Source organism: Watersipora subatra, chromosome 5, assembly GCF_963576615.1.
Source record: "Watersipora subatra chromosome 5, tzWatSuba1.1, whole genome shotgun sequence".
NCBI classification, from domain to species: Eukaryota; Metazoa; Bryozoa; class Gymnolaemata; order Cheilostomatida; family Watersiporidae; genus Watersipora; species Watersipora subatra.
In genome coordinates, this window is record NC_088712.1 from 58,721,231 (window position 1) to 58,865,409 (window position 144,179).

A 144,179-nucleotide genomic window follows, 5' to 3' on the forward strand; every position below is an offset into this window, starting at 1 on the left:
CATGAGAATACATTTGAGTGAAACCTCAGTTTACCTACACAAGAATGCTACATGTTCTATTTAAATAATTAGTTGAAATATTATTAATTATTAGTAATAAAGATACATTAAAACTTTAATACACCTTAAGCTTTTTGAAATAAAAATGAAAAAATAACCCAGATACATTGTGAGAGCGGTTGAACTTCAACACCAATAAAGATGTGTATAACTCTTGCAATGAAAGTGTTTTTAACTGCTTTTTATAGCATTGACAAAACTTGTCATACCTGTGAGGGTGACAGCTTGCATTTATCTGATATTCCAGTGGTTTTAAAAAATGTTAATTGAACTATAATGTTGAGGTCACATATATTGAGTAGAACAAAAGATAACCTCATCAAGGAATCGGCTGCCAACAAAAAAACATGAGGACTTGGAAGAAATATTCATTAGTTAAAATATCCAGTAAAACAAAAAAGACAGTCAAAAGCTAAAGCACAAGCTCAACTTTAGATTAGAACGATTATAAAAATCACTTTAGTGCCAACCATAGAGTTATCACTCTAGGGGGAGATAACTCTATGGTGACAACACTCAGGTTAAACTTTGATTTGTATTGACGCCATAAGGTTACATATAAAACCACATATATAAATCTCAGTGTTTGTCTTTTTGTTAAACCTTTGTCCAATTATAGTAATTAAAATCTAGCAATGAAAAATCTGCATGTCGCTGGATTTGATCTCCGGAACTTAAGATCTAGAGGCGGTGAACCAATATCGCCTCTAAATCTAGGGGCAGCACTATGCAGAAAGAAACATCTGTCAATAGTATAAGGATTATCAAAAGAATTTTAGTCAGTTTTTTGGGTACTGTGTATTGTACTGGGTATTATTACCTAATGAATTTGTGACACTTACCTGAAAAGCTAGATCTTTACTAAAACAATACCTGTGTTTTAGGCCAGCTTATCAATCAGTACACAGTAATGGTAAACAGTGCTAGTTATTAACCCCAAGCATGGTTAATGGCTTAATAGTTCCGTGAACGGAATACGGAACGGAACACGACGGAATGCAGTGGATTCAATGGGCAAATAGTGATTACATTGGTTAAGAAACTCACGCCTAAAGCGCTTGCTTGGGGTTAATAACTAGCTCTGTAGAGTCTGACTGTTAGGTGTAACGATTATTAAACTGGCCCAAAATACATGTATTGTTTTAGTAAAGATTTTAGTAAAGATCTAGCTTTCTGGGTAAGTTACTCAAATTCACTAAGCAATAATACCCAGCGCAATACACAGTACCCAATAAACCAACCAAACTGATTCAGATAATTCCTGTAGTATTGACATGTTTACTGTGTTCAGAGTATCTTAATAACTAAACACAAATAAATATTCACCAAATCTTTTTATCAATTATGTTATTGATATTACTTATTTTGGTCAAATACATCATCAGGCGGACCATAGTTTTACACAATTTACTCTACCGATCATGTATTCCAGCTCACCAATCTTCCACTAATCACATCACAAAATCTTTGAACATTTTGCCTTATGCCAAACTTGCTTATTTCTGCATTTGTGTCACGGCTCTTAGACTCTTGGTTAAACTATGCTTAGAATATTTGTATTCATCCTTCCACACATATGACCAACATTGTTTTCTATTTGGTGACACCAACATACTACATCCACCATCATATGTTTCAGTTTATGAACTTTCTGTTACTACAATCTTCTATTGACTACATGTGTCTCGACTCATTCGCAATACTACAAAATGGGTAGATCAGCTGTAGTATATAAATTATTTAGTTATGGGAGTTTAGGTCATTAAACCTTGTGTGAACTCCGCCCAGAATATTTGTATTTATGCTTCCAAGTATATGATGATCATTGTGTTTTAGTTTGTGACACCAACATGCCACATCTACCATTGTATGTTTGAGTTTATGAACTTTCTGTTACTACAACCTTCAAATCACTATCCTGACTCCTCAGCAATACTATTGGATTCCCAACTTAAAAAACAATATTTTTCAACTCATTCAGAAATTCCTTATTTTTGTGCTTTTATTTTTTCCTTTCTTTTGGCATATGCCGAAAAAAATCATTCTGTTGATGAAATGCCAATAAAAAGTTATAGGTAAATGTGCGTACATACACTATTAGTCAGAAGAAGACAAATCTATGCTTTCAATTTATACGTCAAAGGCTATACTGCTGCTAAAGCTTAACGCTATTTAATTGGCTGTTAATTTTTCATAATGTACGTCAGCTTAAGATAGAGCATATTCAACACCAAAAGTAGATTAATGCAAATAGATAATAGGAGATGAAGCACAAGAATAAAAGCAAAAAGGGAGAAACCAAAAAAGAGATGGGAAGAGAACGGCATTTTGAACACTATTTGTCAAACTATTTAATCAATTTTAATGGCTAACTGTTACTTTTTTCCTTTTTTTGTTTTGGTATTACTATTATTGTATGGCCCAATTTGAAAAAAATTCTATTTGTGAAATTAAATTATTGCCAATAAAGTATTATATTTATATATGGGACCACAAAGTGAAAGCTGTAATAGACCTTAGACCCTAATCTATTTCCTCCACGTATCATAGCATGAAGCCATATGCCATTTCTCAGTGGAGAATGCAGCTGACTAAGAGTAACTACATGTAGCTCATTTCAAATTGGAATAATGGCTAGTGTGGCTCTATGTCTATCACTGCTCGCGGCTGTCATTACCGGCATCACTGCACAGAATTCCACCGATGACATCCCTGATACAACAACCTATGTGACGGTCTTCACCAGACGGTATGAAATGTAATATAATAATATAATCAATGTAGGAAAAGAATTAGTATTCTGGAAGAATGTCCAGACAAAACTAGGACTCTGCAAACCCAACTAATTTATTAAAAACTTGATCAAATCGAATTTTTCTCTGATAATCATGACTAGCAACTTATCCCATTCCGATCATTTTGTGACATTTTACAAACTAACAGAAAACTTTTTTTGTGCGCTGTAATTTTTTTGCTTTAGGTTTAAAAATAGATCCTTTATTTAATACAACGTTTGTAAATTCTGCGATGAAACGCTCAGCTCTCAAATTTGTTTCAGGACCTCAATGATGACCATTAGAACTACCCTTAAAGTAATACCAATTTGTGTTACTAACTACCTAAGTAACACAAGTTGAAACTTGTGTATGTCTTCTTTGTGAAGTTTTGTATGAACTACTACACTGACAGTTCCGTGCACCTGGAAAGACCCTTGTGTGTAATAAATATCTCCATAATTAATCTACCATGCAGCAAAGTGATTAGGCGGTGCAGATGTTACCGGGCTTGTCTGGGAAGCCAAATATCTGCGTTCGATTCCATATGATGAAATATGTTTTCCTAAGCACGGGAATCGAAACCTCACGCTCTTAGTGAGGCTTACACAGACGAACGGATATGGCTCTTATCATAGTACAGTTTATAACAAAAATTGTTATTTTTAATATTATATGTTTTTGAATAGTTGGCAAACGAAGATTTTTTTGCATTTCATGTATTTAAGTATAAGTAAATGAATATTTTTTGTTTTTGAAGTTATGTGCCATAAGGTGCGCCTGCACTGCTACCAACTCCAAGTTCCAATGAGGGAAAAATGCCATCCACACTTTATTAGAGAGAAAAAAATGTTAATAATAAAATGGTACTACATGTATGACCTTCGCATTACACAAAAATCTGTTCACTAAGATTGGCACCACATTTAACAACAAGTGCTACATTTTTAGGAAGATTATAAAAAGTAGGAGTGAGCTTCACATTTTGTCTCAAAGAGAGGACATGAGAGATGATTTTTTATTTATACAAAACCATCTGGCTATGTCTAGATTGCGCTACTATATATTATAAAGCTTCCAGAGCTAATTATAGTATTTAATTTTAGCGAAGTTCACTGAAACAAGTTAGCACTTCCCAAAACCGCCAAACAACAGGCATCAAACTGCCCATGGCCTTGTCGTTAGACTAGACTGCCAGTGTAATAGCTACACTAAAATGCGTCACCTTTGCAAAGTTAGTTTGTCGATTGAGCGACTTTGATTGATATACTTGAACTGTGAGTCTTCAGCAAATTTTATCTACATGATTTTGAAGCCAAACCGAACTGGTTTTAAAGAATTGCTTTCACGCAATTGACTATAGGCAAACTTGATATGAAATAATTACTCATAATCACAATATACTCCTTTACTTCAGTTGTCAGTGCAGCCTAAGGGCTGCCAATGCAAAGTCTGACTGGACATTCATGAACAAGTATTTGAATGAAGTGCTCCAAGAAAATGTGGCAGATAACATTCAGATGACCTTTGACTCTGATCCGTCGGAGTGTCGCAATGATGTCAGCCAAAGATGTGCCACGCACTGTAAGAGTGTAGGTATGTATTTCTACCCTAGTGCTTCCATTCCACTCACAGCCAAATTTGCATGACACATGATAAAGTTTGAGAACTAAGCAGCTAAGCAAGTCTTATTGTCACCAATCAGGTAGAGAACAGAGGACTGAGTGAATGAGTATTCTTATAACATGTGCATGGAGTCACTAACATATGATTGGCTAACAAAAGTACAAGTGACACTAGCAAACAACCATATCAAAAGTAGGTCAAAAACTGAATGTCAGCAAGTAAGGACAAAGGCAACTCTTCCATGCTAAAACAACAACTGCGAAGTACATGTATAGAGTTACAAACAAGTCTTATAACAACACTCCCACTTAGTTCACAGTTAACAACAGAATCAACCAACCAGAATAAAGTTGCTAGTTATGAAGTTGCTGGTTATGACGCAGTACATCGAAGCTACGAGCTTTGTGATAAAGATTACATAATTTATTTGGATGCCATTTCTTTTATATTTTCTTTACCAGAAATGCAGCATATGTTTGCATGTTTCAGGGCAAGAACTGGAGAACAAGCTTGCGTTTAAAAGGCTTCCACCAATAGGTATGCACCTTACATACAAAAATGCATGAAGTATTTTTGGGTTTGTCATGCAAAAGCGCCATTAGAAGTGAATGTGACTGTACTATCTTTACATCTTATCATGTAATGTAGGTACAGGAGCGTTGATGTTTTGCAGCGCAAAGTTTATCTCCAAGCCAAACTACTTTTACTATATTACTAAAGCAACAATGATTTAATTACAAATTCGATATTCTTTCAATATTCTGAATCCACCACAGATTATTACATCAGAAGAATATTCAAAACTGCGGTAAAAATTGTTAGACTAAATTGCTGTGTTCTGAGTACACAACCTTGATTCATACAAAAGGGGTGGCTGGGACACATACTTTTAAAAGTTTCATTTTTACAGTTACAATATGTAACCTATTATTTAGCAAGGGTTGTTGATGTATCAATATGAATAATTAATGATGCGACACCGAAGACGTTTGATAAACATATACTGTAATATACAGAAAATGCTGTTCACTGGTAAGCTAGACTGAATTCATTCCACGTTTACAATAATTAAGGTTACGATAGCTTGAGTAGGATTATTAGCACGTAGGTATATACGCTCATGTAGCACATGGGTACAGTAAATTCATTCATGTACCTCATGCGGTACATGTAGCACATGGCACAAGTGATGATTTTTGTTGCGAAAAAGAGCAATCCCACTAAAAGGAACTCTACATCGTATTCCAGTATATTTCATTTAAACGAATAATCCTTCTAAATCTTTTGCATCTTTTTGCTTTATCTATGCTAAATGTTTATTTTACATGAATTAAAGGTTTTAAGATCTTTCATGGTTTGTGTCCTTGTTTTTTACAGTTATAGCTTTTTAACTGACTTCAACTTATACGATAGGAAAAAATTGCATACATCTAACAATTATTTTGAAAATACAATTGCTAGCTGCTTTAATCCGTTGTTTTACCGGAAAAGGTCTTTTTAAACACCATTTGTCAAACCATTTATTTGATTTTAATGGCTGTTGCCCTTTTTTCTTGTTTTATTATTGTTGCATGACATAATTAAAAAAAAAAATTCTATTCGAAATAAACTTATTTCTAATAAAGCAATACATAGGCCTATATATAATATATATATTGCTTTATTGGTAATAATTTCAATTAAAGTAGATATTTCTTTAGTTCCATAGAAATTATATACATGTATATACATATCATTAAATATAAAATAATTTAACTGTTTAACAATCCAGAGAGAAAAAATGTTTAACTATCTGGACAGCCAAACCTTATGTAAGCATTTTGCATATACTTTGCTTGAAACCTGAAGTCATTTTCAATATACGACGCCTCATTTCTAAAAGCACTACAAATTTGTTAGTAGAGACTGGCAAAAATAGAAAATAAAATGCAAAAAATTCCAAATAACAAATCATATTATCTGCCGAGTTAGTTTAATCTTTAGCTAGTCTACATTAATATATTTTATTATGCTGCATATTTCTATTACCGTGATTATTCTACTACATCTATGAGTTTGCATCTAATGTACAGCAACAATGGAAACCTCTTTAGAAAGATTATTATTTTATAAGCTTCATGTGTTTAACTTCGTTTTGCTACAATGCCTTTGTGTCAGTGCTATGTGTAGCTAATCGGCATATTCATTAAGAGTGATAAAATATTGACAGCATTACGGATCACATATTTGAGAATAAGTAAGCGCATAAATTATGCAGCAAATCAATATTTTTGTTCTCGAAGTTGCTGCGCCCGCACTGCTACGTGCACTGCCAGTGTACTTGCAGTGCTATTAACTCGGGGCTGAAAAAAGTGCTACACAGATCGAAGATGGTCACTGATTAAACGCACTTGATTAAGAAAAATCTCTTTTGAACCGTTGCTTGATCATAACTGACAAAATAAAGTCGGGAGAGCTAATTACTGTTCTTTAAGCACATCTGCTGATGACCGGCACTTGACAATTTGCGGTTGACTCATTTTACACACCTATTATTATTGGCCCTATTTCGCCACATGCAGTCACACTGCAGTAACTCACATCTCAATTTATTTTGGTCTTTTGTATATTTCTCTCAACTGACAGGTTTATTGAGGCGCAGAAATGCGTCTCTATACATACGAATGGTCATATTTTACAAATGAACGTGAGCACAATGGTATCATTTTAACAAACTATAAATAAATGTTTAAAAGTCAGCCAAGAAATCGATGGCAGCACTGACTGACAATAAATATTTTACCTTACAAATTAATCTCTTTAATATTCAGCTCAAAGATATTTTTGTCTCTAGGTGACCTAGTCTGTGAACATGTACAGTGGCAAAACAGCAGATGGAGATATCTAAAGGTAGAAATAACGAGTCTAGCGGAATGCGATGGGGCACCTCGCTCTGAAAGACGTCTCACTGCACGTCCTCTGATTGACGATCTATGCTGCCAGAGGTCAAATGACGATAAGTGGACTGGGTACCAATGTCAGCGTGGTGCTGTTGTTGGATAAATAGACTTACTGGTTGTAGTAATTTATGTAATGTATACTGCAATTAAATATATGCTTTGATCTTCCCTAATACATCGGTTCTTAGTCTAGATAACATGCATTAGCGAAACTAATTAGCAAATTTATGATACAAGTGCTGTTTTTCCTGATTAAAACATACAAGTAACAATTTGTTTGCTAATTAAAAACAATTCTTCGTCACACTCTCAAACGATAAGACTTTCCCAAGAACATGTATAAACAAAGGGCTAAGTAAAAATATTTGTTGTGCAATAAGATGACCAATTATAGCATAAACTATAATTAAATAATAATGAACAATGACAAGAAGTCTACGCAGACAAGAATTAATATGTACAGATATAATGGTATTATGTTAACTAAATCAATTATTCAAAAATATGGTCAAATAGCTAAAAAGCTGGTTATTCATGGCTAGGCCAGTCATTGCAAAATAGGTATACCTAAATGGAACTTGGGCAATGTTTATAAACTGGAAAACTGATGAAAAAAATGACTAATCATAACCAATGAATTGACCATTCTCAATGAATTACATGATGAACAATTACTATCGATTGTCTGGAAACTAAACCGATGTGATCAGGGTCGATAAGTAACATACAGTGAGTGAAAAACAATGACACGAGGCATTTTTAGACATAACTTGATAGAATACACATTATACATTTATAATGAATAGCCTGCTGTCCAAAAATAAGCCAACAAAATTAGTATAATAGCAGCAGAACTCAATCACGGAATTAAAGACGACTGAAGGTGGTGTATAGCCGCAGATTTGTTCATTTGCACAAAATAGAGGGATATTATAGTCCTTAAATGAAAAGCACTTTGGTATTGGGAAAGCTAATGTACAGCGATGAAAGGAAAGAAAGTGGTACTATACTAGTTGCAAGGAGTTGTCAGCTCATCATCTTCTTTAAATCAATGCTTGATAGCCTAGGAGCTTTAACCTAAAATAAAGATTCATCGCTATGCTCAATTAGCTGTCAATGAAAAATAAACAGTGGGAAAACTAGTTTACACCGATGATCACATTTTGGTAATTTGCTGAGTTCAACAAATACTATGCTAAAAATTACTAATTGCTCAAAATGCAAACAAATTGATGAAATCATGTCTTTTATATTGTACTGATATACTTGGTGCCTGGAAATTTTGTTTATTGATGACCAGCAGCAAAATGGGTGTTATCACTCAAAACTACATGTATTTAGTAAGCAACCATAACTTGCACTTCTGATAAGAAGATAATAAATGAAAACAAATGACTCGCTACAATTCAGTTAATGTAATGAGCTGATTGACTAACATTGACAATTTTGTGGCTCTGCCAAAGAGTTATATGTTTTTGCCAATTCTTAGCAATATCAGTGATTTCTAATGTTTTCACATTGTCACTTGATAATCTTTGTAACATCTTTTTGAATTGTTATTTTTTTAACTAAAATAGAGAGCAAATAAACACTTTTTGCTATTTCTGAGAGTTTGTTACTAACTACTCTTTGCAAAATGAATACATGATAAAATAGAACCCAAGCTTGCCATCCAAAGTGAAACAACTCCCATACACACATGACATAAAGCATAGTTTAACAATTGATATACAGTCATACCTTGACATGCGAGTGTCCCCCAACATATGAGAAACTTGAGATATGAGAGAAATTTTAAGCAAATTTTTGCCTTGAGATATGAGACAAATTGGAGATACAAGCATATTAGACAGTTCTTCATGCAGCCATTAAGTTGATGGTTATGAGAGAGGCCACTTATGAGAATAGCGTTGCTAGGTCTTTCTCGTCAAATCAAGAAAGAATTAGAAAGTGAAAATAAGTCTTTAGAGCCTATTTGATTTGAGATACAAGATATTTGACATACATACGAGCTCTGGTCTAGGAAAGCATTAAGCTCGTATGTAGAGATATGACTGTAATGGTGTGGACTACGCTGGTATCTCGGTGAGTCAGCCCTTTGCTGCGGGTTTACGCAGACTGACTTAAATTTCCGGACACTTTTATTCTTTTTTAAAAACATAAATTACAGCTAGTAAGGTTTTACTTGCTGTTGCAGACAGGCCTTCTTGAGAGCAGTCATATCATATATAGGAACAGCTGATGGTCGGCCATGAGCGCACTGAAATGGGAGCTTGCATCGAGAGAGACAGCTAATGAGTGCACTACACTGGGTTTGGTTCAGCTCGTCACCAAATTTGATTGCCCCTGCATACAAATGTATGAAGTGAAGACATGTTCAGGACATTTCTAATACTTAGCCATTTGGAATCATGTAGCTGTTTGCTGTTCACTAGTCATTTGACTAACTAGATGATGAAAATGAAGTTAAAAAATGATGCCTGGTTGATTCTAGTTTAATTTTGTCATAAAAGCCAGATCCATTAAAAATATAATTGCTATATTTATGCATAGAGTGAACCTCTACAGCTCTTATTAAGCCTATGTAATAGCTTCACGAGAACTTATCATTACCTCTAAATATAATTGACAGACATTGACAGACATGCGAGTGTCCCAACATATGAAAGCTTTGAGATATGAGGATAACTTTGAGCAAATTTTTGCCTTCAGGTACAAAACTAATTTGAGATACTAGCATCTGAGAGTAATTAAGTAGCACCGTTAGGCGGCCAGGTATGCGAGAGGCTACTTATGAGAACAGCATCACTCAGTCTATCTCATCAGATCAAAAGGGATTGATAAAGGCCCCGGATAAGAGTGAAAAGGAAAGCGAGCCTGAATTCGAGACAAAAAGACCCAAAACCATAGATAATAAAATGAACATGAAGACAAAATTATAATTAAGTTTAGTGTAAGATTATAACTTATTTTTACGTTTGTGCATAATTAACTGAAATCGTTTACCGTAAAACCTCTATTTGAACGCAATGGCGCTCTATTTTTCAACCCTTCCCTACAGTGGCGCTTAATTAGAGGTGATATTCAAATAGAGGGTGGCGTTGTGTTTTTTAAATAGCTCTTCAGAATTTTGGGAAGGTAAATTTAACCCTTTTATTGGCAAAGTGTTTGTTCCCTATACTTTACAATTGCTTCTGCAATTATTGAGGTACATGATGGTACTTGAAAACAGATACAAATATGTCTCACCGTAACAAGTAAAAGTAGGTATCTTTATGCAACATTAAAAATATAGTGTGAGATGTTTTTAATCACTAATGTTTAGAGGCAATTATTAGCAAATACTTGCTTCATAACACACTAGTTTGGTGAATGCAAAATTTATTTTACTGGATTTGTCTATTTATCTTTTATGTTTGAGGGAGTAATGGGTATCATTGAAAGTGACAAGTACAGAATAACTCCATCAATAGTTATGGGTATGCACAGGTATAAAAGATTGTTCGCCGATAATTGCCTTGTGTACCACATCCCCATTCAATAGCATCATTTGACATCACTCAAAGGTTTTTCATAATTTCATTATTTGATGGGATGAACCCAGAGATTGAACCTAATCGCAACATGACAATGGAAAACTCAAACGAACGTTCCAACAGCCAAGGAAAGCTTACAAATTTTGTGTCAATAGTTAGTTTAGTTTACTTGTATTCCAATCGGTCTTATACAAAAAGACAACATAACAACACAGCAACATTTACACCATTAGGTTGTCCGCTATTTGCCAATATAGCATTATCTATATCCGATAGTAAACTCAGTAATACCCGGGATTTCTTTTATCAGATAGTTCACAAGTGGATGTTTAAGAGGCTGGTTCTTACATGTAGGTACTAGACGGAGTTGTGAAACCAAATATTGTTAGCAGATTTATCGGAAGGCAAGAAGCATATGCGCGTGAAGTTTGGATAAAATCTACCAAAACATGAAATGTATAGTATTCATGCGGACTAACAGACAGACACACACACTCGCACTTACAATTACCAAGTGAAATTTATTAATATAGATAACGATAAAAATGCATGAGCTTTCTTCTTTTCTGAACAAAGTCTATTTCGCTTTGCAATTTTTCTGAAAACGTAGGTCAATTGCGCTTGATTGGGATAGTTACAACTTATATTATGTTGCTATTGTTATATTTGTGACAATTTCAGAGTTTATTTTTTAAATTTATACAAGTTTTATAAATTAATAGTTGAATAGTTAATAAGTTAAAGGTTTTTATAATTTATATAAGTTATACGAGCTCAAATGAACAAATACGCAGGCAACAGTGAGTGCCTGTAGTCAGTGGGAGTTAATAATGCTGCCATACAACAAGCAGATCAAAGGAGACAGTGAGTGCCTGTAGTCAGGGGGAGGTAATAATGCTACCACATAACAAGCAGATCAAAGGAGGCGGTGTGCTTGTAGTCAGGGGGAGGTAATAATGCAGATCAGAGGAGGCAAGTATAAATATAGCATGAGCTTACATCAAAAATTTCTGTTTTTATTTACAACACTTTTTTGGCAACTTTACATACATGTACATGCATACCTCTGCAAGCCTGAGAGTTGATGACATCTTGGAGAGAACGAGACACTATAACTGTGGTGGCGCCCCTTTCCATCAGCTCTATCATAACACTCTCCACATAAGTCTAAATCAGACCATAGCTAAGATGCACCATAGGTAAATGCTGTTTATGTCTGAATAAACCATCTGACTAATGAAAATTGGGCCATGAATGCATTTTTGTGTACTAGCAAACAAAATATGCTAAATTATAATGCTATTCAACTTTCAACACTAGTTATGTAAACGGGAAGAAAATCTACTGTAAATATCGGAACTCACATTAGCAAATGGTGAGAGTAACTAGTGATAATAATAATGAATTCAAGAGGTAATTCTGATTTAAAGAATGAAACCTAGTATATAAGCATGGCTTGAGATACATAAATATGTATTGGTGATAAAAAAGGTAGTTTTCCAATTTAAAATATATGAGAAATGATGATATGGTTTTCAAGGAATAAGATTCACACAAGGAAGATGCTTTCCTCTAATGCAATAAAGCCTAGCTAGACAGTCACCTTTGTATAGCGTTCATTATAAGTGCAGTAAGAGGCGACGGCCAGTGGTACAGCAGTAACAAGTACAGAAAGAGCTTCCTCCTCCAATTCCAGGTGAATACCTAGTATTAACATAGACTGCCAACAAAGAGAGCTTAAAGGGATTATAAACAAGAGAGCAGACCCTATGCTGTAGAGAGCCATCAGCTGGCATAGTTAACCAAAAATTAATAGCGGTTTAACCCTTTGTGACCTGAGCTCAAATCAACTTTGGGATTTATTTCCCCCTCGGCCGCACAGCTTTGTATTGTTTTCACCTCTTCCTTTTTAGGTAAGACTACAAAGTTTTGTGTGTTTTGTACTTGATGCCTTCTAATTACAATTACAAAGTTCCAAGTTTATTGAACTACTAGTGTGTCTAAATACTGAGAGCATTTCAAACAGACCAAGAAATGAAAAATGTCGGCTGATAGAACACTAGTTTCTAATAAGACTGATTAAAATTCTTGGACATGAAGGCTTAAAAATAGACTCGTAGGGTGATTCAATTAGGCGCTTCTAGTCCCAACTTTCACACTAAGTTAGAGCCTAGTGCCGTGGCTACTGCAAACCAAGAAAATCATTGCTTTTCCTCCGTTACCTTCAAAACATTACTTTTTCAGTAGAGTGCAAAATAAAAACTATTACTATATTGGTTTTTCATTTTTCCTTTATATGCTAAAAAATTAGCTAGCGCTTGAAAATAAGTACTCTGTTCAAAAGAATTTGGACTATTCTAAGAGCAATGGAAACTTCCATCGCTCTTATTATAGGGGATGTTAATACGCTCTAGAATTAAAGGTCTTGCATGTAAATACAAAGTAGGCTTCAAAGTGTTGAAGGGAAGGTGACAGTAGTTAAGTCTACACTTAATAAGAGAATAGTTATAGAAAAACGACTTTTTTCAATCAGGAATCATTTTCTCAGGATGATTCATAACCAAAGGGACAGATTGCACACAGGAATTAGCAGAGATAAATGACAAAAGAGAATAATTGTCATTATCGCTATCAACCCAGCAAACTTATTTATCTGAGACTCATTTGAACCTTTTCTACAACAGCCCTACTCTTACCACTAATAAAATATTTAAAAAAATATTTTAGAGCTCAACTTTTCAAGTCACTGAAAAAAACTTTAAGTCTATCCCGCGCCACATTCTAGCATTACAAGCAATATTGTACAAGCTAAAAATTTATTAAGATTTATTACAGTGCACCCTAAGATTACCGATGTTTCTGCTATATCATTTTTTTGGCTTATGATGTGAAACACCATAATTTTTTGTCCTTCCATACATCTTTTTCATCATACGATATCAACAAGTTCTCCAAAAATTCAAATTTGGCAGTCGGTGTGTTGAATACTTCTAAATTACAAAAATGCCGACATGCTATTCACCGAAGTCCCTTTCACAACGCCTGAAAGAAATATGAAGCTCTCTTTCTCTCTCTCTCTCAGTCCAGAGTAAAAATTCCTTAGAAATTAAAGTGAAAATGAAACTGGAAACAGACAAGCGTTAATATTTAACCGATAACAAAGTTCAAGTTTAGTAAAATACATACTAAAACCTCCTTTAAGTATTTGTTTAGTACGTTAAATTCATTTAAGTTAGATGCAATGTTATGCTATACGTCTGTCTTGAGGGTAAGAACTCCCTACAGTACATACTGCACATAGTATATTGTAATGTTACATTTTATTGCAGATCATCACCACTAAATACACGAAAGTTACTGTAGGTAACTATAGTTATTAAGGTTAACATATTATTTAGTTACTAATTTTTAATATGCACAGTATGTATATAAAATTTTGATGATTTCACCAGGGATGTTCACATTAGATAATTACTACGGTTTCTCTACCCATCTACTTCTATATTTTCGCTTTAGGATGCCAACACTAGAATGAGTTAAAATTGTATGGCGAGGGCTCACTTTACTATTGTATTTGAATTGGGTTTCTATCAAACATGCTAAACTAATCTAAAAACAAAACTTGAGAACAAAAACTCATAGAACTCAAAAACGAGTAAACTATTCCTTGGGTATTCAATAAATATGAAAACTACCTTAACTTTTGCTATATAAACACATTTGAAGAATCGCTTGTTCGCCAGTAAAAATGCACAGTTGTCAGAATCTGGAAAGATCACTTGACAAAATGTAGTCTGAAAGAGGCAAACACGAAATTAGTTTTAAAACTTTCTAGCCACATGTACTTCAAGGCCTAGCTTTCAGAAACAAAGCAACCAGTGACACTAGGTCCGAAACATTAAATAATGAATCTGGTATCTTGTTTAAACCTGTCACCACTTAGTAACATCATAAAATTTATAAAACTGCATGTTAAACTTTGCATAAAAAATCCATGTGAAATATTGTGGTAGCAAACATGCACATTGCAACAGGAACGTCACCGCTATCTATAATTTATTATTTATTAATAAATTAAAAACTCTGAAATGTCAAAGGTTGGCAAACCATTGAAGAGGTAAATGATAGTATCATCGATTTTCATAGAAGTAACCAGAGCAGATGACAAAATCCAAATTTCCATAAGGACAGTTTAACAGATATTTACCATGTCTGATGAGGAGCTGGAAAGAATTAGAATCAGACAGAAAGTCTGCTACAGCTTTGCTGAGTTTGAGACTTTGTGGCAAGGGCAATGGTGAAGAAAGTACCTGTCCCGACTTGTCAATATACCTTCTACGCAGTAGCTCTACTCTAATTCTCTCATGGGCAGCGTGTTGATCAACAGCTATTATCACTTCATCCCCTGTAAAATCAAAGTATTTCACATGCATCACATGCAGCCACAACAGACCCTGTGTAGCAAAGACTTCTAGTAGTGCTTAGACCTTCTAGATGGTCAAAGAGAAACTAAAACACATACCTGGTGTAGTTGTCTTGCATATAAGTAAGATGACTTGTGAGCCCCATTGACCAATCACAGATGGCTGGAGAAGTAGGTCAGAGGTGAGGACAATGGACTTCTTAGTGTACCCAGGAGCCAACAGCTCCTACAGTTCAGAGTATATCAGAATCAAACAAGACACTTGTTGGTAATAGAGTAGTTACATTGCTACAGAATGTGATTGTGATATGGGGTAGCTTGGCCAAGTAAATTTATGCCACTGCTACACTATTATTTGTGGTGGGAAACAGAAAAATTATTTTTCAGTACTTGCTCAAAAAACAATGATTGAGCAAGATGATTTGCTTAAAAGCACTTCACTGAAACTGTAATACGAAAACAATTCATAAAAACAGTCCAAATTTCATGCTTTTCATAAAAACAAGTACAGTGAAACGCGGATAACTTGCCCTCGGATAACTCAAAAACACGGTAAACTCAACGTATTTGTTTGGTCCGTTCCCACGCAATGATAAATGGCTTTAGATAACTCGACCGAAACTCCGTTAACTCGAACAGTTTTTTGACAAATGGCTACTGAGACGGTTGTTACTATTGCTTTAAAATATCACTTTATTCCAAGCCATAGAGATAAACATCGACTTTTAGTAGTTCTTAGGCCTTGTAATTACCAACATCGGCAAAATATTTTCATTAACGACTTTTCTAAAGGTTTGCAAAAATCAAATTTTACCAAATATCCGCATAGCGATAACCCTCTGAAAGCAAGAAAAGCGAGGTAAAATTCGGATAAATTTAAAGTAAAATCGGCAAAATTGATAATGGGTTTTTAATAGTAAAGCAGTTTTGTAAAAACTGACTTACTGCAAAATTGATCTTGGTTAAAACGCTCGGTAGAAAAATACGTATGTATTTTTTCTGAGCGTTTTAACCGCGATCAAGTTTTGCCAATTTTAATCTGAGAACGTCCTGGCAGTCATATCACCTAAAACAACAAACAAATCTCAAGTGATAGAAAAATATCTATACTTTCTGATTAAATATATTTAAAACTTCACACGAGAGACCCTTTAACTTGCAACAAGCAATCTATGCATTTGATTTATATATAGTTTGTATATGTACGTGTATCTACTGATAAATACGTGCACTTATGACTGTCCTGGTAACTTGAACACTCTAATAACTCGAACACTTTTGCTCGGTCCCTTGAAGTTTGAGTTATCCGAGTTTCACTGTACATGTATTGCCATTCTGTTTCCATATTACAATTTAAGTCTATTTGTCAGGTTTACACAAACATAAGTTCTACCTGGTTTTAAAAATAATAATTTGATAAACAATTGAGATTTTTCAACTCAGACTAGATCAATTGAGCAAAAATGACCATATAGAATCGGCTAACTGTGTTGCTGTCCAATCTTCTCTGTCTAACAGGCTGAACGACAGAACGCCAACTCAAAAATTTTAAACATCCAAGGCTACTTTTAACTATGACAAGCAATATTGAGTAGCAGATGACTGGTAACATGTGCAAGCAAACAGAGGGCACTGTACATACAAGGACTAACAAATGAACACAACTAGGTTATGTTGAAAGGCAATAAATAAACTGAATCATATGATCACATAAAATGTGGACCTTGTTGAATGGAATGAAATTGTCTTTTTTTGGTTGAGAGATCAGTGAATGTAGGGAAGGAAAGGAGCGCGGAGTTGTGTATGGTGTTTTTCCACATTGAAAACCAAACAGTGGATTCTTCTGAGCAACTGTGTCAGTAGATTGCTGAACACCTGCAATAGTCAAATTCAATGCACCAGAATATAACAGGGCTAAAATTACAGATACTTCTTAAAATGTGAAATCAAAAGATTCTTGAATTCGCGCAGTGTTCTTAAAACTTCTATAGAAGCAAATCACTCAGACATAATTCATTGACAAGAACTGTGCAAAATTTTTAGGCTGAAATGATATTTAGGTTTATAATGAAAGGGATACTCAAACCTCAATTCCTACACATTTTTTCACCTTGTTTCACTCACGCTAACATTAATATTTAAACAAACAATGCTTATTATGTAATTGCATTTTCACAATGTAGATTAAATAAATCATCATGTCCACCATGGATAATTTGCTAGAAAGGGCTAAAGACTGATTACCTGGTTTTAATAGTTTCAGATCAGCATTCAAGATGTTGAACTCTTCACTGGTAAAAGAAGACATCATGATACTCAGCTCCCTTATATGAACAGGCTGGCTGCGAGGTGAAAAAGAGCCACTGCAAGGAAAAGAAGGCAGAATACCGGGTGATGAATGGAGATGTTGTTCTTGACATTTTACCTCACTTTCTATCTTTTCATCATTGCCATGAGTAACACCTCCATGCAAAAGGAATGATTCACTGCAGCTGGCTGGTTTTGGAATTCTCCTTGCTGAATTAGATGAGCCAATTGTTGTATTCTCACCCTGTGCACTTTCAGCGCTTTGCTTCTGCGAGTTCACACATTCGGAGGACTGAACCGAACCTAGCGGTTTCCATTCGATTTCATGAGCGATCTCTGACCAGCCACTGCTTATACTAGCAGTGCCGTTTATACTAACAGCGCCGCTTTGGAATTTTGCTGTAGGCTGCTTCACAGGAGTTGCCTGCTTATTTGTTGCGTTATCACTTTGCTTGTTATTTCTGACTAATTCATTCAACTGGTTGGGTGACAAACTCTCAATTGCAGCCGACAAAGAAGTAGCAGTTGGTGACAAGCTGAAACAATCATTGCTAGCGATCATACCAGAACTTAAGCAGCCTGCTGTCAAAGCCATCTTATTGCTACAAGAGTCACTCATCTGTGTTGACGATGATGAGCCAATCATCTGTATTGACGACGAAGAGCCACACATCTGTGTTGCCGGCGAAGAGCCACTCATCTGTGTTGAAGCAGTGTTGAAAGAAAAAACATCTTCAAAAGACCAATGGTTAGCCAGCCCATCAGTATGGGGAAGCGATGTGTTCAAATCTCCACTTACAATTGAATCACAACTTATGATGACTTCTGACTCTGTAGAATTTTTGGAAGCGCTTAAAGGATGATGAGTCGAAGTTTGAGATAAACCAAAGTCAAAGGTGTCTATAGATTCTTGACTATTTCTGCCTTCAAAATCATTAATACTTTGCATAAAAAAACTTCTATTGCTGGTGTTAAAAAACCCACCATGTGTTACATCTATCAACTGCTCATTATTATTGTCTAGTGGAAAATTTATTTTAGTCTGATCACTCTTTAGTACATCTTTAGTACATGACGGAATGTCTTGTCTGTTGGATGAGCTTGACAAGTTGTTTGAGACACAACTAAACACAACTTGTGTGATTGAACTTGCAGTTTCCTGTCGAGAATCTTTGTCAGTGGTAAATGAGCTTTTGTGAGATGGGAAAGAACATCTTTCATATTTCAAGGAATTTATAGCAGAAGGTGAGGAAGCTAGAAGAGTCCGTGAAAGGATTTCGGAGTTTGTTGACTCTGTAAAACACTAAAATATAATAATTCTGAAATAGAACTTTCCTGATGGAGCATTTCAGCCAACAAGAAAGTTTTTAGAAATATGTTTTCCAGTCTAACATGGATGAAGATTTACTTGCTAAGTTATTAACTTTAGATGCTAGAGTTTAAAATTGAAAAAAGCTAAGAATTTAATAGAGATTTCACTTTACAATAAAACAGCAAATCAATGCCTGATAAAATCATCATTATAAGTAACAGACGAGTAAAGATTGCTTTTTTGGTGACACCTTTATACTTTCACAAATAAGCCATTTTCTATTTTACATTGTCTATAAGTACAATATGAAACACGGAGTCAATAGCCAGAGCATGAACTGCAAACAGTTTTTTCATATCTAACGGACTATGAATTGAAGCAACATCTAGTAGAGATGAACAGGAGTATTTTAAAATTTGCTACGATAGGGTATTTCGGATTCCAATCAGTTACCTTGCGCGACTTAAAAAATATATGGGATTTCATCCTTGACTGAAATACAAAATATTCTAGTTGGGTAGAGACAGTTGATAGAAAATAAAAGTATGGTAAACTTATGGATTAGCTAAAGGTGGGGCCTGATATCATCACAAATATTTTAATATTGTTCTGATACACTGAAACAGAAATTACCCAGTTGATCTCTTACTGATGGAAGGGCATGTAGAGGATAACCCCAAGTTTATGGATACACCAAAAATACCAAACAAATACTTGTCACAAACCGTATTCGAATATATATATATTTTTATATTTTGTCATGCATAGTCCTTTGGTGTACACATAGGGTACCTGAAAGTGACTTAAGTTATTGTACTCTTAGTAAGATTGTGTAATACAAATGTATCTTTTAAAACTCACTGATTATGACCATTTACTATCTTAGCTTGTCACAAAGATACATTATATTTAGAAAAACTGCTAGTCACCAGTTCATGTTGCTATTTAGCCGAAACCCAAAATAGCATAAATACATCTAATATATCTAATAGGTCTAATATAATGACTGACACTCTGTACTGAGGTAGCAAGTCTTCATCGTACCAACTGGCATATAAAACCTGTACCAGGCAAATACGAGTAACCATCCCAATCGTGAACTCAACAGCAGGGTTTGGTACCTATGAACAATCACTTCCTTTTTCTCTCTCGATTCCAACAAGCTTGCATAGAAACTATCTGACTTCTCCATATTCATGTGATAATTTAAACAATGAAGATTATTATGGTAAGAAAGAGGAATAGAATAAGAGAAAATAGAGTGATATTCAGAGACTTACCGGAGACGCAAACAGGTCAAAATCATTGCACAAGCTCTTTGTCGCATGGGAAGATTGAGACAGGGTGTCCAAGAGATTGAAGCCTCTGACATCCTGACTTTGACTGGCCAATGGAGAGAGGTTTAGTTGTGCCTGTCTTCTAAAAGCTGCTACAAGTTACCCTTTACTAGTTATACATGCAGTTTAGGCAAAGAGGTCTCCAGACTTGAGAGATAACTTGTTTTATATGAATAAAGCTGTGTTTGCACTAGCCGATTTGCAAACTGAGCTTTTGTGGTCTATCTCTGAATGATTTTATGGGAGTTACTCGGCCCAAGTTTTCTGTTCCCACAATGATGAGTTTGGACCGAGAGTGCACGATTTTGCCATTTTTATTTGCAGGATAAGATAACTTTAGCTGATATATTTTTAATGAGTCAAGACTTAAATTTTGTTGACTATTTCCTACAAAATATCTCAAAGTGATTTTTGGGAAGTTTACCAATTATTTTGCAATGCCCAGTTCATCGCTAATGCTGAGGAAGGCGATCTAATAATGGAATAATTATAGGAAGGATAATATTTTGCTAATAGCATGTGCTTCAATTATAATAGCAACGAACAAATAATTGAAGCAGATGCGTTAACTATTGCCTCGTTGCTATAATAATTAAATGCAGGTAATAATTCTGTTGATAGCACCCTTCAGGGAGCTACAGTATCAACAGAATTATTACCTGCATTTGAAGCCCATGACAAAATGAATGTACAAATGTGAAACAAATATGGTGTTCACCTTAAATGACAATGCGATATTCGAGGTGAAGACTGATTTTATTGATTACGCAAATTGAAAATCGGTCTAGAATCGTCCGCAGGTCGATAAAATTTCTCTCTGGACAAGATCGGTCTCATTTGCTCTCTTTTCAAACGATGTGATTCTCTGTCAGGGGGCAAATCAATCATCCAGATAATTGGCATGAAATCGCGGGTGTGATTCAGCTTACACTGTCATCATTAATAATACTGCAAGAGGTCTTGAAGTTATATCACCCTGCCTAAAGTTCAGCCCAATCTTTCAATTGATTTAAACAATCAAACATTTTACAAATTAAACAACCTTTTATAAGCAGTTTCTAAATAAAATAATAGCGCTTTACATATGACAAATTATTTGTTTGACTTTGCCAAAGAACCAATTACACACTGCTAATATGAAAACGCATTTGAAGAAAATTTAAATCTGAAAGAGCAAATTTTAAGAATAAAAATTTTTGTTCTTAAAATTTGTTCAATTAGCTCACTACAATCAAACATGGTTCATAATACATCAGACTGCTCTTTCACCATTGGAAATTGAATGTACTAGCTCATTGTTTTACAGCACGACAAACATATGGTTCCTGACAACCAGCCTGTTCAACCTACATTTGTGGGCTATCTGACCGAAAACGAAATGAATCTCGGGCAAACACTGGACTTAATGCTAGTTCTTTATCAAATAGACCAAACAAAATTAAAAAAATTCCAAAACATTGTATTTATGGCTGAACTGTGTAAAGGACAAATTAATATGGAGTCAAGCCAAAATAAAGATAACAACCATCATTTTGTATTGTAACAGCCTCTATTTCTTATTGCCAAAAATACTACGTTTAGAACCTGACAGATAAGGTGTTTCTGTTCAGACGGTTAAACAGCCCTATTACGCTTGTAAAATGCAAGAGTTATTTCCGGTTTATTCATTCAAATAGATATAATGAGATAACTCTTAAAATAATTTAGATATATAGCAAATACCTGCAGTCATAAACTCACTGGACTCCTTATGTTTGGACTCGAATGGCCAATTATTGGACTCACTCTCCGCAAATATTTGGTCGACAGCCGCAATTCTCAATGACCCTTTTAGTCTGTGAGATTCCTCATCATCATCACCAAATATATTCTCTTTGTCAGACTCATCACATACCATATTCCCACGGAAAGTTATATTGTTCTCCTTCCTTTCTTTGCCAACGTATGGAATGGGACTCTTTTTGCACAAGTATTTCAGGTCTTCTTCACGATAGTTGTGATTAGATTTTGGACTTTCTACTGAAAAATGGTCATGAAATGCCTTTTTTGAAAGCTGTTCAGTGTTTAACTTGTGTTTATATGAGTGTTTTGCAAAACCTAACGACTCGGCCGGGTGAGTCAAGTAGTAATGATAACTGCACGGGGTGAAGGAAGATGACCGGCGTAATGGAGTCAAGCAGTGTCTCCTCGAATGTTGTGAATGATTACTGTCCAGGAAAGCCATGTTTCCCTCATTATTTTTTGCTGCAACTTTGCCTTTGAGTGTTCTGAGCTGCCAAGCACGTTCTCGCGGTATCCCTGGTGACTTAATGCATTGCTCTGTCAGTTTGCGTCGTCTGCTTTGCATTTGTGGTTGAGTAACGCATGCTTGAGGAAAGAGCACTTCATCTCTCTTGCAGTTTAATGGCGGTATAGGTAACTTACTATCAAATATAGACTTGCCTTGGTTTCCTAAATCATATGTAACGCCAACACGTAATTAATAAATTTTAGAGTTGAGCAGCATCTTAGCGACATTTAGCGTGAATAATTCTAATTAAGTTACTAAAGCTTTATCTTTAAACAGCAGAGGTACTTATAAGCTTCAGATCTGCTACTTCAGAATTACTTCATGCAGTTCTACGTTTAGATACCGACAAATCTCTATCAATGTAAATAAAAAATCAAAAAATCATTTGTCTGTCTTTTTTCATATTAAGCACATCAGAGCATGGCCCATTTCTGAAACAGCAAATTGCTTTGAATTACAATTAATTAATACATGTCTTTAGTACAAAGAACCAATTTGAGACCTGAAATGGTGACTTCACTGTGTAAAACAAGGTAAATTTATATAAAGCAGGGACCACAGTGATAAAGTAATGATTATAGTTTGATTATGTAGTGACCATCATTTGATTATGTTCCACTGTATGATTATGTAGTTACCATCGTTTAATTATGTTGTGACCATTGTATGATTATGTAGTGACCATCATTTGATTATGTTGTGGCCATTGTATGATTATGTTGTGACCATTGTATGATTATGTTGTGACCATTGTATGATTATGTTGTGACCATTGTATGATTATGTTGTGACCATTGTATGATTATGTTGTGACCATTGTATGATTATGTAGTTACCATCGTTTAATTATGTTGTGACCATTGTATGATTATGTAGTGACCATCATTTGATTATGTTGTGGCCATTGTATGATTATGTTGTGACCATTGTATGATTATGTTGTGACCATTGTATGATTATGTTGTGACCATTGTATGATTATGTTGTGACCATTGTATGATTATGTTGTGACCATTGTATGATTATGTTGTGACCATTGTATGATTACTCTGTGGTCACACTATGAATATGCAGTGACCACTATCAGGACTCATAATTTGTAACTTCCTCATCGTTTCACACCCAAAATGATAAAATTATAAATAAGATTATAAAAAAGATGACGCTTATCATTTATTATAGACTTTATGATAAGCAGTAATAATTTTGTTATTTGTTGTTGCAAGTTTGAGGTTAAATTTTGTCTGTTACAGCCATTAGAAACTAAACTCAAAATTTAGGTTTAAAAATGTACCTGTACAGAAAATTCCTTTAATAAACAATTATCCAAGGATTTACCACTTTAAGATAAAATAATAATAGCGACCAGTCTACCTAAACAAACTCATTCTACCTACCTTGGTTGTAGCCTAAGTGTATTCGTCTCCGTTTGTGTGGGACGCCCATACCGTGGTGAGACATTTTGGACTCAAAAGACTCATTATCAGTCGAAAGCATCTGATAGTCGGAGTACCTTGAGCTCAGTGAACTTCCAGGTAAAGGATACATAGACATTTGATTGGTAAGGAGTGACTCATCAACCGAAGGTGGATCCATTCTAGGAACCTTACGACATACAACAACTGGTTTAACGAGCAAGAATCATTTGTTTTGCAAGTGACAATAAGAAAGATGCAGACAGAATCCTAGACAAAATAATTGTTAGACAGTTTTCTATGGCAAATCATAACAAACACACACACACACGCGCGCGCACACACACACACTTATGGAAACTATTTATTTCTACAACTTGATCAAAATACCTACTGTATTGGTTTTAGCTTAAACAGTTCAGCATTGGCCAAGGAAAATACCTCACTGTCATAAATATGTTATAGCCTTAATCCTAGGGTACTGCTTGAAATCATTTATAGTAAATTAAACTCCCACAAGCGTCGTTAAAACTATGTTATGACGTTGCGATATAAATTTTTTTCTGCTATTTGCTTAACTGAAACTGTGATTTAAAAGAAATTATAACCAATGAGGTTACCAGAGGTGGCATAACAAAAATTATGACTTACCATCAAACGGCATGATTCAATCTACATCACATACACTACGTAAATTCTGGCGTGTAAGACGAAAATTTGACACAAAATTTTAAGCTTAAAAATCCAAACTTGACTTATACCGCGGTGACATTTTTTATGACATGAATTCTAGTAAAATTCAACTTCAAAAAACCATTGCAAATCAAAATTACATGATTTGAAATATAGGGATTTATTTATAAAATAGTAAAATACTAGTAATCCTATGCCACAGGAGATGGATCAAACACAAAAGACCCATTCACCATTCAAACTGTTCTCTAGGTTTCTCGTCTAAAAGAACGTGTTTTTTTAATTTAATGCTTTTTTCATAGTATCTGCCGCAAGTCCACACTTTGGTAATCCATTGGAAACATCTACTATTGTCCATCCATCCGTTGCATGTACATGAGTCACGATCCCTAACAGAAATTTGTCTTGCAGCATGGCTTTTCTATTAAAGCATACATAATATCAAAGGTGGCAGTTTAATTCAAATGGCGGGGCAGGCCAATACCATGGTGAAGTATTGTTTTTTCCACTTGTGGTCTTCACTAGAAATGTCGCCTCTCTTTATTTTCTTAATTATTGTACGGATTGCTGATGGCATAAAAATATGGCCATTTTTGAATGCCATTGCTTCAGCTATGCATCACTTGCCTCTGATGTCGACTGAACTATTAGCGATCAAACAATTTGAAGCAGAGAAGGAGATCGACTTATACGGCAGGTACATGTCAAAACCAGGATTTTTAAACCAAACTTTAGACCTCGCCTTATACGCCGGATCGACTTGTGCGTCAGATTTTATTATATATTTCAGTTCACAATATAAACCTCAAGAAAACGTAAGAGTTAACCTGTGGCATCAAACATATTTTTAGTAAGCAATACATGTAATCGTGATATTTAACTCAACAAACTCACTAAATTTGGCACTCGCTTAAGCAACCAGTAGACAACATGAGGTAAGTTTCGATCAGCTGGAGGGGGCTTGGAAGATCTACTAGAGCCTTTGTCCTTGGCTGCTAGGCAAATTTTGTCTGGTCTCTCACGTTCAATGATAGGTTGAACTTCATAGTTTTTCTCCACAGATACTGAATTCACAGTAATTGCAGTATCTTCATTTGTCTCCATCCCAGCCCTCAGCAAATAAAAGTAGCAGTTTGGCAATAGAATGTCAAAACGGAAAATGAACCAAAGTGTTAGCATAAAAAACTCCAAGTGAAAATATTCATCTATGCGAGTTTACATCTGGTATGTAAAACCAGAAAAAACAATGGTTAAAACTTTTTGTCAAGTTACTCACTCGTTTATTGATCCGTTAGAGATTAATTAATTCTAGTAAGCATCATTTTTCTATACATACAAATAAAATTGGAACGCAGAACAATAACATTTTAGAGTTCAAAAACTCCCTTTCGGGTAGCATAGTTTGAGTAAAGCGCCATCACATCATGTCAACAATCTATAAATGCGTCAGATTGTTTATTCAGATATCATATTATTCAGATAACCTGTTCCCTAACTACAATTATATTGTGAATTATGTATTGCCTTATTAAGTTATACAAATAAATAATTACATGAATTAAAGTATAATTTTATTTAAATACTAATGATGGAAGCCAGTGATTTTATAGCTGAGCCTTAGAAAAAAGTTTGATCATCTATATTAATAACAGCGAATAAAAAAGAAAAACGATAGTTTACTAGGAGACAAATCCTTACTTGCTGTGACGTTGCTCCAATTGCTCTTGTCTGGATTGGGTGGACTCTGACTTTGCCAAACCCTCCTCCTGCGTACAGCCATCTTCAGATTTGTAAACAGGCATTGGGGTATCCCACTATATAGGTGTACAAGGATATAGTAAAATTGGGAAAGCCTTCATCTGAATTTAGAGAAGTTTTCCTACTCACCTAAGAGTTATCCAATGAGAAAGATGCACAGCACTATGTATTCCAGGAATACAAGAAACCTTTGCCTTTTCAGTATTTAGTCTTCTTGAATGTGATTTGATTGATAACGGAGAATATATGATGACATGTGGGCTATAACTGTGACAACAATCAACTATGGATTCTCATTGTAATAGACAATGATGGTAAAATCTGTATACTAAAAATGTGGTATTTTAGATTTGCATTGGTTGAGCTCTCTGGTGTTTTACAAGATTACCAATGTTATATGCCGAGCATTTGTGCATGACATTTTGTGCACTCAGGAAAGGAATTAGGCAAGTACTTTAAAGGTTGTAGTGCAAGTTTCTTGGTATCATGAAATAAATTTATCTCCCTTGTAACTCTATACACTACTGATGATGAGTACGAACAAGGATGAAACAGATGGCTGAAGTTCAATATATATCTCTAACTGCTTGAACCAAATTTGTAGTGAACTAACCAACAGCTAAATACTCCTTACATTTAAAAATATAGTATATTACTTCTCTGTACACTTAGAATTTAATGAGTGCTCTTTCTTTATAACACTAATGTCATAAAGAACTTTTTAAAGAAGGATGTTTCTAACAATAAATGTTACACATATGCACTCTAAATTCTAACTAAAGAAAATTCTACACTGAAAATAGAATTTACTTGGACTAGAATAATAATAATATGAGAAAGGAAAAAATACTTACACGTAGCTAGAAGTCACTATAAAATTGTTTTGCATTGCTGTGCTCTTTAAAGGTTGACTTGCAACAAAATTCACATTACAGTTATTTGGAATCATAAGATTCACCATGTCTTACTCTGTTGTGTTGTAGGTGCAAAATATGTGGAAATGTGATTACAAGCTCTTAAAAGCTCAAAAACGAACAGTTAATCGCAGCCACACGAGACTGCCGTTGTTTGGATTCTCTTTCCAAAACGGCTCAAATGGGACGTAGTTGTTACAGGATGGTTTCTGTTTACACTTTTATGCAATCTCATTCGTCGAAGTATTTTCACAAATATACTTCACGCATTCAATAAAACCAAGTCTATTGTTTTTACGCATCTGTTTTATCGTCATTGTAATGCTGTCACTTTTAGCACTGATATCTTATAACTTACCGTAAAAAATCGTTAAACTTTTTAACCTTACCTCGAAGGAGTACATATCATTGCCTGATAATCATGACGAGCCTGTTGGTTACCTGTGATAATCGAAAAGAGCTGCAAAAATTATTTGCGAAGTATTGGGTCACGTGATCAAATTACGACTTGACGATTGAATAATGCCGAAAGAAAACTGTAAAGTAGCGAGCATCTATATTTGATACGGGGTCTTCGGTAAAACCCAAAGTGTTTGTCATAAACTAGTGCTACGATAAGTTTTACATTAAGCTTTTTATTGGCTTTTCAATTTACGTGAGAACATACGTGACAAGATGATAACCAAACTGGAATGATTACGTCAGATAAATAAACAGATTCCAATCTACAGCGGCTTTTCGTTTTTGAGCTTTTAAGAGCTGGTAATCACATTTCCACGTATTTGACACCTACAACACAACAGAGTAAGACATGGTGAATCTTTTAATACCAAATAGCTGTAATGTGAATTTTGTTGCAAGTCAACCTTTAAGATTCACTGATTGTCGCATGAAGAATGTAATAGCGAAATCAATTTTGTAGTGGTTTCCAGCTACGTGTTTTTTCCTTACCCTTTTCCGTTCCTTCTCTTCCATATTGTTTATATATAAAATAACCTATCCTGTGTGATATTATATGCTATATGCATATGTTAAGCGTATCTCCTTTTGGTTTATGTTATATTATTCACATAAGTTTGACAGGAGAAGTCTGTTAATAATCATGTTGATAAGAGGTGATTCCATGGGTAGCTAGTGCTAGCATATGTCCTGTGGTTAACAGGAGTTATCTGACCTTAAAGAGACAACTTCTTATTGCTCAACAGTTCTAGTGGAACAGTGGAATCGTTACATACAAAATTAATTAATTTAATTTCTTAAATAGAAGCCAATTTTACCACATCCTGCAAATGCCCTAATAAATTCCAAACACCACAAAACTTGGACATAACATTTGTATAAACTATACATAGTTTTAATAGTTAATACCTGTAACAAGTAGACATTAGAACTACATTACTACACAATATATAGACAAAGTAAACATGGAAAGAAAAGCAACAGAGAAATAACGAATAAAAGCTATGAATGGTATGTTTGTTCGTTCACCTTTGGCTGTCTAGATGAGGCTAAGAGAAGACCGAGAGGGTGCTGTATAGTCTTGATTTTGTTTTACTGAGAATAAATTATTTTAAGAATCTAAGTAGAAAAACGTATTAATGTCGGCACAAACTGAAAAACTGTCGTCATAGAGAGAACACTGCACTTGAATTTATAGAAACTAAAGTTGTTATACTCTGTATGTGGTACATGATAACTCCAAAATATAAAACAAATAAAAACACTTGTCATTTACTGACTTGCTAGCAAACGAAACCGAGTGAGACACAAAAAACGAGCCAAAACATGAAAGGCCTTTCATATCTAAAGACACCTTTCTTAAAGGTTGACTTGCAATAAAATTCGCATTACAGTTACTTGGTATCAAAAGATTCACCATGTCTTACTCTGTTGTGTTGTAGGTGCCTAATATGCGGAAATGTGATTACAAGCTCTTAAAAGCTCAAAAACAAAAAGCCGCCGTAGATTGGAATCTCTTTATTTCGATGACGTAGCCATGAAATTTGGTTATTGTTTTGTCACGTGATGTTCTCACGTGAATTGAAAGGCCAATAAAAAGTTCAATATAAAACTTATCGTAGCAATAGTTTATGACAAACACTTCGGGTTTTACCGAAGACCCTGTATTAAATATAGATGCTCGCTACTTTACAGTTTTGTTTTGGCCCGGTCTAATCGGCAAGTCGTAATCTGTTCATGTGACCCAGTACTTCGCAAATAATTTTTGCAGCACTTTTCGATTATCACAGGTGACCAACAGGCTCATCATGTTTATCAGAGGATGATATGCAATCGTTCAAGCTAAGATTAAAAAATTAAACAGATTTTTATGGTAGGTTTTGAGATATCAGTGCTCAAAGTGGCAGCATTACGATGCCGATAAAATAGACGCGTAAGAACAATAGACATAGTTTTATTGAATGTGTGAAGTATATTTGTGAAAATATTTCGCCGAATAAGGTTGCATGAAAGTGTAAACAGAAACCATCTCTCACAACTACGTCACATTTGAGCCGCTTTTGAAAGAGAATCCAAACTACGGCGGTCTCGTGTGGCTGTGATTAACTGTTCGTTTTTTAGCTTTTAAGAGATTGTAATCACATTTCCACATCTTTGGCACCTACAACACAACAGAGTAAGACATGGTAAATCTTCTGATACCAAATAACTGTAATGTGAATTTTGTTGCAAATCCATCTTTAAGTTGAAGCAAAATTTCAACTAAAAATGTTTCGTAACTTGATTGCTTTGTAGGTAGAGTCTTTTGTTTGTAGAGGTTCCACTGTATAATGATTTTTATGTACAAGGTACAAAACCCTTCCTTGTGTTGGAATGCATTGCAATTAACAAAAATTTACAAAGCACAAATGGGTAAATAATTTACAAAATTATTTACCCATTTGTGCCAGTTTTGCACAAAATAGAATTTGCAAAAAAAGTTGTTTGTTTCAAAGAAACAAATTTTCAAAGAAAATTTGTTTATTTGAAAAATTATTTAGCAAAGTATTTTGACAAAATTCTTTTTCGCAAAAATATTTTTTGCGGGGTTTGCAACAAACACCATACAATAACCAACAAAGTCTAGCATTAGTTTGATATACATGCCTTGTGCCAACTCTTCTCCACCAGACCATTCCCATCAATTTTACTCTGTACATTGTTCTCAGGACCTTAGACTAAGCATTGCAAAAAAAGACTCCTATGAAAAACTGACAAGACGAACATATGAGTACAGGTAAAAACTTATCTGTGACCTATGACACAAGTGTCATGAATACTGATGTTTAAAAAGAGGATGCCTCTTAAAAATGTCAAATATAAGGATGGTGCAGACCTTGTCTTGGTACAAATTGTGATGCATGAGAAACTTCTTGAGGATTCTGTAAAGGGCGTTCAAAAAAGACTGCCAGTTATGGAACACAATGGAGCTCTTTCCACCTTTGCTGACAAAAGTGTATAGTGAACGATTACACCGTATGTGCATACAATAAAAGTAGTTCTTTTGTCTCTTCTCTCCAGTTGTTACAACTAAAAAAGAAATACCTACCTCGCAATAAAACTGCAATAGGGGTCAAGTGTCCAGTTTTAACAACCAGCCACAAAGATACCTACACAGATAATCAGCAACACTTTGTAGAAATGCAACAAACAGTTGTGTAGAACGAATAACATGCATTGTTGTAGCTTGTTCCTTTCTAAAAATTTAGCGAGATTTTTTTTAGCTGAAGTAAAATGGTTCAAGTAAGTCAACGCCTCCTAAACAAATAAACCACTAATCTTGCAGTCAAGTCATACAAGCCAATACTTGAAGTCCATCAAAGGTCCTATAAACATCTCTACATTCTCATTTAGCTTATTTTACCAGTTAAGTTTTTCTTCAGACGCTAACCATAATGTAATGGTCTACCTAACCAAAGATGGGAAATCAGAAATCTTACACAAGTTTAAAGCAAAGCTGAAGAAGTACGCACATACTTGACAAGACTTAACAAGCATTCTTTTCTTGCTTAATAATACTGACAATTGACTAATGGATCAATATAGACTAGTTAAGCTACAGTATTATCCAGGCTTCATCTACTATTTGAGCATTTTGTCAATAGTGCAGCTAAAATGGTTTAAATTTAATAATTTTAATCGTTAAGCAGAGAGAATGATAAACACTTAAATACAATAGAATTCAATTGACGCACTCATAGAAATAGTTGAAAAACTCCTAACTACCCTTTATCATAATAGTAAGCCAAATATACACTAACCAATAACTGTTACTAGCTGTTGGCTAATCTTTCCGGCTGCCAATCTGCTTAAAGGTTGACTTGCAACTAAATTCACATTACAGTTATTTGGTATCAAAAGGTTCATAATGTCTTACTCTACTATGTTGTAGGTGCAAAATATGTGGAAATGTGATTAAAAGCTATTAAAAGCTCAAAAAGAACAGTTAATCACAGCCATCACAAAAGCGCTGTAGGTTGGATTCCCTTTATCTCAAAGATGAACTCGACTCGACGTGGTTATTGTTTTGACACGTGATGTTATCACGTGAATGGAAAAGCCAATAAAAGGCTCAATATAAAACGTCTCGTAGCACTAGTTTATGACAAACACTTCAGGTTCTATCGTAAAGCCCTTATCAAATATAGATGCTCGCTACTTTACAGTTTCGTTTCAGCTTGGTCTAATCATCTAGTCGTAATCTGATCATGTGACCCATCCTTCCTGTCAAATGGCGTGAACAATTTTTGCAGCATTTTTTGACTATCACAGGTGACCAACAGGCTCATCATGTTTATCAAAGGATGATATGCACTCCTTCGAGCTAAGGTTAAACAATTAAACTACTTTTTAGGCTAGGTTTTGAGATATCAGTGCTCAAAGTGAAGCATTACAATGATGATGAAACAGACGCGTAAGGATAATAGCCGTGGTTTTATTAAATGCGTGAAGTACATTTGTGAAAATATCTTGACAATTGAGGCTGCATGAAAGTGTAAACAGAAGCACATCATGTTCAACTATATCCCGTTTAAGCCATTTTGGAGAGGGATTCCAACCTATGGTGTTGTCGTGATGGCTGCGATAAATTGCTCGTTTTGAGCTTTTACGAGCTTGTAATCACATTTCCACATATTTTACACCTACAACACAGCAGAGTAAGACATGGTGAATCTTGTGATACCAAATAATCGTAATGTGAATTTTGTTGCAAGTCAAACTTTAATAAATGAGCGCATAGACTGATCTCTGCTGTCGATCAATATTCTGTACATATATATTCGTAATTTTCATTTCTTATTAGCTCACAGCTTAGTCTGTGAGAGAAAAGTAAATTGCAGTCGATGTCATCTGATTAGTTGTCATAACCATTCAATTATTTGCAAATTAATTAATTTAAACCAGCACCTAAGCTAAATTTTTGGCAGTTTAACCAATGAAAACAGTTTTGTCAGAAAATAAGTTTTGTTGAGATTTATCGGTTGATCAAAATTTGTGAAAAATCTGCCCAATTACCAGCTAGCACACAAACAACTTCATCATTTTATCTGCATTAGAAATCGACCATGTCCTCATTCAGCAACTACACTTACTGAATGTTACGAATCATGGAGGCAATCACCACTCGTGAAAAAGAACCATATCCTTGAGCCGATAACAGTCAAGGTTGTTTAACTCTGTATATGCACTCACCTGCAGTTTCCGCACAACATTGATTAGAAAAGTTTATCTTGGATGCCTTCAGTACAGTATCAACAGACAGCTGGATTCTTCTGCTGGACATTTGTCTGTGGTTGAGAGTGATTATCTTAGCCTTCTTGCCAGGGTAGGCTACAGTGCTGACAACTCCAGCAACTTGGATACTGCCACACGAGGCTTTCAGTGTGTGCAGTTGGTTGCAGTATTCAATGCCAAACACGCATAATACTGCCTCTGAAATGAGAATACTGTGAGCTATACCAAGTCATAAATGATGTTCAGATATTCTGCAGCCCCAACTTCTATCCTGGTTTCTGATGTGCATAACCTTTTTACAAAGTCACAGAAATACGAATTCGTGGAATAAGACTTTTTGGCATGATTTCTGATGCAGACCATTTGACGCAGGTTTGAAGCTCAGAATTTATTCACCTTTTGTTGACTTGTGGCTCAACAAATTTTAAATAAATGTGGAAAAGAAACATTTGTTTACAATAGCTACATTTACGTATTTGATAGTTGTAGTTCACGAGATCTTTCAACAACATTTTGGCGATGTGGACATAAAAAATTATTTTTGTATGTATTTTGAAAAAAGAAAATATATTTTATGTGAAGTTTCATGAATAAAATAATTTTTGTTCTTATCATAGTGTTATTTGTTTAGTGTATATAAGCACAACAAACTTTTAGTGAAAAAAGAAGGGTTACAAAGTCAGGCGCCAAAAATTCCAAAAAGTCCTAGACCGATGAATACGGTATATAAAATTACTTCAAACTCCGCCTTTCACCTACCTGTTCATAACTAATCAAAGGAGCATTGATTAGTTATGAACAGGTTCGTACCTGATTCATACCTGATTCATACCTGGCTGTATGAAAACTAGCTGGCATCGATTTTAGTAGGCCTATTTCTTGTTTACAGCCTGATGCCCAAATCACCCTAAGCTGTGGTTGCTAGACCTTTGGCCAAGTTTTCAAATGGTCCATCTGGCAACTTCATAGGTTTGGGTTGTTAATATATAATTACAATATTGCGCTTAGCGAAATAAAGAATAAATCAGTTAAAAACTAAAGCAACACATATCTAAAACTCCACAGTGTTACCTTATTGTATCACCAAACTTTAACCAGCTCAATCTTCAACTCACATTTTTTTACTTGACACATTCTTTGTAGCAAAACAACTTTGTGCAGCAAATGATAAAATAGAGCAACTTGACTGACGTTCAACATTTATTCCTATGCAGCAAAGAATTGGAAAAATAATTTCAAATTGCCTTATTTGGCGTGTAACAGATGACTGACTCTTACTTTGCTGATATAATTTCAACATGAAAGTCACCAGTCAAAGGCTAACAAGATGTAGCATTTAAATCTGAACTTACATAACATTATAATAGATTTCATCAAAAGGTATAGACAATTTTCTGAATTAGAATCCAACTAGAAATACATAACTCGGCAACCTAAATGAAATAGCCAATATCAGCTATCGCAATGATAACAACTAGTGACATCATTTTGCATGGATTTTTCTTCTGAGCATTTTAATCACGATCAAGTTTTGTCAATTTTAATCTTGAAACATTCTGGCAATCAGATCACCTCAAACACCAATAATAATCACAAATTATAGAATAATACCGATACATTTCGACAAAATCTACTAAAATTTTCTGTAAATTCATCTTTAATCCTAAATCATACTGGTAAAACGATCCCCTATCACAGTGTGCAAGTGCTAACCTTTCATAGACTTAATATTGCTTGTGTTGATAAGCACCTTGTCTCTGCACTCATCCCTCAGCGACATTGATATTTTTCCAGCAAACAATACGGCCAATCCTTGTACTAGGAGTACAACATCTTGCAACTCCTTAGATTCATTAATTTCCTTCCTGCTGTTTGAATTCTTGTAAAAAGGATTGTGTATGGTTACCGTAGTGCCAGCGCAAGGTCTCTCTTTTGTTGACTTAGTGACCTTCCCTAAAAATTTCCTGATCCAACAGTTATAATGCTTTCCCCAGCCCTTAGCACATTCATAATGGATTGGCATTGAAAAAGCATTTGTTCTTGCCAACTCAATTTCTATGTAAATGATTTTAACTTTCCATTGATGCATTTCCTAAGTGTCAATGGAAATTTAATACATTAAAGTTTGGTGGGCTTTTTGTCATGTAGGTGTTCAACACAAATTTGATAAGACTTTAATAGAGAACAGGGTGAGTAAACAAACCAATCATCACGGTGACATACAGTAATATGAACCAGATAAGATAGTTATAAAATATAGAAATAAAAGCTAAGTTAGTAATTGTTGGCTGCTTATATGGATGGGTCCCTACTGTAAAATTTTCAACTCTGTAATACATGGATAATATGCTAACTATCTGACCGACTTACACATCCTCCACAAGCCTACACAAAAGTTTTCCCAATTTATAAATGCTTACATTAGGTTACAACAATCATGAGCATTAAACATTCAATTGCCAATTCAGGTTCTTTTTTTAAATCTCTATGGACCAGTCTCACCGTCAATAACGCCTGCAAAATGGTGTCACGGTGGTCATGAAAATTCACTGCGATAGTAATAAGGTTGCTTACATAAATTATTTTAACTACATCACTACTTCACCCTGACCAATTTTTAGTAAAATAGAAAATTTGATGTTTCTAGCCATTTTTTACAATAATAATCGGTCTTGAAACACCGGGTTTGCAAAAGAATTTACATCATGAATATGACACTCTAATTTAACTATGATTATCATGCCATCAGCGCTAACTTAAAAGTATCCTGGTCTCAACCTTCAACAATGAAAACAAGACTTATATACTTGACTTGCAAAATAGAATACACAGATAATTGTAGAAGAGATCTTTATGAATGGCTTCCTGGTGGTTTCAATATAACCAACCGGCTTTATGCCTATTTAAATATAGTAATATAGATGAGGGATGTATGAGCAGGGATGATTATTACAGTTATTACTTTTTAGTGTACGTAGGACTACATTTCCACTATCGATGTGCAATGTAAACAAATATCTAGACTGGTAGTAAATTTTAATTTAAAATAAAGTTTTTATATAATATACTGTAAACTACGTGCTTGTCTTACTCTAATGATTAGGTTACTATGTTTTTTGAAATATTCTTGTCACCTGTTATTCTCTTCTACACAACGATCGGCAATAGACAGCAAGTAGTAAGATAGTAAATAACAATAAAGCAACCATTAAAAACACTAACTAATTTCGCTTTTAACAATGTGATTATAAAAGGCAAAAGTTACCAAAAGCTTCGCAAAGAACAAGAAGAATAAACCGAAAACAACAGTCAGTGGTGTTGTAATTATTATTACAATGACAGAGAAAAGACAAGCTAAGAGATGAAGTATGCAAAACACCGAAACAATATTTTCACACATCAGTAAACACAGGATGTCACATCACGCTGTACTATCGAGTTTATTAGTGTCCTATGACTAATATGTTGTCCTTTCATCACATGCATTTGTATCCCGATGACATGTCACAAAATCATCAATGTACCATGGACCAACAAGACGATTTAAAAACTTTCCAAAGTTTTTGATAGCTAAGATGTTTCATTATGACATACAAATTTTGAGAAAGTTTAAAAATGCTTTGAAAGATTCACCAAATTTTGCGTGAATTTCAAAAATTAACGCAAGATTCTCATAACAAAAAATCTTGCCCATATAAGTGAAAAGGAATATTCATGGTAAAACCTCGGCAGTCAAAGTTAATCGACACCGGTGTTTTCATTTGTCAAAACAGTTGTATAAAAAGAAAGTAATTTAAAAAATACAATGTGCATGTATTTTGTTTAACATGTCTAACAGGCAAGAAAATTTGACAGAAAATTCTCCGAGAATATGGCATTAAAACATATAAGACTAAGTAAAAAAGTAAATGTTAAAATCTACATTTAATGTAAAAGTTAAAATAATCTATATATTTATACAACTCTGCTTTGTGCTGAACTCGAGCTCGTGACTCCCATATTGGTAGACCGACTCTATACTACCTGCCTTTATCAACCGCCTTTCAGAGTGGCATAATAATCTTTTCTATAATAAGAGTGGCTTTATGTGACATCAAAAAGAATTCTTGCATGATGGAAGAGTTATAAAAGCAGAAAGTCAGAGCCCTATGCGCAGCCTACGGCTTATTTAATGGACTACTTATTTGGCAATCTTAGAGCTTTCATTTGTATATGCTACGATCTACAGTATAGGATTAGAAATTCAAAAAATGCACCTTTGTAAGCATTAAAGAGAATTGCTTTCAATGAACTCCTTTATGGATTCTTGTCATGAATGCAGCATAGCAATGTGCATCGAAAATGAACATGCATGTTATTTGATTAAAGATGAAAGAAACCCGGTTCTTGAAAAGAGACTGGTCTTGTTTCATCTCAAAGAGCAACTTCAAGATAAACTATTTAATTTTGACAATACTAAATACTTGGAAACTTAAAATACCTATTTGAGTACTATGATTCGTTGTATTTTTTATTTTATTATATGGTTAATGAAAGCCTTTCAATACTTAACAACTGTACTAATAGCGAGTGAGACATAATTGTGATTAGTATCCCATTTGGATCTAAACATGTGTAATGTCTCTCACAGTTATAATAATGCTATGAAGGTATGCTAAATGTTTATTTTACTTCAATTCAATGTTTCAAAATTTTTCATGGTTTCTGTCCTCATTTTTTACATGACAGTTATGGGTTCTCAACTCATTTCAACTTACGTGATAGGAACAAATTGCATACAATCACTAACAATTATTTTGAAAATATCATTGCAAGCTGCTTTAACAATCTTCTACCTAACATTCATTCTCTTAGCAGAGAAAGACATTTTAAACACTGTATATGTCAAACTATTCATTTGGTTTTAATGGCTAACTGTTGCCGTTTTTTTTGTTTTTGTTTTGTTTTACTACTGTTGTATGGCCTAATTTGGAAAACATTTCTATTTTTGAAATGAAATTATTGCCAATAAAGTACTATAAATAATAAGGCACCAACTGATGTTAGGATGGTGAATTAATTTTTACTTATTGACTGTTAGTTTGTGACGTAGTGAACCTCTAACTACACTGTAAAACTACTATACCAAAAATGACACATGTATACAATAATGCAGTCAGGAATAAAATTAATTATTAAAATATTACAATGTTTCATAGTAACAAAACGCTAACAACTTTAGTTTTTAACAAGCATTAGCAAAACTATTTATATAAGAGGTTGGTTAAAAAGGTACCTTTGTCACCTGTTCAGGAGATGGCTAATGATAACTTTCTATCTATGTTAGGCAGAGTAAAATGTAGTAAATGTCAATAGCCAGACCAGCAACTTGACAAGTACGCTAACCTCCTTGTAACATGACTTGAATGAGACGCAACCATTGACTAGCTTTCTAAACTGTTACATCACCAAGTATAGATCAGACCGTAATTAGGGTGATCTACATGTAAGTGTGCACAGCCATCAGGCTGCAATAGTGCTGGCACACAGGCAGAATTTGATGATTACGGATAGACACTGCTACAACATGTGTATTACCAAAAAGTGATTAAGTTCATTGCTAGATGCCAGCTTAGCAACAAGATGCCTGAAGCAACTAGTTTCAGACTAAAAAGGTTGATGTATGTGAAAACTTTCTAGAAGGTAATCAGGTTATGCAAACTTACCAGCGGTGTCAGAGAAATTCTTACATAAACTCATGCTATCTGTTTCATTTTTAGACCGCGATACTATTTCCACTTTTTCACAGATTTCTAGCAGCCTTCGAAGGACATCAGTGCCGGTTGCACCTGACGGCAAAGCAGACTTGATCATTTTCTCAGCCGTACCTTTGCCGACCGACAACTCTCTGTGTGAGAAAAAATGGCACAGCACGTTGGATCATATGAATTTCCCAAGAAATAGTCAAAAATTGGGTAGCTACACTGTTCAGAGACATATTACTACCAAACCTTGACATATGCAGTAGATCCGTTCCAATATTTGTTTTTGTGTGTGTGCAAATATCAGAAAGTTTAATAGTGCAAATATTTTTGGTGCACATGTTTTTATATAAATAGATTACCTTTCATTTAATTTTTTCTACAGACCAAAACTGACAATACATGTTTAAGGTTAATATATAAAGCGTTAAAAATGCATTGCATAAAAATATATGAATACTAGAATTAAAAAACTAAATTATATGTACACAACTGAATAAATAATCTACATAAATAAAATGACGCGTGTGTGTTTATGTTGTGTCCAGTGAATAGCCATTGGCTAAAATATTTTAACTGTAAAAAGCCTGTGGCCTATTAAAATATTGCTTCTGCGTAGTTTTCGGCATTGCAGTGATTCGGCAAATCGGAGTTGTATTACCACTTTTAGTAAAGCAAAAATTATTTCCTTTTCAAAAAATTATTCTAGCTGTGATTGCAGGATACACGCTAAGTACTTTTTATTATTAATTGCGATTACCTCTTGCCTTGGTTTTTCTTTTAAAAGTTTTTCAAAAACCTTTCATGCATTACCTTTTTGTTTTAATTTGTTATCTTTAAATGTGCCATTTCAATGCCTCAAATTTCCTGTTCGGCTTTCACTTGTATTGATTATTGATACGGATTTCTGATGTAGCGAGTCAATGAGATTCAGTTTTGTAGTTAGCTGGCCTTGGGCTCAAAGCTACTGGTTGGCCAGCTTTTTAAAGAAAAGTCTTCTAAAAGCTTAGAACGCTATGTTTACCGCATGTTTACAGATTTACCTTACCTCAGAGTTTTTTCCAACCACTTTTACCTTTTTTTCACAATAACTATTCGATAGATTCCTAGATTTTCTAGAGAACTGATCAGAAGATGTTTGTTTGTATTTTTATGATTTCTTATTTCAAAGATCGTATTGCCTCCTTTCTTAGTCACTGCTGCTTTCACTTTCACTACTCTTCTTGGGATCCGAAAACATATGGTATACTGTTTTCTATTATTGAGCAACCTAGGCCCAAACTAGATAAAGGTGAACTGCGTACATATGTACTAATTTACAAAACTGCTATGCTTTTAAAAACCTCACACATTGGATATTATTTTCTGTTGAGATTAATATTTGCTCAAACTTTATGTTATAAAGCGATTGACTGGCATACAAACTACAGTAGTCTTTGGTATTGCGTCATGCATCTACAAGATGGAAACTACAGTAGTCTTTAGTATTGTGTCATGCGTCTACAAAATGGAAACTACAGTAGTCTTTGGTATAGTGTCATGCGTCTACAAGATGGAAACTACAGTAGTTTTTGATGTTGTGTCATGCACCTTCAAGATGGAAACTACAGTAGTCTTTGGTATAGTGTCATGCATATACAAGATGGAAACTACAGTAGTCTTTGGTATTGTGTCATTCATCTACAAGATGGAAACTAGGCTAAAGGTAATGCCAATAAACCAATGAGTCAAACGCTATCAATTTAATAAGACCTAACATTTGGGCAACTTCATTTACACCCAAAATGGATAAGAAGTGGTTCTATTATTTTTTAAAGAATTAGTGTCAGTGATGCAGTATTTTTGCGACAGTTTCTCCTAAATAGATAACATTTTGATTGAGAAGTAGAGAAGAGATCTTCCTTAATTCAGCGTACATGTAGAAAAAGTCTGATGCTGTTACATGCAGTCACATATCCCGGCATTCCCTGCACTCTACTTCTAGATTATACAAAAACGCTTCTTCGCATTGATCTATGCGAAAATAATTTGGACTATAAGGTACACTGCCAGCTTTTAGAAAAATTTAACTCATTTAAGGGTGCCATATAGTTATTGCTCATTTTGCTACAACCACAATATGACTAATACCTGGCTTTAGAAATTATTACACAGGCACAGATTTTTGGTGAGTGCACAATCTACATGCAGTTGGTTGCCAAAATTCAGTTCACACCAACATTCTTTGAGTTGGTTGATGCTGGTTGATGCTAATACTAACTCTAGGCGAAAGATTTTGTTAGGTTTTTTTTTTACAGAGGTTGGCCTCATAAATGCGAGACAATGTTGAGCTGTCAATTAAATAAATTGTCCACAAAATGCACAAGGCTAAAATGTAATACAAAAATTTAATATGAATCTCTAAATGGATTCAATATATGCAATAGCTGTGAGGTCGGAAGTTTTTTAGCTCCCAAGAATTATAAAGAGTGAAAGTGATTGGCAATGGTGATAAACAACTGAAGCATTCTATTGATGTTGAACTCACCTTTTACCAAGTTTGTGAAATATTGTCTTATCGAGTCCTTCACCGTTATCAACTACCTGTATGTATGCATCAACAATATTCACTCGAATACTTATACAGTTGGATGATGAGTCAATGGCAGCTATTAGCAGGTCTTCAACACATTTTGCCAGTGTAAAGGAAGGAATAGGTGCTCTACTGGAGGACTGGAGTGGGTCGAATATAGGCAAACCTTTTGGCTTTGGACGGCGCTCCTTTTTTACTTGCCTCCACTGACAATCACATTAGAGGTGTCTAGTAGTTAAGCACAAGAAGCTATCTAAACAAATTAAATTAGGCAGTTTTTTAACATTTGGAAGAAAAATTCTGGTTTGAATCAGAGTGGCTTTTCTAGCAATGAGCTGAGTTGATTGAAAGTGCCATGTTTAATCCACTAGTTTTGCTATTGATTAAAATACATGTGATTAATATGAGCCAAGTTTGTAAATATGAGTCAAGTTTTTTCCACCATGAGCCACCAAATGGTTCCACCAACCACATCACAAGATCTTAGCCCAAACTTGCTTGTTTCTGCATTTGTATTACTACGCCAGAACATTTGTATGTATACTTTTACATACAGGCTTATGACAAACATTACGATCATCAAATTATCAAGATGCGGAACATGGACTTATTTCTCACTAAGCTTACAATCCCCAACCAACCATTTCACCTCACCAAACCAAAAAAGAAGGGCATAACTGCAGAAGTCAAGATCTCTCGCAAGAGAGAGAATGAGGCTGAGCAATTTTTGGACCTACCAATAGAGGAACTTGAGGCTGCTATAACCTCTAACAGCCTGAAAGAGAACGTCACAGCCAACACCTGAGTGTTCTAGAAAGACAGAGCGAGACAGAAAGTAGTGATATGCCTCTCTGAGAGGTGTATGACATAGCAAAGCTAAAAGGGGTAAAACTAGTACCGTGGATGTTATGGTCAATAAAATCTTGCAAGATCTGTGCCTGAAATTATCTTCAAAGGAATATTACTTGTGTGAAGATGTACCGACACCACCACAGCATGGTTTGATTAAGGTCACATGATCTTTTGACACAAATAATTTGATAGCTTATACTATCAGCTTAATAGTAATACTGGTAATGTGCAAGGTCTGAATCATTTTAGAGATACTCATCTTGGTGACATTACAGGGGGCTAGTTAAATATTTGCTTGTTTGATCACTATAGTAAATTAATTATGATAATTAGAGTGGTCAATCTAAACCTTCATCAGTACACCAAACACCCCTATTAAATAAAATTGATTCACTGAGTTTCTGTGCATATAAAGCAAAATAGCTCCACCACAAGAAAAAAAGAGCAAAGCTAATAATAAAAAATTGCTTAACTCACAGTAAGGCAGCAAAATTTTCTATGAAAACCTTTTTATTAATCAGCCCACCTATTGAAATCTAGATTGAAAATCTGCTTCTTTCAATCCTACCCAATATATTTTGCAATAACTCTCACCAAAACACAGAGTAGCATAAACACAGACATATTGTGACGGATTTGCAAAACCAGCTTTCAAAAAAAGCCAGTGTGACTAGACATAAAACTTGCTATATAAGCAACCATTGTTGGGGGAGAACAGCTCAGAGAGTAGCCTAGTGAAACAGATCAGAGAAACCTGAACAACGAAGTGAAGAACTATAACAGGAAAAGCTACTTTCTACATTACGTAAAGAACAGCTCAGCAACATTGTTTAGCGTCTGCACAATTAGGTACATATATGAATTATTTATATTCTTGCATTTGCAAATGTAACTGTTTGGGTGCTTATCATTGTAAACTCTCATTTCAGCATTACACTTGATTGTATTTGACTGCTCTCCACTTTTTCATGCTCATAAAGCTTGAATACTAAAAAGCCACACTGATCAGCCGACAGCCAGTAACATTGCTTGCAACAATTGTAGTCGGGCACAAGAGTTATTGATCGTACCATAACATTCATAGTATTATGGTAGTATCAACCGTTGTGAAGGCGCGTGAAAATTCCTGTTCTCTTTTTATGCGTGTTTTTATACGCTGAAATTTCACTTCTGCTGCACTGATTTGTTTTCCGGTTAAGGGATCGTTCAAAAGCCGATCGTAGGCCTTGGCCTTCCGTTCTTTGCCGATAAAGTAAGGCCACTGTTGATTTGAGCCAATGGGCAGCGCGTAAACGTGTATCCGTGATGTAGTCCTGGTATCTACACATATAGCCAATGAATGTTCGCAGTCTAACAACATATTATGTCAATCACATGTACACGTATATAGACAACCCATCGCTAGACTTTGGGCTAGCCAGGCAGCGAATAATTGTCGATACATTCGCACGCTTGTTGGGAAGATACCAGACGCCGTGATTTTGAATATGGAAGTGGTAGTCGTTCTGCAGCTCTTTATAGTACACGCTCTATTTAATGTAGTAACAACTGTCATATCAACGTCACAACTTTCTTTTGCTGTGAATTATCCGAATGAACTCATTTCACCAAATGAAGTTGATTCCTGGACATCGAAACATGATTTGTCGCTCATATTGTTCTACAATGAAGGTAAACAATTGTAGTAGTTTTATCCGCGGAACACATATGTGAATTTGGGTCTTATGTACATTCGGGTAGCGTTAATTGTTTAAAATTTGCAAAGTTTGTGATTTCACTTGCTGAATCACAAGCCACGCGTCCTCCGAGTACGTCCCAAAATCTTCACCGTCATAACTGAGAATGTGTAATTAAAACATTACGGTTTTTCAGTGATGCAAACACATGAAAGCTTTGCTTAAACATTGTCTAACATATGTTTTTACTAAAACTAAAAAGGTAGTTGAACGGTTTTAAAATAAACGAGAGATAACAAATGTGGTCTGAATTATCATATTATACAATTGCATCCCAACTATTTTGTCCGATGCTGTGATTTTGGAATCCTTGCTAATACATGTATAATACTGGCCAAAGTTGATTATACAATACCGGCCATAGAATAAGGAAAAACAATTGCCAACTCTTCTAATATTGCGCACTCGATTTTTTTCTATTGATAGAATATGCACATTGGTGATAATATTATTAACAACAGTGCGTATGATAATTTGATAACTTTCTCATGATTGTGGCTAATGATGAAATATCTCTAGACTTTCCTTTCGATCAGGTGTTTTTATTTTTCATATCTATATGCATTTAAAAATGCACATTCTTCCACAAAAGGTGACATCAACACAGAGTTTGCTAAATATAGCCATGTAATCTCTTTTTAAGCACATGGGTTGATTTGCATTTTCTTTGAGTTGCATTCATAAAAACTTAGGTCAAATTTGAGCGCAGTTAAAGCTTTTCTGGAAGTTTTTTTTTCACATTTTTTGTAATAAATACATTTAATAAGAAAACCAGCTTGATGTATTGCATTATCAAGTGCACGCTACTAAAATGAAAGGTGCAAACTTGTAACAGCTTCTTTGTTGTGTCTAGGTCAATTTACAAGAGTAAATATATGTTATCAATACCTCTGCTTTGCATTCTGTATGAAATCATCGAATGTCGCTGCAAATGTTTTATAAGAACATGTCATATTATGTTTAATTCGTTATATAGCCAAAAAAGTAACATCGAACATTTCAAGTAATTTACATATAACACTATAAAACAAATGCGCTATATAAAACTACATAAATGTAATTTCCTAAATTAGTTTTTAAACCTGAATTAATCGAGTAATCTTTTTATTTTTACTTATAAGATTGTAATGTTTTTTGAAACTTAGTATTTCATATGTCTAAACAATATTTGCCTGAAATCTTCATCGGGTACTATAAAATCGGTTTATAAAGATTTGAATGTGTTCAGAGAAAACTTAGCATTTTCAGTTTTTTGACAGTTTTTAGTATTTCAGAATAAACTGTCTCGGGAGACTCACTGATCATAAGGACACGTTTATACCACACTGTAAGACCAAGAATGCAGTGCAAACAGAAATACCGTGTTGACAATTTTCCACCATTTTTGTCGTATGCTCTCAGCATACGCTTGTACTTCACGTGGCTGTACAAAGTGGTTTAAAGCATGTTCAGTTATGTAACCTCTATGTGACCTAATCCATGATGACACGTTGAGCTGACATTTCAGCAACTGCTGAAATGTCCACGGGGACCCATTGTTATCAGATAAGGAATGTTGATGTGAATAAATGATTATATGACCCTTGAGGTGTTTATGGCTGTTATAGTGCATCTAATTTAAGACTAAGATAAGAATGGATAGACGACGCTATTTAATTTATTTGTTTACTTATAGTACCAGCTGGGGCTTCTCTCACATATTTTCAATCCTTCAAAGTCCTTCACTCAAAGAAATAACTTCTAAGAGAACTTAGGCTAACATATCTTTGAGGTTCGTTGTTATCTTCAGAGCAGAGCTGAACCATTAAGGATTTTGGTCTTAGCCCTAATATTTTATCGTAGCTCAGGGCATAGGCATATGTAGTAAGCTTTTTTTATCAGTGTTGGAGGAAAGCATCAAGTCTATCCTAGCAATTGTGGTGCTTATTTACCTTTGCATTAATAGTGTTATTGTTATTGCTTCTAGACTATTCTTATTACCTTAGTTGCACAAAGGTTTTAACAGTCTTTGAAACTTAGTATTTCACCTTGCTACATTTGAAAACTGACTGTCTCCAAGTGTTTATCCATAACCAAACAGTGAGCAAAGGCTCGTTTCATGAGTGCAGCAATTTGAATGATTTCGTCCCATCTGCTACCCTTAAACAGGACAAGTCTCTGACAAATTATACAAGCGAATGAAGCTATTACCATGACCAGCTGAGACCAGCTGTTTTTGGATGGACTAAAGTTACCTATAACATGCGTATTGTAACTGTGTAGGCCTGTTAGCTTGAACATTCAATTGCTAGAATTAGTACAAAAAGCATGTTTATTGTGTCAACACCATTGGTTTCGACATTTGTGTTTATCAATTCTAAAATTATTACAATTTACCAAGTTTTAGTTTTTTTAATGTTTATTGTGCATGTTACAGAAAAAACTTCGCTTTCTCTATTGCAGTAACGTCTTCTGGTACATCTGCTGATGTGGTTGATCGCTTCCAGAAGGTTGGGGCAAAGCTGAACGGTTATGGAGTGCACTTTGGAGTGGTATGTATTAACTTGCTAAGTTAGGTGAATGAATCTGAACAATTTGGAACAGTTTGGGAAATAGAAAAGGTTGAAATGCATGTAATGTTAGTGTTGTGGTGAACTTTGTTATCCTGATAACGGAGATCAGAATAAAAAGCTGTTATACACTAAGATTAAGATGCATTCAAGTGTCATTGGAATACTTTTATATATCTGAATAATGCCGTTCCTATAAATACTGAAAGAAATAAAGTCGATCATGAGAACTTGAGTGAAACTATAATTAATGAAATCAGACTTTTGTTAACACTTTGAAGCCTAATCTATATATTATATATAAATCTGAGTGTCTGTCCGTCTGTGATTCGATCTGTCCAGCTTTAGCTATGAACGTCTTGGAATGAAAAATACAAATCGCAGAAGATTTGATGCCATTCACCAGGCAATAAGCTAACCAATTGAGCTATGCAAGATGTATTGGATTCATCGAGTGATATGAATGGTTATTTAGATTAAAATACACATAGCGAGTCTGCCTTACGTTATGGCACAACATCTTATTAGTAAGTTCACATCTCTTATTAGTAAGTTTAACAATACAGATATGTACTAGCTTGCTCAACTGTGCTAATGGCACATTGCCATTAGCAATTGGCAATGTGCCAGGCTAATGACAAGTGACAGGTAACAGCATCACCTGCCTTTGTTTATAAGTTGTTTTTAATATCCATGCAATGCTGAGCATTCGTTAAGCCTGGTTTCCATATGACAGCGCAACGTGAGCGGCCCAGTGATCGTACGCAATGTATTTCTTGGGTGCGATGCAGTGTTTCCATATTGTGCGTAGGCGCCATGCTTGCATTGGACAGTGTGGGTAATTTCCTTGCTTTTTCGTAGGAGAGACCGATTTCTTCGGAAAAACAGCCCTCCGTTGCGATATTGCGCTGTCATATGAAAACCAGGCAGACTCTTTCGTACGGGAGACCGATTTCTTCGGAAAACAGCCATCGATTTGACCTGTGGGATAGGTTGAAAAGGTCGAGCGGTGTATTGTGGGATACATCATCGTGCGCACTCGTCGCAAGGATCCATTCTGTTGGATCCTTGCGATCAGCGTACGCGCATCGCGCGATCGTCGTGTGTTGACGTTTCCATATCACAGCCGGCCTACGCACGACGTTGTGCGCCTTGTTGCGCGCCTTGCGCTGTCATATGGAAACCAGGCTTTAGTCTTGTAAACCTATATACAAGCAAGTCTCATGATTCTAGACTATTAGCAACTCTCAATCGACTATGAAAGCAGTTAGGACAACACAACTCCTTTTGAACTAAATATAATTTTGAAGCTCGAAGCTTGTAGAACACAATTAAAAACAGAAATCAAATAGAGTAAATAATTCTTTTTTCACACTCTTTCAAAGGAATGATGATTTATAGGTAACTGTGGTAACATATTGGTTGATGCACACCGATTCTGATAGAGTGTATATTTGTTATGAATAGAAAAACAAATTGTCTTAGTAAAAAGCTCTTGTTTCTGAGGAGGAAAATCTTTCTAGCTTTGTCTATTTTTGAGAATTTTTTTCTTAGAAGAATTTCAATCAGCTTGTCATTAGAAACTAGTGTTCTGTCAGCAGCCATTTTTCATTTCTAGGTTGGTTAGAAGAGCTGTCGGTATTTTGGCGATATCTCAACAACTCATAGTCCGTTCAACTTGAAACTTTAGAATTATACTGTAAATGTATTCAGCACAAAGCGACCGAAATTTAATAATCATAGCGTAATCCGGAAGTACAGATAAAGCAAAACTATGCAGCTGAGTTAACTCAGTCGTGAGATTAGGGAAAAAACAATTCCCCAAATTATCCTGGGCCCATAAATCCGCGTTTTACTTATTTATTGATAAAATTTGAGTAGCTCTTCAAAGTTGTATGAGGCTATGCATACAAACAAGTTTTTTGACAGTGATGACAACTCCATTGTTAATGTTTTTAGGGGTGTAGAATTTTCATGTAAGGCTGAAAACTATAGATTATTTGAGCAACTATATCATAGATAGTGAGGCTAATGCAACAATAATACTTAGTTTTCAATGGCCGCTGAATTTTATCTGCTCAATAAACGAATCACACACAAATCAATTTTTATAGTTATGACAACTCCTGATGATTATGCATGCTCTCATCTTGCCTTTTAACCTATGCACTATTTGTACTATACCACTTGTACTATAAGTACAATTATGTAAGCCTACTTCTTTGTACTAATTCTTTTCTAAAATCCCCCGTTTATTTGTTACTAACATCCTTCTAGACCCTGATGTTAAAGATCCACCCCTGTCACCTTGTCAAACCTCACCTATAATACTTTTGGGAAGCTTTATGTAATGGTTGCACTACTAATTGCTGCTATATGCAGTAGTTATCTTTCCCTGTCTTTGTATTGCAGTATAACTGTGTGTCGAATCCAACCCCTGAGCATTGCTCTGATGGACAATCCCATGGTGTAGCAGCATATCTGTATGTATGACTCCCTCCTTTTTAACCATTTGTTCTTCCTCTTAGAGACTTCTTTCATTATACCATTTTAGCAGTGCACATTCTTCATTTTGTGAACGCTTGTTTACTCCTAAACAGTTGTAGTAGCAAAACAATCGAGCTTTTGAAACTAAACATTCAAGTGCATTGTCAATACGCGCCTTGAGATATTATTTCTCTGCGCAAACTCTACACACTAAGTTAATTTATTCTGAGCCCTGCGTCATATGTCAAAGCTGTCGTATGTCAAAGCTTCATATGTCAAAGCTTCATATGTTAAAGCTGTCGTATGTCAAAGCTTCATATGTCAAAGCTGTCGTATGTCAAAGCTGTCGTATGTCAAAGCTTCATATGTCAAAGCTGTCATATGTCAAAGCTGTCGTATGTTAGAGTCGATATTCTTATATGTATACACTGTAAATTGTTTAATTTGTTCTGCCTCCTACAAACCTATGGTAACTCCCTAGTATATTCTGTATGCACAGAATTACAAATGAAAATTTAAGTGGATGCATTTTATAAAGCTATGCAAAAGTCTAATTGTAAATATGTACTGTACATTATATGGGGAAAAAACTAAGTTGATAAAAAATTTATCAGTAAAAATGGCTTTTATTGTTCTTTGACTTTAGAAACACATGGATGAGTGTGTAGGTTTAGTAATCCATAGTTGACAAAGGTATATAGGCCTATGGCTAAAACTCACTACTGCTACTCAATGCTACTACTCAGTACGACTACTATGCAAGTGATGTAACAGGCGATGGATAATAACGACTAACATGTTCATCACTACTATACAACTGAATATTCTGTAGGAAAGGAGAGCACACTTCAGAATTACCCATCAGCGCCCTGTTCGATGAATATTCTATAATCTCCAATTCTCTTCAGTAAGTTGTCTCTCTTATCAAGTTATCGACTGCTTTTTCTACAGCAGCATGTTTTTCTACAGCCAAGCATAATTATATTAATTATAAATTGCCAAATTATATTGTCCTTTGTAAAAATAAAAAACCAAGATTGACGGGGAGATAAATATAGCAATTTTTTACTTTAGTATCCTAATACATGTATTAATATTATTAATGATAACGATAACGATAGCTCTAACAGTTGAGCAGTAAGTTCTATATAGCAGAAGAAAGGTAAAACTAGTGCTAAAGGGGAGAATACACCTAACTGCAAGCTTATCACAGAAATAAGTGAGTTAAACCAAGTGCTGCGATGTAGTTCAAGACATGTGAGTGAATGTTTTGTTATGCGTGACAAGAAGAGAAACGATGATCTGGTTTTAAAAATGCAGCCACTATATTCACAAAATTTGGAAGATGTACATTTGTAAGCCCTGTTCTTTAGGTTTCTGTTATATATAGCACTAAATACTGACTATTACTAAGTCTCCATACAATATAGCGACACACCCCCATATGGGGCTGCAATGCCATCATGGAAACAGCCGTATCTCTCTCATTGTATTGTGATTCAATGTCGCTGTTTAGCAGTGAAACACCTGTACACCGTGCCATCTTTGTGCCATGGAACCGGCCTTAGCAACTGACAGCATAGGTCTTGCTCTCCCATTGTTTCCTATGAAGAAATAACGGAACATTTCCCTAGACCAATTCCATATATTCTGGACACTACATTTGATGAACATAAGTCATGGTAGATTTTTGTTGGAACAACATAGAACTGATTTGCTGCTTATTATAGGTAGCAACTGATAGTGTTTAGCTTCCACTAATATTTCATGGCTGTGGAGTTGTCCATTTAGCAAAAAAATTTTAAAAAGTACCCCTTCTGGACACTACTCGATAGAACTGTGAAATTTGTTTTCGATTTTCAATGTCAGAATTTATCGAATCGCCCAGGTTTGCCAAAATTAAACTTGGTTTACATTGGAGTAGCACAAACCAGCTTCGCAATGATGTATATTTCGACCGGTTTTAACCAATTCTAGACCGAGTACTTGCAAAAAATGAACACACCATACCTTCTGGACACTAAATTCTGGACACTACAACTTTGTCCACTATGTATTGTCTATAGAAATTGACTTTTCTTAGCTGAACAGTTAGTTCTTAACAGGACTTTATTAGCTGTATTTATTACCAGGAGTTGATAAATTTATTTACAACATAATATAAGAGGACAAAAAATGTTCGAATATTATTATGACTAATAAAAATGTAAGTTTATGATAAAATTATTTTTTAAAGCAGCATGACCAAAAAAACGTAATTAATTTAAAGAATTTAAAGTCCTTTTTCTTGTATTGCTCGCTAACAACTTGGGAGTTTTCAAGTTCGTAAGATAGAAGCGAAGCATCGTTAGGGCTTATAATTGGCACCGCAGCCAAAATAAAATTGGCATGAACGAGTTGAGGCTTGTCCTTGGCAGGCATTTGTAGGTTCCATTTGATGTGGCAGTCATGAAATTAACATGTATCTCATTTTGATCACTGTTGATTTTCTCGATTGATCCTATATATGCTCCACATTCATAAGCTACAGCTACCAGTTTCCCAATAGCGAAGCGCTTAGGAAGACTAACATTGCAACCAGGAGAAATAACCACAGTTGCAGGTGCCAATGTACGGGATGTGGAGCTGGCGTTATTGGGATGGTTTTGAGAAAATTTGTTTTAGTTTCAACGTTGAATGTATGAGTGGTTGAGCAACCAGTGCAGCGACAAAAAGAATTTCGGTTGCCGTCTTTGGTTTGACGTAGTGAACGCCATGGGTGCTAGGCAGAATTTATATTCCTTCCCAGAGCTTGTCAAATCCTCGCCTTTGGTGTTCTGCAGCAATGTCTTCTTTTAACACAAATGTGACATCGACAGCCTGGTTTGAAAATGCAGCCGCATTGAAAAATTCAACGGCATTCCTCGCTTCAACTTTACCAGCTTTCACACGTGTCCATACATATCTTTTCACACACTCATCCACCCCATCAACCGTGCCTTTGCCATGGCTGGTAGCAAAGTAGTTCCACTCAAGTGAAGCATCGAGTGTCTTTTGTACATGATACAGATTAGAAAAAATATATTTTGACTTGAACAACAATAATAATAATTGAAGAGATTACTAGTTTCGGCTATCATGAGTAGAAAGCGATTTGTTTGATGTTTCCCCTAAAAGTTTCCTAGACTGTTTTGTCTCTCCCTCAACAAATAATCTCTTCACCACTCAATAATCAGAGTAAATGTTGAGTGCAACTATCTATATATAAATATTTCTCAAAGTATGTGTGTGGATATCTGTGTGTCATTCCGGCTATAGATATAGCTTTAGCACACGCTGATTATTTTACAGATGCGGCCACGCTTCACGACGCCCCTATTAAGAAATATTTTTTGTGAGGTTCAATTACTATATTCTTTCGGCTCGTACAAGTATACTGTATTTGTGAGAAGAGCCTCGAAATTCTCTCACATTTTGGTCATACAACATACGATATCTCATTTTTACATTTGTACTAGTATTGAGAGATAATAGTATCCTCGTATTCAAAGTTTTGATGGCTGTCTTCTGGTGGAACAGTAACCTGTTTCAAACACACACACTTCTATGCAAGAATTTCAATTACAAAAAACGAATATTTTGTGTAAGTTTTATGTATGTACCTCCCAAGTTAGAAAACAGATAATCACTTATGTTTATGGCATTATAGCCAATTCAGATTTTCGTGATTACACAAATAAGTAAAATAGCAGCACTCACTCTGATGGTGGAGAAAGTAATAGTTTTGTAAGAGTAAGGAATGTTGTAGAGGATCGTTATAGCTTTGTAGTGATCATAGCTTCACATCGCTTTATCAATACACAAAGTATAGATACATTGAATTTATTGCATGGCAGCGTTTTTTAACATATTGGAGTTCTAAATAAAATATGTAACAAAACTGTTTTAGATAATTTGAAATTGAAAAAATATTGTTTACATATCATGAAGCAATATCCACATTTTTCAGTAAAATGGATGGCCGTCGGCCGATAGCTAAATTTGTACATGGATGTTATACAAGAATTGTTATTATTAATTCAACATATTCAGGATTTTTATTTTGTTTTCCCAGTTCGTAATAATTGTATCATTAACGAATCATCCTTTATTGTAATCATAGCAAAACCGACTTAATTTAGCTATACTTGCTAATTATTTCACTTTTATATCTAAACCCTTTTATAGTTGTATTGTTTTTTTGTAATTTATTTGACCTGCACTAAACCTTTTCCTCATGATATGAATTTTGAAAGTTACGGTTTGACAAAGTTAGAAAACCTTTACAGTTGTTTTTATTTTCTATTAAATTATTTCAACTACACAACACTTTTCTCATGATATGTAGTTTGAAAGTTAGAATGGCACGTGTTGTTATATGTTGAATAAAAATCAATTTTTCTCGGTAAAGGCTTTTTTTATTTATGTTGTTTTAGTTTTTTTCTTGATTCATTTGAACTGCAGAAAAAATATTTTCTCATTAAATGAAGTTTAAAAGTTAGAATGGTAAATATTGTATATGGTATGTTAAATACAAATAAATTTTCTTACCAAAGACTTTTTTATTACCCAGGCAACGCCGGGTAGCACAGCTAGTTCTTCTATATGTCTAGGACCTTATAACAATGCTCCGATTACATTTGTAAAATATTAATAACAATTTGAAGCTACAGCTTTCTCACTTCTGGACACTACAGTTTCTTTTGGACACTACAATGTTTTGGACACTACCAAAATGAATACCATTTTTTTAAACTGCTGAATTACTGTGAAACAAAAGTTTTGCTATTAAAATTTTTTATAGAGGGTGCTAACAGAGGATTTAAAGAAAAAAAATTTTTGAATAGTGTATGCGAGAAATATCGAAACTTTTAAAGGTTTTCCCTTCTGGAAACTACACGGGTTCATGTGTTTTTCTTGTGTTTATATTTTCAAGGATTAAAATTGAGAATGACATTTTTTCTATTTTATGTGATTGCTGATAATGTTAGCATGCATTATAATTCATAGTGTCTTTGAGAACAATTGTATAGTTACACAACATGACCATAAGGGATATCAATGTTTTTTAGATTTTAGCTCTTTTCCTGAGACACCAACTTTGATACCCTATATATATTTATGTGGCAACATGAGGTTTAAAAAAATAATAGCATCATGACCTGCAGACTTTTAGCTTCATTTTGATACCCATATTGTTAGTGTACCTTGAATTTGAAAAATCTTCACTGAGGTTGACGTTCATACGGAATTGGCCCCTACGAAATCATGATCTGCTTGTTGGCCCAGTGTAGTGCTTCGGCACCCAGATGTCGCTATCACTGAATGACAACTTAGTAATTAGAGACTCACAAGAGTGAGTATATTTTTAGTTAGCCCAGTAGTATTTGTAGGTCACTCTACGATTAGTCCAGTAGTATTTGTAGGTCATTCTACGATTAACCCAGTAGTATTTGTAGGTCATTCTACGATTAACCCAGTAGTATTTGTAGGTCATTCTACGATTAAAGATAATATTTAAAAAAGGTAGCTTTTAGATTATATCACCACGTCATGATTTGTCGTTCCAGGAATGTAAAGTCAGCTGTGAACTTTCTTGGAAATGTGTCATGTTATCAGCAGATGAAAATGTGGGGTGATGCTTATAACTGAAATGATTGACCAAGTTTTACAAACCTACTCGAAGTTTGCAAGTGACATCATAATCAGTTACTTGGAAAGCCACAATGAAACTTGATTAACGAAGCGCATGGTTGTTATCTAATCTGATGAGTAAAGCTTTTTTCCCCGGAGGAATGTTGTGACTGGCAGCGGTTCAGTAATAGTTTTACCATTACTTGTAACTTTGTGCAGCTGGAAAAACAGTCACATTAATAAAAATACCTTACATAAACTGATAAACTAGTCTATAGAAGTTATTGAATATTATTCACACCATCCTAATTAACGATCTCTCAGACTGTTTGATACGTTGTTCTTCTCTGTCTACCACACATTCGGACAAGCTGCAAGGCGGTTGAGTTGCGGGGGTGGTAGAGTGTCAGTGTAGTGAGCCAAAAGTCCTGAGTTTGAATCTCGTTGAAAGCAATTTTTTATACCTTTCAAGTGTGGTTTCAGACAAAATTTGGTGCATCAGAGTTCAATTCCCGGGCAAAGCCGTTTTTTCCTAAAGCTCTTGGTTTCAGACGGACGAACACGGCTCATGTTATAGTAAAGATTTGTGAACTAGGCTTACTTTGCTGACGAGTGTGTCCTTGAACTATTGAAGCAGCTTGCGTGTTTCACTGGTAATGCTTACACTGCTAGCAAGTCATCAGGAGCTATCTGATTATTCCAATTTTGGATTATCTCAAGCCAGCTCGCCGTGTCATATGACAAACAGTTTCATTAGAAATCAACGACTTTTAAAAGCTTCATTTGAAAATCTACTACAAAGTGAAAATAATTTGGAATTGATTTAAGTTTCATCATTTGTTCATAGCCGTTTAAAAATGTTCCAGATTGTTACAACTAGAATAAGCTTGTTTTGGCAATGATCTTCTAACCCTGAATTTCTTTTATCTTCATATCTGTAGCTCTTATTAACATTACTAGCGATTTACTTTTTTCAGTTCCTTATCTACTACCACATCTTTCGCGTATGCTTGCAACTAGTTCCCTAGTTTCTCTGACACGATGTGCTCAGTCAACTTTGACACTTGTCTGGTAATTAATAGTAAAAATCTGAAATGTTCCTCTATTCACATGAATGTTATTCTTGTGTCAACACACTTGTATGACTGCACCCCAGATAGATAGGTTTGCTATATTCTAAATCTCATGTATTCGAACGATCAGCCAATGAGAAGTTCTGTAACATTAGAGATGCCTACGCAACCCAAACATTTGTGATATCTTACCTCAGCAGGCCACATGTTGTTCAAGAATGCAAATCTCAGTTCAAGCCACAGCCATGTTAAATAGCTTGTGCTGCACAGGCTGGTATATATAAATATATATGAATAAAAATATATAAATAAAATACATAACTATAAAAACTGTACATTTCATAAAAGCTGACCTTATCGGTGATGTCATGACATCGTGTGATGATGTCATAATTCGTCGACAGAATATCTGTCTGCATATAAAAATGTCAGCCTAAACATCCTGTGATTAGTTTATCAGGCTGAACTTCTTAGCAAGCAGTTGAGGCTAAAATTATGGGTTTTGATGAGCCCACTAAATCTAATTGCAGAAATTGGATCAACAGATTTTAATTGATTAAAAACTGCTGTAAACAGAAAACCCGTGATAGTCACCTGCGAAACGGATGTTATATAGTACAAAGGTCAATAACTCACTACGTATTGCTTGATGAGCAACATGTGCCCTTTCAATTGTTACATCACATTTTGCTTATCAATTCTGTCAGCCAGCATGTGCAGTGGTTATTAAACTCAGGTAGTTATTAAAAACTAATGAAATGTGTAAAACTACATATAAAACTACCTATAAGCTGTTTGGAAAACGAACTACAAAGCTAATAATGAAACTTTCTTCAAGTAGTTCAAATGGGTTCGTCTGTGTAGACATTTGTTGAGCCTATTATAGGTAAAGTACTGTATTAAATTACACATCGATGAACTCTATGTACCTATCACAGTTGGCATGCGGGCAACTAGTAATACGTATGCATATTCTATTTGGACCGCTATGATCCAGGACTTTACATCCGACTCAAGCAGCCTTACCAGCATGCGCAGAGACCCTATGAGGTGGCATATGTATACATTGAATAGAGTAAAACCAGATGACAGTTTGCAGCGGTATTTACAACGCAGCAAACTGTCATCTGGTTTTACTCTATTCAATGTATACATATGCCACCTCATATGGTCTCTGCGCATGCTGGTAAGGCTGCTTGAGTCAGATGTGTGGAGTTTTCTTACCCTTTTATTGCAGCCTACTCCTTACGCAAGAGGTGCCTATGCTGCAGACAGTCCAGGAGTTGACCTCTTATATACAGCAAACGCCTGTTTTCCTTCTGGCTATCGTTAAGGGTGTAGGCTGCCGGGGTGAGTAGACTGGTTACATGTTCTATGTTAGCATGTTACGTTTTACAAGACGTTTCTCACTGAGCAATGTCAAGTGTTTGGTTTTCAATATGGCTTTAGACGGAGAATACTGTCAAACCTGAACATATGAAGTTGTCATTTGTTAAAACCATTGTATGTCGGAGCAAACATTCTTGTAAGACTGCACAGTAAGTCGTCGACTTACGACCGCATTTGGTTCCGGCGGGCCGGTCGTAAGTCGATTCAAACGTATGTCGATTCTGTATATTGTGTCGATTCTAATCTAACTTAAATGAATTTAGCTTACCAAACACATACTTGAAGGAAGTTTTAGTATGTATTTTAGTAAACCTCAAACTTTTAACTAAGATTTTATCATTTATCTGCTCGCAAATCCGTTTTTACCATAAGGAATAACGCTGAACTCGCCATGGCGAGCAACGTATATCTCTTAATAGCGTATATAGTCAGTACACAAGCTGCCAAATTTTAATTTTGAAAAAAATTATTGTTATCGTGTAGCAGATAAAATTCGCTTTATCGAAAAAACACCAAAAAGGTTTAGCGAAAATAACGAAGAACGACTCGCACTGAACTGCCTGACCTTCCCACGAATGTGGTCGTATTAAAAGTACATTATATAGGAGTAACTTTAATATACTTTAGAATACTGTGGTTTATGCCTGTGTTAGTTTAAAGCTTCTCCTTTGGCACTCAAAAATATTATTTTAACTGACTTGAAATATTACAATTAATCTTCAGAGAGTGCGCAAAATAATTATGCTTTGGTTTGTTTGGAGTTATCTGTTATATTAACAAAATATTACAACAGCTTTTCTTGTAATATACAGTAGATGCCCCTACTACATCAATTATCCGTCCTGAGAAAGTCTATGTTATAGGAATGTTACGTTTATTTGATACAGTAGACACTCCTACAACGTCAATTATGCATTCCGAGAGCATTCACGAAATAGTGATTTTGCATAATTTCATGAACATTAAAGTACATGCAAATAGCATGATCCGTTCCAAGGTCTTCTCAAACTCACCATTCAAAATGGAAAAAACTAAACTCAACTTTCCTAATTTAATGGGTGTACATTAATTGGGGTATTATTGTGTTGTATCGACAACTTTTTATTTTTTATTATTATCACTTACACTTGGTTTAGGGTCGATGATTACGGTAGTTTTACGATACCCTAGGACACTTACATGTATATTTCGCTAGTATTTAGTTTCGTGAGTAGCATACAGAGTAAAAGTTCGCTGCAACTTAATTTCGCAGCTCTGATGAGTGCGAAAATATAGTGATGTGAAAATAAATGCAGTGGAACAATTACAGGCTTGTATTCACTGGTTGTAAGTTGGGACGGCTAATGTTAGGCGACTAGTTATGAACACCTGGTGGTGTTGAGGGAGGCGGTGTAAGCCCCCAACAGGTTTCTCTTATGTAAGGCCTCAGCCGGGCCTCTCACGTGAAGTTTTAAAAATTTTTATCGGAACGTATCAACATTTTTCTATTTTTTGAGATTTGTTTTGTTTTCGGTGATGTGACTGACGAGACGTTTTTAAATCAAAATAGGCAAAACTTGACCGCAGTTAAAACGCTCAGAAAAAAGACATCTTTTTCTTTTGAGCGTTTTAACAAAGATCAATTTTGCCGATTTTATTTTAAGTTCATACGGAGGTTTTCACGCTTTCGATGGGACATGGCCAAGCGGATGTTTGGTAAAACTTGATATTTTGCAAACCTTTATAAAGGTCGTTAACAAGAGTATTTTGCCACTGATGATGATAATAATGAGGCGTAAGAACTACTAAAAGTTGATGTTTGTCTCTATGGCTTGGAATGAAATGATATTCTACAGCGATAAAAATCGTCTCCATAGCCGTTGGGCAAATAACTTTTCGAATAAATGATGTTGAGGTCGAGTTATCTGAAGCAATTTATCATTGCGTGGGAACAGACCAAACAAATCTATTCGAGTTAATCTTGCGTTTGAGATGAAATGTTACATTTTATCCGAGGGCGAGTTATCCGAGTTTGACTGTACTTAGCTGCAGAAAGTTCCTAATAAGTTGGGGCGGCTCAGCTGGCCAGCTGCCCCAGGGAATACAGGCCTGGGAACAAACATAATTAGATTCCTCAGGTTCAGTTCACCGATGAGAAAAAAATTCAATTTGGGACTGGTTTGTAATTGTGAACCGCAGGTAGAATGATGTGGGCGAGATCGATAATGAAATTTGATCGCTTGTTGCCATTTGTTTCTTGGACTATCAATGAACATAGCTATTTAATTTCACGTTTTCGCTCGTTCGTTATGATAGTTTAGTTTCGCACATGGAATTTTTTTTTGCGAGGATGACTCCTCGAAAACACGAAAGTTAGATGAGGCGAATACATGAGTGTCCTAGGGTAAGTTAAGGGGAGTGCGCAACTTCAATGTTTATTTAAATCGATTTTGCTCGCAGTTTTTTCTTCCCAGCAAGCTCTATTCTAAAGTTAATTTGCCTAAAGTAAAGTAAAAAATGTACATTTGCTATGAGTGGACCGTCTGTCTGTTCGTCAGTCCATCCAAAATCATGGTTAGGAGTTAGAATAAAAGATTGATTTGTTGTGTCTCCCAAAAGGGGCAAGAGAGGAAACGGTGCTTTTAAGGCTAACTATGGTAAACTCGCTATTCAAATCCAATTTGAGACCTTGCACTAACCTGGCGCTTTATGTTATACGGAATCGTTTACGATACAAAAACTTTACATAAATTCCTTTAGTTCTTTACGCAAAGGAAGTTTACATTATAATGGCAATATCGACCTCTATGCTTTCACAGAAACTGGCAAACATATGCTGTGACACTCAACAGATTATTCCTTAAGAAAAATAAAAGAACTCTCGATACACATATAATTTACTGTACTTGTCATTTTGAGTGAGGTCTCATGCTCTTCTGGTAACCTTGACCTTTTGGTCAAAAACTTAAATATGGCTGCCCTTTCCTTTTTCAATCAAATCGAACTGCGAGCCTTGCATTTGACTGTAATATGCAGCAGTGACTTAGATCAGAAACAGATGATTGGTTTCTAGAATAATGGTGTCAAAGAGTGTCAAGGTCACTATAGTGTGGTTAATAGTTTGAGTATTATAGTATGAGTAATGATAGCATTAGTGAAGCAGTTGAATTTACTTAACAGTTCATCATTAGTTTTAACATAAAATTTTTAATTTAATTTTTAATCTAGTTTTTCATCATTTAAGCTTTATCATTAGTATTAAAGTTATAAAATAATTAAAGTTTACTTTTGAGCTAGGATCAGTGCTGCGCATATTTAATCTAACTGCATTAATGTTATCACTCTCTTTTCTGAGACACTGGCTCTCAGGTTATCCATTGCATGCTGTGTTGACCAGTGAGCGTTCTATTTGCTGACCACCCACTGGCAGTATGTAGTATTTTATATCCTGTCAAAAAGCTCATCAGTTTTTTGTCATCAGGCTTTGGCAATTTTTTTATAAATGTTGGTTTGTAATCTTTTGTAGAGCATGCTCATTATATGGAGTTGGCCAAAGCCTCTATGGATGCTGGCATAAAGCTATCCTTTGCACATTCTACGACTGAGTCTATCTTGTCTTCATTCTCTTCACGGTTAGTTAAAGTTCACTTTAGTATACATGTAACATCAAAAGTTACATGTAACTTTTGAGATATACCGTAAAACCTCTATTTGAATGCCATGGCGCGCTATTTTTCAACCCTTCTATAGTGACAGTCAACTGAGGGTGGCATTCTAATAGAGGCTGGCATTCAAATAGAGGCTGGTGCTGTATTTTTTAAATAGCTTGTCAGAATTTAGGGAAGATATATTTAACTTTATTAAGGGCTAAATGAATTTTTCCTTCTCCAGCCTCCTTCAGGCGGAGCGACATTTATTCTTTTAGATACAAGAAATCTCCTAACTTACCTCCAACTCATTGTAGATGTATAAATAAATACAGTATTGGGAAGACAAATACAGTATGTATTGGGAAGACAAGAAATATCTCTACTAGTTGATATCTATTGCTTGCGATTAACCCGCAATGATATTATAGCCTTTGCCCTGTTTTTTAATTTGTTAGAGCTTTCAATTTGTCATTTCATTCTAAATTTGAAGGCATATTATTATTTTATAACTATATTTGGGTCTATCCATAATCACCATTGTTACAATTAGAGCAGAAATTTAATTATAAAATATTGGTATTGCATTTAAGATGATTTTAAATCAGATATTCTTATAGAGCTCAACAAGCTCTTTCGAATGATGTATAATATGTCACACTAAAGTTGATTTTCACTGAGAAATCCTTTACTTAGTGTGTCACTCGCGTTACATCAGAGAAATATGCATTTTGAAGAGCTAGTTGCTTATCCTTAAAACTCTCTGATTTAGTGGGAAGCACAATTATAAAAACTTATTTGTCTTATTTGAAAGCAGCTTGCTGACATAGTCACTAAACTTTATACAGATATTAGATTGTAGTGGTGAACTACATGCTTGTAAACATGTCACCGCTGTTACATCCAATTGTCACCATTGTTACGCTTCTTATATTCTGTAAACTTAAAAGTATTTAAGTTCACTGCAATGAGATCAATAATGGTATTAAAGCTAATGATTACAATATATATAGGCAAGCCTTAACTCGAAATGTTTTTTATTGGTTTCCAAGCACAAAATATAATACTATAGTAATAATACATGACAAACATGGTTAAGCTTAAATAACGTAAGATAAAAAAATGAATATTGATCATGTAATTGTGAGAATGTACTAAAAAAATGTTTTAAAGCAGTCTGCATGCTCTAAATCTTCTGTAAAACATTACTGACCTCTTTTAGAGAGAGTAGGACAAGACAGTGGCTTGGCTATGTGATGAAATTCTACCCATGCTATATTTTTGTATTAACAACAAAAGTGTTTTTTGGACTCACTCTTAAAAAAACTGCACTTCAGCTTCGAGGGCATCTACACTTTTTACCACTCCTACATAATGCCTAAAAGTTTTTTTCCAGGCAGCAATGTTAGCACAAAATCACTTTCATTCAATGTGTTTGCTAGCTATTTGATGGGTTCGGAATTGCACTCACTTTCTGGATCACTAATTGCATGGTCATAAGGATCCAAAGTAAAAGTTAAAACTTTTCAATGGCATTTATTTTTCTAGTTCTTTGTTTTATTTTATCTTTTCTCATCTCTAATGCCATCTTCCGACAATGATAGTCCAACTGTCATTGCTAGTTTATGGACGGTCTGGCGACCTTTGCTTGAGCTGTTTAGAAGTGCTCGATCAATCTTTTTACAGCCTTATCTTCAGATTGTGGGTTGCCAAATTGGGAAGTGGTTGCTACAAAAAATGAATTTAAACTTTAATAACATTGTTTTTTACAAAATACTTGAAACATTAACTTAAAACATCCATAATGTATGCAGATGTAGTAAAGCATTAAGTTTTTTGATAAAAAAATGAATGTACATACCTGGTAATTTTACTTTCAAAAGTGTTTTCCCGATCTCTGTATTGCTTAACTCTAATTCTTGCTTTTTCTCGAGTTTCCTTCAATTGATCTTCTGTAAGTTGAGCTCTTCTTTTTGTTCTACTCTTTTGATTCTGACTAGCTTGGGCAGTCAAATATCGAGTCTATTGTTTGGAACATTGGTGTATTTTGTTACGATATTTACGCATCTGTTCTGCTGACGTTGTCTTACCCATGTTGAAAACAGAAATGACCAGCAGACTTTCCACCGAACAATATTCTGTTTCAAACACTTTTTACAAGTTACTCCCATGAGTTAATTTGATTAAATTTTGAACCATTCTCAGTATCGGAGTGACACGTCTTAGTAATACATTTGTAAGGTAGCAACCTTTTGCTAACTTGCTAGAAGAAGCTTGTTAACTTCCCGCAATGGCTTAAATTTACAATATAATGAGTAACTCATACATGAGAACATCAACAACACCACAAGTTACTGTTAATTGTGAAATTCACTCAAATTAATCCTATAATCATATGAGTTGAGGGGTGTAACAATGGTGACAGTGTAACAGCGGTGACGCAAATTTTCGAAATATGTGCAACATTGAGCAAAACTGAAATTAGTTAAAGGTACAGCGTATAAAGTTAGTGTTGAAAACAAATTACTACTAATTTTGAACTAATAATACAAGTGTAGCAGAAACTTATTGATGTTTCCTGTCACCATTGTTACTCAAAACATGGCAACTTATAAAAGAGCCCCACAGCAATAGATCAGTACACACAGAACCAATTTATGCATTAACGGGCAGCAAAGCCATTGTGAAATCCATTACAATTAGATATTTGTGTTCAGAGTAATATGTATGCCGTGTACAAGCATCTCTATCTTGCCATTATGGCCATAAAGTATTTTGTGCATATACACTAATTTTATCAAACTATTAAAATATGATAGAAAAGCACTACCCCCACAATTATTTTCTATTTTAGGGTTTAGTATGCATACTTCATGTGTGAAGCATTATTTTAATGAAATAACTGTTTTGAAGTTTTGCCAAAAAATCCATTTATTTATGGATAGACCCATTTAACAATGTTGTTTAAAATCTCATAGCACTTATTGATATGCTTTTTACAGTTTGCGTCCAAAACTGGCTTTTCATGCGTAATAGAATTGGAGTTTTGAGCGTTGATCCATCGTAAGCCGAGTACAGACAAATGCTATTATTCTATCAAATAATATGCTATAATTCTGCCAATTTATAAGTTATATAATAATAATTTATCAAATGCTACAAATATCTATTCATGAACAAATGACATAAACAAACCATACTTATAATACATGCAGAAACCAAAATTAATATTTTTGAAACACAAAAATTTGGATCATTTTCTCGGCCAGTTGTGTTCTGATTGTTGCTTTTGCTTTCGTTTGGAACTATTTCATCTTCTTGTGGCTGTTCAATACCTTCCACGATTTCTTCTGACCTCAACTTTTTTCTGCACTGCTGAACTAGTCGACATTAGCGTCCAAACAATGTTTTGGCAGATCAAAACATGCGTTGTATTTCGCACAAATAATGATACATTTCTAGCCGCATATGCTGCGGACAACTTTTAGCCTAACACTAGTCATTCATATACCACCGTCGTAAATGTTAATTGTTTTTCACATACGTCGAAGTATCAAGACTGCATTAAACAAGAAACTACTATTAGCCTGAGACAATTACTAATTATTTCTATGGTAGTGCTTTCAAAGTTTTAACGAAATAACTGAAAAGCTTTAGAATTGGAAAACGGAATTCGATACGAACAGAAACAATGAAAGAATTGATTGTTATTGATGTAACCGAGTAATTACTAATATGATTTTGAGGACACTTCTGTTGATCTCTTGCTATTATGGGTTCATAAAGATTAAGAATGTCATGTAGTATCGGTCAAATAGCAGTGGTGTTCAAATAAAAGTGGTGTTCAATTAAAGGGTGGCGCTCTATTTTTTAACCCTTCTCTCATAGTGGCGTTCAAATAAAGGTAGCGTTCAAATAAATGTGGCATTCAAACAGAGGTTTTACGGTATTGGGGAAAGGTTACATGCTGCAGGTTTAGTGGTCAACTGGTTCTTTCATAACTTTATAAATCTGTAATTTGCCAATCCACCCTCAAATATTGCAAGCTGTTGTCTTATTGTGTTTGTGTCACCCTCTAGAACACTTTTCAACAGTTTCAACGTACACTGGACCCTGGGATACGGTGGTCCTAGGATACAGCTTTTTCACGTTACGTTGTGGAATATGATGTTTTTCCAGCTCCTGGTTACAATATTTTCCTCGCCTAATGGTGTGGCTTATAATTACCGAGATGCTGATACATTATTGCCTACGTCATCAGCAGAAATAAAGAATACAAAAATAAAATAAGCAAAGCTGTCGGTTGGTTTGAAAGCTTAGCTAGATTTATTGCAGAGATTCGCCCAGAAAAAATAATCAAAAGTCATTTTATGGCCAGTGCTTATTACAGGTGCATGGGTCATTTCATAAATATTTTGAACTGAAACTGGCACCAGAAACTGGCTTTTTTGCATAGGTGTTTCTCTAAAATAGATTCTTCAGAAGCATTTGTCCTTAGGAGGCCCCCCCCTTAGACATCCATTTCACCTTACGATCCAAATGGATAACTGCCAAATCCGAGGGTTTTACTGTACCATTTTATTGCTAATTGAAATCTTTCTCGTCTCAGATTCCCAACACACAAGGTATCCAAGGAGCTCAGGTTAGGCGATGAAGATGCCCAATTATACTATGTTACCTGCGATGAACATAGGTTGGCAGAGAGGTGTTCTATCTATCAATACCTCAGGGTGTTTGAGTCGGACAGCCTCTCTGGCTATGTACAACTGCTCACTTTCTCTGGCCAGGTAGACATCTTTTCTTATTTAGTCTATGTAGGATTTGTCTGCTCGATAAGCATACTTTGGTCTGTAGCTCTGGATAACATGGCTATACTTCTGAATAGCTAACACTAAGAATTCCACCAGTTTTTACAAACTTTCACAAATTGTGACGATTTTGCCCATAGACCCTTGCGACCTTCATCAGGAAGAAGCCATTTTTTTAAAAGACCATTTTACCAGATTAAAAATAAAATGATACACTACATGGGTATCAAATGAATGAATGCATTGTGTTTATGTGGTTAGCAAACTTAGAAGGCACAATAAACTATGAGCATTTGAAAACATCTTAAAAATAAACGAAATTATACAATGTTATAAAATTGATTTTTCGCTAATAGCCTATATTTATTAGAACTCGTTAGTCTTCTGCCAATGTAAAGGCCCGTACACACTATCGCTTGAATCGACGAGTAGCTGTGCGATTGACTGCAATGATTGACTGCTATAACATCATTTTGCGATGAGCGGACAACACAATCATTGCTAGCAACGATGTGATGGACTTTCAACATGTTGAACGTTGACACCAATGATCGCAAACTGTTAACATCTTGATTGGCTGTTTGTTGACCGCATCGGATCCAATTTCAACAGTTATGAAGGCTGGTGTCAATTCATGGTCAGATCTAAAAAAGATAACGATTTGTGAGTTTCTAGCCGCAATTCCTAAATCGGTTGCGGAATGTACACGTGAATTAATTTCGGCGCCTACAATATAACTGCGCGTTAATAAGGTCGTTTCTACGCAACTACAAAACTGCTAATGCTAGTTGCACTGAATAGTTGTAGTAGGCTGTTGTTGTAAATGGTTTTAGTATACTTTTGAATAAAGCTTGTACATTGATAATATTATTACAAACTATTACGTATGTACTACATTGCAAAACCGTTATTTGCTATGACTACAGCAGGTTTTGGTCACTTGATTGGCTGTTTGTTGACCGCATCGGATCCAATTTCAACAGTCATGAAGGCTGGTGTCAATTCATATTCGCGAGCGTGGCGAGGAACTACGCTCGGATGAATTGCATAATCAGATAATTAAAAGATAACAAAAGGACCCGCGATATCACCAATGTAATTTCTAATTGGTTGTTGGTTAGCGATCACCAACAGCTAATCGCGTACACCTTATCAGGCTTGCTAATAATTTGCTTAGCCAATTAAAATTAATTCGTCGATGATTTCGGTGTGTGGCCGTACCATAAGAGTTGTCCGCAAACTAGCTTGCTTTTTGTCTCACATTTTTTTCAAACTTTTATAACTACTATTTTTTAGTTAGCGGATGCTATAGCATTGAAGCTGCCTATGGCGAGATGTTACCACGGCAACGATGAAGAAAGGATGGCTGCCGACAAACTAATTCATGAAATGTCAGAAGAGTTCAAGGGCACCCTACTGTTCTACTCATTGTTCAGGTTGAAGCAAGTCATAAACTAGTTCTTTATATATCATTTAATATATCTTTTATATATCATTCATTTTATTGATAACAATTAATAAAATCGTATATATAATTATGTAATGTATATTATTGTAATACAATATGTTTATAATAAATATAACTTATTAAAAATTATTATAATTATACATGTATATAGTATATTATAATTTATATATATTATAATTTTATAATTATATAATATATGTATTGTTTATATATAATTTTATAATACCTGAGTTTTTGCAAGTGCGATTACATCTCCTTGCTATCTAGCTGGCAAAATGAGGTTCATTTATTTTGTTCAAGGTTTTAATCTTTCTATCTTTGCATCAGGCATGGGCAGATAAGTCTAGTCAGATTTTGAGATCACTAGAATCTTAGCAATCTTTGTATTCCATTTTATGTCACACGGGTGATGGCAGGCTACAAAGGCTATCTTCATGCAGCTCAGAGTTCATAACTTGAAATTTGAATCGTAGGCTTCATATTAGATATGTTTGACTAACCCAGGCGATGCCCGGCATTCAGTAGTATTAGATATGTTTGATTACATGAAGTTCATGTTTCTTTCGGCACATGACTAACCCTTAACTACTTTAGTTTTAATATGATAGAAATGGGGATTTTTGCATTGTCAGCCTAATTTGTGCATTGGTAGTCTGTAATTTTATTCAATTGTATTTTATTCGTTGTGTGTAAGCTCTCTAATAATTGCATTAGTTTGTTATATGTAATTTTATTATTTGGTGTCTCTTACTGCTAAATGTTTTAATGAGAATAGAAGAGGTTGCTAATACTAAGCTTGCATATTAGAATACAGTGCACCCTCGAGATACGATTACCCTGATATACGATTTTTTCACCTTACGAAGTGAAACATTGTGATATCTTCACCTCGCTACACGAATTTTATTTCGCCATACGAATTTGAGAAAAAAGTTTCGCCCGAGTTAAAATTTGGCCGTCAGTGTGCTCATAGCACACGTCGAAATAAAAAAGACACCGAAATATAGTTTACCGAAAACATTCTTAGAGCGTTTAGAAGAGACATGATGATCGACTTCTCTCATGTCCGCGTGGAAAATTTCGTGTAAAATACACAAGCGAGAGCAAATATTCATTTGTAGCGTTATTATAGCTTTTGCTATAAACTTTCAAGTCAGCATACGTATATAACTACAACTATCTACATTTAATTCGTTATCTATGGAATCTGAGACCGATACAAACGTTACAAAACGAAGGAAAAATGATTTCTATGTCAACAAAGTTGGATGTCGTAAATAAGAAGAAGGGACCCATATTATTAACATTGTCAAGGAATATGATTGCAACCAATCAGCATTTGCAATTATTATTAAAACAAGAACTCCATTAAAGCAAGCACAAGAAAGCTTCCGACTGAAGATTTGAATGAGCTAGGTCATGCACGCGATCAGCATTCAAAAGGAGCAACCAATTAGTAAAGGCGAGGATGTAGAAGATACAGAAAATCCCACATTCGCAGAAATATTTCAAGTGTTTAATTTGTTTAAGATGTGGACTGGTACATTAAAACAATGCATGTATAATATATATTATTTATCTCTTGTGTGGCATGTTTTTCATATTTTATTCATTTTGTTTCCTTTTGATTTTATGTTATATTTTCTTGTTTAACCATGTCTTTGCATGTGGGCTTGTTATCTTCTACGTGAATACAATTCCTCGTATGTATGTATGTAACTCATATAACTAGCTACTCAAGATAGTTGACGCATCCACATTACTTTCTGAAACTTGCTAAAGCCCTGTCTCCCCATAGGGTATAAATACGTACAAACTTTGTATGTATGGTTACATTGATTCTTGTGCACATTTCATACAAGACAAACTACTGTACCACATTCTCTGGATCCTTTTACAAGCGCTAGCTAGCAATTTTCTGCATTGCACCATCAATTTTTTCGTAGAAAAAGTAGAAAAATTGGACAGGAATGGACAACTTCTTTTAGCCTGCTAAAAAATTCCAATTCATTACGTTTTAAATTTATTTTCAAGTTCACAACCCCATAATTAGCATTGATACATTTTTGCCTCCTCTTTGTTTTACCCGCTACATGTACCAGCTAAAGCCACGTTACTCCAAAGGTATGTACGTCCAGTATAGAAAATATAATTTTATTTTTCATTTCGGTAGCCATTAAATGGTCAAGTGTGCGAGAGGCCGCTTTCTATAACTGCATCGCTCGGCCTTATTGATTTAGGTTGAAAAAGGTTTCAACCAGATAGGCTAAAGTTTATAGTGAAAGTGAAGATAGGAACTGCTGAAGGATAAAATTTCGTGATAAAAAGTTGAAATTCAGTAAAATAGTTCAAAATACATACTAAAACTTAGTTTTAAGTGTAGGCTTAGCAAGCTAAACTTACTTGAAGTGAATTCAAAGTTTATGTTATGCGTACCTTTTGAAGGCAAGAACTCCTTACCGTACGTACTACATTTGGTACACACATTATAATTTTGCGTTTTATTGCAGATCATAACCATTAAAATACACTAAATACAATACAGTTACTGTAGGTAACTATAATTACTAAAGTTATCATACTATTTTGTTGCTAATTGTCAATATGTACACATTTTTATAACAAAAATTGACGATTTTCACCAGGGGGTGTTTGCATTGTATAATTACAATGGTCTCTATACCCCTACATACGATTTTTTCACCATGCGATGCCAACCCTGGAACGAATTAACATTGTATCTCGAGGGTGCACTGTATAGTTTTTTTTCTGAATGCAGTTTATTTCTTAAAGCAATGACAAAGGACAATAATTTTCATAATTTCAATTTCTCGGATATTGCAATCACATTTTACTATTTTATTTTAGTTCAGAGGCTACTGAGCAGGAACGACTATCATACTCTGAAATGGGTACTTACTGTGTGATACAAGGCAATGATTCAAAGGTCAAGGTAGGCCACCATCTCAATGTAAGTCTGTATCAGCATCAAGGCATGTCTAGGAGTTATGTTAGCTTGGTTCTGTATGGTGGCTGATTGCGGCTATTTAGAAACCGCGTAATCTCGACCTGAGAATTACCCTCACCCGAGATGTTCATATCTCGAGTCGAGAACAAGCGAATTTTAAGAAAGAATGACGTCTATGCGATGTCGCATAGATGTCGACTCGGTGTTCTCGTGTTCTCGACCTGAGATTATGAACATCTCGGGTGAAATGTAGTAATTCTCAGGTCGAGATTACGAGGTTTCTAAATGGCAGCGATCAGCCACCATAGTTCTGCCTCTCTCGACAGGCTAGTGTGCGGTTAAACTCTCTCCGCAAGTACCTGGTAGATGAGGTGCTGATGAAGATGAGAGAGAAGGAGGAGTCAGCTGAAGAACTGTCAGATGCTGATGCAATCATTAAAGGTGAGTATTGTTGTGGGAACTGAAATACTGATATATTCTCTGCTGGTAGCTATTGAAAAATTAGATTGATGCATTGTTGTCCGCTTATAGGGAACAGATTTGCTTATTAAGTGCTTCTGAATTGTCTGACAGAACCTTGACTTGAGATGCCATGCAGTGTGGCTTTGGTTATTGATTTGAAGTTGTCATTTCTTTCTTGTAGAATAATAGGGTGAGCTAACTTTAAGTTAACTTTTTCAGTATTTGTTGATCTCCTTGCATCTTCCTTATTTGTTAATTTCCCTAATGTTAACTGTTATGGTTCCTTCTATCGTTTTAACCGTACCCATTTTTTATTTTGAATAGTTAAAATAGGTAATGCTTGTACTTTGGACTCGGTTTCAACTGTGCCTGCTTCCTCTGCACTCAGCCTAAACTTGGCCAAGTATTTGCTACGTGTAGCTTGGCTTAAGGCAGCTCCATTATTTAGCATGATACAATTGTTGAATGGAATCAAATTTTTAGCATAGATATAAAGCCTACCTTTTTGGGTTACTCGTGACTACCAAATGCTGATTTTTTTTTGTTCATTACGTGTCTTATGTGTGATATGCAAGGATTCTGAGCGAAAATCATCAGTACACTATCTCATAAAAAATTTTTCTCATAGTAGATAACTTTGGTGCATGCAGAAAACTAATTATTTGGTAGCTGAATTACGTGTAGAGTAAGGTTTGGTTTCAGCAGCTTTATTTTAATGCATAATATTGCTTTGTTGTATGTTGTTCTTTCTATCCCACCTACTACCACCTACTACTACCTTGTACCACCTACTACCACCTAATACCAATTAACATGCTTTGTGCTTAAATCTACAAGTAAATCCTTAGATATTAACATCTACTTATGCTATATGATTGTGATTTATTGAAAAATTCTTATTACTGTGTTTTAGGCATACTTCCATGCCTTCATGGACCATTTTTATAGAAATATTTAGTGCAGGAACATGGGAGTTTATGTGTGAGAAGAAAAAAGGAGCGTATCAGATACAAGTTCAAGGAGAAAAATCGCAAAAGAAATCACACAATTTAGCAATTAGGAATTTACTTTTGCGATTTCATATGATACCTGATGGATTGGCTTGTTTGATTTTTATTGGTGACCTGATACATGTTTTCATAATTCTGGCTTGCAAGAGTCAAAATGCGAATAAATTTATAGTAAGCCTTTCTTCGTTGCCAGTGAATATATGGTAAGATAAAGGAATAACAAATATTTTAGGTGTTGGGATTTACCTCCTCTTTCTCTTCAAATCTTGCGTTAACAAAGGATATTAAATGATTAGGCTTGTTGTAAATGAGTTACTAGATTAATGAGTGTGAGTAACTTACCTAGAAAGCTAAATCTTTACTAAAAATACCTGTGTTTTGGACCAGCTTAGTTATCATTGCGCGTAACAATCAACAGTGCCAGTTAATAACCTCAAGCAAGTGCTTTAAGTATGAGTATATTAACCAACGTAATGACTTTTTGCCCAATGAATCCATTGTTTTCCATGTAGCTTAATAGTTAAGTTCCGCTGCCTCTAGATCTGAAGGTCCTGAGATCAAATGCAGTACCGTGTGGACTTTTCATTGCAAGATTTTAAGTAGGTACTATAATTGGACACAAGGTTTAACAAAAAGACAAACATTGAGATTTATATTGATTACTTGGTGCATACGGAGATGTTTAAAAACAATGCTTGTTGAATTGATTTGGTATTGCTTGAACATTGTTTGCTAAAGCCTTTACTTGTCTTCCTCTACCTCGTTTACCTCTGTCTGAGTATTCATATTCTTTGTTCACCTGTCTCCTACAGTATTTTTATCTCATTGTGTGTGTTTTATAACTTCATATTTTTAGCTTGCCATTGAGACATTTTGCCTGCCTGAACTTTGAAAGCGGTGAATTCATGTTTGGCTTTAAATGAATGTAGATATTAAAAACCTACAAGGACCTTATTGATGACTTGCTTCTTGATATCAGCAGTAATTGATGACTTGTTGATGTCATCAATAGATGGTTAGTGATGACATCTATAGATGGTTAGTGATGTCATCGACTATTTATTGATGTTTATTGATGGCATCGATAGATGGTTATTGATGACATATATGGATGGTTAGTGATGTCATCAATAGGTAATTATTGATGACATCAGTAGACGGTTCATTATGTCGTCAATAGATGATTATTGATTACATTGAAGCGTTCATTTAATGTCCTCATCTTCCTCTTTCTGATGCAGCGGTTGAGACAGCAGACGATACTGTTGATATTTTGGACAATGAACTTGGAGGGTTGCGTGACTTGGATTTGTCTAATCTTGTCATACTAGACCGAGAATCATTCAATCCGAAAATGTTCACAGGAGTTGTGCTCTTTCATCTCATGAAACGTGAGTAATTGTGAAACTGAAGTTTTTAGTTATTTTATCAGGTTTCACATTCTCAGCACACTTTCAGGAGTACCCGATACAAGTACCCGATATGAGCGTACGATCTTTTGCTAAACCCCTTAATACTGTTGTAACGCATTTTGTTGTGGGATTGATAAAAAATGTGGACTTACAATAAAAAATGTACAGATAATGAAGATGAGAGTTAGACAACACTTTAGTCTATTAGATCTATGATTTTCTAAAATACAGCTTATTAAGCCTGAATATTGCATTGATCTTTGGACTTGCTTAGACATATATATATATAAAATACAGCTTATTAATTCATTCGCACCCGAATAATTTCTAGGCGATTAGCCCCAAATACCGCTAATTTCTCAGAAAGTTGCCGTAATTCAAGTTACTACTACAGGAGACAGACTTGAGATAATTTACTCATTCAAATTTCACTAGAACCAGCCATGTCTCTTTCAAATTATATTACATTCATATAGACAACTCGTATTCCTTTTATGTAGATCCGTGCCTCAAAGAAAGTAGTTTCAGGAAATTTCCAATTGGAAAAATTGTCATTTGCTGTAACAAAGTTAGATTTGCACAATAAAAATTGCAAAATATACAAAGTTTGACTGAAATTACTCATTTATTACAGACGATACATAGTTATGAATGTTATTTATACATATGCAGTTAGTCATGAACATGAAAATCATGAAACTCTAATTCCGAGCTTTTCCTCACGAGTATCATCCTTCAAACAAAAGCATGGCAAATCTATATGCCAATGTAACTCAGAAAAACGTCATGAAATTGTTTCAAATAATAAAATTATGTTCAATAACTCTGTTCTTGACTTTTGAGACTTCATAGACAGCTCTAAGAATCAATATGATCCTATCGAAACTGAAAGATAACGTTACTCTGACTACGGCTGGCAGCGTGAAGAATGCATTTTTATTCGAGCATAACGATTCAAATTGGCAAAATTATAAGTTAACTAGAAATTCCCCTGTCATACAGCCCACGACCAAAGTGATATTGAAAAAAAGAAAGGGTACTGCCGGTTGAGAAATGCGATATTAGCAGTCTAATGGCACTGCAGTGCAATAGGAGAACTGCAATGGTAGCTGTAATGTACTGGGTGTTATTATGTACAACAAACAGCAATAATGAAAGGAAAAGATTATATGTTTATATCTCTCCCCTGCAATAGGAGAAATGCAATATTAGAAGTAAAATGGCAAGCTGATGTGTAATATACACAGGCTGGGGAGGGCTGTATATCATTAGTGATAGCAACCAATATCAAGAAGTTGTGATATTTATCTAGATTTCTGTATTTATATCTAAAAATTATGCTGAATTTAAAAATCTAAACAGATTTTAGTTGGTTGTCATAGAAATAGATATATATCTATAAGAAAATGTAGGCCTTTTACATAATTTTGTAGATATTAAAAGCGGCTTGGCAGTTCCGCAATATTGGTTACCGCGATATTGGGCACAGCCGCAGTATCATCAATAAAATCTTTAGAAAAATAATAACAGTAACATATTGCATTGTCACTATATACATGTACTTCGATCTTGTAAATTCGAATGATTATTCTTATAACTAAATATTATAATAATCTTATAAAATCGATTAATTATTCTTACAATTAAATATTGTAATAATTTTATAAGAATCGTTAGAAAAATATCATCGTCAATTCCTTTACTTTCACTGATTTGGACATCAGTTGAAATACCAAAGTAGGCTACTCATTATAAGTGTCCAAAATGTCAGAGTCCGGTAGAATCGGCAAAAAAGAAACGATTACTTTTCAGTACTTCTACGTTAATTACAGAAACCTTCGGCAATCGGACAATGCTAGAGACTGGTGAAATGTGCACGTTTTTCTCGTGAAATACGCATGACAATGGCTCTACTCTCTGTCACACATGGCCTTATCGGCATTTCGTTTGCTGGTCTTAATTTTGATTAGAAAACGCTAGTCAAGTTGTAATAGCGGTTTTAGGCCAAATTAATCTGTCTAGTTTAATTAAATTAATATGTATAATCCGATCATATGGGTAAGTTTTAGGATATTGCAGTAACTTTTCAAAGACTTGGTATCATATTCGAATAGGTTTATATGTGTTTTGTATCATTATTATACTTAAAAGACTCTACACAAAAATGGTTAAATTTATTGATTGATTTTCGGTACAAGGGTTTGGTAACGGCCGTTAGCGGATAATTTTTCGGGAGTTGTGTGCGCATATGCATTCATCATAAAGCTCCCAAACATTCGCTTCGCTCGTGTTTGGTTGTGGGATAAAAACTTTGAAACATTAAAAATAATGTTTTAATTTGGTTTACTGCAGTCTTTTAATGTCTTATCACTTCTGAATCTGTATATTTACTTCTGGAGTTGAAAAAAAAATTATCACGAATGATAAAATTTCAAGTCAGCATGATGATTTCCGGTTTTGGCAGATATTGAGATGGGTGTACTAATTTAGTTATAACTTTTGCAAGAGACGTCATAGTGGCTTATTTTAAAGTTTGTCTGATTGGCCAGAAATGTTTCTTTCTAACTAATCAAAAGTACTCTTTTATATTTAAAAAATAACGATGCAAAGAGTTGGCAAATTTCAGACGCGAGTTAACTCGCGTTGGGTGCCTAGCAACATTATAAATACGCGAGTTAACTCGCGCCTGGGTGCGAATGAGTTAAGCCTGGATATTGCAATGATTTTGGGACTTGCTTAGACATATATTACAACCACGTGCTATATGATATATGACATATAATACAACCACGTGCTATATGATATATGACATATAATACAACCACGTGCTATATGATATATGACATATAATACAACCATGTGGTATATGATATATGACATATAATACAACCACGTGCAATATGATATATATGACATATAATACAACCACATGCTATATGATATATGACATATAATACAACCACGTGCTATATGATATATGACTTATATATATACTTTATGAAGTGGAACAAGATCATTTTTTTACTTCACCATACGTATCTTATTTCACCATATGAATTCAACAAGATTTTTTGCCGAGTTCAAATTTGGCAGTCGGTGTGCTTATTACGTACGTCAAAATAACAAAGACACTGAAAATCTGTTTGCTGAAAATATTTTCACCATGCCTGAAAAAGACATGATAATGGATTTCTCTCAGTTCAACCATTTTAGTATGTAAAACGATAATATTTTCCCTTTAAAACTGGTAGCAAAATTAGAGTTGCGATCCCTTCATACAGAAGGTCAGACAACTTCCCTTAACCTGCTAACAAAAACCCACTTCATTACGAAAACAGCATCGTTTGGGCTTTCTTGACGAATTAGTTTGAAAAAGGTTTCAAACAGGCTTGCTAAAAGTTATAGCAACGTGAAAACAGAAACTGATAAGTGATAAAATATTAGTGATAAAAGGTTGAATTTCAGTAAAGTAGTTAAAAATACATACTAAAACTTGGCTTTAAGTGTGTTTAGTAAGCTAAACTTATTTGAGGTGAATTCAAAGTTTATGTTATACATACATTTGTCTTGAAGGTAGGAACTCCCTACGGTACTTTTTGCACTTGGTACATTATAATGTTACATTTTATTGCAGATCATGATCACTAAATACAATAAAGTTACTGTAGGTAACTATAGTTACTAAGGTTGGTTAACATACTATTTTGTTACTATTTTTTAATATGTATAAAGTATAAATTTTGACGATTTTTACCAGGAATGTTTGCATTATATAACTACTATGCTTTCTATACCCCATATACGATTTTTTCACCATACGATGCCAACTCTGGAACGGATCAAAATCGTATCCTGAGGATGCACTGTATAATACAACTATGTGCCTATTATGGTCGTGTGGGTTTTATACTCCTGTTTAATTGCATTATAGAGTTTTAATTGTCAGAAATGTACAGACAAGATTTACATCTCTGAGCTATAAATTTTTCAGGTTGGTTATTTTTGGTTGCTGAGGTCATAAAACGTGCCATTGGTATTAGTTTCAGTTAGTTGTCTTCTCAACCAGTTTCTTCAATTATGAACTTCCTGAGTACACAACTACCATCTGTTGAGTGCAGAAATTACCATATTGGATTTGTCAAGCTTGTCTATATCTGTTCCAGATGACTATAGAAATAGGATGGTGCTGAGGCTGTACAATGAAGCCGCTGCAAATCTGACCAAAGGAACCCTCTCTATTTTGGACTGCTATGATTGGACAGATGTTTGCAAGAAAATGAACATTGCTGAGTTTCCAACGATAAGGATGTACAAAAGAGGAAAGCACGTCACCTATTCTGGGCCTCTATCTGTGCCAGGATTTATCAAAATGGCTCAGATGTAAGTAAATTGTTTAAATATGTTATAATAGTGCTATATTTGTGCATAAAATCCATAATTTACAAAGTTGACTTTGAGTTCTTTTATATAAGTTGGTCTACAACTCCAACTTTACTTTATTGCGCTTATGATAACTTTTCCTGTTTTACATTAACATGTGGAGAAATATTAAGTGTAACATTTTCCTGTTGTAGTGCTGTGTATGTTGATGTATATAGACCTTCAATGCTATCATATAAGCTAACAACTGATTGGTGTTCGGTGGTTGAAAATAGCCATCTCTGATATAGCCATATCTGGTATAATTGTATCTGATATAGTCATATCTGATATAGTCTTGTCTGATTTAGTCTAATCTGATATAGTCATGTCTGAGATAGTCTAGTCTGATATAGTCATATCTGATATAGTCATGTCTGATATAGTCATGTCTGATATAGTCGTGTCTGATATAGTCGTCTCCGATATAGTCATGTTTGATATAGTCATGTCTGAGATAGTTGCGTCTGTTATAGTCATGTCGGATATAGCAGCGTATAATCATACCAGTTAGAGCCTCAAATTTATAACAAGACGATAAGAGAATTTGTGTGCTCAATCTGGATAATAAATAATTGTACATACAAATTATATAATGCATATTTTCTGTTTATAAAATATTATTTCCTTGTATGCATATTACCACTTCCTTGCTCATATGATATCATCTCCTTGTGTTTTCTGTTCCAACTTGCTGATACTCGTGCTAAGAAAACATATTGCATTACTTTTCCAATGTGCATCATAACATCATCACTTACTAAATATTGTATGCACCTAACTTATGTATGCTTTAGTCATGTTCTTAACAATTTCCTGTTCTCTATTTTCAGGTCTGAGTTCAATTACCCCCATGAGGTCGACACAATGACGGATGTGGTAAAACTTAGGGCAAAACTTATGGCGATGAATGTGACACTCATAGTTGTCGGACTGTTTGATAACACGGGGTCTTCAGGTATGATACTTTGATATTCTTCATTATCCTTGAATTTCTTGCCATTCCTTTCTCATCTCTGCCTTTCCTACCCTAGCCAGTTCGCAGCCCTATCTTGGCAGTCATTCCCTTTTGTCGTAACCACAAATCAAGGTGGCTAACAAGTAACAACACTCCAAACTCCTTTCTGAGAGTAAATGTGACACTGGAGATTTATCAACCATAGGCAGTGATAATATCTTTAAGCTTACATTTATGCCATATCCACTTATATCCACTTATGGATTTGTCTCCCTTCATCTGCAGTTCATGCGATTGGATATTGAAATACTGATGACTGTACATTCCAATCCCTGTCTATAATATACTTCATAGACGAGTACAGTGCACCGTCAGGATACGATGTTTATCCGTTCCAGGGTTGGTATCGTATGGTGACCCTGGAACGGAATAGTATAGGGGTATAGAAGCCATAGTAATTAAATAATGCAAACGATCCCTAGTGAAAATCGTCAAAATTTTATATAAGTGCTGTACATATTAAAAACTAGTAATAAAATAGTATGTTAACCTAAGTAACTATAGTTACTTACAAGACGATAAGAGAATTTGTGTGCTCAATCTGGATAATAAAGAATTGTACATACAAATTATATAATGCATATTTTCTGTTTATAAAATATTATTTCCTTGTATGCATATTACCACTTCCTTGCTCATATGATATCATCTCCTTGTGTTTTCTGGAGATTGTAAGTAACTATTGTAAAGTTATTGTAAGTAGCTATAGTTACTTACAGTAACTTTATTAAATATAGTGAATTTAGTGGTTATTATCTGCATTAAAAAGTAATGTTACAGTCTAAGAGCAGTACTACTACCGTAGAAAGTTCTACAGACATACGCAAAACAAAAAACTTTGAATTCATCTTGAAATAAGTTAACTTTACGATAGACACACACTTATAGCTTAGTTTTAATGTATTTTTAATTATTTTAATAAATTTCAACTTATCACTAAATTTTTCTCACTTACACTTTCGGTCTTCACATTCACTATAACTTTCAGCGGGTCTGGTTAAAACATTTTCAACCTCATTTGGCAGGAAAATCCAAACAATGCTGTTTTCCTAATGAGGTGGATTTTTGTTAGCAGGTTATGGGAAGTTGTATGACCATCTGTATTGAGGGATCGCAAATCCAACTTTGCTACTAGTTTTGAAGGGAAAATATTACCGTTTTACACACAAAAATTGCTAAACTGAGAGAAATCGGTCATCATTCACTTTGTGTTGCTAAAATATTTTTGGCGAACAGCATTTCGCTGTCTTTGCTATTTTAACGGACGTAATAAAACACCGACTGCCAATTTTGAACTCATGCGAAAACTTTGTTGAATTCGTATGGTGAAAAAAAATTGTATGGTGAGGTGAGAGAATCATCATGTTCCACTTCGTAAGGTAAAAAAAATCATATATCAGGGTAATCGTATCCTGAGGGTGCACTGTATGTAAAAATTGTTAAAAACTGACTGTTGTCATATTTGTAGTGCAGTTAAAATCGGAAAGTTTACCTGTGCTGTTTTTGTAATATTTTAGGAAATTATCTAAAACAAAACTAAAAAGTTAAGTAAATGCTAAACTTTATTCCATTTTGAAATATTGCAGTAGCGGTATAATATTGTTCTTATTGTCTGATAAGTGTCACACAGTAGGCTTATTTATCTTATCAATGTGTATCCCTGAAGTCTAGTATAATGATGGCATACCAATAATTGTTTGCAGTAAGTTTGCTTTCATGTTAAATTTTGAGCTGTTTTCTACTAAGTTCTTCGAAAGCCTAAAACAATAGAGACAGATATGGGGGTATATCGCGGTATATCCCGGTATGTCCCAGTGTATCCCAGTACCCAGGGTATTCGGGTACCCAGGGTATTTGGGTACCCAGGGTATCTTAGTACCCAGGGTATTCGGGTACTCAGGGCATCTGGCTTTTCAGCTAGTTGAGTAGATAGTTGGTTACATGACAAAAATGACAAAACATTGTATGGATCATTTACCTGTGTTCATTCGCAAGGTTCCCTAATGGTTATAAATTTTTTCAGAACGAAGCAATTCTTAATAACAGTAAAATTGTCCGTCCAGAGCCATTTTTACAAAATGCATAGCCTCTGCTGCTATCACACCTTCGTTAAAGCTGCTCGTCAACAAGCGTTACACACCAGCCCTATTTTATTTATTAATTTAAAATAACACCGTAATGTCACAATGTGTGTGGATGTTTCAACGGCTCATCATCCATATTGGCTAGAAGTATAAGGATTGGGTCATTGCTGAGTTAAGGTTTTTATAAGGAGGGAATGGAGTCATTTTACTGTTTGTTGTGGCAAGCACAATTGAGCACTTTTTGCTGTTAAATATGCAGAAGGAACTTTACCAGGAAAACATTAGTAATAGCTTGTAATTAAACCATTTGTTACTGCGGAAACAAAAACTAATAATAAAATATGGTTGTAAGCTTTTGTATTTTTAATCCACCTACAACACAAATTGCAATATTTGGGCTACAAGTCGTTACGTAATCCTCATGCCATGCTATCGGTAATAGCTGTCACTTCAACTTCATTCATATTAAGGGTATGTCAGGTGTATGCTAAAAACTCCACAGCAATCTGGCTGTATCAAATAATCTATATATATTAATCTCAGTGTTTGTCTGTCTGTCGTCGGTCATTCGTGTGTCCAGTTATAGCGCTAAAGTTTTAGGTATAAAAAATCCACTTCGCAGAGGATTTGAACGCAGAATCTCCAGGTCTGCAGACAGGCGATCTAACCCATTAAACTACGTGGCTACCTGGTCATAGTGAAAAATAATAAGGCAAATATTCATTCTGTCGGTTAAAATAGACGCTAAAAGCGCCTGGAAACTATTATTAACTAGCGTGCTTGACCATTACGCTAACATAACCTTAATTAAGCTGGTCCCTGAAATGGTTTTTACTATAGTGAAGGTGTTGACTAGTTTAAGTTATTATCCCACAAGGTTAACTCAAAACTTAACATAAAAGGTTACTCCAATCCATTGGGTTAATATTTTGTAACTCACGTAACGTCGGACATTAAGCTAGTGACTGTATACGATAGATTGAGATCAATTATGCATTTTTCATTTGTTTCATTTTGTGCACTATCACCCTTTTTCATAGCGCTAGCGTTTTTAATCCATGCTAACTGTGACTTTGTAATTGTGAAGCAAACATCACCGCTATCTGATAAAGGAAAAAACACCCAACACTGATGACAACCATTATTTTGAAAAAATTTTATGCTATCGGTGTATATACACAATGTTTGTTTATTTCCAATATCTTTGGTATTACTTTTAAACTGTAGATCATAATCATTATTTTTTTTTTTTATGCTGAAGGAAATATTTGCTCATCACAGCAAGTGAAACGCTTAAGCTTGACTATTCGGCAAGGGCATGAGAGCAGTTTTTTTACTGCACCTTGCATTGAAGATTCATTAGGTTTTGGCTAGCACTATTAACTGCTCAATTAAAAACACAATGAAACACATTTTTCCATTTGCCTTTAATAAGCATGATTTTTCTAGCTCACGATACAGATGCCATAAACATTTTAATGTGTAGTAATCATACTAGACTAAGGTCTTATCACGCTTGTAGAATATAAGGCCTACAGGGACGCTGCTAGGAGTCTCGCAGGGCAACGCATTCTTATGCTAGTAAAGGGCAAGCTAGCTCAAACATTGTAAGTGCAACCATTGGGAGGAATTCAGTGTAAAGGGGAGTTGTTGTTCAGTTGTTTATTAGCTTGTTACAGGTAATTCAAATACTAGGGGTCTTTGACTTACGACGTTGATCTGTTCTGAAGATACTGTGTTACTCGAATTACAGTGAAAGTCCGAACGTCCTGAATAATTAACTCTCTATTCTTTTTAATATCTAGTTTCACATCCATGATGAGGACCTTTTTTTTTGATGTGTTACCATTAGATGATTAGAGGAATCTGCTTTGCGCTTTGGAGGCGTAACGAGGGTGAAAAGAGTAAAACACCCAAACAAGTGACAGCAAGCACAACCGAAACGGCGTATCACTGTAACTGAGTAACAAACTGGAGCTGTCTTTTTCCTCCACAAGCACAACAAACCATCTCCTGCGCTCTGGATATTAGTTTGTAATTGGTTGAGTCGCCTATGTCGTAAGCAACGCCATGAGGGAACTATAGTAAATTATATTTTGCATATTTTCATGGGGTATGTTCATAACCTCGAAATAGTGTAAGCCAAGATCGTTGTAACCCGAGGACTCCTTTTAAGGCACCATTCCTTTTTTCATTGCTCCCTTACTCTGCTTATAGTTTTTTCATTGCTCCCTTACGCTGCTTATAGTTTTTTTCATTGCTCCCTTACTCTGCTTATAGTTTTTTCATTGCTCCCTTACGCTGCTTATAGTTTTTTTCATTGCTCCCTTACTCTGCTTATAGTTTTTTTCATTGCTCCCTTACTCTGCTTATAGTTTTTTTCATTGCTCCCTTACTCTGCTTATAGTTTTTTTTCATTGCTCCCTTACTCTGCTTATAGTTTTTTCATTGCTCCCTTACTCTGTTTATAGTTTTTTCATTGCTCCCTTACTCTGCTTATAGTTTTTTCATTGCTCCCTTACGCTGCTTATAGTTTTTTTCATTGCTCCCTTACTCTGCTTATAGTTTTTTCATTGCTCCCTTACCCTGTTTATAGTTTTTTCATTGCTCCCTTACTCTGTTTATAGTTTTTTCATTGCTCCCTTACTCTGCTTATAGTTTTTTCATTGCTCCCTTACTCTGCTTATAGTTTTTTTCATTGCTCCCTTACTCTGCTTATAGTTTTTTTCATTGCTCCCTTTCTCTGCTTATAGTTTTTTTTCATTGCTCCTTTACTCTGCTTATAGTTTTTTCATTGCTTCCTTACTCTGTTTATAGTTTTTTTATTGCTTTCTTACTCTGCTTATAGTTTTTTTCATTGCTCCCTTACTCTGCTTCTGGACATTTTTGATAAGTATAAAGGTTAATAACTTTGAGGATGTTTTTTATCTTAGCGGCATCATAAATTGCAGTGTCGCTGTTTAGACCTACTATAGGGCAATATATTCTACAATCTCCATGCTTATATAAAGCCTTTACCTACCATAGTCTTGTTTAGGCCTAGTTGGAGAAACTTGAATAAGCTGTCAGGACAGATATTGGGAGTGTATATCATTGAAGTGCATATACTAGTACAAAATGATGCATACGGAGGCGTCTTTGTGCGAGTTGTACAGTTATTGTTGCGTGCAGGAAGGTACAGCTCAAACTGACCTTACTTCCTGCAATTGCTTCTTACGATGTGACGGAGAAAGACATGAATGAGGCTATTGTACGGTTTGAGAGGAAGACTGTGAGCTCTAAGGCTATAGAGTTATTTGTGATGAGATCGACTCTTCCTTCTTTTGTAAGTAGACTCGGAACCTTTACTGTCGCTACTCTCTCTCTTTTTTTGTTTGGAGGTGAGCGTGGTTGCATGATCCACTGAATGTTCTAGGTGGAAAGAAACGTTTTGGAGCGCTTGTCAAACCATCATTTTGTTCATCTAGTTGTTCACCACTAGTAGAAAAATTTGGTGCATGTTGTTGCTCTTTAGTTTAGAAGGCAGTTGTGTTGACCATGGTGCCATTTCTATTCAAAATCATTATTGAAAAAATGCGTTTTAGTAGCAGGATCCAGTAAAGAGAATAGCTTTACATAAGTATAACAGAAATCAGGCTAAGGTGTACCTGCCCGCAACAGCTAATTTTTACAATAAGATTATCTCTATGACATCTATACGGCTCACTCAAAGTATATTAGAAGCCCAATGTCGAATCTGCCTATTTAGTATATTAACTCGTGATTTAATTAATTCTTTCTATAGAAAGTATACAAGAGTTTGACTAGACGATGTCAATATCTGCTGTTATGTTTCTGCACAGAAGCAATTAAATAGAGTATTAAATTAGAGAAATGGTTTATTGCACACTCCAGAGACAACTGATTTGATAACAGAAAACCCAAGTATTTATATGTTTGGTCATAGAAAAGCTTTGTAAAAAGCTACAAGCATTATTAATAGCTATAATGAGACAGTACTATATAATATTAGCTTGTATAAAGCTTTAGCTAATAAGCATAATGTTTGTTTGCAAAGTACCAAATACTTGGCACTTGCATGACACCTCCTCACTAAGCTAAAGGTTCTTTCTGGTTCTCTTAGACCTTCGGGGTTTGTCTCTGCTATACTCATCTCCATCAGGTAGACGAGGGTTGCGTGGTCTTCTTCTAGACGGAGGTTGCTCTGTTACAGTTGTAGGGGCTGGTAGTTGCAGTTTTGTCTCCTCTGTTATATCAGGTTTATCTCCAGGGTCTTGATCTTCTTCTGTTGAGTATCTTGGTCTGAGTTGTTCAACATGTCTTCTCCAAGTAGGTCCCTTTGGTACCACTTTGACATTGAGACTACGAGTTCCATATATCTTAGTAACAATGGCTGGAACCCATCTAGGTTGTCTGTTGCGTCTAGGTCCATGATACAAGGCATAACATGGTGCTCCAAGATTGTAGCTGTGTATCTTGCTAACTGTCTTTTCTGCCGATCGGTTGACTTCTCTGGATTGATGAAACTGTGCTATGTGTGCGGGTGATGGCAATAGGGTGTCAATCTTGCATCTCATCTGTCTTCCATTCAGCAGCTGACTGGGAGAGTATCCTGTAGGAAGTGGTATCCTTCTATAGTGCATCAGGAACTGTTGTAGTGCAGATTTAGGTGAGAGTGACGATTTCTTCATGGCTTGTTTGAAGGATTGTACTAGTCTTTCAGCTGCGCCATTTGTAGCTGGATGGTAGGGTGCTCCAGTGAGGTGAACAATGCTTCTCTCTTGACACCACTGCTGAAACTCTCCTGAGGTGAAGCTGGTAGCATTGTCAGTGACTATGGTGTGAGGGTATCCAAAGTGTGCGAATATCTCCTCTAAGATGTCTGTGGTAGCTCTGGTAGAAGTAGATGACGTCCTGTGTATGCATGGATACTTTGAGTAGGCATCTATCATCACTAGCCATTGGCTGCCCATGAAGTTCACTGCATGATCTAAGTGAAGACGACTCCATGGCTTCTCAGGTAGCATCCAGGGATGTATAGGATACTTCTGTGGAAGCTTCTGGTGTTCAGCACAGGCAGTGCACTGTCGGCTTGTCTCCTCTATATCAGAGTCAATGCGAGGCCAATAGACAGCAGTTCGAGCTAGCTTCTTCATTCTTTCCATTCCAAAGTGTCCAAGGTGAAGGATCTTTAATACTTCCTGTTGTAACTTGACAGGAATGACTACTCTGTTGCCATATAGAAGACAACCTTCAGTGATAGAAAGTGAATCTGAGATCTTGTGGAAGAGTGACAGCTGAGTCTCCTTCATCTCTTTGTTACCAGGCCATCCTTCTGCTGTGTAGCGCATTACTGTGGCTAGTGTTGGGTCTTTCTTTGTCTCCTTTGCTAGAACATTGTAGTCTGTAGAGTTGAGCTGTTGTCCAATAGTGTGAATAGTGCATACTGTATCAACATCATCCTCATCTTCTCTTGCATCAAACTCTTTATCAGGTCCAACTGGCAGTCTTGAGAGGACATCTGCATTTTGATGATGCTGGGTAGATCTGTATTCTATGGTGTAGTCATACTGATTTAGTACCAGTGCCCATCTTGCTAGTCTGTTGGCTGCTAGAGCTGGAACTCCTTTGGTAGGTCCTAGAAGTGTGAGAAGAGGTCTGTGGTCAGTTACCAAGATAAACCGTCGACCATACAGGTACTGGTGATACTTCTTTAGAGCAAATATGATTGAGAGAGCTTCTTTTTGTATTTGTCCATATTTCCTCTGTGTGCTGGTCAGTGTTTTTGAAACATTGGCTATTGGTCTCTCACTTCCATCAGGATAACGATGAAATAGTACAGCTCCCAGTCCAGTTTCTGAAGCATCACATGAGATTCCAATGTCAAGATCTGGGTTGAAGTGTGCTAAGACACTATCAGTTGATAGCATATCTTTCAGTTTGTTGAAGCTCTTTTCTTGTTCAGTGCCCCACTTCCAGGTCTCTCCTTTGCGTGTCAGTTTGTGCAATGGTCCTGTGAGTTGTGACAGATTGGGTATGAACTTGCTGTAGAATTGTGTAGCTCCTAAGAAAGATCTTAGCTGAGTTAAGTCTGTTGGGACTGGCATCTGTTGTACTGCATCTGCCTTCTTTCCTTTAGTAATTCCCTTTGAAGTGAGTTTGTGTCCCAGATACTCTACTGTAGGTTGAGCAAAACAGCACTTGTCTTTTTTACATCTGAGCCCTCTTTCTTCTAATCTTTGAAGAAGTCGACGTAAGTTTTGTAGATGGCTCTCTGCATTGGCTCCACTCACTAGTATATCATCTAGGTATACTGCTACTCCTGGGAGGTCTTGTGTCAGTTGCTCCATGATTTCTTGAAAATACCCTGGTGCTGAGCTTATGCCAAAGGGCAACCTCTTCTGTAGTAGTACTCCTCGGTGTGTTGATAGTGCTAGTCGTCGTTGACTTTCTGGTGCCAACAATATTTGATTGTAGGCATCTGCTAAATCAATCTTTGTGTAGCAATAGCCTCCACCTAGTTTTCTGATTAGATCTTCTGGTAGTGGGATAGGTTTCCTATGTGTTTCTAGCTGATTATTGATAGTCTTGAAGTAGTCTCCACATACTCTGATCTTCCCTGCAGCTTGACCTGTTGTAGATTTGCGTACAGGTACAACTGGTGTTCCATACTGGTTGAATTGAGTTGGTTCCCATATGCCTTTAGCTACACCTGCTTCGTATGCTTGGTTGAGCTCTTCTGTCAAGGCAATAGGAACTGGTCTGGGTCGGCAGAAGACTGGCTTTGTTGAAGGTTTGAAGTTTATCTCTAGTTCAAAGTTCATGAGACATCCTAGCTCGTCTTTGAATATTTCTGGAAATTCTTTGCACATCTCCTTACACTTGATTTGTAACCTCCCATCTGGCTGGTTCTCTGTGATTGTTGATACAAGGTTCTGTTGTAGCTTGTCATCAATAGAGATGCCTAGTTGCTGTATAGCAGTTCTTCCTAGTAGGTTGAGATCTTGTACAGCACTAATCACAAATGGTAGTCTGACTTCTTTCTGTGCATCCAATTGGGCAGTTAGCTTACATCTGCCAAGCGTCTCTATGAGATGTCCTGAGGCTGATTTGTAGTTAACTGTAGTAGGTTTTAGGTTTGGCTTTCCTAGCTTCTCCCATATTGATTTACAGATGAAGTTGTCACATGCTCCAGTGTCCAGTTCAAGTGTGAAGTTGTCTCCCTCCAGTTTGATGTTTTCAGCAAGTTTCACCATCTTGGTTGATGTGCATTCTATCATCTTTACTGGTTTTTCTGCTGCAGATGATTTCTTTTTCTTGCATGCTCTTTCTATGTGACCTTGTTTAGAACAAAAGTTGCAGGTGGCTGCTTTGAATCTGCAGTCATCCGCTGTATGGTTAGTTCGGTCACATCTGTAGCATAGCTTTCCTTCCTTCTGCTTGTCAGGTGTAGAGTTGTTTTTCTGGATTGGTTTGTATCTTGATTTCTGTTGAGCAACCTTGTTGACTTTAGACGAGTTTCCATAAACTGTCTCTTTGGCAACTTTAGCTGCTTCTTCTGTTTCCTGTGCTACCTGTATAGCTTTGTTGAAGTTGAGTTCATTGTCCTTGACCTTGAAGAGAGATTTGAGGACTGCTTCATTGTTTACAGAGCAGATAAATCTTGTTCTGAGAGCCTCATCTAATGGATCTGTAATGTCTATGAAGGCACATGTAGTTGCATCTTGACGAATTCTGGCAGCTAACTCTTGAATAGTTTCTCCAGGTTTCCTCTGCATGTCACTCCAATACTTGTAACGCTCTCTAACAATGAAGCGCTTAGGGTCATACTGGTCTTTGAGAAATTCCAGTATTTCATCCATGTTGAGGTCGTTGATCTGCTTGGGTGTTGAAAGCTGAGCTGCCATATTACTAAGCTGCTTGTAGAGTGTAGGCTGTTGGTTGGTGAGAAAAGTGCCAGCAATCTTGTCTTGATGAATAGAATTTGCTGCAATGAATGTGTTGAATCTGTCTATGTAATCTGTTAGTAGCTCTGCTGTTGGGACAAAACCTGGGAAGGCTGGAACAGCGGTTGCAGCTGTTTCTTGTTTCCGTTGTAGGTTTTGTAGTAGTAGCTCCATCAGTTTCTTATTCTCCTCCATTCTTTCATCTTGCTGACGTCTGTATTCCTCTTGTTGCTGCTTGAACTCCTCATGCTGCTGTTGTCTATGCTCTTCTTGCTGACGTCTGTATTCCTCTTGCTGCTGTCTCTGGTCCTCCTGCTGCTTCTGCATTAGCTTGATCAGGTCTGCTACTTCTGCCATTGTAGTGGTGCAATTTTGCAATGCAAATCTGAACAAAACTCTTTGTAACTGTTCAAAAGAGAAATCCTTGTCGCCAATTAGCTTCTGTTATGTTTCTGCACAGAAGCAATTAAATAGAGTATTAAATTAGAGAAATGGTTTATTGCACACTCCAGAGACAACTGATTTGATAACAGAAAACCCAAGTATTTATATGTTTGGTCATAGAAAAGCTTTGTAAAAAGCTACAAGCATTATTAATAGCTATAATGAGACAGTACTATATAATATTAGCTTGTATAAAGCTTTAGCTAATAAGCATAATGTTTGTTTGCAAAGTACCAAATACTTGGCACTTGCATGACATCTGTCTACACAAATACGTTGTTAAAATGTGCAAATGCTTTTTTTAGAAGCCAATATGTTGTCGATACGCCATGTCAAAATGAACATATTAGTCTATGCCGGTGGAGATAAAACTTACACAGCTGTAATTGGCTAAAATATTTCATGTTAATGAACATAATCTCGAATCCATTTCACTTATTTCTTTAAAAAAAAAGCTAATATTTTTTAGGATTCGCATTTGAGCGACAATAACAGCATAGCTTCACACAAACAACTGTTTATATATGTTACAAAGATATTCTCACATGTAAAAGCTGTATAAATGCCACAAATTAAAATTGAAACTGTTACACTTTTCTGATAATTCTTTAGGTTATCAGTTTGTTTTGCAGTTTTTATTCATGTCATCAAGTAATCTTTGTACTTGCTGTTTGCGCTAATGTGTAACTATATAACAATGCAAATAGCTTCACAAAGCTATGCATTATCGTTATTGTTGTCGCAATTTTCTGATGATTCATAATAGATAATAAATATGCCAATGATACTTCGACAACAATTATGGAAGATCCAGCAAGGATGTCATTACATTCACACAACTGAGGCAAATTCGAACTACCCGATCGAGTTTTCAAAGAGGTCGTGCCATTCAATAACATTTATGTTTGCAGCCGTAGCACATGTCTACACTACACATTTTGTCAGCGTTTGCAACCAGGCATTCACTTAAGTACTTTACAATGTCTGGAAAGTATGCATGGTGAGGTTGTCCTCGGAATATATTTTATGAAGTATTCAGTAATGTCTACTTGTTTGTTTATTGGCTAGTGATGGTGTGCGCTCAGAGCTGTATTCTACTATAGATTTTATTCTATTAGTCATGAGAGATCACAATTGTTGGCATGTTGTTTCTAGTAAATTTATAAAATGAAAAAAGTGGACTCACTGCTAACAGAATTAGCAGCAAATGAGTCGAGAGTTATGGAAGAGCAATATAAACAAACATAGACATGCTGAAGCTAATGGCACAGACATAGGGAGTGTGTGAACTGCATTGTTATAAAGTACACTTTTGAGAACGCTTGTTACTACTGAACTAACTGATCATGATTAATGGCTACTCATTGCTAGTAGAGTTTGTGGAGAGATTATGGTCATGTGCCTTGTTTAGTAGTGATGCGCTCGTTTGTGTTGATAGAGAGAGAGTAGTGTCTATTATAATAGATGTTAGCTTCAATCCTTTGTGAATGGGGATACAAGAATCTTTCCAAACCAATAATCAACAAACTATATTCTGTAATTCTAAAGTTTACATGCAATTTATGAATCGCACCAATTTTTACTATGGGTAAGACAACTCCTTCCTTTAACCTTTCTCAAGTCTATTACAAACTACATGTACATGGTTAAATTAAGCCTTTCCACGGTGTTGCAGGCAGAACTGACCCCCACCACACTCCCTCTCCTCCAAATCTCCAGACAACCTCAGGTTCTGCTTTTTTCTGCAAACCTGAAAGGAGAGGCTTTTGCTTCTGTGCAGCTTCTGTCTGAGGATAAATCCCTTAAAATAAAGTTTGGCTTTGGTTATCTTCCCTTGTGAGTTTCACCTCCTTTCCATGTTACTCACTTGTTTTGCGGTAGATCGCAACATTGCTTTGCTGCGAATCATTGGTACCTTGTGATATATTTTTGCCGCATGGTAAAGCTTAAGCTACCGCGATAAAACCGATATTCTGACCAAATTAATTCAAACGGGTTTTCGAAAATCCGTTACACTGCTAGTATTTATGCAATATCTCGATAATCAATGCGGATATTGTTTACTGTAAATTGCATTTTATTCAGAACATAATTCTCTACACGATAAGTACAAACTCTTTAGTGAATCCCAATCTCACAAAATCTCTGACACTTCTTTTGCATTGAACGAACACAGTGAATTTCTTATTGCCATGACGATAGCGATCTGGGTTTCCCATTTTGAAAAATAAGTAGAAATGGAGTTGCTTAGCAAAAAGCTTTTCGATTGGTTGCACGTGATTGGCAACAAGGTTGTTTCGTTGGAGACAAAGTTTGATTGGTCTAGCTAATGTGTAGGCCTTGTAATGAAAAGAAAAGTGAAACCCTATTAATTAGCTGATTCATTGGCTTACAGTCTGTACTTCTATTACCGTTAAAGCTGATAAATTGGCTCCCAGTAGTGAAAGAGTTAATTAGAGAATATTGGCCCATCCCCCTGATGGCTCAGGTTCAATCACGATTAGTGCGCTCCAAATGAAAGAATATTTTTTTTCAAAGTGAGTGATCATTCGTTTGCCTCTGAGTGAGACCACCACTAATTAAACTCTCCATGTTATAAAAGAATGATGGTGCGTGCCACCACTCGTTAGTTTTCATTTTAGGTTTTCATTCATAATTGAAAAACCAAATCGCTGATAGTTGAAAAAAATAGTAAAAACTTCAACTCGTTGCTATCTGCTCTCCGCTATCCGGCATGGCTCGGAGTATGTCTTGATGTTAGTATTCTCTGCCATTTCTGTATTTGCTCTCACTCTGTTAGACTGAGATTGAGGCAGTATTATTCACGTCCAACCTTTTAACCTTTGCGATGCGGAAGAGTTTTATAGGAACCCAGCTTGTTAATGGCTATTGTTAAAGGTTGTGTCAAAAAAGTGTAAATCTATCTGTTGCAACTTTCTGACCATGTCTAACATTGTTTTGTGATTTGTTTGTATGATGCTTATGTTAAGGTTTTTCACAATCAATGATTTTATTTGTTGTGTAAAACTATTTTTGTAAGAATACTTTGTCAACAAAACTATTGTCTATGCAAAGGCTAAATATTTATAAAGCGCTTTGATTTATACAATTAATTAAAACTATATGTAAACTTCACCAGAATCAAAATAGGCATTATTTGTAAGGTTGTCTTATTTTTGCAAAGATGGAGATATGGGAGAGTTAAAGTTATTGATTTGATGTTCTTGAATAGATTATCGTTGCAAGATGCATTTAACTTGTTTGAAAAACATTTTTGATATTTTTATCAATAGTATGCAACAACCTTGATGCGGTACTTTCTAGAATATCCCGAAGCCATCTGGTCAACTATTAGGAGTTGTATGTCCTATAATTATCTTTTTACAGAAACAACAACCCATTAAATCAGAGAGTCCTGAGAACTCTTACGGGTGGAGATCGGTCAACTTCGCTGCTTGTCTGTGACTACAGCAAGGTTAGTATTAGTGACTATAGGAAGATTAGTACTAAAGTCTGTATGACTATAGGAAGGTTAGTACTAAGGTCTGTATGACTATAGGAAGGTTAGTACTAAGGTCTATATGACTATAGAAAGGTGAGTACTAAAGTCTGTATGACTATAGGAAGGTTAGTACTAAGGTCTGTATGACTATAGGAAGGTTAGTACTAAGGTCTATATGACTATAGAAAGGTGAGTACTAAGGTCTGTATGACTATAGGAAGGTTAGTACTAAGGTCTGTATGACTATAGGAAGGTTAGTACTAAGGTCTGTATGACTATAGGAAGGTTAGTACTAAGGTCTGTATGACTATAGGAAGGTTAGTACTAAGGTCTATATGACTATAGAAAGGTGAGTACTAAAGTCTGTATGACTATAGGAAGGTGAGTACTAAGGTCTATATGACTATAGAAAGGTGAGTACTAAGGTCTATATGACTATAGAAAGGTGAGTACTAAGGTCTGTATGACTATAGGAAGGTTAGTACTAAGGTCTGTATGACTATAGGAAGGTTAGTACTAAGGTCTGTATGACTAAAGGAAGGTGAGATATGGAGCATTTTTTCTTTTACAAACACTAAAATACAAGAACGCTTACCATTTACAGTGGACGCGGTCATGCGACATAAATTCGTTCCAGTGTTGGCATTGTAAGGCAAAAATGTCGCATACATGGGATAGAAGCCCATAGACAATTTTGAAAGGTTAATGGCCAGGGTAGCATGAATTTGTTAGATGTCACTTGAAAATATAGGTGGCAGTTTATTGTGCAGAAGAGTAGTACAACCTGAATGCATTTACGTGTGGTATTTTTAAAAGTATAAAGTTTAATTGTTGCTAATGTTGTGATAATAAGCCATCAGTAATCAATGATCAGTAATCAATGATCAGTAATCAATGATCAGTAATCAAGGATCAGTAATCAACGATCAGTAATCAATGATCAGTAATCAATGATCAGTATTCATTGATCAGTAATCAATGATCAGTAATCAATGATCAGTATTCATTGATCAGTAATCAATGATCAGTAATTAATGATCAGTAAAAATGGCAAAACGGAATGTAGGAAGGTGCTACGAAATATTCCTAACACTCTCTTTCTGCGCTCTATCAAGTTATTAGAATGGAATCCATGTCGCAGCTTGTCATTGTTGGTGTTAAGTTTCAGATGAACCCCATGAGCTTTCTTTGTGTTGATTCAAATCACTAAATTTTTGTAAAAACAAACAACTCTGATTATTATTTTATTCTTTGTTCCTCGCTTATCAGTTGGAATCTGCATACATACATAGCTTGTCATACAGATTCCACCTAATGTGCTAGATCCTCACCCGCTATTGTGGCAAGAAAATGCACTCTTAGGGCCTCCCACACCTTTTAAATTTTGCAATTTTACAAGGACTCTCATAATTGTCATGAAAGACCTATGTCATAAAAATTAAAATACAATAATTTAAACTATTTACGATTGGTCTATTTAGGTGGATAATTGCGCAGGCATGTATTATTGGGCTATTATCCCTTTTGATGCTGTATCTTTAATTTATTTCATTCTTTTTGTTTGTTTTGTTATTTACTAATACTTGAAAATAATTAACTTGAAATTGTTAACTGTGGTAAACAAAGGATAAGGTGATCGTCGTTCGTTTACCACAGTTACCAAACAACTATCACCTCGTTGTTTGTTCAAATGGATGAAAGTTTGACATTCATCAATGAAGACCAAAGTCAAGGAGAAATCATCTATAAACATTACCCTCTATGTCACTGTAAACAAAAGACTAAGCACGACTTTCCTTATTACAGTCTCACTAAGAAGATTCTGTAAACATTTTCTGACAAAAGGGTCTGAAAATAGATACAAATCATTACATAAAACCAGCTTGTTAGCCTGTTTAGTCTGTAGCCTCAAGTAAGGATTACACTTGATGCATTTCACTGGGTTCTGCTTCAGTAGTCACTGTGTTTCTCGCTACAGTCAATTCTACTCTTTTTGAGAAAATAATTAAATTATTTTAGGGCAAGTTATATGAATACAAGTCTTCACTTGTACCTGAAGATGTCAAGGCTTGGTTGAAGCAAATCAGCGCAGGTAAGGTTACATGTTCTCCTCATCAGAGGCTAGAGTAAGGACAGACAACTCTTGATAATTTTGTATGCATTTTTTGATGGTCTACACAGTTGCAAAATTCAGTTTTATGTAAAGGTTGATGATGGGTCTTGCCTATAATATTTATTTGAGGTGAATAAGGTTGATCTTACAAGTTTAAAAAGTTGAAAATACACTTTGTAGGTTATGGATATTATAAAATATTTAGTGAAAAACCTGTTGAACTATGGCCTTTCTAAGCTGGAAACATATATGATCACAGTGGATACAGTTTGTAAAGGCTTGGTTTCAGAAATATATCCCTAACCCAATTAAAGATTATGTGTGTGTTCTGTTTTTATCATAGAATTACCTACCATACAAGTATGCTATTAGTTAGAGTGCTTAGACTGAACCATGTGATCACACAAAATTTTGTCAGTGCTCTCTCAATTTAGACATAACTGTAATTTTTGCTCTTTCACAAGTACTCACCTTTTATTTGTGCCATGACTTAAGCATGCGTTATGCTTAGCACTTTGATAAAGTTTTGGTTTAAATTTGCCCATTATAATTGCCCAATTGCACCCTCATTAGAACTGTTTATGCAAGAGTTTCACCACAGGAAGAGGTAATCACAAATAGCTAAGATGCACATTTAATAATGGTGGACTCAATAATCTTTGCTGTGTTGCCTAAAAGAGTTGCAATGCGAAACTTGTTTACCCTGTGGAGTTGATTAGCCTTTGGAGCTGTTTAATTGGAGTTGTTTAACCTTTGGACTTGTTTAACCTTAGGAGTTGATTAGCCTTTGGAGCTGTTTAACCTTAGGAGTTGTTTAATCTTTGGAGCTGTTTAACCTTTAACCTTTGGAGACTACTCACAAAAATGCAGTCAATAACCTTTTCATTATTTAGGAACTTCATTTCCGAAAATCATCTAACAAAACTACTTTCTCAGAAATCAATAATTGATTATAACATTACCGGCTGATGAAGTTGCTGCCTTTGATCAAAGAGTTTCCGCTGCAGGTCAATTGGAGCCTAGTCGAGATTTAGCAGAGGGAGAATGGAAGGCCGTGCACCCAGGCTATGACTATTTAGACCTGATCGAACAAGAAAAAAAGAAAAAGAAGGCGGAGCATGATAGACTTAATATCCTTCCCAAGGAGGATACGAGTATGGGGACCTCTGCTCCGTCTCCAACTACGGGCAGTGACAATCAAGAGAATCTAGCTATGCAAAATGGTGAATTCAACTAACTATTTTGTCTTCTCAAATAACTTAACATTGTTCATGGAACTCTTAATCTATACTAATGGTAGGTCTAGAGCAGTCCAAGGGATGCTACTCCAACTATATTGCTGTCAAACTACAGAATGAAACCATAGAATTAACTTAGATAGCTTTGTTCTTAGTAGTTAGCTGATCAAACACCTTAACCTTTGTACTATCTGACTGTGGTTGCTAACACGTACGCCACATGAACACAGGTAGCTGTGGTTGCAAACATGTCTGCCACATGAACACGGGTAGCTGTGGTTGCTAACACGTTTGCCACACGAACTTGGGTAGCTGTGGGTGCTAACACATGTGCCACATGAACACAGATAGCTGTGGCTGCTAACATGTGTGCCACATGAACACAGATAGCTGTGGTTGCCAACGCATGTGCCACATGAACACGGATAGCTGTGGTTTCCATCACATGTATCACATGAACAAGATAGCTGTGGCTGCTAACACGTGTGCCACATGAACACAGATAGCTGTTGTTGCCATCACGTGTGCCACAAGAACATGGGTAGCTGTGGCTGCTAACACGTGTGCCACATGAACACAGATAGTTGTGGCTGCTAACACGTGTGCCACGTGAACACATATAGCTGTGGCTGCTAACACATGCGCCACATGAACACAGATAGCTGTGGTTGCCAACACGTTTGCTACATGAACACCGATAGCTGTGGCTGCTAACACGTGTGCCACAAAAACGCCGGTAGCTGTGGCTGCTAACACATCTGCCACCTGAACACAGATAGCTGTGGCTGCTAACAGGTGTGCCACATGGACACAGATAGCTGTGGCTGCTAACAAGTTATCCAGGCTATGCCGGAATTTTACATAAAATAAACTTGTCAGGACTAATTTTAGAACATCTTTGAGTGTTTTTGAGTCTCAAACATTCTGTTTATATCTAACCGTTCTCATTTATTCCCTAAATTAACATCTATTGATAAAACTTCATATTTAGCGCTTCTTTAGTGATTCCATTTGTTTGCTTTACTTGTCACTCTTTACTATACTGCCAATTGTAATCAAAGACACTGCTTAAAGATTTGAAACAGATGGATAGTCTTCATAGATTTTAGGTAAAACACCTCATCATGCACAATTGGTAAGGTGTATTCAATTTTGGAAATTTCAACACTTACGTAAGGTGGTACCTTGCATAAAAGGTTGACTTGACTAATTACATGAGCTGATTCGATGAGCTGTTTGTAGGATCACAGTCATTTTGCATAAATCTGGGTTTGCATGCTTGTCATCCTATCCCGTATAATGCCACAAGAGCCGTATTGATATCAGGCTATAATAGTATCAGATTGCTTCTATGCAATAGCAATCATCGGGTGCCATAACACCAGCAGTAACTGTTTTAGTGGCAACTGATGGTAGTGGACACCAACATACGGAACTCTAGAGTGTCTCACCACTTGAATGGATGAACGTATAATATAAGCCGTCAAGTCTTCGCATTTTATCCATGCCTGAACCTAGTTTGGAGTTTCTCGCTTTTATTTCGACAATCACAAATCTGATGTTACGATCTGATGCTACGATCTGATGTTACGATCTGATATCCCATTTTTACTTTAAACATATTTATCGTGTTTATTTGTTAGTTTATTGTGTTGCGTTAGCTGCAATTATGCTAGTCTCATATAGAAGTGCATATTTCGCTATCTTAATTTGCCACTCTTACCTATTAAGATTTACAAAGCTTTGGAGATTGTGATAATCGTATTCAAATGTAGGAACAAAAGTTTCATTTGTTTATTAATGCTATATTTAATGTTGGTGCGAGTTGTAGAATAATTCCATTCCATCTGTTTTGGTAAGATTGTCGTATTGTGGTGTATGTTTATAAAATTTGATCATTTGGTGTGGACATGTGCTTATGGTCTCAATAAATAAATGTCAACCAGACTTTTTGTTTCATGCTTGAAGTTTTACAACTATGTATTTACGTTGACTATCTACTAGAAATACCACAGCGTTACACAGTAACAGACGTGTAAAAGTACATGCGCAATAGTCTACTCAGTAACTGCTCCATAGATGTACCACATTAATGGAATATATGTTATATCTATGGAGTAAGTCTATGTATACAAGCCCAATATCGAGCTCCTGTCATCATTATTGCTATTCAGCATCCCATTATCTTCCAATTGCCCGATTTGTTCTGATAACGATTGGTGATAGAACTTGCCCTTTATCCGCGGGGTCTCTTGATATCGACTCATTAACTTGGCTCCATCAGGATTTGACTCTCGCACTTTTTTCCGCCAGTCTGATGATTTTTTTGATTGGTTGTTGTAAATTGGGACCGAATGACGGTCTGCCATATCTGCTTGTTTAGACTGTAGCAACTTGAATCTTTTTGATTCGGAGAGATGTTCCATGGTTTCACTGTTCAGACGTTTTGCTGCCAACAATTTGAGTTCCAGTATTCGATCTTTTTCCTCCTTGCTGAGTTTCGGAGCGCCTTCATCCGATACACTTTCCCGTATGCTCGGTAGTCGACTTGCGGTATGAGAGGAGTTGTGACTGTGAATGTCAGACATAGAGTCTCTGTGCCTTGAAAGAGAGCTTGACTTGTGGCTCAGTCTTTTCTCTTCATCCCTTTCACGTTTTGCTTGCTCTTCACGAAGAGTTAATTTTTTATCGTAGTTTATTTTATTCAACTTTGGGCACCCGGATCCAAATGCTTTCAAAGCCTGAAATAGAAACTGCTAGCTGTAGCAGTGATGACGCACCTAACAAAAAGCTGTTTACAGTATCTAGAGCTGTGAGGAAACAACATTGATATATTTGTGTTGTACTGCAGCTGTTGGAGTGGTAATACAGGTAATATAGAAGATTTACAGTAGTGATTGCAGTGATGCTGTATAAGTAATTTAGAACATTTACAGTAGCAATTGCAGTGATGATACAGGTAGTGTAGAAGATTTACAGCATCTATTGCAGTGATCAGAGCCGTGTGGCGCGGGGTCATGTGACCATAACAGGAAACAAAATGCTAGTTTCAAAACAAACAGACCATTCGATATAATCTCTAATGGAGACCACGAAATTAACAAACAAAAATAAGTTTCATTTCCAGAAGCTCTAAAATTGATAGCTGCATTATACACATTTGAAGGACAAAATTCCTAAGGATGCGAATAATTTTACAATTTAAGACTAGATAATCCTATTTAGCTCAACTTTAAGCACAAGTCTTACCTAAATTGGCATATAGACCAAATTCTAATAGGTCTGGTATAAGCAACTAATTTCTAGTTTGTGTTCCCAAAGGAGTTATATGTTTTATAATCAAATTAACAAATTAGTTTATATTCAAATTAAATTGCGCTTTGAATCACCAAATTCACTTGCCAAAAAAGTGCATTAATATATGTTGGTTACATAATAGTTTCTGTTTGACTGTGTCTACACGTTTTACTGTCTGCCCTTTTCCTTGGTCTTTGTGTGTTTAGTCTAGTTGTACTTTAGGGACTTTACATAATTGTGGGCTTTTCTCTTTCAACGGTTATATTACTGTTATATTGTTCCCTTGTCAGCTACAGCCAACTCAGTTCAGTGTCAGTAATAAACCAGGCAAGCCCAGCTATCAATTTCAACAATATATGTAATAATGTATAAGGTATAAATTAATTAGTATATATATATATCAAATAATATATATAGTATATTTATTTAGACTATTATATCATATACATGTATATACAGTAGATGTCATATATTAATTCAATGTATGGTTGAGTTTCTACAGAACATAATTTACTCGGTTATATTATATACATGTATATGTAACAGTCAACATATACATATTGAATAATAAATATATATATTGTATATACTCCATGTTATATTGTAGCTGCAACATATTATATATCAAATATATACAACCCAAAAGTATATATATATAAAACTCAATGCATAATGTAGTTTCTACAAAAATTAATTAATTTAATTAGTCGGCAGGTGAAAAATAAAACTGCACTTGGAAAACCATTTTTGCATTTACAACTCCAACTCTCAGCTGTTCTTGTCTTTGTATTTTTGTAGATTTGTAATTTTGAAGGGTATTGCAATATATACTCAATGCTTTAATTGCAATTGCTGCTGTGCTCTTGCTGGAGTTGATTAGTACCTTGCACCCTTGTGAGATGGACAGTTCAAGGAAAAGCACCCGCATATTGTAGTCAAATGAATATTTCCGCCAGCCACTGTGTTGTTATATCTGTTTAGCAGCAGCACCTAGGGTTTTTACACTGACATCAAACTTATAATCCATCTAGAAACCCAAACCACACACTGGTTGCAGATGCAAAACCTACCAAAATTTAAGCTATATGCCAAATTAGGTGAGACTTGCACTTTAATTTGAACTTTAAAGGCGTTTTCTTATCTTATAAAATTCCTAGTTGAATTCCCGGCGCTGCACGGTTTAATAAAGTGAGATTTTATTAGAAGTTACACCTTTGCTTTTTTTCTTTTTAGGCTTATGAAAAAGCAATAGTGGCGCTTAGTAAGTGGGTGGATGATGCAGAGTCCCTCTATAAGGATTCACCTATTGGGTTTAGCCAGGCTGTGTCATGGCTACTCAGCAAGACAAAGGCATGCCCTTATTATTATACTAGCTGAATTCCAGGCGTTGCATGGGTAATAAACAAAGGTTTTTTCACAGAAAATTGATTTTTAATCAACGTATACAACATTTAAAATTCTAACTTTTAAATGAAAGTATTATGCTTGTTTATATGTACTGGTGTTTATTTTTGTGTAATTCACCATGAACTGGCTTCAGATGTACTGGCTTCCTGTATTAGCACTACCTACTACAGATCTATACTGATTGCAGTAGTCTTGTTGGCCATTTGATTTTGAACATTTTTCTTGAAAATTTCTGGTATGGCTTAATGCATAATATTAGCCGCAATGTTAGGCATGAAACTGAAAGATTGGCATATGCAATAATTATGTGCCTAATTTATTCCATAGTATAGCCAGCTGAACATCGTACAGTATTAGATGAATGCCTGTTGACAGAACTGGAGGTTTCGAGTTCATTTTTCATCCTAAAACTTTATTGCTATAGCTGGACATGCAGACAAATCTGTAAAGATCTATAAAGATCTATAATCTTTATAGACTAATCTATAAAGATTGGTGTTATTATGTAGGGAATTATGTCCGCTTTTAAATGGTATATAGTACAACAATAAATTTTAGAGCTACATACTGCAAATGGGAGTTATTTTTGTTTGCTAATGCTGTGGTCTCTCCATTATAGCTTGTATATAAATAGTGAGTGTGGCTTGTTTGTTTGTTTGGAAACTAGCGAGCTCCCATATACACTTCTATTGGTCGCGCAACTCTGAGCTACACGGCTCTGGCAGTGATGATAAAGGTATTGTAGTATAGAACATTCACAGTAACACTAGAAGTCATGATATAGGTAATAGAGAACACTTACAGAATACTAATGCTAATAACAAGTTATACATACATGCAATATATATAAGTATAGCCTACGTTCCAATTAAACGACTAAAGGTGTTAATAAAACTGATATTTATTAGGAAGTGTTCACATTACTTGAGAGGTGAACTAATAACAACTACCGCACAAGTTTTTCCTTACTAACCTGTAGGTTGAAACTCATTGTTTTTAGGCTAACACTATGTTATAACTCACCATGTACGATTTTAGCCTCTCATAAGATAGGTGGATAACAGATATATTATATAGCGCTCACCTCTGTTGTAATGTTTACATGGTTGAGGTCTAACAACACCAAATTGCCCAAACCAACATATGTCATAGCAGTGACAACCTTCTGGGTCAGATCTGGTACCCTGTCTAATTCAAGGATTTTCAGACTCTGGCAGAGTTTAGCTATCCAGACAAGGCCGTTAGTGGTCACACCTTCTCCCCCCATGCTGAGCACATTCAGGTCTGGCCATGATCTGTGTAATCCATTTGAAACTTATCATTGATCGTCTTATAGGTAACCAAGAAGAATTTATAAGTTATCTGGAGGCGCTAACTTTTCAAGTACCATAGAAACAGCAGTTGTGCTTTATGAAGTGCATTTTTCATATCTCTTTTAAGGGTAGCTTCTCTAGCATTGTGAGAAGATAGATGAGAAATGATGAGTGCAGCTTTAACTTACCATGTCAATAATGACAATAACAGTGTTTACTATAATAAGAGCCGTATTCATCCGTTTGTCCAAAGCCACGCTAAGAGTGACAGGAAAAGACATTGCACCACATGAGTATTGAACCCAAGTAACCAGCCAAGAGCGCAACCATCTGCATCACCAGACCACTGTCCACAACTAAGACTAATTACACACGCAGTTATTACACATGATGATCATGTGTAATAGCTGCGTGTGTTACAATGCATGAGACTGACAGTGAACTAATGATGATAATAATAACATTCACCGCTCAGATTCTACTGATTAGTTTCATAGCGAATGCCAAGTTTTATGATCCTCTAAGATCCTCTATGATATTCTAAGCTCCTGGGGTTTGTTTTGACACATAAAAATCACTGAGTTGTGTTACGCATGTAAGTCTATGATTTACGTATGTATAGGTCTATGATTTACCTTTTCCATTCTGCATGTACATGTAAGTACATGATTTGTCTACACACACTGTGCATATATGTAAGTCTATGATTTGTCAGCACATGCTGCGCATACACATAAGTCTATGATTTGTTTACACATCCTGCTCATACACATAGGTTTATGAATATAATATTGATAGTGTTTGACAACTAACAAGTAGAACGAAATAAGCAAATGGGAACCACAGGCTAGACCGACTCTCATTCTGCTGTTGCTGTCCGAACCAAATAATTTTGGCATACCGATAGTTGTACCACCAAATTGGAAAGGTGACTTGTCAGAATATTGCAACTTTCGCTGTGGCATTTTTAAACATTAGTTTTGATAAAAACCTCTAACAAAAATTTAAGTGTGAGCTGTTTGATGGAAGTAAAAATAAGATAGTGAATGACTAATCGCATACAATAACAATCTGTAACTGCCCACCTGCCTATCACCTCACAGCACTCGTCATCAAATCGAGTCGGGTATTTGCAAGGAAAAACCGGGGCTAGAATGAGGGTGTTAAGCTCTGTACAGCCTGACCCCAGTCCCCACAGTGACTCTTTACCTAAAAAGGTATCAAATATTACTACTATGGTACTAGTCACTATAATAGTGACAATAGGAAGCTCTCCTACCCGACCCTATAATAGTGACAATAGGAAGCTCTCCTATCCGACCCTTTAACAGTGAACAAGGAACTCTCTTATCCGACCCTATAATAGTTAAAATAGGAAGCTCTCCTACCCGACCCTATAATAGTGACAATAGGAAGCTCTCCTATCCGACCCTTTAACAGTGAACAAGGAACTCTCTTATCCGACCCTATAATAGTTAAAATAGGAAGCTCTCCTACCCGACCCTATAATAGTGACAATAGGAAGCTCTCCTATCCGACCCTATAATAGTGACAATAGGAAGCTCTCCTACCCGACCCTATAATAGTGACAATAGGAAGCTCTCCTATCCGACCCTATAATAGTGACAATAGGAAGCTCTCCTATCTGACCCTATAACAGTGACAATAAGGAGCTCTCCTATCCGACCCTATAATAGTGACAATAGGAAGCTCTCCTATCCGACCCTATAATAGTGACAATAGGAAGCTCTCCTATCCGACCCTATAATAGTGAAAATAGGAAGCTCTCCTACCCGACCCTATAATAGTGACAATAGGAAGCTCTCCTATCCGACCCTTTAACAGTGAACAAGGAACTCTCTTATCCGACCCTATAATAGTTAAAATAGGAAGCTCTCCTACCCGACCCTATAATAGTGACAATAGGAAGCTCTCCTATCCGACCCTATAATAGTGACAATAGGAAGCTCTCCTACCCGACCCTATAATAGTGACAATAGGAAGCTCTCCTATCCGACCCTATAATAGTGACAATAGGAAGCTCTCCTACCCGACCCTATAATAGTGACAATAGGAAGCTCTCCTATCCGACCCTATAATAGTGACAATAGGAAGCTCTCCTATCTGACCCTATAACAGTGACAATAAGGAGCTCTCCTATCCGACCCTATAATAGTGACAATAGGAAGCTCTCCTATCCGACCCTATAATAGTGACAATAGGAAGCTCTCCTATCCGACCCTTTAACAGTGAACAAGGAACTCTCTTATCCGACCCTATAATAGTTAAAATAGGAAGCTCTCCTACCCGACCCTATAATAGTGACAATAGGAAGCTCTCCTATCCGACCCTATAATAGTGACAATAGGAAGCTCTCCTACCCGACCCTATAACAGTGACAATAAGGAGCTCTCCTATCCGACCCTATAATAGTGACAATAGGAAGCTCTCCTATCCGACCCTATAATAGTGAAAATAGGAAGCTCTCCTACCCGACCCTATAATAGTGACAATAGGAAGCTCTCCTATCCGACCCTATAATAGTGACAATAGGAAGCTCTCCTACCCGACCCTATAATAGTGACAATAGGAAGCTCTCCTATCCGACCCTATAATAGTGACAATAGGAAGCTCTCCTATCCGACCCTATAATAGTGACAATAGGAAGCTCTCCTATCCGACCCTATAATAGTGACAATAGGAAGCTCTCCTACCCGACCCTATAATAGTGACAATAGGAAGCTCTCCTATCCGACCCTATAATAGTGACAATAGGAAGCTCTCCTATCCGACCCTATAATAGTGACAATAGGAAGCTCTCCTATCCGACCCTATAATAGTGAAAATAGGAAGCTCTCCTACCCGACCCTATAATAGTGACAATAGGAAGCTCTCCTATCCGACCCTATAATAGTGACAATAGGAAGCTCTCCTATCCGACCCTATAATAGTGACAATAGGAAGCTCTCCTATCCGACCCTATAATAGTGACAATAGGAAGCTCTCCTACCCGACCCTATAATAGTGACAATAGGAAGCTCTCCTATCCGACCCTATAATAGTGACAATAGGAAGCTCTCCTATCCGACCCTATAATAGTGACAATAGGAAGCTCTCCTATCCGACCCTTTAACAGTGGACAAGGAACTTTCCTATCCGACCCTATAATAGTGACAATAGGAAGCTCTCCTATCCGACCCTTTAACAGTGAACAAGGAACTCTCCTATCCGACCCTATAATAGTGACAATAGGAAGCTCTCCTACCCGACCCTATAACAGTGAACAAGGAACTCTCTTATCCGACCCTATAATAGTGACAATAGGAAGCTCTCCTACCCGACCCTATAATAGTGACAATAGGAAGCTCTCCTATCCGACCCTTTAACAGTGGACAAGGAACTTTCCTATCCGACCCTATAATAGTGACAATAGGAAGCTCTCCTATCCGACCCTTTAACAGTGAACAAGGAACTCTCTTATCCGACCCTATAATAGTGACAATAGGAAGCTCTCCTACCCGACCCTATAACAGTGAACAAGGAACTCTCTTATCCGACCCTATAATAGTTAAAATAAGAAGCCCTCCTATCTGACCCTATAACAGTGACAATAAGGGGCTCCATTGGCCAACCCTATATAAGCAAAATTTAAAAATTATTTCCTCGGCTGATAAAATACTTTAAATCTCATCATTCAACAGAAGATATTTTTGAATGCAACTTTATTTCAACTACTAAATGAAGTAAATCTCCAGGTAGACTGTGTCTAAAAATTAAAAACATCAATACCAAATTTATAACAGTTTTAGGGCTCATCTGCATAAGTAGCTAAACTAATCAGCTATAAAGCTATGAAGTTATAAAGCTATAAAGCTATGAAGTTATAAAGCTATAAAGCTAAAGTTAACAATCCAAAATATATATTTGTTTTATCAAAAACATCTGTATTTTACGTTTTTATTTGTAAGAATTTGCATAAATAAATAATGAGCATAAATAGATAGCATAATAATATGATTTGTAGCTATAGATCATGTTAAGCCATAGTTCTCGACTAGCAGTGTAGAGTTTGAACTCTTGAACTCTTGAACTCCTGAACTCGTGAACTCCTGACCTTTTAACTGGTCTGTCAGTCAAAAAGGTTTTAACTGATCAAAACAAATCATTAAATTTTAGTTAAAGAATTTTGCATGAAGTCAAGTTACAGTACATTTTATACGAAGTCTTTTTATCCCTTGCAGGAATAACACGGCTGCTGGTGAACAAAAGTGTAGCAGTTGCCAGTTACCTCTACTATATGTCAGCCCATGCTATAATCTTACGGAAAAATTCAAAGCTCGCAGATTTAGCTATGTTACTTTATCATAGAGTATGATGAATAATGAAGTATGCTATGGTACTTTATCATAAAGTTATCATACTTTATGCTATGGCTTTACAATAAAAATCGTAAACTCCGATTTTTGTCGTAAAATCAATTCTTGCAAAAATGTGACCAAGTAATGAGTATGATGCAAACTAAGAGATTTTACGAGCTGCAGAATGAAAACCAGCTACACGATAAATTTAGATTTGATGATTATATGCAGTGACTTCATTCTGAAGCAGGTGACTTCGAAATATTTACTGTCTCTAAATAAAAGAAACCAAGTAGTTTTTACTATAATAAGAGACGTGTCCATCAGTCTTTCCAAAGCCACAGATGGAGGTTGGGAGAAAGATACGACGTAACAAATTAAAACTTGCGACATCTGGAGTAGCAGCTAGGCATGCTACGACTCCACCAATCGACAGCCTGTTTGGCGATTCAGAATAATTGTGCACATAGCTATTACACCTGACGATCTCTCACTGTTTACCAGATTGCCAGCGTACTAGTAATCATAATAATGGAGACAATAATACCTCACGACCTCCTTGCTTACCAAAAGACTTAGCAAAATATTTTGTTGTCCTTGACCAAGGTGAAAAACCGAATTTGCAAAAGTGGTTTTAAACTAAAGCGAGTGAATACAACTTACCTGCTGGACTATGAGCTGACACATATGCAAGCCTCTTTAGTTTTGGACAGTGTGAGCCAATCAGCCATAAGATATTGTCTGTGAAGAGATTGCTGCATCCAATCAGACTTATAGCTGTGATGTTAATATTGGATGACTGCAAGATGCTTTCCAAGCCTGTGAATTACACGCATACCACTTCAAATAGGTGTGTGCGCGGCGCGTGTGCGCGCAATGTTTCATTACATGTAGTTTATAGGTGAAGCACAGAAATTAACAAAAATCCAAACATGAAGCAAATGAGACTGTCCAATAGTTTGAGACTAGCAACAGAACAGCCCCCGCTGGCAGCTTGCAGAACAGACACAGTCATGAGCGAACACCAGGAGTACCACCGGGGCCAGCCACCCACAACTGCTCTGCCAGTTCCTCTTTGCTTTTATAACACTAGCAGTCAAGTTATGATAATCAAATAAGTATTTATTGAATAATTTAGCCACAGTGAATAACATACTTGTAAATCTTTGACTTTTACTAGTTTTAAAGTATTGTGTTTTAGAATCATTGCTTGTCTTTAATCTGCTACAGTAGCTGTGATCAATTATCATATTTTAAAAATCAACGGCTTTAAAAACTTTGATAAAATGCAGCACAAGCCGCAATTAAAAGAGCATTTTATGAGCATTTTATTTTTAATGAAGAAAAACTACTAATTGCTGATGCTTTAGGTTTAACTTTAAAAATAATCGTTACAGCTTTTTCGTAATAGCAAAATCTTTACCAAATGTGAGGTCAGTATGGCCTCAAAACTCTATTCTATAAATCATGTGAGGGTAGAAAAATGTATATTGAAGGTTAATCATTGTTTCGGTGTCAAGGTATCTCCTCACATGATGCATCATCAAAAGAACACATTGTAATTTGTAATTAAAATGCAAAACACATTTTGTAATATGGCTTTGAAATGACATGTTATCATCAATCGTTATTCCTAAAAATCGTGTATGCCTTTTTACAGAAATTGGAATTTTGTTAATAAAAACTAAACCAAGCGGATCGAGCAAATTTTTCTGAGAGTTTTTAAAATTTATAAGTGATGTTTTTTGGCTATTTAAGATAAGATTATTTGCCAAACACCATTTTCAATTTTCTTTAATTCAGTTTGTAAAATGCAAAATCAATAAAAAAAACCAGTTGTATTATCAGCAAAAAGTTTGCAGGTTAGTGATGGAGCACAATTCACAAGATCATAAATATCAAATGAATAACAGTCGGCCCATAATAGAATCATGGTTAAACTATTGCATGTTCACAATCACCTTGATAGGTGATTGTGAACATCCAACAATCCATTTCACTATGTCAGAGTTGCTTTTTTAATAACAGTACTTTTTGTCGTCATAGTAACAAATGTGAACATTTCAGCATCTACACTAGCTCATCATTACCGCAGGAATTCAGCTTCATTTGCCTTGTAAAGAAACACATGAAATAATGTTACAAGTGCATTGTGATATGATTACCAGCATATTATGTCACTGGGTTATGAAGTCTGGTTGTGACGGATGATGAGATCGGGTGATGACAAATAGTTATGCTGCCAGGTTATGGCAGCAGATTATACAACATGGTTACGTTAGTAGGTTAGGCCTAAAGGCTATGATGCCAGTAGGTTACACAAGGAGGTTCTGACAACCAACATTTATGTAAATAGGCTGTGGCAGCAAAGAATGCCAGTTTTTTCAATAGCATATGCTAACAGGAGCTGTCAAAAGGTCAAAAGGTTACACTACCTCCATGATATACCGATTACCTTTTTCTAATGTTCCTTCAATAGTTTCTAAAAACTTTTCAACTGGTTCTGATTTTCTTTTCCGAGGAGTTTTGATTCCTTGCAGTGCAATAGAGTTAACATGAGTGCACCAGGTTGAAATAGTCAGCAAAAACTTGCTTGATATTCTCTCATTTCTTATATCTATTCGTCTCCATAAAGATGGACGCCGCGAAACAGTTTTCCATTCCTGGCATACCTGCATGTAAACATACACTTTAGGTCATGCTATTATCGCCAAGGTCATGCTAACATCACCAAAGTCATCCTAATATCACCAAGGTCATGTTAGTATAGCCAAGATCATGGTAGCATCACCAAAGTCACCCTAACATCACAAAGGTCATGGTAGCATCACCAAGCAGCATCAAGGATTACCTTGGTGATGCTAGTATCACCAAGATCATGCTAATATTACCAAGGTCATGCTAGTATCTTCAAGGCCAGGTTAGCATCACCAAGGTCAAACTAACAACATCAAGGTCATGCTGGTATCACAAAGGTCATGCTAACATCACTAAGGTCATGCTAGTATCACTAAGTTCATGTTAACATACCCAAGGTCAGGCTAGCATCAGCAAGGCCATGCTGGTATCACCAAGGTCATACTAGTATCTTCAAGGTCATACTAGTATTGCCAAGGTCATAATAGTATCGCCAAGGTCATATTAGTATCACCAAGGTCATACTAGCATCTTCAAGGTCATACTAGTATTTCCAAGGTCATGCTAGTATCACCAAAGCCATGCTGGTATCACCGAGTGTTTACATGTAAGTAATAATTGATAAACAAAGTACTTGCCTATTTTTTCTTCTAGCAGTTTTCTTTTGTCAAAATGATTGATTCAGTTAAAAACACAAGCTAATCACAGGTCCTGCAAATGACTTGAAGGATGCAGCCTTACCAAAAGTACTAAGACATGAAATCTGTGATCTTTGAACATACACCAATTATCTGACACATTTAATGTTGCATACTTTATTTCTACCAATTCAATTCATGCTTGTTTAATGTGAGAAAATTTAAATTAGCCTAATTTACCCTTAACCCTTTAAACCTTAGCCGGTTTTGTCAATACGTGTCAGTGACACTGGGCAATTCGTCCAATGATCCGAAGTTTTTAAACTTTTATTAAATATATGTAAACGTTCTCATAATACAACAATATTTGGTAAAACGCTACTGAAAAAGTTGGGCAAACCACAGTAAATGTCGTCAAACAAAGAATAACAGTGCTTCACCATTATTCGGTTCTATGATTCACACGATTTTACAAAACTCGTACAAACATTTACAGTAGCATCATATCCATTTAGCACTTGTTCATCATCATTTCATGACTTGAAATATACTGGAAAATTATAGTCTGTAACATAAAATTCTTTATTTGCATAACAATCACTTATGACCTACCAAAAATCGAGTTGTATCGGTTTTTTTGTGATACCGTTCTAATAAAGTTTGTTATTAAAATTGAGGAAGTGGTTAAAGATATTTGAAAACTGTAACTATTGGAAGTGAAATTTCTGGTCTAATATTCTGTCCAAGAGTTAACTTGATTTTTGTGTGCTGTTACTTAAAAGCAGCTTTTGTAAACAAAGCCATGTGAATGTCGGAAAACCAGCCAATAGGGATTCTGACGCATCCTATGCAAGGCAGGAAAATTGACCATTAGAGTTCAAAGGGTTAAACTAAAAATACAAACAACTGATCACTACAAGCTTGAATTTAGATTACTTGAAAAGGAGATATTTTAGGCATAGCAAAACTATACCAAGAAATTAGAGGATTAATTAAAACTACTATAATACATCCTCAACAAGTGCCTAACATGTAGTCTTTGGTGGAATGCACTTGCATGTACATCTTGAAGGAAATAACAACTCCTAGGATATGCTTGAAACAACATCTGATGACAGATTTGTCAAGAAAAACTCTGATGTCTAAATTGTAAATCTGCATTGTTATCGTAAATATCACGTGGGTTCAACTAGCATAGAGATTTTCTTTAATTGTAATTATTGTGACCGTTTCTCATTAGAGTATACATCATTGTATACTCTAAACAAAAACATACAATATATACTACATAAACATACATCATACATACATTATATTCTGACTAGTATACATTATATGCTAGTCAGAATATATTTCCAAATCCAATATCTTACTTCTGAAACTTGAGTCAAATCCTTCAAGTCGAGGTACCTAAACACTTGCTCGAGACATTGTCTTCTTTGAATGGCCATGAACGAGCTTACTGGAATAACTTTGCCTTCAATACTTGAGGGAAGATCTATGCCAGAGGGGCTGTCAAAGAGGCTGGAGTGTGATAGAGCATCTACAAACTAGAGAAAACATTCGCATGTTGGCTATTTGTGCCCTTTTTAAAACTGTTCTTAATGCAAACATTAATCACAAAATCTTTTAACTTTTTAGAGTTCAACAGACCAGCATGGGTGAGAGCACGACAATTATGAAACAGCACCGAAGGAAGGAAAGTCAAACATCAATTCAAAGATTTCCCATGAGTCAGCAACCAAAGACATGATTGACATCTTAGGAGTTTGTCTTGTTATCACAATACAAGAAGCTACTAAAACTTGCTTTGAGCAAATTTACAAATCTTAACTCTTTGAGAAGAGATGCTCCGTGACAACTTCAATTTTTTTCGGATAAACCAATATGTAATTAAAAATCACATTAGGCTAGACAAATCAAATCTTAAAAAAGCGCAGAATTTCCTGATCACTTCGTATCTAAATTGGAATTTCTAAAGGATTTTGAGCTGAAAATAGATTTCAAAAAAGATGCTAAGCCTATATTCAGTAAACCTAGACCAGTATATGTTGATATTTAAAAGAATCTAGCGCAAGCTTATAATGCTGGAATTGCAAAAGGGCTATAGGAGTATGTTCAAGAAAATGTAGAAATGTTATTAAAAATGTATGAGACTCGTGGTACTTTTTAAAGAAGAGATCCTTCAAGGACATGGAAACTACTAGCTAATGATCAACCCTCAATGAAAACACCGGCAACTAAGTCTATTACTGGAAGACTGCTCGCAAATTCTTAGAGAACATGGTTTCAGCAAACTTGACTTGGCTACTGCCTTGGATCAGAGTTCACTAACGCAAAAAGGTAGAGGAGATTTTTGATGTTCATCATTCTCAGAATGGAATGATGAATTAGTTCATCATTCATCACTCTCATCATTCTCAAAAGAGTGCTTAGGCAGAAAAATTTACGATTAATATTAGCTTTGCACAAGGAAATTTTTAACAAATCATGGATTAACTTACTCTTGACCTACTGAAAGTTTCCATTTTCTGAGACGTCATTCTAGTTAGCAGAGACAGCTGATAATCACTCAAGCAACCTTTCTAGAATCTTATATTCAAAAGAGCTGGAGCAGAAACTGTTCAGAAAATACCAGAGCCAACTGATGGCACTAGTTTTAAATCACTTCTTAGATCCATACAGCTCTGCCACAAATCTCTGTAAGATCTTTTAACTATTGCAAGGTTTTTACTAAAGTTACCAAAAAGCAGAACCATGAAACTAAAAGGTAACAGCTAACAACACATGTGAAACTCAAAGAAATGCTATGTGAGCACAATAAAAGCAGACCTTGCCCATTGTCTAAACACTGTGATATTTTATGACTCACCGAAGTAAAAATAGAATCTGTACTCTTTCACAGATACAAAATTGGCACTGAAAGACCTATTTCTCATACAAGCAATACGCTGACAAATGCACAAAGAAGATATAGTCAAATCCAGGAGGAAGAATTTTTAATCATATATGCGTTAAACAAGTTTCACCAGTTCAACTTCGAAGAGTTTGTGTTGGTGTTGAACCACAAGCCTCTCTAAAACTATTTAAACTCAACATCCGCTGTACAAACAATAGCGGAGCAAAATCCCGAGCCAACATCAATAGCAGAGCCAACAAAGAAAATGGCAAATATCCACGACTAACGATAACAAAAAAAAGAGCCAAAGACTGTTTGTTGGCACATTTTGGGCAAGAAACGCCTATTTTTTCAAACTGTTGAAAAATTGTCAAATAAATAATAATACATAACAAATTTCTTTAAGGCTAATGACATTGCCAATTGTCAAGAATGTCACACCAACTGCTTGGATAAACAAAATTGTCTGGGAGGGCTAATTAATGTAGTACACAACTAGTATAAAAATCACGTGATTGAATTTGTAAAGATAACATATAAATATTCAACAATTTCAAGTTCTCCAACACGTTAGTTGGTATCAAATAATTATCCGCTAGTTCCAACACATCGTATTTATAGGTGCATAGTAAAAGGCTTGTTACCAAGACATCAGTAAACTACCACTTGACTTTTTAGTAGATTGGTTTGGTTAACACAGCCGAATCACCAAGATGTTATACTGAATAAACTGTAGCAATTATTGAGAGTAGCTTTGATCATAAAAAGGTCTTTTCTACATATGCCGTCCTCACGACCTCAGAGAAACAAAGTAAAGAATCATACGAAAATGTCTTACGTCTTCGATATCTCCAGGCTGAGATGGCTCTGCAATTTTGGAAATTTTGACCTGAGGTAAAACAGAAACATCGGGTTGAACCTGTTGAACCTCAGGCTTGGGAAGCTCTGGACTCCTGTAACATGGCAGGACTCTAGCGCTGCTGTTATCATAAACCCTTAGTTGTGATCTTCAATACTCCTAACATAATGTAAACAAATATCTACAACCTGAGTGAGTTGGAATACTCTATGAGCACAAATACTACTCTTAGCACAAGATCAAACCCCGTCCGTTTACACCATGTTGGCGGTATTAAAAAATCTTTTTGTAGCCTGAAATTTTAACCCTTTTGATGCTTCACTCGAATGGTGTCAAAAGTTGGAACTGTCTGCTTTTGGTCAAACAAAATTTTTCATAGTTAACAGACATCGCAGGCATATTTTTCAATAGTTGAAAATTATTTATTGCAATATCTCAGGATTAGTTTATTTATTAAACCACAAATCTTTAAGGTTTATTTAGTATTAACAATTTATTCTGTTTGTATTGACTGAAAACTCTCAACACAAAAATTTGAGACCACATAAAAACCAACTCTCGCAAGTGGGCAAGCTTTTTGATCTCAAATTGATAGTCAAGATACTTTTTTGCCATTTTTGAGCATCTTGGGTATGAGCAAATATACTGAGCATCAGAGTCTGAGAATGACAATTTAACCATGGACCAATGATTCAATCACATTGATAAGTAGTTTTAAAAAGACTCCTAAAACTGAGGTGAGACCTGAGGCTGAGGATGCATAAAATGAGATCAGCCTATATGCACTTTAGAAAAGCTAGAAGTTCACATGGATAGCTTATAACTTATTAACAGCAAATATAGGGCTTAAAGCCGATTTAAAATGATGTGTATTCAGAATAAATTTTTGATATTGGGGTAAAGTCTGAAATCTGGAAGCCGGCATTGAAAGGGTGATGCAAATCTTTTACCAATTAGCCTTAGCTTGTAGCTAAAGTTTTACAACAAAATACTTTCTGTTGTTTTTTACAAACTTATTGGTTTGATATAGCTTGAAAGAAGATTTTGATATTACTTTTGATACTTTTTGTTTCCACAACCTTTTCAAGTGTTTAATGTTAAGAAGCAAAGAATTTCATAGAAATCTTTGACGACTGAAAGAGACTTGACCTGACTTGACTATAAGTGACATAGAGCTTATACCTTAGATTTCCTCAAGTTAACTTATTTAGTGCAGAGCCAATAACAGGTCAGCCTATGGCAATTATTGATTTTCCACCATGTTGTTTTTTGTTATAATTTGCACGTATTTAGCAACTTATCTGTTGACCTTTTAACTGGTCTGTCAGTCAAAAAGGTAACTGATCCAAACAAATCATTACATTTTACCGAAAAAATTTTGCTTGAAGTCAAGTTACAGTACAATTTATGTGGAGTATTTTTTTCCCTTGCAGACGAACAAAAGTGTAGCATTTGCCAGTTACCTCTAATTATATTCTATAATCTTACGGAAAAATTATATTTATAATTCTATAATTTTCCGTGAGATTATAGCCGATGCTATAATCTTACGGAAAAAATTCAAAGCTTGCAGATTTAGCTATGGTACTTTATCATAGAGTATGATGGATAATGAAGTATGCTATGACTATACAATAAAAATCCTAAACTCCAATTTTTGTCACATTTTTTTTCGCCAAAATCAATTTTAGCAGAAATGTGACCAAGTAATGAGTATGATGCAAACTAAGAGATTTTATGCGTTGCAAAATGAAAACCAGCTACCTGATACATTTAGATTTGATGATAATATGCAGTGACTTCATTCTGAATATCTATTTATTTTTATTTATTATTCACTACATGAATAATATTAGTCTGCTTTTGTTTTCTGTATTCAGACATATTATAGACTTCTACTGTACCTTCCTAAACCTGTTTATGACATCTGCCATTTTGCCCTATTTAGTCTCTTACAAAGGTGGTGAATGTGAGCTCACACGCTGCCAGAATGAGACGCTGATAACCTCTGACATCACCAACGAGCATTCGTAAACTTGCGTTCTAAAATTCAGCTGGTCGCAGCTTCTAAATGATTATAATACGTAACATAGCGTAAATCTCACTGTGTAGTTGTGGAATTTATTGGTTGAAGGTCAACAGTAGGTGACATAACTGATTCTGTCAGTAACTTAAATACTGCTTCTGTATTGACTTCCGTTGTGGGTTTCATTGAGGGTTTGTGGATACGTTCCATTGGTTCATGTGGTTCTGTTGGTTGAAGGGGAGACAAATCATTGTCTATTTGGTACATCGGCTTCTTTTTATCAGGGAGACAGTAGCTACATATGCAGGTTTCTATAAAATATATTGTCAGTTACTTTCATGAACTAAGTATCAATTTTATTTCAATATTTCTAATCATAAGTGGAGAAAAGTTTTTGCAAGAATTACCGAAATGTTGCTTTAAAAATATAAAAAATAGAGAAAACCATAAATTTGCTAAAATTGATGCCATATCAATATGATAATCTATCTCAAATCTTCATTGAAAGTCATGCTGCAATACCAGAGCAACACACAGCTTTTTAGCAAGCATAACAATGTTAGATTTTTGTTCGTATTAACCAGATAATAGAATAAACTGAAAGACTTTTCATTGGATTATTCTGTATTGTGCTAGAAATTTGAGTTTGTTACAAATTTATAACAAAGCCCTTTTTAAAATATATAAACAAAATATTTTACCTAGAAGCAGATAGACACAATCAAAGCTAAACAGCCTCATTACCTTCCAGATTCATAATGCCTGTGTAGTATCATGCCTCTATGTCGATATTTTGAAAGTGGTTATGACGTAGTTGGTTTTAGATCCTATCTATTTCTTGTCTAGTTTTTTGGAAACCATAAAATAAACTGAGGTCTCTAAACTCTACTAAATTTTTAGAGCTTAGAGATTTTATTTTATGGTTTTTGGCTAAAATATATTGTTTGGCTAATCATGGCAAAACAAATCTCAACTGTTCAGAGTCAAAAACATTTATTAAGAATCTGATGTCACTAACTCTTTTTGCTTTAAACAAAGTTGGTCTAACATCTTTTCGTAAATAATTAGATGTTATATATTATTATAATATTACATAATGTTGTAAAAGGAAGTTTACACTCTTTATGTAGTTCGTTTAAAATTAGTTGAGACAATGATGATTTTACCAGTGTTGGCAATCAAAGGTGAACATAGATATATGAGAACACCACGGATGAAAAACCAAATCTAAGTTTTATAGGCGACTAATTTTGGAAGCTAGGCCCAGGTTAGGCAGTTTTGTGAAATCGCAGAAAGCTGAAGATCGGCCATAAAACTTTAAAATTTCTTTACCGAGACCTCTCTCAGATAATTATTTCATGCAACTCTCCTAAAATCTTTTAAATAAATCAGTAGTCATTGTAGTTTCACCCAAACGATGCATGCCAAGATTTTTAATTTCTGGATAATTTTGTGCAACCTGTAGCAAAGTTGAAAGCATTTGAACGCGTCTCCTCAAGTAATGGCGAACACACTTTTTGATCTCCTTAGGATTTTCAAACCTCTAAAAACAAACTGGTACCGAAATCAGCAATGCTGTTGTGAGACTTTGCCTTTTTCTTGTCGTTTTGTTCATCATATTCATCCTCCTCCAACACAGAGCATTCAGAGTCCAACCTTACCAAAATTTTTTCCAATGCATTTCCCTTGTTCAACTTTGGCTTAGATTTTGACTTGCCTAAAATAGGAAAGTACAGCATTGTCTTATCATGGACTTGTGAAACGCTGTTGTATCACATGTATACAGCACCGTTATTAATATTTATTCAATAGTTTTTATTTTCATCAGCAAACGATGGCATATAAACATAGATGTAATGAGAGAACACATATTAGCTGTAAAGAAGTAAAGGTCTTGCTAATTGAGTGTTTCAATTCCGAAGTTTGTCTGACCTGGCAAAAAGATGGATATCTGTAAGAGAGTGCGATTTCTACCAATACCCTTATAATTTCAGTTCAACAAATATTCCCTTCATGATAAGCTGAATCCATAATGATTACTTTTCTATTAAATACATAATAGTCTTTCTCTCTTCCTCTCTATTCACTCTCTCTTCCTTCGACTCTCTTTCCCTCTCACCCTCACCCGCCCATTTCTCCCTTTTCACCTGCCCTTTCCCTTCCTTCCCCTTTCACTCTACCTTCTTTTTTACTATATACCTACGTTTTCCCCTTGTACAACAAACCATTGCTGATGCTGTTAACAACGTAGGCCAAACATAGATATCTACACTTTTCTAAACAACAAACAAACTTGCAAGCAAACTGAATGTACATGAAGATTATTAGTAACACTCAGAACAGACAAGTGACTAGAAATAGAACGATGAGAGACCAAACTAAGACAGTTGCTGTATTATTAACTATTCCATACATGTTTCTGTGTTGTACATGAAGATTATATGTAGCTCTCAGAACAGACAAGTGACTAAAAATGGAAAAATGAGAGACTAAACTCAGAAAGTTGCTGTAATATTAACTATACCATACATGTTTCTGTGTTGTACATGAAGATTATTTGTAGCTCTCAGAACAGACAAGTGACTAGAAATGGAAAGATGAGAGACTAAACTCAGACAGCTGCTGTATTGTTAGCTATTTCATAGATGTTTCTGTGTTGTTACATGAGGATTATTTGTAGCTAGAGTTTTGAGATCAAATAGTTTTAGCAATATTATTTGCCAAAATAATATTGTTAAAATCATAGGATTTGCTTGAACTAACACAAACACATACAGACATACACCCATACAGACATGCACGCATACAGACATACACGCATATAAACATACAGACCTACACGCATACAGACATACATGCATACAAACATATAGACATACACGCATACAGACATACATGCATACAGACATACAAGCATACAGGCATACACGCATACAGACATACACGCATACAGACATACAGACACACATACACACACACACGCACGCACACACACACAAAGAGACATACACACATACAGACATACGCACATACAGACATACAGACACACATACACACATACACACAAGGACAAAGTCGGCTTTATTAATGTAGATTTTACTATTTTTACCTTTTTCTGTATCACTTATAAAACTGTGTTGGTTTAAAAAATGTCAGTGTCACACGTTCATGGTAGAAATTGATTTGAGAGTGAAGTCAAATAATTGCTCAGCCTTCACATCATACATTAGAAAGTTTGTATTCTAGGTAGAACTTGGATTGGCAGAGGTCAAAGTTCCGTCAGAGAGATGAGTTTTAAAAAAGCTTGGCAACTTCGACGTGGCACAAGCATTTAGAAGCCTACCTTTGCATTTACAGCATGAAGAGCAGCTCTTCCGGGGCTTGGTTTCTCCAGATTTTACAATGTTGCTTCCTTTGATTGGAATGTTAACAATGACCTCTTCATTAGATGCTTTTTCAGAGCTATCAGGGTTATTAGGCTTGGTTATGTAATAGACATTCATGCCGTCTGTCACAAGAGTTCCTTCTAGAACCATAGAAAAAGTGCGTTATTAATCTGAACACTTGTGTACACCTATTTGTTGAAACAAGTAGGAATTTGCAAGTGTGCAAGGTTACTGTAACAAATCTAATATTAGTCATAGAGTTTGACTGCCCTAAATGATTGTCTAAAGCCAGCTAATAAAACAAAGATGAGCTTGCTTGAATGGCGATTTGAATAGACCGTTGCTGACATTAAAGTGAAAGTAAACGCATAATGTTAACGTTTTATATGATTGGTAATGCATGATACTATGTTAATTGAACGAGAAAACAAAATTTTAGCAGATATTTCTACTAGTTTAGCAAGTTCAAAGTTGAAAATATATTTTGGTGCACTTACGTCAAACAGTTCTTAACAAACTAGAGGCAGACAATTGCAGAAAAATTGTCCTTTGCGGTGTAGGCAAAGGATACTTCTGTTGGAATGACAAATTCTATTGAATTGTGAACTAACGTTCAACTTGCTATAAATTATCAACACAACAGAGAAGATAATCGCATTGAACTGGACTCCATACATGTACAGTGCTGATCAACAATTCTAATAGTGAAATGGAAAACCTTTTAGTAAATTTTCTGGGTAAATGTTTTTAGGGAAACTGGGAAAATTGGATGACTGACAAAAAAAGTATATGCAAGCTGTTTCTTCCTAGTTTGCCTCCGCAAAAGTCCCGCCATGTTCTCAATACCATATATAGTAGCAGAATCTATTCTTGATTTTATACACTAAATTGGAAAGTTATGATGCAGTCTGATAAGTAATGGGAAATCATTTGGGAGGTGCAGTTCAACTTTGGTTACCAAATGTGTCAGATATGTGTGTCGTGTTTGCTGAAATACTGAGTGTATCAATTCAGATACACTCAGTATTTCAGATTATCTCAGTATTATTATCAATATTCTTTAGATTTTGTGCAATGTATTACTGTTTTTATTAAAACAAAATACAAAATATATTTCCACACTTTTACTTTACACAAAATTCTAAAAAAGCATGGATGGGGTAAAAGCTGTTACAGATACAGCAGTACAGTATATCCCTCAACCTAGTCCAGTCTGCTAATATATTTTTGAAGAGATTTCATTGTATTTCACATATTACCCGCTCTCTTATTACCACATGTGCATACAGTTTATGGTGTTAAATTATAAAAAATGTTTTAAAAAAGTTGTTTTTTACATTTGGAATGAATTAAAATTATTTACATCAATAAAAATGGGAAACATAGTAAAAGAAGCTGGTGTACGAGTTGTTACTGGTGCATCACTACATCGCAGTACATTCCCTAGCCTACTCAATTCAGAAAATATTTATGAGAAATTTAGCGCATTTTATACATTATTGCCTGCTCCTTCAAACACAATTTATGCTTAAAAGTCATTTTTTATCTTTTTTTAGGTAAATTTGTTTATATTAGTTGTAATTGGAAACTCGTGACATCGTTACATAATTTAAACATTTCACATTACCTTCTGAAATTGCCAAGAATTAAAAAAGTAACTTTTACTCTGAGCCACCAGCCAAACAATACCATAGCCTCAGCTTCTTAAAAAACCCAACCTGGAATATTGAGAGACTTTCTTTCTAACTTCTCTATCATGGTTTCTTGTCTGTCATCATCTTCATCATCACATGATTGCTTTCTGGAGAGCGGGTATTTTGAAGTCATCTGATCATGTCCCATAAAGATATGTTTACAGTGTGACTAATTATGATCAAAAATGAAACTTTTATATCATTTTCAAAATTATTGATATAGCATGCTTTTAGCTATAGTAAATACATATCTGATGGCTATATTACAAACAAGTAGAAAAACATGTGCTACGCATTGTTCAAAGAACTATAATTTGGTTTAGCAAGTATTTTTAAGCACTTATACACAGCTGTAAGTATTTTTAAATGAGTACATTTGCATGTAAGTATCTAGACATACTTACACAAAGCTGTGAGTAATTGAAAATACTTACAGCTGCATTGAAAGTCTACAATATTTTGCACTAACATGTAAGAAACTGGCAATAGTATGTATCAATGAGTTTCTCTCTTTTTGTATGCAGCTGATGTGCAAGGCAGTGAACCTGTAGAGGCCTGACTGTACAGAATTACTCAAGACATACCTTCGTGCTCAAGGTTACAAATGAAAGCTCAATGCATACTCAAGGTTATACAAGTGAAAACTTGATGCCCACAATACCTTTCTTAGAGCATTGTCTCGCCTGCTACTGCAATGTTGAGGAGAGGGCGGAACAAGAATCTCAGTGTCGTAGTATTGGGTGCCCTGACTCTGCACTTGCCCTATTTCATCTTGAGGGCTGTCCTCTGTTTCATAGCTAGACAGCACTCTATCAGACTGAAAATGGAAACTTAGCTATAGACTTGGAAATGACTATTTTGTTTCAGGTGACCTGTCTTAATGAGTCGTGAGGGTTTTAAAAATGAACACCTGTTGAAAATTAACATGCCTGTTTTGCTTGAATCGGACATAAAAAGACAATGAATACTAAATGTGTGTCACAAAAATAATTTTTTGATTGGATCAACACGAATTTTGAGGCCCTGTCTTTGGAGTTGTCTATTTTCCAACTTATGACGGCTAATAACTCTTAAATGGTTTTTGATTCATGCCTGATCATTATTTGCAAACTGTAAAGCCAAATTCTCTACTAGCCACAACGTAACAACTACAGAAAACACAAATTTACTGTTACCTCTTATATTGACCTGTAATGAAAAATAAAAACTTTGTTTTGCCTTGAAGGATGATCACGTCATGTAAATTTCTTTGGTTTTGATGCCTTGGAAGATTGGGAATAAACTGGTTTGAGATACTAACCAACATTCTTGAGGGCTGCCGAGATGTCTGAGATCTTGATGAGAGCTTTGAAGCGTCTTCACGGAATTGCGAAACCTGAGGATGAAGAACTTGTTGAGATGGCTCTATTGTGACCGTTCGAGAGACCTGAGGCTGGAGAGCCTGTTGAGATGGCTCTATTGTGACGCTTCGAGAGACCTGAGGCTGGAGAACTTGTTGAGATGGTTCTATTGTACCAGTACGAGACATCTGAGGCTGTAGAACGTGTTGAGATGGCTCTATTGTACCAGTATGGGACATCTGAGGCTGGAGAACTTGTGGAGATGGCTCTATTGTGACAGCTCGGGAGGCCTGAGACTGGAATACTTGCTGAGATGGCTGCATAGAGGATGCACCCAAAACCCGAGATGGGACATTGAACAACTGATGAACTGCAGAGTGTTGAGGAGTGAGATATAGTTGGTTTGGTGCCAGCATCACAGACGGTAAAGGGGAAAGATCTTCCTGGTTGGTGGTGAGCTGAACATTTTGATTGACCTTCGACTGCAATATCTGCTGCTCCACAAACGCTGAGTCTAGCGAAGCGTATGCCGACAGTTTTTCATAAGGAGAGCTTTGATGAGAAATTGTAGGAGTTGAAATTGTTTGCTCAGTGGGCTGTGGTGTTTCATGGCTTGAAGATCTCGGCATTTTTTGACGAGATGGAACAAATGGCATCGGGTAAGCGTAGGTCGGTTGGTGCAAAGACTCACGCGCACCATCCCCAGCGACGCACTTCAATGCATAGTTGTTATAGGCTGTCCCATTCAGTGAAACTTGGTCTGTGCGGCACATAATAATATATAATATTATTAATAATAGCGATAATATAATGAAAACACTAAGGAAAACAAGAACTTCAGTAATACCAATGAGGGGAATGAAATTAAAGCGAGTTGTGTGCCAAATAAATTGGACCCCATTTTTTCGTTGAACAAATTTCTCAAACTTTCATACTTTGTTTTTTCTATCTTTGTCACTAGTAAACAAACATAAATTATACATCACTAGATTTAAAATCTCATCAAGATTAAGAATCTCTCATAAAATAATCTGTAGGATGCATCCAAATCTGATTAGATGCAGTTTCTTGAATCATTGTAATAAAGATGGTAGGCTTATATATGACCAGGTTTCATGAGATGATTTCTTGTTTCTAACATTTATACATAAGAATACTTTGTTTTCAAAATCTAGCCATGTAGGCATTGTTAAATAAGGAATAAGCAAATTAAAATGTATATGATGTAATCATATCTTTAGGGATTGTTATCTTCAACCAGTAAAGACGAAATGTTCAGAATTTAGCCTACATAATGATTAAAAAACGTAATTTTACAGCTGTTTGGTTTACATATTTGAAATCACGACAAAATGAGCTAGCTACTGCCCGAGTGACTGTATGGTGGTACTCCATGTTGATCAGAAAGATCAAACAACATTCTATTGGGTTCAGGGATTACTCTAACGAAGATGCTGGCTATCTAAGCTCAACTGTTCTTGAAGGAGAACCATGTGACCTCCAACAGAAGCTGTGCAATGAATCAATAATGATGTTTGCCGTAGTAATACGCAACAGATGAGATGAATTTTCAGGTTTTAATGTAGCGCCTTTAGTTTGTCTCATTTTTACCATATTTTATATCTCATCACAGTCAACTTTGAAATATGCTTTGACCTCTGTTGTTACGATGTCTCATTTAAAAGGCTATAGTTGAACATGTCTAGCAACAGCGATAAGATGGTAATGGCGGCTTTGGCATTTTGAAGCCTAACCTTGTATACACGAGCAAGCCTTTTGACCCCTTGACCCTAAACAGTACTAATAACTTTCAATCAACTGTGAAAGAACTGAATGTTATATTTAAGCTCCGGGATTGTAGAACTCAATAAAAAACAGCAATCTAATATAGCAAATAGTTTTTTCACTTTTTCAAAGATGTGATGTTTTAGAGGTAACTGAAAAATCATTAGTTGGTGAGCTTGATAAAGTCTGTATATTTTTAAGAATAGAAAAACAAATATTTCAGTGTAAAGCTGTTGTTGCTGAGGGAAAAAAACTTTTTAGTTTGATTCTTTAATTAGCTTGCCCAGTTTTTATATTCGTTACTAATAATTTCAATCAGTATTTCATTAAAAACTAGTGTTTTGTTTTGACAGCAGCCATTTATTATTTCTCAATCGGTCATTAGGGTCTTTCATATTTCGACAATATCTTCATAACTAATAGTCTAATTAACTTGAAACTTTTACATTATGCTAAAAATATTTACAGCCCAAAGCAATCAAGATTTGATAATCTATATACCTATTTCTTTAAGTATGTGTGTGGATGTGTGTGTCCCTCCAGCTATAGCTCTTATTAGAATAGCTGTAGCTAGACAACGCTGACGCAACGTCATGGTGTACTGTCATTAGAAGCCTAGCACTTATTACCTAGCTTACTGGAACTTTTCATTGGCAATGTGCCAGGCTAATAGCAAGTGGAGGGCAACTCTCAGTATTTTCCATCGTTTATAAGTTGATTTTTAATACTACTTTCCATTGGCAATGTGTCAGGCTAATAGTAAGTGGTAGGCAACTCTCATCACTTCTCATTGTTTATAAGCTGAACTTTAATACCATTTTCTATTGGCAATGTGCCAGGCTAATAGCGAGTGGTAGGTGACTCTCATAACTTCTCATTGTTTGTAAGCTGATTTTTAATACCAGGGCAACACCGGAAAGTACAGCTAGTCCTACATAATCCGGAAATAAATAAAAAACTCATGTTGTTTCGGCAGCCATTTTTCATTTCTCGGTCTATTAAATGATTTCTTTTTATTTATTTTGTTAATATTTCAAAAATTAAGATTCCAATCAACTTGAAACTTTTATAATATGCTAAAGACATATACTACACAACACAAAGCAATCTATATATACGTATAACTCTAGGTAAACTAGAAGTATGGAAATGTAAAACTAATTGTTTTTGTTGGCAGCCATTTTTCATCTCTTGTTAGAATACATGTGTTGTCGATATTTTTGCTATATCTCAAGAACCGGTAGTCCTAACTACTTTAAACTTTGGAATTATACTACAATCCTATACCATACAAAGCCACTACACAGTTTTATGCAAAAAGAGCTATTTCTTTTTATATACATAATTTAATTTACTATTTTTTGTTTTTCTCCTGTTTTTTCTAATTTGTTTAAAATGACATGACCAGTGATAATAAAGTTTATATTTATCTGAACCCTTGGCTCACTGTAAGTATTATACCACAATATTTGACAGGGTAAGATAATCACTGACAAAAGAGTTTACAATAAAATACTGACCATTAAATCCTGGGCTATTTCGGTCTAAGGAGCCGTGATCGGGTGGACACTCAGACAACTTTCCAATAGGTATTACTTTCCCTAAAGACACGGCCTGCATCCCATTCACAAGGCAAGGCTTGGCAATGCCTTTTATTGCTGATGTTTTACTCCTGCTAAAATAGATCAGGGCCAAATCTCTTCCCTAGTGAGCAACGATGTAAGTTGTGACAACATAGACCTCAGGCTATCAATGATTAACTAAAGGGCATCAAGGTCAAACCATTGCAGTAGCAAACAAACAACAACTTATTGCTGCTACATTGTTACTGTGTTTGCCAAGCAAAAACAAAACTTTTAGAGTAGCCCTTGGACAGAGCCAATTTTGAATAAAACCTAAGTTGAATATATAGCCGCACTCAGATCCGCCCTTGAATAGGGTCGCCCTTATATAGAGCCATTCTTGAATAGAACTGCCTTTGAAAAAAAATGGCATCTGGCTTTTCTCGAGACGAGTGGGTGACTTTTTTTGTAAAAAAAATAATGCACATCGCAGCTCTTTGTCTGATAAGGTAGCTTTGTTAATGATCAGGTATTGTTGTTATTTGTACTAACAATTATAAAAGAAAAATGCCAGTGACTGAGTAAAATGGTAAAAATATCAGCCCTCCATTATTACCGAAGACCAAAAACTAAGAGACATTGATTCACAGCACCTTAAAATAAGTATGACCCGGTATCTTTAGCACGGCTCACTTACAATTATTAATGGCTTATGCTGTCTAAGATTTTTATAATTAGAAGTGTGGCCAGAGCTTTGGGCAGATCAGAGCTTTGTACTAAGATACTGTAAAACCTCTATTTGATTGCAATGGTCTTGTATTTTTCAATCCTTCTCCTATCGTGGCATATTATTAGAGGTGACGTTCAAATAGAGGGTAGTACTGTATTTTTTGGGTTAGCTAGTCAGAATTTTGGGGAGATAAATTTAAATCTTTTACGAGCAAAGTGATGCTAATATCGCTTATATTTTGCACGCTCCTCCGGTAGGAGCGACACTAATGCTGGCAGCCTCAGTATTTTTGCTAAATGGTTTCTATATACTTAGAAATAACGGGCTGCGTTAAGCAAGGAACTGTTTTGAGTACAAAAGTATTAACTGGATACAGCTGTCAATTATTTACATGGCGTCATTTAAAATTTTTTAAATAAAAAATCGTAAAGCTTTAGAGTAAGAAAACGAACTTCAGTGTGGCATAACAATGGATGCTATAACGACATATTGTGTTCCTGAAGAGTATTCTCATCACTCATCAAAATGCTTCAAACTCTTCAGATAAGATTGTGAACCACATTGTGGACGAATCTGAAAACAATAGATTTTAAAGAATTCGAATCAGAGTGTCGTTTTGATGATTGCGGCAGTTAATCTTCTCAAGTTCACCGTCACTAAAACCATGGCAGCCACTAAAGCAATAATGAACGAATCAATTGTGATTGATGTAACCAAGCCATTATTATTACTATTTTGTGGACACTTTTCTACTGACCACTTACAATGATGGGGTCACAAAGATCTAAGAATGTCAAAGTGGCGTTCAAATAGAGGTGGTGTTCAAATAGAGGTTTTACAGTAAATGAAGATTATCAGTGACAGTAGGTGCTGAACTTAGTGAGCTGCCTAATTTGGTCTTATAGCAATGATTAAATGAATTGACATCAGCAAAAATATTCCTACAGCGCTCAATCAAATATGTAATCGTTGATCCATGTGCAAAAAATCTTTTCACTACTATTGTGTTTGCGTAAAAGAGTATATCGGAAAAACTTGATTTTGTGATATAAGGCTGATATGTGGTAGTACTACATTTACCAATAACAAAAACAACTTATATCATTCCTACTATCCAAATCAAATTAACAGGCTTGAAGTGTAAATGTTAACGTTAACCAAGGCCTAACTTGCAATAATTTTTTTGTTTCAACTTGCTGTTAGGATAATAAAAACTCCTAACATAGCAAAATGATGTAAAGTATTAATTAACAAGTAATTAATTAAAATCTAATAATTAAATATTGATTAATAATTATTGATCAACTAGTAATTGGCTATTAATAGTTATTGATGATTAATTAATAATTAGTAACAAAATAATTAACATAGCAAATAATTCAAAAGCGAAATAGTTTGGAAAATGCAGCTTTTCCAAGGTCTGTGAATTCCAAACATTTTCTATTCTAGTAGATACCTAGTACCCTATACTTACCCTTCCCTTGGTGTCTTTACAAAAGAACCTTTTACAGGTTTGATATATTCAGATGTGTCAGCCTTGGTTTCTTCATGGCTGCAGAAAAAAAGTTGTTTATATCTATTTATGTACGTAAACACTTTTCATATAATCCACTCTGCATGCAGTAAAACAAAGAATATGATTATGAGTGATTTAGAACTCCCAAAGTGTAAAAGGTAAGTGATTGGAATACATGTGAGCTGTTTGAATTCCAATCACACGCTCTTAGGTTTTTTTAAAAAAGTGATAGTAGTTTTGCCTAAATTGGCGTACATTACACAAGCTTATATGATAACTGATTCGAGTACAGTTCATTGATAATAAATAAGGAGCTCGTGGCAATGTGCTGTCAAAAGCCTTAGCTTGAGATCTTCATGAATACTTGAATATTTTTGAGGCTGTAATAACCATGTGCTTGCTTTGTAACCAACTGGATAGTGGTATGATAAAAATATTTTAACGGACTTATTCTCGGGTCATCGGTTGGGAAGAGGATAACTCCAAGTTTATGGATACTAGTAAAACTAAACAAATGCTCACTACTTACCGAATTTAACGATAGGTATTTATTCGATATCCCATCACTCTTACCCTTTTCGGGTATGAGTATGGAATCGCTTTAAGAATAACTGTTCGACCGCATCGTACATGCAGATTGGGTCTTCTTGCTTAAAATTGTTTTGCAAGACAACAATTTAAAAAAAGATGACAATTTTTGACAGAATAAAATGAAGGAATTTCACAGGAAGTGAAATGCCAACTTACTTGAGTGCAAGTGGGAAAGTGCTGTAGGAATGCTGCCCAAATCCCACCTGCATCACTTGTGCCCCGATCTTCTGCACGTAGTCAATGAACTTACTAATCGTCTTTGGCTTGAAATTACGATTCATTATAATTTTCTTTCTCAGTTTTATCAACTTGCACTTGTTCTCTTCTTGTTGGGGATTTCCTGGCAACAATAAACTAGCCATAGTTAGGAGTGAGTGACTAGCCACCTTCATGGCATGTGGTGGTTATTACGTCAAACCATTTTGCCATTCTTGCTACAAATTTATATTTCTCTACTTGAAATGAGCCACAGGCGTCTTTCATAGCTCTGTGTTACAGCTTATATATCAATAAAAAATAGTTATGACATTGTAGGTGTGGCGAAAGAAAGATGGAAAGTAAAGTGGTAAACCTTGAAAGTTGGCTTTCCAGCAAAGACCGGAAAGACTTCTCAAATCTTCTAAGAAGAGTTTGAGACATTTGAAGACATTTGCTGGCGGTTGAGCTTGCATTAAGATAAATAAGTCAGCCAAAAATATTTTTAGTTAGCTGATGACAGTTGGGGATGAGGAATGAATAATTAAGGTACGGTCACACCTAACGATTTTTTCATTGGTTCAGTCCGAAATCACAAAATGAACGGAAAACACAGAATTATGCGGCCAAAATTCACAGAATTGTCACAGAGCTGCGTGTGAGTATCGAAATCATCGACAAAATGATTTTAAGTGGCTAAACAAGTTATTAACGAGTACGATTCTAGCAACTTTTGCAATTTATATAGTCCGAGGCACATAACGCGACACGCAAGAAAAATACTAACCCAATTCGTCATAGTAAATACGATGCAACTGAATTGATTGCGCTAAAGATGAAAACACATTCTACAACGGAAATCTTGCTGCTAAATACAAATTGTTATTATTAAAAAAGAAACGATTCGTTGCCATAGTTTCTGAATGATAAAACCAACATTAGCGCAATCTAAGCAGTTGCATTGTATGTACTATGTTGAATTGCACTGGTACTTTTAGTATGTTTCTTAGACTACACCAATTGCGAAATCTGCTAAAGTCGCGGTCGCTAATAATTTTTTTGGCCAATTAAAAGCAATGTGTTGACGATTTTAGCGTACACGCACAGCTCTGAAAATTCTGTGAATTTTGGACAAAAATAATTCTGTGTTTTTCGTCCATTTCAGAATTTTGGTCAGAACCAACGATAAAATTGTTACGTGTGGCCGTACCTCTTGCCTGTGAATGTATATATATTTGCAAATTAAATTTTGCTTGGCACACCAAGATTTAGTGAACCATAGTCATCATCGTTACTTTTTACAAATAGCTCTGATACACTACTTAAGAAATTAAATTGTAAAACTGATTGTGAAGTCTGAAGTGTGCTACAAGTTGCAAGGGTCATACGACTGGTGCAGACAACAAAATATAAACAGCATGACTGCGTACTTGCTATTTATACCAAGGGCAGTTTAATTGTCTTGGAGATGGTGAGTGTTTACTTGCAATCAATAAAATCTACTTGAAAACCAAGTTTGAGTCAAAAACTATTTTTATGTTCTCAGAAACAAAGAGTTAGTTTTAAAAAAGTCTCCTATATATTTGTTGATACTTTCAAGAATCACAGGCTAATTGTAAAGCGGTAAATAATGTCTGTATAACAGCTAGTAGTTGGTGAGCTAGCTAGTTTAAAAAAGAAGAGACAAAATACCTTCACACTGTTGAATATAACCATCTGTGAGAAGCATGAGCACCTCCATGGCTCCTAGATCCATCTTTTGAGCCATCAGCTCATTGCTGGTCTTCTCTAAACACAGGTCAGGCGGACATTGGATGTATGTTGGTGGTGGCATGCATTCTCTAGGACAAGTCTGACAGTATGGCTGGGGCAAATGGCTAGGAGAGCAGGTCATGGGTGCTGCGGTTGGCGCAATTCCACACGGAGAGATTTGCGTATGCATAGGTTGGTAAGATAATGCTTGGCAATGGCTGAAGTCAATTGGCAAACTGTAGTGATTGGTGGCCGATTGTGAAGGGACAGCAAAGGTCTGATTTGGGATGGTCATGTGACTTGGCTGCTTAGATATTGGAAGAACTCCAGCGAATTGGCTAAGCTGAGCAGAAGGCAGCTGACTTGCCTGTGCCATACTCATGTGGCTTGACTGCAAATTGGTCATGTGGCTTGGTTGAGGATTCATGTGACTTGGTTGTGCAGAGATCATGTGACTTGGTTGTGCAGAGGTCATGTGATTTGGTTGTGTAGAGGGCATGTGACTTGGTTGTGTAGAGGGAATATGACTTGGTTGTACGGAAAGCATGAGATTTGATTGTGCGGGTGGCATATGACTTAGGTGTGTAGAGTGCAAGTGGCTTGGTTGCTTAGAAGTCATGTGATTTGGTTGCCCAGAAGTCACATGATTTAGCAGAGAAGCCATGTGACTGAACGGAGCCGGAGAAACAGGACTTGTTCCTGGTGGTAAGGTCTGACTTGGCTGAGTTGGAAGCGGGGTACTTGCTTGAGCTGTCTGGGATGCTAAATCAATAAAAAGTATTCATAAGTTTTTAGTTCCAGCTTTATAAATTGAAAATATCTTGTGGCTAAAACCAAAGCCTTTTGTTAGTTTGCTAAAGACATTTTTCACTTGGATCTATAAAAAAGACAAAGATGAAATACGAAAAGCCTGTGCCCTCATCTCGTCAGTACTTCATGGTAACTGTGATAGAATACATAACTCTAGCATTGTTTACTAGCAGCACTGACTGGTATGTGTAAAATGCATTATTCATGTTTCTGAGCACTTTTAAAGCACCACTAGTGACACTGCCAGTAGTGTAGAAATAGATACTGATCCTCACAGCTAAACCTAAATACTTTACAGACTTTGAACTCTACAGCTCTACTAGCACAGTCAGAATCTTTGCTCGCTTGTCTGCTCAGTAAACATCTATTTTGACTGATCAAGCTATTCAGGTGCTCAGCATCAACAACAGTTGCTGCCATAGGTTCTTACGCTGAATAAGAACAACAAGTCTAGCAGTTTGCTTGTCAGCGGGCTTGAGCTTAATAAAAAATTGTCTGTTCTTACCACGGCTAGTAGAAGACAATATTAATGTTAGCTTCAAGGTTTAGGTGCAGTCAAGTTTGATTAACTTTCGACAACCTCAACATACAAACCTTTCCACATACGAAGTGAAATTTCAGTAAAAATTTGCCTCCACGCCGGGGTGAGTTTATCATACAATTTGCTCAAAAGCAATGTAAGTTTATAACAAAAAGCAAAGAGGATTGTGAAAATTAGAAAAAAACTAAGTTTATTTCTATAAAATTATTTTACACTTGATATTCTATGTTAAAGCAAGATATAGTGTGTATCCCTAGCATCAAATCTACATCCAAATCTATGAAGAGTTGAGCCTACGCTTCCATATTTTTGGCTTAAGGAAAAATAAACAAAAACATATCATGAGTGTTTATGATTCATAACTAAAACATTTCAAATTCTCACTCTTCCAAAGCGTGTATGTTATTTTATGTCGTTTTTTGCTTATAACGTCGATTATCATTTAGCCCCTTTTGTTGTTAAAGGTTTCAACAGATGTCATAGCCATTTTCCTTTTCATTTTTCCTTTTCACCTTTATAATATTTTCATGCTTTAAGATACAAATAAATTTAACTCTTTGCTATTATATCTTACTCCAAAGGTAAGTTTAGTTTATTTTAAAGTACACTGTATAACAAACTGAGGACATTACCCTCAAAGCTATGTGTGTTTTTCTCTTTTTTATTTATGTAATACTTTTGCCACTCATTGAAAAGCATTTCACTTGATAATGATTAAAATGATAATTAATATCTGCAGTACATGCATGATTTATAAATGATATATTTACATAGTTTTATATAATGCAATGGTTTTGATGCAGTGTAAATACGATATGTGTTTATTTGTTGGTTTTAGGGTTATGAAACAAATCCCACAAACTACTGTAACAGAGCAGGGTGATAAGTAGATTTCCGCCAACCAGTGACATTTTTAACACGGGAAGTGAGTATTGCAATAGATTAACAGTGCACCCCCATGCTTGACTGTAAGTTACAGGTATGTAAAACTCCAATGTCAAGCTCCACAGCTTGACTAGCAGCCAATTTGTAGCAACTAATTAGAGTTACCTCCTGACAGAAATGAACCTCCCAAATGCTAAAGTGAACCGTGATAAAGATTGCCTATCGTAAACACATACTTACCTACAGTGAAATTCTATTGAATGTAGGACCTCTCGTTTATATTTTAACTTATGCCAGTGCTCATAAATAACTCTATGCTATAATAAGAACAGCGACTGTCTCTCCAAAGCCAAGGTTAGAGGTTAATAAAGAATATTGTTTTCAATGAGACTCCGACTCGTGACATTCAGCTTTGGAGACCTACGCACAAACATCTGCACCATTTGTGCACCATCCCGCATCTCAGAATAATTGTGCAGCTACATATTCTATTGGCTTTAATGGCGCTGCTGACAATTTCTCACGGCCTAAAGGTAAGGCCACACGAGACAAAATTCTCAAGAAATCGGCAAAATTTGGACGAAATGATTCGTACGAATTGACATTTGGACGAATTTGTGCATCATTGGTTGCGCACGATGAACGAATCCTGAATTGGACGAAACGTCAGAAATTCCTACGAATCATTGTCTGATTGGTCGGTTGAAAAGGTTAGTTGACTGTTGAAGGTCGTTTTCTTTGGCGCATATCCAGAAAGATTGAAACGGAATCGGCTTCAATTTATCACCGCGTTCTGATAGGCTAGTTGAAAGTTAGTTTCGTACGAATCCGTGGTGGGGAAACTCCGTGTGGCAGGTCAGAAATTTTTGTACGAATGGAATTTCCCAGATTAGTTGAAATTACACGATACGTGTGGCCCTACCTTTAGACAGCCAGAGTAATAGTAAGAACAATAAACAAATTACTATCTAAATTTACAGTTGAATAACATCTCTAACGGTTAATAGTTTTGTTGAAACTTAATTCTTTCTCTTATCATTAGACTGAAGTCTGTACTCAAGGTCATATCTGACAGAATGACCTTACAATTAAACTATAACTATGGTAAACTAACAGTAAAGCAGTAAAAAACTAAACTAAAAGTAAACACCAATTATTACTGGATATTGTGCATCCATAATTCTGTAGACTATTTCATTCATTCTAAAAAGAAGATTGGAGTTATCTGCTTTTTATTAGCTCAATAGCTCTCACCAACTACCGAACAAGAGCAGACTTTTATCTTTAAGTTTATAAAATAGCAAAAATGTAATAAACGTATTTGCTGTCTGAATATCTCTAGTTGGCCAGTTTAAGACAAAGTCTACATGCAGAAGCATTGAACTTAAAACCCCTGGAATGGCAAGAGGTCATTCGCGAGTACGGAAATCCGGTCGACGCCATTATCAGTTAATGTTCAAGTCAATTTCATTGTGTTCAATGTGAGAAAGAAATCTAATTTCAGATTTAACAGCTATGGAAGGTCACGAATACACCGCTCAATCAAAGGAACAGACTACTGAGATTGCTACTAATAATTTATGTGCGAGAGATAAGGGTGTAGGTGCACAGTGCTATTGCTATTCCATGAACTGCAAAAACCGCAAGAATGGACTTTTAAAGGAAAAGGCATGACATTTCACAAGTGAGTCACTTCTACTACTAGTTCTGTTACTATTGCTCAAGTCTACGACTACTAATAGTTGTGCTACTACTAGTTAGTACTGCCACTAGTTAGTTCTACTACACTAGTCACTGGGTGAGTGAGAGTTGATCAGTGTCACTACTGAGTGTACGAGTTTGACTGTATTTTGTCGGTGATTAGATAAATTTATAAGCTAGTGAGTGAAATGTTCTTCCTTCAGAACGAAGGTTTTTTATTATTTAAATTTTGAATTTTTTTTATAATAATATTTTGGAACTACAACCCATTAGGTTATTTCTAAATATTTATATTTGAAGGAAGTGTTTGTCGTGCTTATAATATTATTTATTGTTGTACCTGGATCTAGCTAGCAGTAAGGAGATAAGAGTAATAATACTATTGTTATTACTACTGTTGCTAACTAACTGCTACAGTTTCATTTTAATTTTTAGATTTCCAAACAAAGCAACTGAGAACTCTCGTTATTTACAATGGTATCGCAACCGCAGAAGAGTGAATAAGCCTGATCCTTGAGCACTTATCTGCAACGAACATTTCAATGATCCATGTTTTAACAGCAGGTTAAAACGTTCGACTGAAGCCATTTAAAGGTAATATTTTTCAATGTTGAATGATACTTTTCAATGATTAAATTTAAAACCATATTGTCAAGCACAGTGCTGCAAGGTTGCTCAACTTAAAGTAGCTATTATCTAAAAAAAATTTAGAAACCTCAAACAGCACCCAAAACAGTGACAGCTGCCACAGCAAGTGCCTATGAATATGTCTGCAGCTTAGCAGTTGTGTGATCTGTTCTCTGTGATTCTTCATCTTCGTTTCTGGGATTTAATGTCCAACGCATAAATTATGCGGTCCTTTTTATCAAATGTTAACTGTGTAAATGTTTTTTTCATTTCCTAGTTGTTGTAATAAAACTACATAATACTCCTGCAAATCATAAATTCCAAATTGATAGCAATAACTTGCAATTTAGAACATAAAACATCTTTTTGGAACAAAAAAAATCGATTTAAATAAAAAAAAAATCAAATAAAACAATAGAAATCGATTTTTTGATTTAAAAAAAATTATCAATTTTTAACAACCCTGCCTACAACACAACAGGGTAAGACGTGGTGAATCTTTTCATATCAAATAACGGTAATGTGAATTTTGTTGCAAGTCAACCATTAAGCTTTATGCCTAAGATGGGTGTGAATGACTTCCAGTGAAAATTGCTACATTTTCATTTTATATAGCGATATGGTAGCATTTTGAGCTGTTTTATTTTCATTTATTTTATTACTTGTATGGTTGTTTATTAAGGGTACTATGTTTATGTGAATAAGACATTCATTTTTGTTGATTTTATGTAATTGTTATAATTGATGCTTTTGTTTAGGGGGTTGGAATAATAATCCTACTGTTACTCAGTTTAAGGCTACCTTCGCAGACTTATCATCAAATGTGGTGCAGAATCAGATGCTAGTAAGACAGGTAATGTTACTGCTCAAAACGAGATTCTCATCATACAGGCTACTCCAGAAGTTCATCAGTTTGTCGAACTCAATGATTTCAGATGTCAAATTTCTGTTATAGGTAACAGTATAGTCTATATAGCTGGCTACATTGTGCAAAAGCTAACTAAAGTGCTGTCGTGACATTGGCCGTCAGTTGCTGGTTACCACTAAGTCAAATATCCAGTACCGACATCTCTATACTCTACTCAAGCTACAAAACAATGGAGGATTGGTGCGTCCATCAGACGATGTCATCAGGATCCTGCTAGTTGCAGATCAATACTTTCGTATTCATACAAAGCCAGATCCACTCCATTGTGTGGTGTATTTTATCAGTAGTGTAAGGTCTAGTGATGTGTTATGCTTTGGGAAACACCTTACGGATACGGCAGATGGCATATCCAACCACTGTGTCATTGATGAAAAACTTAATTCAGTCGTTTTATGATCTCCGACAGCATCATTATGCTAAAGTCCTACACTCAAACTGCAAGGTGCATCTTTGTGGCATACAATACTAAAGTAGTACTTTTTAAAGGCCAGTAACAATATAATCACTGTAATATTCATCTGCAGCTGTTGTTGTGCTATTATTCCTAATCTAATTTAGTTCTAAGAAACTGATGCACCTTGGCTCAATATTCAGTGGTATACAAATCTCCTTTTACACAGTTTCTGTAACGTGTATGTATAAGTTTAATCATCTGATTACACTAATTCCTGCATTTCCTTGTTTGCATTATTTTGATTATTCTCTATTACAACGGTTTTTAATATCCGTTTAGTTGTTGCAGTAGTTCATTCCATCTTTTACAAATACTGTATTATACATATCATACATTCATAAGCTATTATCACTTAAATCTTGAAAACAGTTTCTGTTTTGGCAGCATACCTATGTGTTGTTTTTATCGAAATACTTCATGTGCTAAGTTTTTCCATATGCATTTATGCATATGTAATATAAATTTTAATATAATGGAACAGTTGTTATTTGCCTGAATATATCATTTGCTGGGTTTATGCATTTGTAATACAACAGTTTGTATGAGTAACATGGTCGACGAAAATTTATTATACATCTACTTATCATTTGATATATCCCACTCCATATGTTATAAATAGGTTTTCTTCTATCAGGGCACTCTAAACGTTGTGTAGGAGTAGCTTTCATTAACACCCAGCTGGAAAATAACTATTCAATATGTACATTTCTGTCATTTTTCACCGTTTGTTTACAAACGGAACTAGCATTCGATTAGCTCTCCAATATGGCGCATACGTTTACGTATTATTATCAACGTAAAAGTCACGTGATTGCCATTCCAGGGGTTTTAAGTTCAATGTGCAGAAGTATGAAAAATCAAAAGAAGACAACTCTGACTGTACCTAGCTGCTGTCAGTAATTGTAGATTTGTTGCTAACTTAAAAATACGGAAACCTTTATTTTCCTCATAAGGCTAATGTCAGCCTAATGGTTTTAGTTCAAACAACAATTTTTTAGTTCTGTTTTAAAACTTTGTGACATAAACTTTACTTACCATTTGGAGTGAAATGTAATTTCTCTGAGTCAACTGTTCCTCTAAATTCGTTGAAAAGACGAGTTGTCGCATCAAGCTTGTCTACAACTTCTGAGTAAATCTTCTCTATCTCCTTGAATTTTGTGTCGGAGTCGGTCATTTTCAGTTCACAGAACTGATAGTTTTACAGTATTTTGGTTCTCTGCATGAGTAGGAGAAATTGGCTGCAAAGACAAGCGGAGCGAATATGATAAGCGCAAGCTAATTAGTACTGCATGTACAACCTGATACATTGTGTCAGCGAGGACCTATAAGGTAGGAGACTTGGCAGAGAATCTAGTCAGCTATGAAAACTAACACAGATGGTTATCTGCTAAATAATGACAAACCTTTCAAAACTAAAAGAAAAATAATTTTATCAGCTAGCAAAGGCACTCTCAACGCTTTTAGGAATGGTTATTTGATACACATTGTTGTAATGTTGTAATGCAATGTTATGCTTACCTTCAAATGGGCATGCTGGGCAGAGGAATACAGAATGACTATGGAGCCCGACTTTAGTTACTGAGTGAGACGAGAGCGCTAGTGCGTTGGTAGCTTGTCCATTGTTGTCTTTAAGAAGTCTCTAGCAAACAATCATAGTAGAGTTTTCACTACTAGTTTATGAGGCGAGGCAAATGAAAATCAGTACGATTGTTTCACATTAATTGGAATGAATAAAAAGATAAGTATAGTGAATAGCTGTAAAACTATTACTTTTCGGTCTTGGTAAAGTACCTGATTCTATTTCCACATTCAGCATCTATCCATGAGAGAAAAAAATTAGTGTGAAAATTACTACTCGTTTGGCTTCTCCACTGACACTTACTGAATAACTAGATAATATAAATTATGAATAATTCAGTCAGTGCGCCATTCCATCAAACAAAGCTAAATTCAACCAGCAATTACCCAAATATGAAACTGGCTTGAAATATCTATGCTAGTTGGTGTACGTTCAAGGTTGTTTTGTGTTTTCTGCTTTCAGAATAATCATCACGACGGAGAACGTTTCTTAGTGGAACATTGACTAAATTTTACTCTTTCTGATAAATTTTGGGTAGCCATATTTTTGTCAGAAATCCTCTGCTAGCCTGGTATTTATTGTAGCCTGGGGACCAGCATTATTCCAACAAACTTCTCAAGTGTGCCATGTAAATTAAAAATAAGGTCTTAAAGTTCTTCCTGAGCAAGTCAGATGGACGATTAAACTTCTCTGCATACTGCTCATATAAGGTACTGGTGTTACTCACACTTCTAAATAGCTTTCTTAGCGAAGTGATTTCTGAAAAAACATTATTTCACGCATATAAAACAAGATTAAAAAATTTTGAGATTCATGTTTTTTTCATGAATGCTTTGCTTTGGCTGATGTTTGGGAACTGGATGCCACTGTTAAGTAATAAAGTTTATGAAAAACATTTAGGAGTTGTGACCACATTGTAGATGAAGTTATAATCAAATATTCTCTCTCTTTCTTCCATATAAATGGTGACATCAGCCAGACATTATCATATCCTTATAGCTTTGGTTTTATTCCGTTATGGCGCTAAAATGTTCTTTTAAAGTTATTCTAAATAAAAAAAAAACATTCAAAAAAATCTTCACAAGGATTCTTCAATATCTACCGTAGATATATATGCCAAAACTAACACAAAATCTTTCCTCCAAAACTAGATTCAACCAAATAATTATACACAAAGAAGACTAATAGTCATTTATTTTCTTTCAAATAAAGTATTTTGCCAAATACTATATTATAAAATATAAATATCAAGTATTACATATAATCTTAAAAGCCTGTCTTTGATTATACCGATTCCTCGACCCTTCAGGCTATTAGAAAAGTTATAAAAAATGTTTTATTGTGTGAATGCTGAAAACAGAAACTAATATTAGCCTTTACATGAAATTATGACTCTAACATGTGAATTTTTCATCAATTTTCCATCGCCAATCAAAATTGCATTACATGACATGTATAGGAATGTATCTTTAAAATAGTAAAATACTAGTAATCTTACTCAACATGAAATGGATCAAACATAAAGTACATTCTTCACCATTCAAATTGTCATCGCTAGGATTCTCCTCTGGAATAACATGTTTTTTTTCGAATTTAATGCTTTTTTGTAGTGTCTGCTTACAAGCCCACATTTTGGTAATTCATTTGAAATATCAACTATCGTCAATCCATTCTTTTTTTGTACATGTATCACGATTCCTGAAATAAATCTGTCTTGCGGTATGGATTTTCTGTTAAAACCGTAGATATTATCAAAGGGGGCAGTTTCATTATCTTGGAGAGGCAATTTGAAGTAGGATCACGATGGTGAAGTATTGTTTTTCTTTGCCTTGTGTTCTTCACTAAAACTGGGGTCTCTTGTTCTTTTGTTAATTGCTGTACATATTGCTGATAGCACAACAAAAACATTGGCGTTTTTGCTGATGGCATTTTTGAATACCATTTCTTCAGCTAAACATCGCTCACCTCTGATGCCGACTGACCTATTAGCGATTAAACAATTTGAGCCAGAGAACTGGGTCGACTTATACCCTGGGAGCATGTCAAACCGGATTTTTAACCCAAACTTTAAAATTTAACTTATGCGCTGGTTTGACTTATACGCCGGAATTTACAGTAGCTCAATCTGCATAAGCACAATTTTGTTCTTATGCCACAGTAGATGGAGCAGTTATCTTGTTTGATGAGAAAGAGAACGTATTTGCAGATGTTTCCAACTTTAGCAATGTGAAAACATTGCTAGGACTTTGAACTTTAAAAAGATTATGACTTTACCGATGTGTGTGCATGTAGCTGTAAAAAATTTATTGACTTTGAAACTGGACTTTCAACCACAACAACTAAAACAAATGCAAGTAAACAATAGAAAAGTTCCAAACTAGTTGAATGAATAGCAATATCATCAGGTATACACAGTACATCCTTAGGCATATGAAAAATCAAAAAACAGATTTATAACATAATAGTTCATAACTAGTTCCTTTTGCCTTCTAGGAAATAACTTTGAGGCGTTGTGTAACAACAACTCTTGTAGTAATTAAATACATAATCAGTTGCTAGTAAATCAGACCGGTTCATTTTGAATGAGCAAGCTAACTGTGCGTTGTCTGCTAAAAGCAGTGTTCACAGGTCAACGACCAGCCCTGAAATCACATTTCATTTCCTAACATTTTCCTAACATTTCACTGGTTAACCAATATGGCCTACGTGCACTAGCCAATCATGCGACAACAACACCGAAGGCTTAGGAAACTGTAAGCTGATGAACGTGTCAAGCATCACGTGTCAGGTGTCATGCAACTTGACTCAATCACTATGTTTCCTTGATGCGCAGTGCTTCGGAGTTGCGCCCTCTCCGAATCATGGAAACGGCGTCTTCGCACTGAAATCACTGCGCACTGATCAGTGCGACGCCAGTGCAAATTCGCAGCAAGGAAACAGCAATTGCGCAGTGGCTGCGCATAGCTCTCATGCCGTGGAGACGGATTCTTCGAGGGCCATAAACTAGTACAAATGTTATCCCGCTAATCTTGCTTTTTCTATTCTTCCGATCTTCTTTCATCTAAATTTAATTATGGTCTGCACCCACGAGGATGACGAGGTGATTACTTTCCTAGACTTTGTTATCGATGCTAACACGTTTCGAAAAATAGGTGGCAAGTCCTAAATTAACATTTAAATATTATTTTACTTAAAAAATACTTATTAAAAATATATTACTTTGTAAAAATTGTGTTAAGGTTTGCAAAACCTAGTGAATGTGTATTATAAATAAAAGTATAATGATGACATAAGCATAAAAAGACCGGTTTCTGACGTTCGGTCTCCATGATCGATCCAATTTCTCCATCAGGCGATTCGACTTATACAATTTCTTTTCTCTGGCTAATTTGCTGAAAAAAACTGCGCAGCATGGAAACGTACAGTCCCCTCGACTTCGGAGGGGCTGCATCGCAGTACTGCACACCATGGAAACATATTGAATATCACTGTAATAGAAATGATGATGCAATGCAAGTGATGAACAAGGGGAAAGATAACTCCTTCTATGATTGACTCTGAGAAATGAGCACTATAATACACAATCTTTACACCAACCATAGGAAGACCAAAATAGAGAGCTGGAAAAAAAGCAAGCAAATGATTCATGTTTTGATGTCTAGTCAGTTGCATCAGGGTCATTATAAAATTTATGTTAAAGATAGGATTAACTAAGATAGCGTCTTTTTAAATACCAAGTGGCTGAGTGGGTGTGATTGGTGGAAGGAACTTGGCACTAACTTTACTAGATGGATTCGCTGTGAAGACCTGCATTCAAACCTTCATTGTCACATGATTGTTTTTAAACAAATCAGACGGAAGCCCTAAAGCCGCCATAGATGAGAATAAATATTGATGCCAAACATTGTCAATCGTGACAGACAGATGCAAATGCTTGCAATTTTATGCTCTCGTACAACACTATTATATACACAGCCATTTATGAAGGCAATTTTGTTTACTTACAAGATGGTAGACAGAGAGTCTACTTTATCTGCAGAAGCGGTTCGACCCGCCATCATAGTTTTGAGATTTCCGACAGCATGATGAAGCAGCATCATTTTCTCTCTCAGGTTAGAGGAGAGTCGCTCGCTGTCATATCGATTCTCAAGCCAGCTGTCTGGTCATACACACAAACATAGCTGAAGCTACACACTGATATCACAAAGGAATTTGAATGAAAAATCAAAATATATAAAACAATACCTCTCTTGCTTACAAACAACAATAAATTTGATTCTTTGATGCAGATTTGGATATGGAGTTGTGCCAGCATTGAGTTGCCGTGCAATACTGTGTTTCAATGGATATGCGCATGTTGCGGATTAACACGGGCGCTTTGTTAAAAAGATAAAAATATTCATGTCAGCGGTGCATTCGGAAGAGGACAAATCAAAATAATTAGCACTGAAGATTAGGAAATGTTTTAAATAGAATAGTTTGTGCAGCATTTCTTGCTCATCATTTGTGCAAATGTTGTTTCCACTTTTTGCTAACATGAAACATTCAACCAAAGTTTGTGAGTAACAAGTTTTGCTTGCCTTGCGAATTTTTCCCGTTCCCATTGGGCGGATGACGCAATTTGTTGGATTAACCGTGTCACGGAAACACAGGGAATATTTACTCTACTCTAAAGAGTTGGCTTGCATAGATTAGCAACGTAAAGCAAACGGGCATCAAGTTAGCATCCATTACTGGCTGTAGGTGATGATGTGAGGATGCATGCCAATCAAATGTTGTGTTTATTTATACAACATTGCTGTGTTTTAACCACACCCGCTGTGGCCGTAATAGACTTTTAGAAATTTATATTCTCAAAAACTTTGTAAGTAAAAAAGTTGATTTTTGCCAATAAAACTCAAACGATGCAAAATCATATGAGGTAAGCATCAAAAGTTATACCTCATGTCATACCATTGACAGCGCATGTCAAACACTGCTGTCAGCGGTGGCTATTAAAGCCTGTCACACATACACACCGTACAAAACACACCGCACACTGCTCACCGCATATTGCACACCATACACCGCACCCCTCCATCCGCGCGTACCATACACCACACCCCGCACACTGCACCCCGCAAACCGCTGCCAGAGTCCGCCGTTTAGCCAGACAACCATTTATTTCTAAATTCTTTAAGTTGTCCGGTCTACATCCACTCAGTCAACAAGTGCAAACTTCTTATTTGCTCCAACTTTATTATCTGCAGTGTTTGGGTCAAACACAATTTAGACACCTGTGACTAAGGGAATCTCCGTTTGACTTCTTCTGGCTGTCCAGTCTGTGATGATCTTATCCATTCTGGTATCCATATTAGAAGCCTTCTGGTTAGAAGAGATGACAAGAGCTCTCTCCTGTGACCTGTGACCTCTGTCCTGTGACCTCAAATCCAGCGAAGATGAATGAGAGGCTAGGCTCATCTCCTGCGACTGAATAATAGCAAAAAATATTGTTTTATGTAAACTCCTTTCAAACTCTAATCTATCTGCCAGTTTGGCTTGTGTTTCCAGTTAATTTGCCCTTCATTATCAAAAACTAAAACTTGAAATTCAAGTAAAAAAGTAGTAGGATACATTGCTGAATTTATTAGCTGTAAAGTCCAAGATTTAAATCCTTTAGTTCTGTGTTTCAAGCCAGATGTTAGATTCATAAATGGTTGAAGGTTCATGCACTAACATCCTGTTTATGACTGTAATAGCCACATGGCTTTTCAGTCATTTTGATCAATCACTATGTTTCCATGATGCGCAGTGTTTCGATGCAGCCCCCTCCAAAGTCGAGAGGATTGTACGTTTCCATGTAGCCTGTCTTGACAAGCTGTTGTTTTTACGTAGTTGTCCCCACGTCGAGCGGCGAGCAACAACAGTTCTGTTGTTGCTCGCCGCTCGACGTGGGGACAACTACGCAAAAACAACAACTTGTCAAGACAGGCTAGTTTCCATGCTGTGCAGTGGTTTTCAGCAAATTAGCCAAAGAAGAGAAATTGTATAAATTGAATCGCTGGATGGATACACAGAATTGATCATGGATACCGAGCGTCAGAAAAGGTCTTTTTATGCTTTTGTCATCATTATACTTTTATTCACAATACACATTCACAATGTTTTACAAACCTTAACACAATTTTTACAAATAATATATTTTTAATAAATATTTATATAAGTAATAGATTATTTAAATGTTACTATAGGACTTGCCATTTATTTTTCGAAAAAGTGTTGGCATCGATAACAAAGTCCAGGGATGTAATCACCTCATCATCCTCGTGGGTGCAGACCATAATTAAATTTAAGTGAAAGAAAATCGGAAGAATAGAAAAAAACAAGATTAGCGGGATAACTTTAGTACTAGTTTATGGCCCTCGATGAATCTGCCTACGCAGCAAGAGAGCTATGCGCAGCCACTGCGCAACTGCCATTTCCTTGCTGCGAATTTGCACTGGCTTCGCACTGATCATTGCGCAGTGATTTTAGTGCGAAGACGCCGTTTCTATGATTCGGAGATGGAGCAACTCCGAAGCATTGCGCATCATGGAAACATAGTGGATGACTATCTTGCTAAAGTAGTTACTATATATCCCCACTTATAAGCTGATTTCGCATATAAATTGACCCATGAAAACCCCCCCCCAACAAGGTGAATTTATAAAAATTTGCTTACAAGCCAACCTTACAAATCATAACACGGCATTGTAAGAACGCCGCACACCTTTCACAGAAAAAGGTTGCAGAAGAAGAATAATAAGATTAATAACCATTATTGTCATGTTTTAGCTTTATTAATAACAGTAAAAAAATGTCAACTGTTCTAACAGTACCATCATTACAAATAATCTGCATGTAACCAGGTACGTGAAAGGCATAAACAAGCAAGCGATCATGTGTACAAAAAACCAATCACAGAAATTTATTGCTGCCATAGGATACTATAATCCACCAAGCAT

General features: G+C 35.6%; 4 protein-coding genes and 1 long non-coding RNA gene across 7 annotated transcripts; 3 read left to right on the plus strand and 2 right to left on the minus strand.

The window, feature by feature from the left end:
- Positions 1–2,690: 2,690 nt before the first annotated feature.
- Positions 2,691–7,502, plus strand: LOC137397531 (uncharacterized). Its single transcript, XM_068083823.1, has 4 exons — positions 2,691–2,809; positions 4,252–4,430; positions 4,950–4,997; positions 7,294–7,502. Exons 1-4 carry the CDS (start codon positions 2,691–2,693, stop codon positions 7,500–7,502), a joined length of 555 nt encoding a protein of 184 aa, XP_067939924.1.
- A 923-nt stretch (positions 7,503–8,425) lies between these two features.
- On the minus strand, positions 8,426–42,105 carry LOC137397532 (DNA mismatch repair protein Mlh3-like). The gene is made up of 15 exons (XM_068083824.1): positions 42,085–42,105; positions 41,386–41,636; positions 38,823–39,004; positions 34,831–35,070; positions 33,076–33,315; positions 25,607–25,776; positions 24,002–24,209; positions 22,037–22,765; positions 17,565–18,589; positions 15,458–15,584; positions 15,143–15,340; positions 12,539–12,639; positions 12,000–12,102; positions 9,585–9,745; positions 8,426–8,476 (listed from the first exon to the last, which is right to left on the minus strand). Exons 1-15 carry the CDS (start codon positions 42,103–42,105, stop codon positions 8,426–8,428), a joined length of 3,807 nt encoding a protein of 1,268 aa, XP_067939925.1.
- Positions 42,106–43,714: 1,609 nt separating this feature from the next.
- LOC137396329 (thioredoxin domain-containing protein 16-like) lies at positions 43,715–97,624 on the plus strand. 3 transcript variants are annotated; one of them, XM_068082555.1, is made up of 20 exons: positions 43,715–43,953; positions 46,461–46,549; positions 48,980–49,050; positions 49,887–49,961; positions 57,017–57,129; positions 60,674–60,779; positions 65,404–65,581; positions 66,899–67,038; positions 69,939–70,023; positions 70,365–70,488; positions 72,752–72,901; positions 77,086–77,302; positions 78,175–78,299; positions 81,966–82,050; positions 83,615–83,768; positions 90,509–90,669; positions 92,221–92,308; positions 94,355–94,427; positions 95,456–95,671; positions 97,087–97,624. In XM_068082555.1, exons 1-20 carry the CDS (start codon positions 43,770–43,772, stop codon positions 97,125–97,127), a joined length of 2,475 nt encoding a protein of 824 aa, XP_067938656.1. In that variant the 5' UTR covers positions 43,715–43,769; the 3' UTR covers positions 97,128–97,624. The 3 variants fall into 3 exon arrangements, with proteins under 3 accessions (XP_067938656.1, XP_067938657.1, XP_067938659.1); XM_068082556.1 differs by having other exon boundaries at positions 70,365–70,479; XM_068082558.1 differs by lacking the exon at positions 48,980–49,050 and having other exon boundaries at positions 43,824–43,953.
- Positions 97,625–118,362: 20,738 nt separating this feature from the next.
- Positions 118,363–122,313, minus strand: LOC137397534 (bromodomain-containing protein DDB_G0280777-like). The gene is made up of 4 exons (XM_068083825.1): positions 121,501–122,313; positions 120,862–121,017; positions 120,225–120,333; positions 118,363–118,646 (listed from the first exon to the last, which is right to left on the minus strand). Exons 1-4 carry the CDS (start codon positions 122,311–122,313, stop codon positions 118,363–118,365), a joined length of 1,362 nt encoding a protein of 453 aa, XP_067939926.1.
- Positions 122,314–133,400: 11,087 nt separating this feature from the next.
- Positions 133,401–135,565, plus strand: LOC137396917 (uncharacterized). The gene is made up of 3 exons (XR_010978657.1): positions 133,401–133,591; positions 134,044–134,202; positions 135,191–135,565. It is a non-coding gene; the product is annotated as an uncharacterized lncRNA (long non-coding RNA).
- Positions 135,566–144,179: the final 8,614 nt, after the last annotated feature.

Bases quoted from the DNA above. Each gene is read 5' to 3' on its own strand.
- LOC137397531 (XM_068083823.1), top strand. From the start codon at position 2,691: ATGGCTAGTGTGGCTCTATGTCTATCACTGCTCGCGGCTGTCATTACC. The intron at 2,810-4,251 runs GTATGAAATGTA...CCTTTACTTCAG, and splicing joins GTGACGGTCTTCACCAGACG to TTGTCAGTGCAGCCTAAGGG. The intron at 4,998-7,293 runs GTATGCACCTTA...TTTTGTCTCTAG, and splicing joins TAAAAGGCTTCCACCAATAG to GTGACCTAGTCTGTGAACAT.
- LOC137397532 (XM_068083824.1), bottom strand. From the start codon at position 42,105: ATGCCCTTCTTTTTTGGTTTG. The intron at 41,637-42,084 runs GTGAGGTGAAAT...TGTGATTGTCAG, and splicing joins TGCCCTTCTTTTTTGGTTTG to TGGAGGCAAGTAAAAAAGGA. The intron at 25,777-33,075 runs GTGAGTGCATAT...CTGTGAATTCAG, and splicing joins ATGTTGTGCGGAAACTGCAG to TATCTGTGGAGAAAAACTAT.
- LOC137396329 (XM_068082555.1), top strand. From the start codon at position 43,770: ATGGAAGTGGTAGTCGTTCTGCAGCTCTTTATAGTACACGCTCTATTT. The intron at 49,051-49,886 runs GTATGTATGACT...AATATTCTGTAG, and splicing joins CATGGTGTAGCAGCATATCT to GAAAGGAGAGCACACTTCAG. The intron at 70,489-72,751 runs GTTGTGGGAACT...TTTCTGATGCAG, and splicing joins AATCATTAAAGGTGAGTATT to CGGTTGAGACAGCAGACGAT.
- LOC137397534 (XM_068083825.1), bottom strand. From the start codon at position 122,313: ATGTGCCGCACAGACCAAGTTTCACTGAATGGGACAGCCTATAACAAC. The intron at 121,018-121,500 runs GTTAGTATCTCA...TTCCATTTTCAG, and splicing joins GGCAGCCCTCAAGAATGTTG to TCTGATAGAGTGCTGTCTAG. The intron at 118,647-120,224 runs GTTGGGTTTTTT...CTATGGTTCTAG, and splicing joins AAAGTCTCTCAATATTCCAG to AAGGAACTCTTGTGACAGAC.